The sequence below is a fragment of the Chiloscyllium plagiosum genome, unplaced genomic scaffold (assembly GCF_037043375.1).
Source record: "Chiloscyllium plagiosum isolate Xiang-an unplaced genomic scaffold, Cpla_swu_hap1 HiC_scaffold_43, whole genome shotgun sequence".
NCBI classification, from domain to species: Eukaryota; Metazoa; Chordata; class Chondrichthyes; order Orectolobiformes; family Hemiscylliidae; genus Chiloscyllium; species Chiloscyllium plagiosum.
The window spans coordinates 31406746-31515448 of NW_028270181.1; the positions used below are offsets into that span (position 1 = coordinate 31406746).

Consider the following 108703-nt stretch of genomic DNA (forward strand, 5'->3'; position numbering starts at 1 on the left):
AATCTGAAGCCTACCTATCCAACACTGTTCCATTATCATCCATATGTCTATCCAATGACCATTTAAATACCCCCAAAGTTGCCGAGTCTACTACTGTTTCAGGCGGCGCATTCCATGCCCCTACTACTCTCTAAGTAAAGAACCCATCTCTGACATCTGTCCTATATCTGGCACTCCTCAATTTAAGGCTGTGTCCCCTCATGCTATGTATCACCATCGGAGGAAAAAGGCTCTCACTGTCCACCCTAGTATGAATTCTCATATTACTGAGGACCTGTTCAGGTTCTAATATTCCCCTCACACAGTCAGTGCAATCATGACCAATGGATCCAGCAACAGCAGAGGTCATTGTCACTGTGGCCATGCTGCTCAGAAGGAGGAATTGAGGAGGAACAAATGCACCACAAGCTTAGGACCGTCAGCCTTTCAGTGACTGCCAAACAGCTTTACCTGATGAAGGGCAATGATCCGAAAGCCTGTGATTTTATACAAACCTGTTAGACTATGACCTGGTGCCACCTGACCTATGACCTTGTCCGCACCAGTTCAACATCGGCACCTCCTCATCATTCCTAAGGTGAGTAAGATGCAGCATCACCACATACTGAGGATGACCTGGGACACTGTCACTGAACTATTCCAACTGCTGGTGAAGGGCCTGAGACCCCAAGGAATGGGTGGCCATCCCATCCTGGTGGGTTGTCAAGGTGACAACTGAGTTGAACCTTCATTTAATTGGTTCTTTCCAAGGACCCACTGGGGTCCTGTGTACGATCTCTCAATCATTCAAACACCAATGTTTCGATGCTGTTACCAATGCAATTTGTGTCACATCAGAGCACTTCATCTTGTTTCCCCATGACGAATTCACTGCAGCCTTGGTAATAGGCTTTGCCTCAACATTGCTGGGATCCCCTGGGGGTAGGGTATGACAGATAGAATGCACATCACTTTCAGAGTGCCATATCCTAAAGTGTTTGACTTAATAAACAGAAAGCATTCCATTTCATCAATGTACAAGTGATCTTTAATCACTAGTATCACATCATAGAGTCTGCACCAGGAACCCTGGAAGCTGCCATGAGCTTCCAACCTGAAACATTGACTTCCCAAAGCCACTGATGCTGCTAGACCGGCTGTGCTTTATCCAGCTCCACACTTCACCAACTCTGACTTTCCAGCATCTGTAGTTCCATGGTTGGTCTCTTCCTGTACTGCAGACCATGTTCTAATACGTTCTAGTATCAACCTGTTACACTCCCTCCAAGTCCTCAGAACAGTACCATGGTTCTTTTTATATTCACCCAGGCTTTGATTTAATATTTTGTTTGACAGGAAGCAATACTTTGACAGTATAGTCAAACATCAGGTTGGGGTTTGAACTGAAGTCTGTGGAGGGGGATTTTAAACCACAGCGTCTGGTTCAAAGGTCTAGCACACTATTTAGTGAGACACATCTAACACTTGGCAGTGCTGCTCAATCCAGTCAGCCACACCCCAGTAACTGCTTCCCCATTACCTGCCTTTAGCAGTGAAGTTCAGTCTCACAGTCTCTCACAGAAGAACTGCTTGATCCTTAGGATAAATGATGATTTAGAGAGCTGACCATATTTTTGTTTTCTGGTTAGTTATTCATTCAGGTCAAGGACTGCTGTTTGCTCTTTATAGGACCTTGCAGTGTGCATGGTGATTGTCGTGTTTACCCACATCGTTGAAGTTTCAAAGTAAATGCTGACTTTGGGGTGTCCGGAGGAACTGGGACAGGTCTGGCCCTACACAGACTGTATATGTCCACTCTTGCTTGTTGGGAATGGGAGACAGGTAGCAGAGACTTTACACTGAAGTCAAACAACAACCTCAATCCATCATACCGATTATAGCCATTCCCTCTTGTCATGGAGAGCTGGGCTTTGCTGCATATTGTCAATGTTTCTGCTATCAGTGGGGGATCTGGCAAAGTCTGGGTTAATGAAATCAGTTAATCTCAACTTTTCATTTCTTGCTGGTGAATAGCTTTGGGCAGGGATTGATGGATTCAAGTCTCGACAGCTCCACCTCTTAACAAAGCCCTCTCATACCTTTCATACAACAGATATTGTTTCATTGAAAGGAACAAGCCAGAACTGGTGTAACTATCTTTTCTGATTTAGTCATCACATTTGCACATTGTAAGTGCCCACAGGCACAAGGGAGCCATGGATAAATCGAGTCAGATGTGACAATTTGCATACAGAGATCAGATGTGCCAGAAGATTCACATCATCTCATAGCTCCCTGCAGAACAAAAACAGCAGCAACTGAGGTGAGTGCTCTCTGTTTTAGAATTAGTTCTCGCTCAGATGTTCGCTCCTCAAGAGTTGTCCATCTTTAGAAAAAGATCATGTTTCATTGGGATCAATCCAGCCTGTAAGAGTCATTTGCCAGTCATACCAGGCAGACAAAGCAAAGCTCTCATTGTTCGTAAGATTGCAGTTGGTTTTCTGAAATACTAGCCGACTGGTCTTGTGGAAAGTGTTGAGTATGAAGTTCTCAAAAGGTAACAAGAGAAGTATTCAATCGGTACCTCTCTTTCCAGAGTATAGCCAGTAACTCCAGACGGTGGAGCAATGTGATTAGCTGCGGCTGTACATCTTAAACAGAACAGCCAAGGTTGATAATGAACATGCCACATTTCTGCAACCTGAGCAATTGTCCCTGCAGAATTCCTTTATCACTAACTCACACAGTTGTAGTACATTGCAGAAGGAGGTCACTCAGTCCATTCTGCCCCAGCTCTGGAGTGAGCACTATGATTAAGATTAGATTATATTAGATTACTTACAGTGTGGAAACAGGCCCTTCGGCCCAACAAGTCCACACCGCCCCACCGAAGCGCAACCCACCCATACCCCTACATTTACCCCTTACCTAACACTACGGGCAATTTAGCATGGCCAATTCACCTGACCTGCACATCTTTGGACTTTGGGAGGAAACCGGAGCACCCGGAGGAAACCCACGCAGACACGGGGAGAATGTGCAAACTCCACACAGTCAGTCGCCTGAGGCGGGAATTGAACCCGGGTCTCTGGCGCTGTGAGGCAGCAGTGCTAACCACTGTGCCACCGTGCCATCCTCCTGTCTTTTCCCTGTTCCTTTGTTCCTATTCAATAATTATTCAATGCTTTCTTCACTGCTTCAAATGACTTGGCTTTTACCATGGAAGTGCATTCCAGAACCAAACAATTCATGCGAGAAGGGATTTTCTCACATTACCGTTGCCACATTTTTCCAAATTCAGTGGTGACCTACTCCGAGGCTCCTCTTTTTTGGTTTATGCCTTTGGTGCCAATATTCCCCTTACCACTGAGATGGTATGGCTGACCTAATTCCCTCACAACTTGGCGTGGGACAGCTCAGGGGCTGAGCACAATGAGGATTCAAACCAAGGAAATCAGAGCTCTGGCACACAAGCGCACACACACACACACATAGACACATACACACAGATACGCATATACACACACAGACACATACACACACACAGACACGCACACACACATAGACGTACACACGTGCACACACAGACACGTGCACACACACAATGTAGCCACGATTGTGTAATAAGTTGTAAATTTATTAGATATTGCTTCACAGGCAATGCTTTGCTAATATTGGTCCAAGCTACCCAGATGCATTTTAAAAAGACTTCAATCTTTCACCAAGTCCTGGGGCATTTTGATTGTACGAAGTACCATGCTCTGATCACGAATAGTATTTACCAGAAAAAGACACTCTGTTCTATTGAGCAGAGAGAATCCAGTCAATTGGCTCAAATCCTCACTTGGCAACATTAATATAGTTCAGTCAGGCGTTTCCGCTTAGTCATTGCGATTTACAGATGCAGTAGAAAGCCCTGCCCTGACCGACAGTTGATGTGAATTAGATGAATGAATGAATTAATTAATTAATTAAACTCAAGTATTATATTTTGTCATTCTGAATTGAATATAATTTCCTGTGTCACAATGAGGTCAAAACAGAAAGCACACCCAATATTAAAAGCAGTGAAGTCTACACTTGGCTAGTTAATGCACTGTTTTAAATGAATTGCTGAATAAGCCTTGAGATCAGAATTAGTTTTGCTAGGATATTTTAATTTCAGAGAGGGGATAGATAGAAAATAAAATTTAACATTCTGGAAGAAAACAATCCTTGAGGTATGGAATAGCTTCTAAATTACACACTAAATCAGAAGCTGGACAAGTATACTTCAGTAAACAATTGAGAGTACAGTAGATGATGTTACTGCTTGCCAAGAGAGGACTGGGCCAGTTTTCTTTTTGCGATAGATATGTCACAGCCAGGAATTTTCACTCCAGAGTAGGAAAGTATGTTTGAACCTCAATCTCATTCAAAAGGTGAAAGAGGTTTAACTGCAAAAGGTCAAGGATCAGCTGGTAGAAGATTTTACAGGATTCCATAAATCCGAGGCAAGAACTTAAACTTCCTGAATTGGAACAAGAAATTTATTTCATGCTATCAGTGAGGTGGAAAGCTGCCACTAGCTATACTAGAGGAAATGTTTACCACTGTTACCTATATTGAAGAGAGTTCAGATTGCAAATGACAACAACTTTGAGGCAAAATGCGAGTCAAGAGGAAGCAAGAGAACAGTTTATCCCACTTGAAACAACTGAAGTATCTGCAACTTAATTAGTTCAAATTGTAACAAAGCAAAGTGAGCAAAGAGTCATGACAAATTAAATCACACATTGGATACGAGGTGACTCCAAAGAGATGAGATCAAGCGGTTCTGATCCCGGGCCAGATAGGCAGCTTGTTATAAATCTGGCGAGGGGCCAGTAACATTTCCTTCCAGCAGAGAAAGTGTGAAATCCAGTGAACTTGCTAAGAGAATAAAGGTCCCATGGTTTTGAACAAAGCTTTACTATATAACATTACAACAATAATACAATCTATAGACCACATACAACACCCAGATTTAGCATGTGGTAATGTTGGTAATAGAGAAACTTGCAGCAATTATTGAAACTGTGTCCTCTTAATTTATCATGACTCTTTGTTCACTGTGTGTGTTGTAGTTTGAACCAATTCAGTTGTAGATGCTTCCATTGTTTTGAGTGGGATAAACTGTTCAGGCACTTCACTTGATGAAAGAGCAGTACTTTGAAAGCTTATGACTTCAAATAAACCTGTTGGACTATAACCTGGTGGTGGGTGACTCCTGAATTTAATTTGATTAGATGCACTACAGCAACTCACTCAGATACCTTCAACAGCACCATGACCACTACCACCTAAAAGGACAACAATAGCAGATACTTGGGAAGACTAGCACCATTCAAGCCACTCACCATCTTCACTTGGAAATATATCACAATTTCTTCACTGTTGCTGGGTCAAAATCTTGGAACAACTTCCTTAATGGAATTGTAAGTGCACTGCAATTGTTCAAGAAGGCAGCTCCCCACCACCTTCTCAAGGGTAACTAACCATGGACCACAAATTCTGACCCACCTCCAACAAGCAAATAGAAAACCCAAGTTTGAGCTTTGATTTTCACATCCCTCAAAGGCCACCAGGATTCCTTAGTAAGAGCATCATCGAATCTTTACAGTGTGGAAGCAGGCCATTTGGCCCATCAAGTCGACACTGACCCTCTGAAGAGCATCCCTCCCACATTCACCCTGTACCTTATCCCTGTAATCCTGCATTGACCATGACTAACACACCTAGTCTGCACATCCCAGGACACTTGGGCAAATTACCGTGGCCAATCCATCTTAACCTGTACATCTTTGGATTGTGGGAGGAAACTGGAGCACCTGGAGGAAACCCATACAGATATGGGGTGAATGCACAAACTCTACTTCCGAGGGTGGAATCAAACCCAGGCAGTGCTAAGCAGTGCTAAGCATTATGCTGCCCCTAGAATATTTTCAACCTATGATATCATTTTAGAAATGTTCAAATATAAAACATGTTTAAAGCTCACTTGTAACTTTAAGGTTTTATTGATTGAGACAGCTTGAAGAGTAACTTGGTGATATTTTTCAATGAGTTGCTGTAGTGCATCTAATCAAATTAAATTCAGGAGTCACCCACCACCAGGTTATAGTCCAACAGGTTTAGTTGAAGTCATAAGCTTTCAAAGAACTGCTCTTTCGTCAAGTGAAGTGCCTGAACAGTTTATCCCACTGAACTAACTGAACATTGTAAGACCAAAGTCTTGTCCTTAAGTACATCAGTAGAATCAGTGATTTAAATGATATAAAATCCATCATTATCGTCAATGAGAATAAATGAAACCGCATTGTGACATCCAGTGGACATTACAATTAGCTGAGAATTAAAATCCAATTAAAACTCCAAGGAGTGAGTCAACGATATCAAAGGAAGCCATTTTGTGTCAGGCTATAAACTGGATCCGATATCTTAAATTTCACAATGTGCCTGACTGAACCTGCCTGGGAAGAGATTCCCTAATGCTGTGTCTTTTTCCAACCAGGGATGGAGGCTTAAGTATGAAGAGACATTGAAAAGGTTAAAATGGTTCTCCTTGGAACAGTGAGAAGCTTGAAGGGTGGGGTAGTAGAGGGTTCAAAATAATGAGAGTTTCTGATCAGTTAGTGATAGAAATCTCTTCCCTCAGTTGAATGGATCAATAGCCAGCAGATTTAAAACTATTGAGTTCCAGAGGAGAGATGAGGTGAATTGTTTTTTCGATCTGTGACTTGTTAGAACCTCAAAATGTGATGGAAACTGATTCCACAAATGATTTTGAAAGGGAATTGCATACAAACTTGATAATAAGGAACTTACTAAATAGAGCCATAGAGATGTACAGCAGGGAAACAGACCCTTCGGTCCAACTCGTCCATGCCAACCAGATATCCCAACCCAATCTAGTCAAACCTGCCAGCACCCGGCCCATATCCCTCTAAACCCTTACTATTCTTTTTAAATGTTGCAATTGTACCAGCCTCTACCACTTCCTCCGGCAGCTCATTCCATACACATACCACCCTCTGCATGAAAATGTTGCCCCTTAGGTCCATTTTATGTCTTTCCCCTCTCACCCTAAACCTATGTCCTCTAGTTCTGGATTCCCTCACCTCAGGAAAAAGACTTTGTCTATTTATCCTATCCATGCCCCTCATTATTTTGTAAACTTCTATAAGGTCACCCCTCAGCCTCCAATGCTCCAGGGAAAACAGCCCCAGCCTGTTCAGCCTCTCCCTATAGCTCAAATCCTCCAACCCTGGCAACATTCTTGTAAATCTTTTCTGAACCCTTTCAAGTTTCACAACATCTTTCCGATAGGAAGGAGACCAGAATTGCATGCAATATTCCTACAGTGGCCTAATCAATATCCTGTACAGCCACAACATGACCTCCCAACTCCTGTACTCAATACTCTGATCAATAAAAGAAAGCATACCAATCATCTTCTTCACTATCCTATCCACCTGCAACTCCACTTTCAAGGAGCTATGAACCTGCACTCTAATGTGTCTTTGTTCAGCAACACTCTCTAGGACTTTACCATTAAGTGTATAAGTCCTGCTAAGATTTGCTTTCCCAAAATGCAGCACCTCACATTTACCAAATGATGAACAAGAGGCAGTGATCAGGGATGAAGTGCAATTGCTCTTTCAAAGAAACAGTAGAGGCAAGACTGACTGAATGGCCATCTTCAGTGCTGTAAAATTTTGAAACTCTATCTCTACCTGAACTTCATCAGAAACACATCTCATCTGTAACTTCTTTCACCAGGTCACTAGTAGGAAGCAACACAAACGATTTAGCAATGGCTTTCGATGGAGTTTGGCAAGTGTCTGAAAATCATAACTTTGAAGCATTCCTCATTGCCTTGGGTAAGTCAGCCATTGTTGAGCTTAAAAATGTGTTCAACTGAATGCTAATGAGTTCATGTTAACCCAAGGTTAATTTGTGGGGAGTTACGGAACTTTCCCACCTTGATTCGGAGCTGCACAACATCTCACACACTGCAGTCTTACTGGCTGCCTGTTCGATAATGTACTCAATCATTCTCCCTCTTCCCCACTCCATCCACTCTCCCTAATCAAATGGTGCCTCCAATGAGTTTCACATATCAGAACCAGAAGCGTCTCTCTGTCTTCTCTGGATTAAGAAGGGCTCATTACCCAGCGATCAATGAATCAAAACCATGCATGTTCTCATGGTGGAATATCAATGATGCCGCAGTGATGTCACTGGATGAGTAGTGCAAAGGTCTAGCCTAATGATTTAGGAACATGGGTTCAACTCCCACCATGACAGCTGGGGGAGTTTCAGAAGATGTGTGAGGAATAGGCTAAATAATTATAGGCTAGTCAGTCTGACCTAAGTGCTCGGCAAATTCCTGGAACTGATATTGAGAGAGAAGATTAACTGTTACTTGGAGATGCACAATTTAATCAGGGATAGTCAGCATGGTTTTGTTCTGGGAAGATCATGTCTGGCTAACTCAGTTGAATTTTCTGAGGAAGTAGCGAGCAGGATTGATGAGGGTGCTGCAGTGGACGCTGCCTCCATGGATTTTAGTAAGACATTTGTCAAGGTCCAACATAGCAGACTGGTCAAAAAAGTCAAAGCCTGTGGGTTTCAAAGGGAATATGGTGAGTTGGCTCAGTGACAGGAAACAAAGGGCGATGATTGACAAATATTCTTCGAAATAGGCAGCAGTTTTCAATAGGACCCATTAGGGCTTGATGTTGGATCGCTTGATGTTTGGGGTATGTATTAATGAGTTAGATTTTATTGTGGACAGCATGACTAGGAAATTGCAGAGATTACAAACTTAGCTGTGTAGTTGATGGCGAAGAGCATGGCTGTAGACAATAGGATGACGTAAATGGTTTGGTTGAGTGGGTGGAGGAGTGGCAAATGTAATTCAATCCCAAGAAGTGTGAGGTATTCCCTTGGGCAGGGCAATCAAAGCAAGGGAATATAAAATAAATTAGATGGGAGGTTATTAAAAGGTATAGACGATATGAGAAGCTTTGAAGTGAATGTCCACGGATTTGTGATGGTGACACACCAAGTAGAGAAGGTGTTAATTATGATATACGGGATGTCTTTCTTCATCAAATGAGGTATTGAAGACAAAAACAGGAATGTAATGCTAGAAGTGTGCAGACACTGATCAGGCCAAGGGAGGCATGGTGACTCATTGCCTAGCAGTGCTGCTTCACAGTATCAGGAACCTGGATTTGACTCCAACCTGGGGCAACTGTCTATGTGAAGTTGCACATTCTCCCCATGTCTGCATTCCCCATAGTGTCAAGATGGATTAGCACATGCGGAAAAATGCGAGGTTACAGGATAGGGTAGGGGGTTGGGCCTGAGTGGGATGCTCTTTTGAGGGACTTGATGGGCCAAATGGCCTGCTTCCACACTTGAAGGGCTTCTATGATCCTATGACCAGCTGCAGTCTGTGTACAGTTCTGGTGACCACATTAAGGTAACGGTGTAATTGTTCTGGAGGGAGCACAAAGAAAATTTACAACAGTGTTGTCAAGGCTTGGAAATTGCAGGTTTTTGGAAGTTGGACTGGCTAGGGATTTTTTTCTTTCAACAGAAGAGGCTGAGGGGTCTCTTCATTGAGATGTAGAAATGAGGGACACAAAATGATGAGGGGTTAAGATAGAGCAAACAGGGAAGATTTCTTTTTCCTCATAGAGAGGTCAGTCACTGTGGGTAGAGATTCAAGATGATTAGAAGAATGATGAGAGGGCACATGTGGAAAAAGGCTTCACTCAGAGGGTGGTGGGTGGCTGGAATTCATTGGCCTGTTTAGTACTCGCAGCATACATGGTGGAAGATATCCCCACTTGTAATGGTGCCATCCGTGTTGAAACTCTGACTCATCTTGCAGCGGCTGCTGTGGCAGGGTTGTATGGTAGTGTTGTCCTGAAGGCTGGGCCATTTGCTATGAATCATGATCTGTTTAAGGTTTGGTAGTTGATTCAAGGCGAAAAGTGGGAGCAAAGGGAACGTCCTAGTGAGGTGCTCATCCTCATCAATAATGTACTGCAGGCAGCAAAGAACATGGCGTAATCATTCTGCTCCCAGGAAGTACTGGACAACAAAGGGTACCCTGTCTGTAGCAGCCTGCGTGTCTCCTGAGGAGGTTATTACGGTTTCTCATTGTGGCACTTCGCAGCCTGCAACACCTTATCGATGAGGATGAGCACCTTGCCAAGACCTTCCACCTCTCACCGGCACACGCATCCTCCCACACATACCCCATCATACTCGCGCTTACGTATATACACACACACACTCAATCTGTCACTCCTACATGCGCACACATGTAATTTATCGGGTGAATTTGTTTTTGCAGATTTACATTTTATTTTGCTCAAAAACTGCATGAATCCATGTCAAACACTGTAAAGCTATACAGAGGATTTGTCAGTCTGACGTAGCATTGGGACACAGGCAGACTTCACACCTAATGTTTAAAAAGCTGAGCAATTCCGAGAGTGTAACTTAAAAGAATTTCTGGGGTTTATATATCAAAGAACAGAAGCCAGTATAGCCCATTATAAAAGATGAAAGTTTGAAATCTAAGATTGTTACTGTATCACATCTCCATGACACTGGACTCCTTTGGGTATAAATTCTGTGAGCATGATCTTAACCTCCACAACCACCGCTCCGAAAGCTCGTGCTTCCAAATAAACCTGTTGGACTATAATCTGGTGTGTGTTTTTTTTAATTTTCTTTTTAATTGCTCCACCGTTGGCGGCCAATCCTTCAGTTGCCCAGGCTCCGCATTCTGAAACTCCAGAAATGCTCCTCCGACTAGCTCTTTGACCAAGCATTTGATCATCTGTTTTGGAATTATCTGATGATGACTGCTGTAATTTTAATGTTGCATTAAAAAGAGGCTAGCATGCTTTAAAATGTCAATGCTGCTGTATAGCGGCCTGAAAGGGTTAATATTTGCCTGTGATAAGCATGACCCACTGTGATAATGTCATGGGGACTTGGTCAGAATAAAGAAAGAGCTGGCAGGGGACGTACTGTGGTTAGTGTGTTCCTCACAGTCTGTAATATTGCAGGTCATAATCATGAACCATGCTGCAGTACTGCAATTAACCCCACATTGTTCATTTAACAAGTTAGACCAGCGAGGTGCTACCCACCCGCATATTGAACCACTTTGGGCTTGAAGGAAACCACACACAACAAAAGGTGCTACACAATGCAAGTTGTTCTTGTATTCTTATTTCTTGGTTTTCTAACTGATGAGAACAGACACTGTGTGTGTGGATCTAACATCCACAATCACATTGCAGAGGTTAGGTTTGTATCATTGCAGACTAAACATCATGGGGCCATCAGGTTGTGGGTTAGGCTGCCTCTTGTGAATAACAATCTTCCTCCTGGTCTTGTGTTAACAGGTATACCTGCAAATCAGAGAAAGTTTGCAATGGATGATAACCTGGAAATGGAAATAAAGCAGCAAGGAAACAAATTCACAGTAGTGGAGAAAAGTTGCTTTGGCACCAAGTCTTCAGAATGGTCTTTGGATGAAGAATTTGAAAATACTCTTGCTAATGGGAGTCAGGTGAAGGTATTACAAGAATAATGCATTTCTCACTTCTCTGACTTAGAACCATAGAAATGTCACAGCACAGGAGGCCATTCAGCTCATCAAGCCTGAACCAGCTGAATAAACTGTAATCCAACTTTCTAGAACCTGGTCTGTAGCCTTGCAGGTTCCAGCAGTTCAGTGCCAGATCAAGGTTCCTTTGAAATGAGTTGAAGATTTCCATCTCGAGCAACAAACTTGAGGGTGGCACGGTTGGACAAAGGTTAGCACTGCTGCCTCACAGCGCCAGAGACCTGGGTTCAATTCCCGCCTCAGGCGACTGACTGTGTGGAGTCTACACATTCTCCGCGTGGGTGTGCTCTGGTTTCCTTCCACAGTCCAAAGATGTGCAGGTCAAGTGACTTGGCCATGCTAAATTACCCGTAGTGTTAAATGTATAGGTGGGTGGCGGGTCGGTGTGGACATGTGTGGGCCGAAGGGCCTGTTTCCACACTGTAAGTAATCTGAATCTAAAAATCAAACCAGATGCCCATAGACAGCCACTTACTCTCTCCCCGCCTCAAAAGGTTAAAATAATTTTCTTCCACCAATCAGTGTAAAACTGTGTTCCCTGGACATTGACCTGTCCACTAGAGAAACTGCTCTTCCCTACCCACTCTATCCAAGCTCCTGATTATTTTGTGCAGCTCAACTAAATAGCCCCTCAGCCTCCTCTGTTCTCAGGAAAATGATCCAACTTGCCCAATCTTCCTCATTAACTACAGTTTTCAATCTTGACAGCCTTCTTGCAAATACCCTACGTACACTGTCTCGAGCAATTATTTATTTCCTTTGTTGTTGTGACCAGAACTGTGCAGCAAACTCCAGCAGTGACCTAACCAGTATCTGCGAGAGTTCCAGCATTGCATCCCTGCAATACCTTGGCCAATAAAAAACAGCATTACATACGCCTTCTTTACCAATTTGTCTATCTGTCCAGCTACCTTTAGGGACCAGTGGACTGACACTCCAATGTCTCTAATTTCCCCTAACCCTCTTAATATCCTTCCCATTTACTGTATTCTGAGGAAGCATTACTGGGCCCGAAATGTTAACTCTGATTTCTCATCACAGATGCTGCCACATCTGCTAAGCTTTTCCAGTAACTTCTGTTTTTTTGTTTCTGTATACTCCCTTGCTTTATTTGCCCTTCCAAAATAAATTTACACCACACTTCTCCAGTTTGAATATAATTTATTGCGTTTCCACCCACTCAACCAAGCGACTGATATCATTCCGTGTTTGACAGCCATTCTCTTCACTATCAACTATTCAGCTACATTTCTCAAATTGTATCTCCTACATTCAGTCTGAATCATTAATAAATATCACAAACAGCAAGGAACCCAATACTGACCTGTGGAGCACAATTTTTCCATTCACAAAAACATCCATTGACTAATTCCTTTTATTTGCTGTCACTAAGCCAATTTTGGATCCAACTCACTAATGTTCTCCTGTATCCCACTGGCCTTTCATTTTCCTAACCAGTCTGCCATATGGAACCTTATGAAATACTGAAATCCGTGCAGTCAACATCCACTGCACTACCCTCATCGAACCTCCTTGTTATTGCCTCATAGCAGCATGACGGCTCGGGGTGGTTAGCGTCAGGGACTTGGGTTTGCTTCTAGCCTCGGGTGACTGTCTGTTTGGAGTTTGCACATACTCCCCGTGTCTGCCATGGGTTTCCTTCCACAGTCCAAAAGTGGGCACATGAGGTGGATTGACCATGCTAAATTGTCCATAGTGTCCAGGGATGTGTGAATTCGGTGGATTAGCTGTGGGAAATGCAGGATTGCAGGGATAGAACAGGGAGATGAGTCTGGGTGAGATGCTGTTTGGAGAGTTGAGGTTGACTTGTTGGGCCAAATGGCCTGTTTCCACACTGTAGGGACGCTATAGAAGAGCTAAATTAGATTGGTAAGACACGGCTTTCCCTTAACAAAACCTCACTATCACCAATTAATCTGTGCATCTCCAAGTAATAGTTATCCTATCTTATAGCATCGAATGCAGTAATGTATCCAACAATGAGATCAGATGGATTGCTCTATAGTTATTTGGCCTCTCTCTTTATGAATAATGGCACAACATTTGCATACCTCCAATCCCCTGGTACCTGGAGCTAGTGAGGATTGGAAAACTATCCTCTGGGCATCCTGTATGCCCTCCTTGGCCTCTTTCAACAGCCAAAGATACAATTCAACTGTCCCTGTTGATTTATCCATTTTAAGGTGGTCAGTCCCTTCAGTACTTTCCTACTCATTACGTTTATTTTATCTAATATTTCACATTCTTCCTCTTTAATTTGAATGTCTGCTTTATCCCTGTCCTTTGTGAGAACAAAAAGGAAATATTCATTTGGAATCCTCACTCCACCTTCTCCATCCATGTCCCTTAAGACCACCCCTTTCTTCAGTCATCAAACCTTTTTGGATTTTCCAACATTTTCTCATATCCTGTCTTTGCTTTCTCACTCCTCTACCCTCTATTTTTGATACTCCTCATAGCTTCCTAAAACATTCCTTTATTTGAGATTGTCATGAACTTGATCTTTCTGCTTTTTCTTATCCTGTCTGCTTCTGGATAATCAGCTAAACTTGGCAGTAGCACCCACTTCCATTTTGGGGACATGTCTGCATTGTGCCGGCAGAATCTTATTTATTCAATATCTCTCACTGATTTCATGGAATCCCTACACTGTGGAAGCAGCCCATTCAGCCCTCTGAAAATCATCCCACCCGCACCCACCTCATCCCCATAACCCTGCATTTCCTTTGGCTAACCCACCTAGCCTGCACACATTGCACGGGTGGCACAGTGGCTCAGTGGCACTACTGCCTCACAGCACCAGGGTCCCAGGTTCGATTCCAGCCGTGGGCGACTGTCTGTATGGAGTTTGCACATTCTTCCCGTGTCTGCGTGGATTTCGTCCGGGTGCTCTGGTTTCCTCCCACATTCCAACGATGTGCAGGTCAGGTGAACTGGCCATGCTAAATTGCCCATTGTGTTAGGTGTATTAATCAAAGGGTGGGTTACTCTTCGGAGGGTCGGTGTGGACTTGTTGGGCTGAAGGGCCTGTTTCCACACTGTAGGGAATCTAATCTAATCCCCTGGACACTATGAGACAACTTAGCACAGCCAACTGAACTAACCAGCACATTTTTAAACTGTTGAGAGGAAACCCATGCAGACATGGGGCGTACATGCAAACTCCACACACACAGTTGCCCAAGGGTGGAATCGAACCCAGGTCCCTGGTGCTGGGAGGCAGGTGTGCTAACTACTGAGCCACCATGCCACTTGGACTTGCCAGTGGTTTTCCTTCAAGTAGGTGTAATCATTTGCCAAATCATCCCCCAGCTTTGTAAACTTTTTCTTTTCTCAGTTTAGAACTTTTACTCCAATTCTATTTGTGTCCCTTTCCATAGTGATGCTAAATCTAACTGCATTATGATCACTATCTCCAAAATGGTCACCTGCCCAGTTTCATCTCCTAAAACTAAATATAGAATTGCAGCTCCCTGCTCCCCTGTGCTCTCCCCAACCCCTGCTTCCCAATCCACCCACTAGACTTTTTATGTGCTGGTGATAAAAGTTCACTTGAATGCAATTCAATAGTTCTGTGCCCTCTATGCCTTCCATACTGATTGTAAATGGTTGATGTTTGGATTTGAAGTCCCCAACTGTTAATACCCTTTTGACTTGCACAGAGAAATGTGCCGATACTTTTGCTCCTCTAACACTTTCCCAGTATTTGGGGCCTGTAAGGAACTAGATAATGAAGTGAACATAACTAAGGGGAAAGTAGGCAGGAAGTGGAGGATGAACGCAGAGGGACTGGTGGTCTGAGGTGCATTTGTTTTAATGCAACAAGTATAGTTGGTAAGGTAGATGAACTTAGGGCTTGGATTAATACTGGGAGTATGATGTTATTGCTATTACTGAGACTTGGTTGAGGGATGGGCACGAAATATCCCAGGATGCTTCAGGTGGGATAGAAAGGGAGGTAAAAGGGGTGGAGGAACTGCATTACTGGTCAGAGGATATCCCAGCTGTGCTGAAGGAGGGCACTATGGAGGACTTGAACAGTGAGTCAATATGGGCAGAGCTCAGAAATAGGAAGGGTGTGGTAACAATGTTGGGGCTGTACTAAAGGCCTCCCATCAGCGAATGTAAAATAGAGGTACAAATATGTAGAGAAATCATAGTAAGATATAAGAACAACAGGATAGTGGCGATGGGAGATTTTCATTTTCCTAACATTGACTGGGATTCACTTAGTGCTAGAGGTCTGGATGGGGCAGAATTTGTAAGGAGCATCCAGGAGGGTGTTCAAGAACAGTATGTAAATAGTCCAACTCGGGAAGGGGCCATACTGGACCTGGTATTAGGAAATAAGCCCAGCCAAGTGGTTGAAGTTTCAGTCGGGGATTACTTTGGGAAGAGTGATCACAATTCCATAAGTTTTATAATTCTCATGGACAAAAATGAGAGTGATCCTAAAGGAAGAGTGCTAAATTGGGGGAAGGCCAACTATAGCAAAATTTGGCAGGAGTTGGGGAGTGTGGATTAGAAGGAGCAGTTTGAAGGGAAATCCACACTCGATATGTGGGAAGCTTTTAAAGAGAGGTTGCTTAGAGTTCAGGAGAGATATGTTCCTGTGAAAATGAGGGATCGAAATGGCAAGATTGGGGAACCATAGATGACAGGTGAAATTGTGAGACTAGCTAAGAGGAAAACAGATGCGTTCATAAAATCTAGGCGACTGAAGACAGACGAAGCTTTGGAAGAATATTGGGAATGTAGGACCAATCTGAAATGAGGTATTAAGAGGGCTAAAAGGGATCATGAGATATCCTTAGCAAGCAGGGCTAAGGAAAACCCTAAAGCCTTTTATTCATACATAAGGAGCAAGAGGATAACAAGGGAAAGGGTTGGCCCACTCAAGGACAAAGGAGGAAAGATATGCGTGGAGTCAGAGAAAATGAGTGAGATTCTTAATGAGTACTTTGCATCAGTATTCACTGAGGAGAGGGACATGATGGATGTTGAGGTTAAGGATAGATCTTTGATTATTCTAGGTCAAGTCAGCATAAGGCAGGAGGAAATGTTGTGTATTCTAAAAGGCATTATGGTGGACAAGTCCCCAGGTCCAGATGGGATCTGTCCCAGGTTACTGAGGGAAGCGAGCGAGAAAATAGCTGAGGCCTTAAACAGATACCTTTGCGGCATCCTTGAAAACAGGGGATGTCCCAGAGGACTGAGAATTACTAATGTTGTCCCCTTGTTTAAGAAGGGTAGTAGAGATAATCCAGGTAAATACAGACCTGTGAGCCTGATGTCAGTGGTAGGGAAGCTACTGGAGAAGATACTAAGGGATAGGATATATATCCGTTTGGAAGAAAATGGGCTTACCAGTGATAGGCAGCATGGTTTTGTGCAGGGTGGGTCATGTCTGACAAACCTACATCGAAATCTTTGAAGAGATAACAATGTTGATTGATGAGGGAAGGGATGGAGATGTAACATACATGGACTTCATTAAGGCTTTTGATAAGGTTCCCCATGAGAGGCTGATGGAAAAGGTAAAGTCACATGAGGTCCATGTTGTTCTAGTTAAATGGATAGCAAACGTGTTGGGCAACAGGAGACAGAGTAGTAGTGGAAGGGAGACCTATGACCAGTGGTGTCCCACAGGGGTCCGTGCTGGGACCACTGTTGTTTGTGATATACATGAATGATTTGGAGTTGGGTGTAGGTTGCCTTGTTAGCAAGTTTGCAGATCACACTAAGATTGGTGGAGTAGCAGACAGTGAAGGGAACTGTCAGAGAATACAGCAGAATATAGATAGATTGGAGAGATGGACAGAGAAATGGCAGATGGAGTTCAATCTGGACAAATGTGAGGTGATGCATTTTGGAAGATGCAATTCAAGAGTGAACTATACAGTAAATGGAAATATCCTGCGGAGAATTGACGTACAGAGAGATCTGGGGGTTCAGGTCCATTGTTCCCTGAAGATGGCTGTCTTATTGAATTCTTTGAGGAGGTGACCAAGCATGTGGATGAGGGTAGAGCAGTGGATGTAGTGTACATGGATTTTAGTAAGGCATTTGATAAGGTTCCCCATGGTAGGCTTATGCGGAAAGTCAGGAGGCATGGGATAGAGGGAAATTTGGCCAATTGGATAGAAAACTGGCTAACCGGTCGAAGGCAGAGAGTGGTGGTAGATGGTAAATATTCAGCCTGGAGCCCAGTTACAAGTGGAGTTCCGCAGGGATCAGTTCTGGGTCCTCTGCTGTTTGTAATTTTTATTAATGACTTAGATGAGGGAGTCGAAGGGTGGGTCAGTAAATTTGCAGGTGATACGAAGATAAGTGGAGTTGTGGACAGTGAGGAGGGCTGTTGTCGGCTGCAGAGGGACTTAGATATGATGCAGAGCTGGGCTGAGGAGTGGCAGATGGAGTTCAACCCTGCCAAGTGTGAGGTTGTCCATTTTGGAAGAACAAATAAGAATGCGGAATACAGGGTTAATGGTAAGGTTCTTAGTCAGGTGGAGGAACAGAGGGATCTTGGGGTCTATGTACATAGATCTTTGAAGGTTGCCACTCAGGTGGATAGAGTTTGTAAGAAGGCCTATGGAGTATTATCGTTCATTAGCAGAGGGATTGAATTCAAGAGTCGTGAAGTGATGTTGCAGCTGTACAGGACTTTGGTTAGGCCACAGTTGGAGTACTGTGTGCAGTTCTGGTCGCCTCACTTTAGGAAAGATGTGGAAGCTTTGGAGAGGGTGCAGAGAAGATTTACCAGGATGTTGCCTGGAATGGAGAGGAAGTCGTACGAGGATAGGTTGAGAGTTCTCGGCCTTTTCTCGTTGGAACGGCGAAGGATGACGGGTGACTTGATAGAGGTTTATAAGATGATCAGAGGAATAGATAGAGTAGACAGTCAGAAACTTTTTCCCCGGGTACAACAGAGTATTACAAGGGGACATAAATTTAAGGTGAAGGGTGGAAGGTATAGGGGAGATGTCAGGGGTGGGTTCTTTACCCAGAGAGTGGTGGGGGCATGGAATGCGCTGCCCGTGGGAGTGGTAGAGTCGGAATCATTGGCGACCTTTTGGATAGGTACATGGATGGGTACTTAATCTAGGTTAGAAGTTCGGCACAACATCGTGGGCCGAAGGGCCTGTTCTGTGCTGTATTGTTCTATGTTCTATGTTCTATGTTCTATGGCAATGCAGGTCAGTAGAGTCGTCAAGAAAGCATACGGCATGCTTTCCTTCATCAGACGGGGTATTGAGTACAAGAGTCGGCAGGTCATGGTATATTTGTATACGACCTTCGTTCATCCACATTTGGAATACTATGTACAGTTCTGGTCACCACATTACCAAAAGGATGTGGATGCTTTGGAGAGGCTGCAGATGATGTTCACCAGGATGTTGCTGGTATTCAGGGTGCTGAGCTATGAAGAGAGGTTGTGTAGATTAGGATTATTTTCATTAGAAAGACAGAATTTGAGGGGGGAACCTGATTGAGGCCTACAAAATTGTGAGAGGTGTAGACAAGGTGGATAGCAAGAAACTTTTTCTGACAGTGGGGGACTCAATTACTAGGGGTCACAAGTTCAAAGTGAAAGGCAAACGTTTTGGGGAGATATACGTGGAAAGTTGTTCACGCAAAGAGTGTTGATCTCCCATTTTTGCCCCTCTTTAAGCCAAGTTGATGTTATCACAATGCCATTTGTTTAACTGTGCCCTGGGCTCATTGGCTTTATTCACTATGTACCTTGTGTTTTCATATGTATCTTCACATACAGCCACATTTCTGCATTGTACGTTTTTAAATTTCTGCTTCCCCTGCCTTTCAGAGTCACTCGTTATGTTTCTGTCTCCCATTCCCTGCTCTGAATTTGTCCACAGGTTCCCATTTCTCAGATGTTCTTCAACATTACTAGCCAATCTGCTTGTGAGGACATTTGTCCAAATCCTATTCAGATGTAGACCATTGACTTGTGCAGGTTCCACCTTCCCTAGAATTGGTCCAAAACCCTCAGATATCCGAAGCCTGCCCTCATGTGACAACTTTCCAACTGTATATTCAATCACTCATTTCTCCTATTTCTGTGCTCACCAGTACGTAGAACTGGGAGTAATCCCAAGACTACTGCTTTTGAGGCCTTGCCTTGAAATCTCCTACCTAACTCCCTGAATTCTGCTTTCAGTATTTCATCCTCATTTCTACCTGAGTCGCAGGTACCAGCATGGATCAGAACCTTTGGCTGAACAGTCTCCCCCAGAAGAATATCTTACAGTTGCTCCATAACAACCTTTACCCTAGTACCAAGGAAGCAACATATTATCCTGGAGTCACACTGGTGGCGATAGAAACGACTATGCAATCCTCTATCACTATCGCTCTTCTATTCTTTTTCCTCCGTCCCTTGTACAGCTGAGCTGTCCAAGGGACCACAGACTTGGCTCTGGCTGAACTTGCTTGAGGAATTTTGGGCAGCACGGTGATTCAGTGGTTATCACTGCAACCTCACAGCACCAGCGACCCAGGTTCGATTCCAGCCTCTGGGCGACTGTCTGTGTGGGGTTTGCACATTCTGCCTGTGTCTGCGTGGGTTTCCTCCGGGTGCTCTGGTTTCCTCCCATAGTCCAAAGATGTGCAGGTTTGGTGAATTGGCCTAGCTAAAATTGCCCGTAATGTTAGGTGTGTTAGTCAGAGGGACTGTTCGGAGGGTTGGTGTGGACTTGTTGAGCCAAAGGGCCTGTTTCCACACTGTGGGGAATCTATCTAATCGTCAACCTATCTTCCCTTTACTCCCTTTATGGTCATCCATCATTCTGAGTCCATAGGTGGGGATCCACAGATTCTCCTTCAGTTTCTTACCTGTTCATTCTGCATGATTAAGAAATTAACAGTCTTCAACAGGGCCTGGCTTCGCCAGTGGAAGTATGGGGAATATATCGTGGATGAAATTCGTGGATCCATTTTAGTAAGTATGGTGAGGAGAGGCAGTACAAGCTGACTAGGACAATGTTAAAGCACAAAAATGTGATGCTGAAGACTGATTACAAAACATGTGAGATTTTTTAAAGAGAGGTACGGAATGCAAAGGTTAGGAAGCTAGGCTACACAGCTTTCAAGCCTTCGCTCAGCTCCAGATGTCGTGTTCTGAAAAGCACATTTCAAAAAGGATTTGGAGAGGATTTCTATTTACCAGATTTTCCAGAATGGTTCCAAGGAATTTACAGTTAGGCAGACAGCTGGTGAATCAAGGATGATCCACTTCAGAGCAGAGGAGAGAGGTAGATTTGACAGAGGTGTTCAAAACTGTGAAGGGTTAAAACAAAGAAAATGAAACCGTTTCTAGTGGGTTTAAGAGTTAGTGTTCAGTTGATTTGAGGTGATTAGTAAAAGGACCAGAGACGGCATGAGGAAAATCTCTTATTATCTAATGAATGGTTAGGATTTGGAAAGCACTGTCTGATACAGATTCAATCACAGCCTTCAACAAGGAACTGGATACATACAGTATATGAAGGCGAAAACAAAGATGGAGGGAAATGGGAAAAGAATGGAAGTGCAATTAAACTGAGTCAATCTTTAGAACAGCTGATGCAAACCCAATGGGCTGAATGGACTCGATGTTTGCTGGTTTGTCATATTATCTTTGGATCCTATCAGTCTAAGCTATGGGCATTGGCAGGTTTGTAGCTGGGGTAGGGGTTGTGGCTGCGGGATCAGCGGCATTCTATTGCCTCATTGAAATGTTTCAACAGGAATTCCCAGCTGATTCCTCCCCTCTCTGAACCTATTTGTTTATTGAACTGTAGATGCCATTCTAACCCCCAAGCTGGTGTCCAGCTAAGATTATGTACTTCAGACCAGACCCCGTGGTCAATTTTTTACTCTTTGAAAACTGGGATGGTTCGACAAGAAACATTTACCTGACAATTTATGGGGAGGCAATGACATAATGACATTGGTGCAGTGACCCAGATAATGTCCAGGGCACCTGGGTTTGAATCCCACTGTGGCAAATGGTGCAGTTTGAATTTTGAAAAATCTAAAACTAAAAATCTAATGATGATCATTAAATCCTTGTCAATTATTGTAAAAGCCCATCTGATTCACTAATGGCCTTTATGAAGGATATCTGCCATCCTTACCTGGTCTGACTTACAGGACCACACATAAACATAATAGCTACAAGAGCAAGTGAGAGGTTAGAATACTGCAGCAAGTAACACACCTCCTGACTCCCCTAAGCCTGTCCACCATCTACAAAGTACAAATCAGGAATGCCTTGGAATACTCCCCACTTGCCTCAATAACTGCAGTTCCAACAAGCTTGAAACTCAAGAAGCTTGAAACCATCCAAGCCAAAGCAGCCGCTTGATTGGCTCATCTACAACCATCTATTATCTCAGTAACCCTCAGTAGCAGCAGGGTATACCATCTACAAGATGTACTGAGGTATTGACCAAAGGTCCTGGGACAACACCTTCCAAACCCACGGCTTCTTCCATCTAGAAGGACAAGGGCAGCAGATACATGGGAATACCACCACCTCCAATTTTCCCTCCAAGTTACTCATTATCCTGACTTGGAAATATATTGCCCATTCCTTTAGTGCCAGTGGGTCAAAATCCTGGAATGCCCGCCTGAACAACAGTGCAAATCTAATTGCACCAAGTAAATTACAATGGTTTAGGAATCATAACCTTCTCAAGAGGTAATAGGGATGGACAACAAATATTGGACACCCTCAGCTGTGAATGAATAAATAAACCAGTTTAAATTCTTCAAATGCACAAATGTACATGGCAGAATCCTGAAAAACTTGATCTATCTCACTAATTTTGGGAGAACTTTATGGGATGTCAATCAAAGCCTTTCTTATTGTTAGGACCAAATAGTCATATTGTCTAACTAAGTCCCACGAGAGATTCTCACGAGTGAGCGGTGAGAGGATTACTAACAAGGATTACCAGTCTTTATCAGGTTATTAATATTAACCACACCTCATTAAAGTGCACTTTCCTACACTCCCTTCTGCCGGATAGAAGCCGGATGCCAGGGATTGCTGATGGGAGTGTCAGAGTGATTTCCTGTTGAATCCAATCCATCACTTGCTCCACTGGACCTTTATCTTGGAGACCCAGGACCAACATTTCAGGCCACACTCCACGGGCAGTGGCTGCACACACCTCACATCCACAGATGTTGGCATTTGACGTGCGCTAGGCTCTCTGCATCATCCTGGCACAACTCTGATCTAGCTGCAACATGCTACTGCACTTTAATCTTGTACCCTAGAGAGCACCATCGCCTCTCATTGCAATGCTACATTTTGCGCATACAGTCAAATACCCAGCTCTCCGATTGGATCAGACTGCATCCCAGGGCTGATCACGTGCTCTCTTAGAACTCACGCATTCATCTTCCCGGATGCTCACAGAACCTCTCTCTTGCCTTGACTTGTACACCGACCTCCCCCCCCACCCGCCCAACCCCACCCACCGTCCCCCAGGCACAGCTTCAGTGTTTACAGTACTTCTATTCTGCCTTTCTGTTCAGCACCGACAGAACACCTGCCAGCAGTCACCACTCAAGATGGTAAATGTGTGCTGTGTGGTTCCATGATAGGTTAATCTCACACCTGCAGCATGTGCCTGCAGCCCGTACAGCAAACCTGCTACATGTGCTACATGCAAATAGCTATATCTCAAAGTATAAGGAGAGTAGTCCTCAGTCAGGTCAAGGGAGACACTATTCAGTAACAGGCTGCTGGTACAGTTAGTCAAGGGCAGCCTCCAATGTCAGTTCAGGGGTTTGGCACTGTCAATCAGACACACCGTATTCAGGGTGAGATTCCCCTCCATGTGTGGTAAGATTCTGAATCTTGGGTAGCCCACTCCCCAAGTTGGCTCTTTCCCGCCATGTTGCAAGCTGCTTTCACCTAGAAACTTCCATTCATATTTGTAGCTGGGATGCAGGCATCACTACCTGGCCCAGCTTCGATTGCTCTGCTCCTCCAATTAAGAGTTAGCGCATTCATTTGGGTTTAGAGTAACATGTAGGTCAGGCCAGGTAAGGATGGCAGATTCCCTTTCCTGAATGGTGAAACAGATGGGTTTTTACAACAATTGACTATGACTGCAACAGAGGAGCATTGGATTTCGTGGATGCAAGCAAGAACCACAGGGAGAATGAGCAAACTGACCAAGGCATTACCGCGTAGGAGCCCTTCAGGTGAAGGGTTGAAAGGAATATCATCGTACTGAGAGATAGTATCAGTAGGGGAACAGGTTTTTTTGGGTCTACTAAAACCCAGAAGGCTGTGTTGACTGGCCAGTGTAAGGTGTAAGGAGACGTCCTGTGGGATTCCTGAAGAAGGGCTAATGCCCGAAACGTCGATTCTCCTGCTCCTTTGATGCTGCCTGACCGGCTGCGCTTTTCCAGCAACACATTTTTAAGTCCTGTGGGCTGGACAGACACTGAGAATGGGAGGAGACATATTCAGTTATCAATGTGCTTGAAGCTACCAATGACATAGGTAGGCCAGGAAAGGCCTTTCAAGGGAATGTGGACACCTTGGGAGCTATATGGAAAAGCAAAAGCTCAAAGTTAATGATCTCTGGGTTTCTATCTTGGCCCACGAGTTAAATTGGCAGAGGTCAATAAGATCAGAGAGTGGTTTGCACAGTTCAAACACTGGTATGTGAGAAATGGGCTTTAACTCATGGAAGACTTTAAGTCATGTTGACCATTGGGCATGTATAGGGTAAATAGGCAAAGTCTTTTCCCTGGGGTGGGGGAGTCCAAAATGAGAGGGTGTAAGTTTAGGCTGAGAGGGGAAAGAATTAAAAAGGGACCTAAAGGGCAGCTTTTTCATGCAGAGGGTAGTATGTGTATAGTGTATGTGTACGTAGTATGAGGGTAGTAGGTGCCAAAGGAAGGAGTGGAGTCTGGTACAATTGCAGCATTTAAAAGGCATCTGGACAGGTATATGAATAGGAAGGGCTTAGAGGGATATGGGCCAAGTGCTGGCAAATGGGACTAGGTTAGGTTAGGATATCTGGTTGGGATAGTCAAATTGGACTGAAGGGTCTATTTCCATGCTGTACATCTCTATGACTCTAAGTAAGAATGCACCACTAAGTATGATTGTTGTAGAAAAATAACATTAAGGAAAGATGGAGAAAGAGGGTTTGTGTGGAAATTTGTGTGAAGATTTAAAACTTCAAAGCTTCTATGATAAAATTTGAGGCGATAGGAAAGTATTCAGCCCTGTTGACAGTACAGAGTTCTGCTAACATCTGGGGGACAGTGTCAAATTGGAAGTGCTGTCTCACAGACTCATCAAGTAACAGCCTGACATTGTCATACTCACAGAATCCTGCCTCACAGATAGGCTCAGTGGGATACAATCTTGTGGGAGCTACCCTAGGGACCCTCAACATTGAATCCATACCCCATGAGGGCTCACGATGTCAGTTCAAACATGGGCATGGACACTTACTGATTACCACAAACTGTAACAATACCCCCTCCTTCAGCTGACGTATCAGTACACCTCCATGTTGAACATCACATGAGGAAGGACTGAGGGTGCCAGGGTGCAGAATGTCCATCACCAGGAGTGGCTTGACAGCACCACTACGTTGGTCAAGTTGTAAAGGATGCAGCTACTAGACTGGGTTTGTGGCAGGTAGTAAAGAAACCAAGAAGAAAGAAATACATATTAGACTCTCACCATCACCAATCTGCCTTTAACATATGCTTCTGTCCATGATAGTAAAGGTAGAAGTGAGCACTGCATAGCCCTTGTGAAGACAAGGTCTGATCTTCACATACTTTCTATCGTTTTGTGTAGCCCCATCTAAATGGAATAGATTAGATTACATTACAGTGTGGAAACAGGCCCTTCGGCCCAACAAGTCCACACCGACCCGCCGAAGCGAAATCCACCCATACCCCTAAATTTACCCCTTACCTAACACTACTGGCAATTTAGCATGGCCAATTCACCTGACCCTGCACATCTTTTGGACTGTGGGAGGAAACCGGAGCACCCGGAGGAAACCCACGCAGACACGGGGAGAACGTGCAAACTCCACACAGTCAGTCGCCTGAGGCGGGAATTGAACCCGGGTCTCAGGCGCTGTGAGGCAGCAGTGCTAACCACTGTGCCACCGTGCCACCCACGTCAATAGACTTCCAATGGACTTAGCAACTCAAAATGTTCAACGAAAACAGATTTCAGTTAACACACTTAGAAAGCAAGATTGGAACAAGTCAACAATGCTTTACAAAAGGAACATCCTGTTTGACAAATTATTAGAATTTTTTGACAATGTCACTCGGACAGTAGATAAATGAGAACTAGAAGATGCAATATGCTTATATTTCAATAAGGTGCCACACAAACATTTAAGGGCTAATGACGTTGAGGGTGGTATATGAGCATGGATAGAGGATTGATTATCAGGAAGCAGAGGGTGACATAAATGGGCCATTCTTAAGGTGAGGGAGAAAGTGAGGACTGCAGATGCTGGAGATCAGAGCTGAAAATGTGTTGCTGGAAAAGCGCAGTAGGTCAGGCAGCATCCAAGGAGCAGGAGAATCGACGTTTCGGGCATGTAACCTTCTTCAGGAATGAGGAAAGTGTGTCCAGCAGGCTAAGATAAAAGGTAGGGAGGAGGGACTTGGGGGAGGGGCGTTGGAAATGCGATAGGTGGAAGGAGGTCAAGGTGAGGGTGATAGGCCGGAGTGGGGGTGGGGGCGGAGAGGTCAGGAAGAAGATTGCAGGTTAGGAAGGCGGTGCTGAGTTCGAGGGTTGGGACTGAGACAAGTTGGGGGGAGGGGAAATGAGGAAACTGGAGAAATCTAGTTCATCCCTTGTGGTTGTAGGGTTCCTAGGTGGAAGATGAGGCGCTCTTCCTCCAGCCATCGTGTTGCTATGGTCTGGAGATGGAGGAGTCCAAGGACCTGCATGTCCTTGGTGGAGTGGGAGGGGGAGTTGAAGTGTTGAGCCACGGGGTAGTTGGCTTGGTTGGTCCGAGTGTCCCAGAGGTGTTCTCTGAAACATTCCGCAAGTAGGCGGCCTGTCTCCCCAATATAGAGGAGGCCACATCGGGTGCAGCGAATGCAGTAAATGATGTGTGTGGAGGTGCAGGTGAAGTTGTGGCGGATATGGAAGGATCCCTTGGGGCCTTGGAGGGAAGTATGGGGGAAGGTGTGGGCGCAAGTTTTGCATTTCTTGCAGTTGCAGGGGAAGGTGACGGGAGTGAAGGTTGGTGAGGGGTGTGGACCTGACGAGGGAGTCACGGAGGGAGTGGTCTTTTCGGAACGCTGATAGGGGAGGGGAGGGAAATATATCCCTGGTGGTGGAGTCCGTTTGGAGGTGGCGGAAATGACGACGGATGATACGCTGTATATGGAGGTTGGTTGGGTGGTAGGTGACGACCAGTGGGGTTCTGTCCTGGTGGCGACTGGAGGGGCGGGGCTCAAGGGCGGAGGAGCGGGAAGTGGAGGAGATGCGGTGGAGGGCATCGTCGATCACGTCTGGGGGGAAGTTGCGGTCTTTGAAGAAGGAGGCCATCTGGGTTGTACGGTATTGGAACTGGTCCTCCTGGGAGCAGATGCGGTGAAGATGAAGGAATTGGGAATATGGGATGGCATTTTTACAGGGGGCAGGGTGGGAGGAGGTGTAGTCTAGGTAGCTCTGGGAGTCGATCGGTTTATAGTAAATGTCCGTGTTGATTCGGTCGCCCGAGATAGAAATGGAAAGGTGTAGGAAGGGGAGGGAGGAGTCTGAGACGGTCCAGGTAAATTTGAGGTCGTGGTGGAAGGTGTTGGTAAAGTGGATGAACTGTTCAACCTCCTCCTTCTTAAGTTGGCCATTGTAACAAATGGAATGAAACAAGGATTATTGCTGACAAAATCACCATATGAATGACGTAGAGGCGAGGCAGAAAGTCAGCCAGCTTACTGTGCAGACAGTATAAGGCAAAGTGGCGATGTAAACTACAAGGAGACAGTACATAAAGACATATAGACAGGTTAAGAGAATGACCACAAGATGGCAGAAGTGTAGGCGTTTGAGGTTATTCAGTTCGGTTGTAAGAATGAAAAAGCAGATTTTTTTAAAATGGTCTGAAACTTAGAGATGTCACTGATGAGACATTCTTGGTTTTGCTCATAAGAGGAATACAGAAAGTTATATTTAAGTACAGAAAGCAGTGAGGAAAGCAAATAGTATTTATTGCATATATTGGATTGGAGTAGAGAAATAAATAAGTACTGCAACAATTGTACAGGTTTTTTTCATTTTTACATAAATAAATTGAATGTGAGCATAAGAAGTATAGTTAGTAAGTTTGCAGATAACACCAAAATTAGAGGTGGAGTGGACAAAGAAGGTTACCTCAGAGGACAATGGGATCTTGATCAGATGGGCCAATGGGCTGAGGAGTGACAGATGGAGTTTAATTTAGTTAAATGTGAAATGGTGCATTTTTGGGAAAGCAAATCTTAGCAGGACTTATACACTTAATGGTAAGGTCCTAGGGAGTGTTGCTGAACAAAGAGGCCTAGGAGTGCAGGTTCATGACTCCTCGAAAGTGGAGTCGCAGGTAGATAGGATAGTGAAGAAGGCGTTTGGTATGCTTTCCTTTATTGGTCAGAGTATTGAGTACAGGAGTTGGGAGGTCATGTTGCAGCTGTACAGGACATTGGTTAGGCCACTGTTGGAATATTGCATGCAGTTCGGGTCTCCTTCCTATCGGAAAGATGTTGTGAAACTTGAAAGGGTTCAGAAAAGATTTACAAGGATGTTGCCAGGATTGGAGGATTTGAGCTATAGGGAGAGGATGAATAGACTGGGGCAGTTTTCCCTGGAGTTTCGGAGGCTGAGGGGTGACCTTATAGAGGTTTATAAAATCATGAGGGGCATGGATAGAATAAATAGACAAAGTCTTTTCCCTGGGGTCAGGGAGTCCAGAACTAGAGGGCATAGGTTTAGGGTGAGAGGGAAAAGATATAAAAGAGACCTAAGGGGCAACCTTTTCATGCAGAGGGTGGTATGTGTATGGAATGTGCTGCCAGAGGATGTGGTGGAGGCTGGTACAATTGCAACATTTAAAAGGCATCTGGATGGGTATATGAATAGGAAGCATTTGTAGGGAAATGGGCCGGGTGCTGGCAGATTAGGTAAGGATATCTGGTTGGTGTGTATGAGTTGGATTGAAAGGTCTGTTTCCATGCTGTACATCTCTATGACTCAATGTAGTTTAATCTACAGGCAACAGGTGGCTATTTGTATCTGCAATGGCTGTCTGAACATTTTAACTTAGTGCCGATCTGATGTGTTTTTCCCACAATCATCAGTTACATAAAGCCTTCTTGAATGCTAAAATTGAACCATCACACTTACAGGCTGTGCATTCTCAACCCTAATTACTGACTGTGTGTGAAACCTATTTTCTCATTTGCTTCTTTTGCAAAACATTTTAAAACTGTGCCCTCTCTATCCACTCTGTCCAGACTCCTCATGAATTTTAAAATTTCTGTCCAATTTCCTCTTAGCCTTCTCTCCTAGGAAAACAGCCTCAATGTTCTGTCTAAATGAAGCGTTTAATCGATGGAACTATCCTTGTAAACCTCAACAGCTCTCTTTCTGACCATTCACACCTTGCCTGTGGTACCCAGAAGTGGACACAATACTCCAGCTGAAGTGTCTTATATAAATTCAACGTCACCTCCTTGTTCTATACTTCTCATCATGAAGCTTAGAATACTCTACGCTCTATTAACTGCTCTCTATCTGTTCTACCAACTTTAATCACTAATGTGATATTGAGCCAGGTCTCTCTGCTTCTGCACACCCTTAATAATAACACACTTTATTTTATACTATCTCTCCATGTTCTATATACCAATATGCATCGCCTCACAGTTCTCCACGTTGAACCTTATCTGCCACCTAGCCACCCATTTCACCAACAAGTCAATGTCCTTTTCAAGTTCTACACTGACCTCGTCACAGCTTACAATTCTCCCCAAGTTCATTGAATCATACAGTACAGAGCCTTTGAGACTGTACTGCTAAAGCTGTGCAAGTCTAAGTTATCAGGGCAGGACCCACAGACTTGAATGTTCTGACATTTCCAGTGCTCACCCAAGTACTTTTAAAGGTTGTGAGAGCATCCTCCTTAACTACCCACCCAGGCAGTGCATTCCACACCCTCACAATCCTCTGGGTGAAAATGGTTTTCCTCAAATCTCCTCTAAACTTGCTGCCTTTCTTCTTAAGTTATGATTCCTTGTATTGACCTTTCCACTAAGAGGGACAGCTGCTTTCTAGTCATCCTGTCCAAACCCTTTATAAATCAATCAGTTTCCCTCTCAACTTTGTATGTTCTGAAGAAAACAATCTGAGCTTATTCAGCCTCTCTTCATAGTTAACATGCTTCATCCCAGGTCACACTCTGTGAATCTCCTCTGCATCCCCTTCAGTGGAATCACATTCCAGAGACCAGAACTGCACACAGTTGTAGCCTTACCAAAGTTCTGTACACCTGCAAATTTACCCTTGGTCTTATAATCTCTACCTCAACTGATAAAGCCATGTGTCCCATGTGCCTCCTCAACTACCCTATTAACTTGGTCTGGTGCCCTCAGGGATCTGTGGACAAGCACCCCAAGAGCCCACTGTTTCTCTGAGCTTTCTAGTTTCCTGCCATTCACTGAGCACTCTTCTTTCTAATAGAATCCCTACAGTGTGGGAACAGGCCATTCAGCCCAACAGGTCCACACCAACCCTCTGAAGAGTAACCCACCCAGTCCCATTTCCCTACCCTGTTACTCTACATTGCCCCTGACTAATGCACCTAAGCTCCACATTCCTGAACACTACTAGCAATTTTACATGGCCAATCCACCTGACCTGCACATCTTTGGATTGTAGGAGGAAACCAGAGCACCCGGAGGAAACTCACACAGACACAGGGAGAATGTACAAACTCCACACAGACAGTCGCCCAGGCTGGAATTGAACCCAGGTCCCTGGCACTGTGAGGCAGCAGTGCTAATCATTGAGCCACCGTGCCACCCTTAGATTTTTTTCCTTATTTGGTAGATTTGTTTTGTTCCTTCTTTCAAAGTACATCACCTCACATTAATCAGGGTTAAATTCCATCTGGCCACTGATCTGCCCACGTGACTAATCCATTCACGTCATCTTGTAACCTTCTTGAACACCATCAACCACCTGGCCAACCTTCATGTCATCCATAAATTTACTTACATCCCTCTCCCATCTATATTTGCAAATTTTGAGATTGTCCATGTACACCAAGTTCTGCATCATTTATATACATCAGCAAAGGGCTCAATACTGACCCCTGGGGAACTGCACTACAAGCCTCCCCCCAGCCTGAAGAATGCCCATTGACCATTATTCTCTGTTCTTGATGCTCAGCCAGTTTTGTATTGATGTTGCTAAGATCCTTTTAATGAGTCGTGAAATGGGGAATTTCACGACCCATAAATCTCATCATAAATCTGATGTGAGGCACTGTTTTGAATGTCTTTAGAAAGTCCATATACGCCACATTAACACCTTTGCCCTCATCACTCCCCTGTGGTTACTTCTGTTAGCCCTTCAAAACACTGCAGCAAGTGCATTATACACCTTTCCTTAACAAATCCACACTGAATCTTCCGAATCAATCCACATTTTTCCATATCAGTGTTAACTGTATCCAGAATAATTGTTTCCAGACATTTCCCCACCACCAAAGTTAAAATTACTGGTCTGTAATTGACTGGCAGTAATCCGAGACCCCAGGTCACTCTGAAAAAAATCCTTCTTTTACCTTTACAGGGAACGTTTAGTCTCATCAAGTCAAACCGTCTAGAGGGACATTTTCAAATACTTCCTGATGGAAAGGACTTCATCATAATCAGAGAAGCTGAGGGAGATAAATTGGAGCAGGTGGGTAAGGGAGAATGAAAGTATCACAGAGTGAACCTGTTTGGGACATAACAGGATAGATTCAAGGTGGGTATTGGGTGTAAAAAGGGGTAGATGGTGGAGGTGATGGCTCGTGGTAATTTCACTGGAACAATAATCCAGACACCTCGGTAATTAAGTGGGACCCCATGTTCATATTCCACTATAGCGGATGGCAAGATTTGAGCTTTTCTTAAAAATCTAGAATTAAACATGTTTGATGATGACCATGCAATCCCTGCTGATTGTCATAAAAACTCATCTGGTTTCCTGAAGCTGTTTAGGGAAGAAAATCTGCCTCCTTACCTGATTTGGCATGTATGTGACTCCAGCCTTTCAACTGCCCTCTGAAATGGCCCAGCAGATATATCAATTGCCGGAAAATCTCAAAGAATGAAACCAGATGAACCACCTAATGAGTTTAATGAGTTTAATGGGGTTACAGATTGTGAGTGATATTGGGGAGTTTAATGGAGTACACTGTGTGAGAAGGTAGGGAGTTGAATGGGAAGAGTGTGTGTGAAAACAATGGCGAAAACAGCCCCTGTCAACTGTGCAAAGTCTCTCTTATTAACATCTGGAAGCTTGTGCCAAAATTGAGTGAGCTGCCTCACAGAGCTGTCAGCAACATAGTCATAGGCATAGAATTATACCTGACAAAACCCACACACCGCCATGACCAACTCTGGGTATGATTTGTCCCAAAGCAAGATAGACCCAGCATTGGTGTTAGTACAGTGGTATACTGTACATTCACTGTACCCGATCCAGCTCCCCACTCTCTCACCTACTATACCCATCCAACTCCCAATTCTCTCACATACTGTACCCATCCAACACCCCACTCTCTCATACACTACAACCATCCAACACCTCACACTCTCACACTATACCCATCCAACACCCTACACTCACACACTACACCCATCCAACTCCCCACTCTCACACTATACTCATCCAACACCCCACTCTCTCTCATACACTACACCCATCCAACTCCCCACTCTCTCACACTACACCCATCCAACTCCCCACTCTCACACTATACCCATCCAACTCCCCACTCTCACACACTACACCCATCTAACTCCCCACTCTCACACTATACTCATCCAACACCCCACTCTCTCATACACTACACCCATCCAACTCCCCACTCTCTCACACTACACCCATCCAACTCCCCACTCTCTCACACTACACCCATCCAACTCCCCACTCTCACACTACACCCATCTAACTCCCCACTCTCACACTATACTCATCCAACACCCAACTCTCTCATACACTACACCCATCCAACTCCCCACTCTCACACTACACCCATCCAACTCCCCACTCTCTCACACTACACCCATCCAACTCCCCACTCTCACACTATACTCATCCAACACCCCACTCTCTCATACACTACACCCATCCAACTCCCCACTCTCTCACACTACACCCATCCAACTCCCCACTCTCTCACACTACACCCATCCAACTCCCCACTCTCACACTACACCCATCCAACACCCCACTCTCTCATACACTACACCCATCCAACTCCCCACTCTCTCACACTACACCCATCCAACTCCCCACTCTCACACTACACCCATCCAACTCCCCACTCTCTCATACACTACACCCATCCAACTCCCCACTCTCACACTATACTCATCCAACACCCCACTCTCTCATACACTACACCCATCCAACTCCCCACTCTCACACTACACCCATCCAACTCCCCACTCTCACACTACACCCATCCAACACCCCACTCTCTCATACACTACACCCATCCAACTCCCCACTCTCTCACACTACACCCATCCAACTCCCCACTCTCTCACACTACACCCATCCAACTCCCCACTCTCACACTACACCCATCTAATTCCCCACTCTCACACTATACTCATCCAACACCCAACTCTCTCATACACTACACCCATCCAACTCCCCACTCTCTCACACTACACCCATCCAACTCCCCACTCTCACACTACACCCATCCAACTCCCCACTCTCTCATACACTACACCCATCCAACTCCCCACTCTCACACTATACTCATCCAACACCCCACTCTCTCATACACTACACCCATCCAACTCCCCACTCTCTCACACTACACCCATCCAACTCCCCACTCTCTCACACTACACCCATCCAACTCCCCACTCTCTCACACACTGTACACATCTAACACCCCACTCTCTCACACACTATACCCATCCAACTCCCCACTCTCTCACATACTGTACCCATCCAACTCCCCACTCTCTCACACTTCACCCATCCAACTCCCCACTCTCACACTATACTCATTCAACACCCCACTCTCTCACACACTGTACACATCGAACACCCCACTCTCTCACACTGTACCCATCCAACACCCCACTCTCTCACATACTGTACACATCCAACACCCCACTCTCTCACATACTGTACACATCCAACTCCCCACTCTCTCACACACTATACCCATCCAACACCCCACTCTCTCACCCTACTATACCCAACCAACTCCCTACTCTCACACACATGATACCCATCCCACTCCTCACTTTCTCATCCAAACTATACCCATCTAACACCCCACACACACACTATACCCATCCAGCTCCTCGCCTTCTCCCACACTGTACCCCATTAAACCCCCACTCTCCCACACACTACACCCATCCAACTCCACACTCCCTCACACACTAGACCCATCCAACTCCCCACTCTCTCAAATACTATACCCATCCAACTCCCCCCTCTCACACACTACCCCCATCAAGCTCCTCACTCTCACACAAACTATACCCATCCAACTCCCTACTCCTACATACATGATACCCATCTCACTCCTCACTTTCTTACACACTATACCCATCCAATTCCCCATCCCTTACCAACTATACCCATCCAACTCCCCACTCTCTCACACACTATACCCATCTAACTCCCCACTCTCTCACACACTATACCCATCCAGCTCCCCACTCTCTCACACGCTATACCCATCCAACTTCCCACCCTCTCACACACTATACCCGTCCAACTCCAACCCTCTTGCACAATCTGTATCCAACTCTGCACCCTCTTACAAACTGTACCCTATTAACCTCCCCACCTTGTCTCATACACTGTAACCATCGAAACCCCACCCTCTCTCTCACACGCTGTACCCCTTTAAGTTCCCCACCCTCTCTCACACACAATATTCATAACTCCCCACACTCACACACTCTATCCATCCAACCCCCCATCCTCTCTCACACACTGTACCCCTTTAAATTCCCCATCCTCTCTCACACACAATGTTCATAACTCCCCACACTCTCACACACACTCTAACCATTCAACTCCACACCCTCTCACAAACTGTACCCCATTAAACTTCCCACCCTCTCTCATACACTGTAACCATCCAACTCCCCACCCTCTCACACACACTGTCCCACATTAAACCCCACCCTCTCACACACAGTCCCCCATTCAACTCCCCACACTCTCATACACACTGTCCCCCATTAAACTCCCTACTCTCTCACACACACTGTCCCCCATTCAAGTCCCCACTCTCTCACACACACTGTCCCTCATTAAACTCCCTACCCTCTCACACACACTGTCCCCCATTCAACTCCCCACCCTCTCACACATACTGTCCACCATTAAACTCCCCACCCTCTCACACACACTGTCCCCCATTCAACTCCCCACTCTCTCACACACATTGTCCCCCATTCAACTCCCCACTCTCTCACACACACTATCCCCCATTAAACTCCCCACCCTCTCACACACACTGTCCCCCGTTCAACCCCCACCCTCTCACACACACTGTCCCCCATTAAACTCCCCACCCTCTCACACACACTGTCCCCCATTCAACTCCCCACACTCTCACACGCACTCTCCCCCATTAAACTCCCCACCCTCTCTCACACACAATATTCATAACTCCCCACACTCTAACCATTCACACACTGTACTCCATTAAACTCCCCACCCTCTCTCACACGTAATATTCGTAACTCCCCACACTCTCACACACACTCTAACCATTCAACTCCCACACTCTCACACACATTCTAACCATTCAGCTCCCCATCTTCTCCCACATTGTACCCCATTAAACTCTCCACCCTTTCTCACACACTCTGCTCATATAACTCCTTGCCCTCCTTCAGGATCTGTAGCCCATTAAACTTCCTACCCTTTTTAACACACTATACCCATCCAACTCCCCACGGTCTCTCACAATCTGTACCCCATTCAACTCCCCACCCTCTCACACTATAGCCATCCAACTCCCCACCCTCTCTCACAATTTGTTCCCCATTAAGCCTGTACCCTCTCTCCTCACGCATGCTATACCCCATCCAGTTCTCTAGCCTGGTAAACATAAAATATCTTTCTCCAAAACCCTGAGTTTATGCTGGTACTCTTCACCTTTCTTCCAGTTTTGGCCCTTTGTTCCTGTTCAATGACCTGTTGTTATCCATCATGGAAATGCCGACCAGTCCTCGTTTCCCAGATACTGACAGAATTCCACCTTGAACATTTTCCTCTGGGATCAGTCTGTTGATTGTTCAACAATGGAGTCTATGTCTCTGGGGGCATTCGCACCAGCAGAGTGTGTCTGTCTCTGAGCCCATTCCCACCCAGAGTGAGTGCCTGTGAGCTCATTCTCACCATCAGGGGGTATGCTGATACTTTTTTGGATTTTTAAGAACCGACTTTTAATTCCCTGCTGTTTTAAAATTCTTTCCCCTAAAATGTAGATCATTAAGATTGCTGGACAGGAATCCAAAAGAGTCTTCAAGAAACAGTTTACATCCCCTAAGAGCTGAGAGGATTCTGTTTTGTGCAATTGATCCATTCAATCTACAATACACACAGCGTCGCATTTCACATTGGAGCTGATTGTGAACACTCTGCATTAGTACAGACTTTATCAGCTCACTTGAATGATGGAAATTTTAAGTATGTTAATCCTTTTCATACTCATATAACCAAGTTTAACCAATAAAGTAGAAAGAAAATGTCACTCAACCTTCTTTTAAAAGAGTCAGCTTTGTGGTAGTGGCCTCTGGATTTACTGTGTCCTTCAAAGACTTGCACTTTAATTCTTGTTCTGAGATTGGGGCCCCTGACTTACCATGGGCACATCCAACCACACCCCCACATCGCATCTGCACCCAGTGTGCAACAAAATTTATGGCGAGGTGGCCAATTCATGTTCAGAGCGCCAGCCTGCCCTCCGGTTAAAGACAGTGGGTGCGCTCCCAATGCCAACAGGTGGGAGCTTTAGTAAAGCGGGCTGCCAGTGCGAGAGTTGTAACAGAGAGGATGTCTCAAGAATATTTAATGGTGCACATTTAGTGTCCAGCTGCCCACTTGAGTCACACCAAGCCAGGATCTGCGCCTCATACTATTGTTCTCAAACCGCTACATTCAGGACATGACCCAGAGGAAAGGGCAGCTTATCCCTACATCAGAGACCCTAGGCATCTGGAGGTGTTGGTGGACATGGTCATAGAATCCCAACAGTGGAGAATCAGGCCATTTGGCCCAACAGGTCCACAAAGGGTAACTGACCCACACCCATTCCCCTACATTTAACCCCTGATTAATGCACTTACCTCATACATCCCTGAACACTATGGGCAACTTAGCATGGCCAATTCACTTAATCTGCACATTCTTGGTTTGTGGAAGGAAACTGGAGCACCCGGAGGAAACCCACACAGACACGGTCAGAATGTGCAAACTCCATACAGTCACCCATGGAATCAAACCCGGGTCCCTGGCATTGTGAGGCAGCAGTGCTAACCACTGAGCCACCGTGCCACCCTGTGTTGATAGAGAGATAGACTGTACCTTTGCAACTTAACACCACAGAAGCCACAAAAGCCAGACTCAGCCAGCCTGGACCTGACTTGCATTCCAGGTCAGTGCTGTGTCCAGGTGCAGCAGTGCAGGAAGAAGGCCAATGATCTTCTGCATTCCACACAATTATGTGCCACCATCTGAGAGCTCACACTCAGTTGGCTACCACTCACTCTAACTCTGGCACTGTGCACACCTCGCCCCAGCAATCACGGACTAGAACACTCATTGTATCATGTATCATGTTGACTCTAAAGAGATGGTGTGGGGGGAGATGGAGTTCAGATTTTGGGGACATTGGGGCCAGATGTGAGACCAGTACAAACTAGACAGACATCATGAATGTATTCGCCGAGCCGGTGTGTTTTTTTTCTGCAAACCTTTTGTCGGCTCGCTAGGTGACATCATCAGTGCATCTTTGATAAGGTGTTGGTGGTCTGTCCCACCTGGTATTTATATGTCTCTGTTTGTTGATACTTCTAGTTCTGTATCTGTGTGGTTTGTAGACAGGGTCCAGTTCAATGTGTCTATTGATTGAGTTTCGGTTGGAGTGCTGGGTTCACAGAACTCTCTGGTGTGTCTCTGTGTTGCCTGTGCTAGGATGGTTACATCATTCCAGTTGAATTTGTGACCTTTGTTGCCTGTGTGGTTGGAAATGAGAACGTGCTGGTCATGTCTGGCAGTGACGAGCTGATGTACGTGCTCTTGAATGGTCAGTTTTCTTCCGGTTTGCCCTATACAGTGTTTTTCACAGTCCTTGCAGAGTATCTTGTCGAGAGCGTTTGTCCTGTTGGATGTGGGTTTAGATTACTTACAGTGTGGAAACAGGCCCTTTCGGCCCAACCAGTCCACACCGTCCCGCCGAAGCGCAACCCACCCATACCCCTACATTTACCTCTTCAGCTAACACTGTGGGCAATTTTAGCATGGCCAATTCACCTGACCTGCACATCTTTGTGACTGTGGGAGGAAACCGGAGCACCCGGAGGAAACCCACGCAGACACGGGGAGAACGTGGAAACTCCACACAGTCAGTCGCCTGAGGTGGGAATTGAACCCGGGTCTCTGGTGCTGTGAGGCAGCAGTGTTAACCACTGTGCCACCGTGCCGCCCACGGGTGTTGGGTCTTTAACATTTGTGAGGAGCTGGTGTAAGGTGTTGCCGATCTGTGGGCCACGAAGATTCCCAGGGGTCTGAGCAGTTGGATGGTTATCTCTGGTATGTCTTTGATGTGTGGTATGGTTACTATTGTGTCTGGTCATGTAGGGTTTGCTTCTTTGGGCTTGTCCTGTAATTACTGTAGGATAATGCTCATGGGGTACCCATTTCACTTAAATCCCTTGAATAGGTGTTCCTGTTTTGCCTCCTGGAGTTCTGGGTTGTTGCAGTGTGTCCTTGCCCATTTGAATAGTATTCTTTTGTAGTTCCGTTTGTGTTTTCTGTTATAGTTCAGTATCTGGTCAGTATGGGCGTTCTTCCTGTACACACTGGTCTGGAGTTCCCCGGTAGGTGTGTGTTCCACTAATATGTCCAGCAAGGGGAGTCATAGAACATAGAACATAGAACATAGAAGAATACAGCGCAGTACAGGCCCTTTGGACCCTCGATGTTGCGCCGATCCAAGCCCACCTAACCTATACTAACCCACTATCCTCCATATACCTATCCAATGCCCGCTTAAATGCCCATAAAGAGGGAGGGTCCACCACTGCTACTGGCAGGGCATTCCATGAACTTACGACTCGCTGAGTGAAGAACCTACCCCTACCTTCAGTCCTATATCTACCCCCCCTTAATTTAAAGCTATGCCCCCTTGTAATACCCGACTCCATACGCGGGAAAAGGTTCACACTGTCAACCCTATCTAACCCCCTAATCATCTTGTACACCTCAATCAAGTCACCCCTAAACCTTCTTTTCTCTAATGAAAACAGCCCCAAGTGTCTCAGTCTTTCCTCATACGATCTTCCTTCCATACCAGGCAACATCCTGGTAAACCTCCTCTGCACCCGTTCCAGTGTCTCCACATCCTTCCTATAGTATGGCGACCAAAACTGCACACAATATTCCAGATGCGGCCGCACCAGAGTCTTATACAACTGCATCATGACCTCAGGACTCCGGAACTCAATTCCTCTACCAATAAAAGCCAGTACGCCATATGCCTTTCTCACCGCACTATTTACCTGGGTGGCAACTTTCAGAGATCTGTGTACATGGACACCAAGATCCCTCTGCTCATCCACACTACCAAGTATCCGACCATTAGCCCAGTACCCCATCTTTTTGTTATTCTTCCCAAAGTGAATCACCTCACACTTAGCTACATTGAATTCCATTTGCCACCTTTCTGCCCAGCTCTGCAGCTTCTCTATATCCTGCTGTAACCTGCCACATCCTTCCTCACTGTCAACAACTCCTCCGACTTTCGTATCATCCGCAAACTTGCTCACCCAACCTTCTAACCCCTCTTCCAGGTCATTTATAAAAATGACAAACAGCAATGGTCCCAACACAGATCCTTGCGGAACACCGCTAGTGACGGCACTCCATGAAGAAACTTTGCCATCAACTACTACCCTCTGTCTTCTTCCATCCAGCCAATTCCTAATCCAAACCTCCAACTCACCCTCAATGCCATATCTCCGTATTTTCTGCAGTAGCCTACCATGGGGAACCTTATCAAACGCCTTACTAAAATCCATATATACCACATCTACCGCTTTCCCCTCATCAACCTCCTTCGTCACCTTTTCAAAGAATTCAATAAGGTTTGTGAGGCACGACCTGCCCTTCACAAAACCATGCTGACTATCCTTGATCACATTATTCCTATCCAGATGTGCATAAATCCTATCCCTTACAATTCTCTCTAAGACTTTGCCCACAACAGAAGTGAGACTCACCGGCCTATAGTTACTAGGGTTATCCCTACTCCCCTTTTTGAACAAGGGAACCACATTTGCTATCCTCCAGTCTTCTGGGACTATTCCTGTAGACAACGAGGACATAAAAATCAAGGCCAATGGCTCTGCAATCTCCTCCCTTGCTTCCCAGAGAATCCTAGGATAAATGCCATCAGGCCCAGGGGACTTATCTATTTTCACCTTTTCCAGGATTTCCAACACCTCTTCTCTACATACCTCAAAGCCATCCATTCTACTTATTTGTGACTCAGTATTCACATCGACGACAATGCCCTGTTCCTGAGTAAATACTGAAGAAAAGTATTCATTCAGTATCTCCCCAATCTCTTCCGCCTCCACACGCAACTTCCCACTACTATCCTTGACTGGACCTATTCCTACCCTAGTCATTCTTTTATTCCTAACATACCTATAGAAAGCCTTAGGGTTTTCCCTAATCCTACCGACTAAGGACCTTTCATGTCCCCTCCTTGCTGCTCTTAGCTCTCTCTTCAGGTCCTTCCTGGCTACCCTATAACTCTCAATCGCCCCAATTGAACCTTCACGTCTCATCTTGAGATAGGCCGCCCTCTTCCATTTAACAAGGGATTCCAATTCCTTATTAAACCACGGCTCCCTCGCACGACCCTTTCCTCCCTGCCTGACAGGTACATAATTATCAAGGACACTCAATAGTTGCTCCTTGAACAAGCTCCACATATCATTTACACTCTTGCCTTGGAGTCTACTTTTCCAAGCCACACATCCTAAGTCATGCCTCACCGCATCATAATTTCCCTGACCCCAGCTATAACTCTTGCCCTGTAGTACACACTTATCCCTCTCCATCACGAGTGTAAAAATCACCGAATTATGGTCACTATCCCCAAAGTGCTCACCTACCTCTAATTCTAACACCTGGCCTGGTTCGTTACCCAGAACCAAATCCAGTATGGCCTCACCTCTTGTTGGCCTGTCTACATATTGTGTCAGGAAACTCTCCTGCACACATTGAACAAACACTGACCCATCTAACGAACTTGAGCTATAGCTTTCCCAATCAATATCAGGAAAGTTAAAGTCTGCTGTTGTTTTCCTCTCCTTTAGTGAACTTTATTCCGGTGAGGATGATATTGATATGATGGTGGGTTTCTTCCAGTCATAGAGTCATAGTCATGGAAACAGACCCTTCGGTCCAACCCGTCCATGCCGACCAGCTATCCCCACCCAATCTAGTCCCACCTGCCAGCACCCGGCCCATATCCCACCAAACTCTTCCTATTCATAAACCCATCCAAATGCCCCTTAAATGTTCCAATTGTACCAGCCTCCAACACATCCTCTGGCAGCTCATTCCATACACGTACCACCCTCTGTGTGAAAACGTTGCCCCTTAGGTCTCTTTTATATCTTTCCCTTCTCACCCTAAACCTATGCCCTCTACTTCTGGACTCCCCGACCCCAGGGAAAAGACTTTGTCTATTTATCCTATCCATGCCCCTGATAATTTTGTAAACCTCTATAAAGTCACCCCTCAGCCTCCGACGCTCCAGGGAAAACAGCCCCAGCCTGTTCAGCCTCTCCCTGTAGCTCAGATCCTCCAACCCTGGCAACATCCAATCTGAACCCTTTCAAGTTTCACAACATCTTTCCGATAGGAAGGAGACCAGAATTGCACGCAATATTCCAACAGTGGCCTAACCAATGTCCTGTACAGCCGCAACATGATCTCCCAACTCCTGTACTCAATACTCTGACCAATAAAGGAAAGCATACCAAACGCCTTCTTCACTATCCTATCTACCTGCGACTCCACTTTCACGGAGCTATGAACCTGCACTCTAAGGTGTCTTTGTTCAGGAACACTCCCTACGACCTTACTATTAAGTGTATAAGTCCTGCTAAGATTTGCTTTCCCAAACTGCAGCACCTCGCATTTATCGGAATTAAACTCCATCTGTCACTCCTCAGCCCATTGGCCCATCTGGTCAAGATCCTGTTGTAATCTGGGGTAACCCTCTTCGCTATCCACTACACCTCCAATTTTGGTGTCATCTGCAAACTTACTAACTGTACCTCTTATGCTCGCATCCAAATCATTTATGTAAATGACAAAAAGTAGAGGACCCAACACCGATCCTTGTGGCACTCCATTGGTCACAGGCCTCCAGTCAGAAAAACAACCCTCCACCACCACCCTCTGTCTTCTACCTTTGAGCCAGTTCTGTATCCAAATGGCTAGTTCTCCCTGTATTCCATGAGATCTAACCTTGCTAATCAGTCTCCCATGGGGAACCTTGTTGAACGCCTTACTGAAGTCCATATAGATCACATCTACTGCTCTGCCCTCATCAATCCTCTTTGCTACTTCTTCAAAAAACTCAATCAAGTTTGTGAGACATGATTTCCCACGCACAAAGACATGTTGACTATCCCTAATCAGTCCTTGCCTTTCCAAATACATGTACATCCTGTCCCTCAGGATTCCCTCCAACAACTTGCCCACCACTGAGGCCAGGCTCATCGGTCTATAGTTCCCTGGCTTGTCTTTACCGCCCTTCTTAAACAGTGACACCACATTTGCCAACCTCCAGTCTTCCGGCACCTCACCTGTGACTATCGATGATACAAATATCTCAGCAAGAGGCCCAGCAATCACTTCTCTAGCTTCCCACAGAGTTCTCGGGTACACCTGATCAGGTCCTGGGGATTTATCCACCTTTAGCCGTTTCAAGACATCCAGCACTTTCTCCTCTGTAATCTGGACATTTCTTTTAATGATGACAAAGGTGTCATCTACATACTGGATCCAGAGTTTGGGTTGGATGGTGGGGAGGGCGGTCCGTTCTCAGCATCACATTATTGCTTCTGCTATCAGCCCTGATATTGGGGAGCCCGTTGGTGTGCCATTAATTTGTCTGTATACTTGTCCAGTAAATTTAAAGTGGGTTGTGAGGCATAGGTCTAGTAGTTTTAATATGCTGTTCTTGTTGATGCTGCTGGTGTCACACTATCCTAGAAACCACTTTGCCCAATAACGTGGCAATGGTATCCTTGGCTAGGTCAATGTCTATAGATGTGAAGAGTGTGTCACATCAACTGAAATAATTCTGACATCCTCTTTCATTGTGGTATTTCTGATGATGTTGGGAAACTCTTGGGAGGAGAGAATGGAGTGGTTGGAGTATTCTATTAGGTGTTTTGATCTTGTTTGCAGCTCCTTAGCTAGCCTGTAGATAGGTGTCCCTGGGAGTAATAACACAAGACTGAGGGGTGCTCCTGCTTTGTGGTGAACCTTGGGTAATCCACAGAATCTGGATGTGTTGGATCCATTGGATTTCATCTTTTGTAGGTCAGTTTTGCTGGTATTTCCTACACTGTGTAGTTGCTCTCATGTCATAGGAATCCTATTCTCTTGACAGAACGTGGGCAGTACCAAATCAAATGCTGGGGGTGGGGGTAGGGGAAGATAGGATTGGCATTTGCTGGAGTGGTTGGAGATGGTTTAAACTGAATTGGCAGAGGGATCCGAACTTATGCAAGGAATAAGAGGAAGGGGAATCAAGGACAAGAACAAAAGACACAAAGGGGAGAAGAGAAGTGATAGGCAGAGGAATCAAGGGCCACAGTAAAACAAAATGGGGTAATGGAATGTTAGGGCATTTGAAATAAAGTGGATGAATTAGTCATGCAAATAGATGTAATCAGGTATGATATAGTTGGGATTACGGACACATGGCTGAAGGGTGACCAGGGATGGGAACTTAAGATGCAGGGATTCAGTATTTAGGAAGGACAGACTAAAAGGAAAAGGTGGTGAAGTAGTATTACTTGCTAAAAAAAATACATTATTGAGGAAAGGTATTAGCGCAGGCAAAGCAGAATCTGTGTGTGTAGCATTGACAAATACCAAGGGGCAAAAACCATGAGTGGAGGAGCGATGTGTTGACCACTAACCTGTCGTGGTGATATTAGGAATGGCGTTAAACAGGCAATCAGAGCTGGATGCAGTAAAGGAACATCTGTAAATATGGGTGACTTTAATCTGAATATGAATTGGGTAAATCATATTAGTCACAAAACTGTTGAGGAGGAATTCCTCAAGTGTATACAAGATTGTTTTCTGGACCAGTACAATAAGGAAACAACTAGGGAACAGGCCATTCTATACTGGGAATTAAGAATGATGGAAACTAATGTAGGTCCCTTACAGAAACAGGGGAGTTTATAATGTGGAAAAAGGAAATAGCTGACAAACTAAATTGATGTTTTGCTTCTGACATCACAAAGCACACAAGCAACATACAGGTCGTTCTCCTGTAACGCTATAGTTACGTTCCCATTGGCAGCCGTGCAAATGGGAACGCATTTGCATTTTTATAACAAAACTCGTGCAATAGAAATAATGGGGCCTACGGGAGAAACAGTGTTAGGGATGAACCACAGGAATACCAGTAAAAAAATCAAAACAAAAATAGTAGTTAGGAGAAAGTGAGGACTGCAGATGCTGGAGATCAGAGTGGAAAGGTGGTGCTGGAAAAGCACAGTCGGTCAGGCAGCATCCGAGGAACAGGAGAGTCGATGTTTCGAGCATGAGCTCTGATTCCTGATGAAGAGTATATGCTCGAAATGTTGACTCTCCTGCCCTTTAGATGCTGCCTGACCAGCTGTGCTTTTCCAACACCACACTCTTCAACTCTGCTCTCCAGCATCTGCAGTCTTCACTTTCTCCGAGCGTAATTTAAACTGGTTGATTAAATTCAAATTGCAGTCAGAACAATTGAAGTATCTAGTTTACAGCCAAATGTTACATATTTTCAATTTTCCAATGTATGCCTTCAACTTCATAACACCTCTCACCTTAAGAAAAAAATAAATCATCATAATGAAAAGAAGACTTCTTTTTTCTATTTATTCACCCCATTATAATGAAAAACAGGACATTAATCTAAGTTCATACTAATTTCTGCACACATATAAAACATTGGTATGTTCAATCTATCTATACTTAATCCACTAAATCCACGATAACGCATCTGCTATCACATTCTTTCGAGCCGCAACATGTACAATTTGTAAATTAAAAGTCTGTAACATAAGACTCCAACGAAATAGTCTCATATTCATCATTCCAAGAATGTAAGAGGATTGTGATCCGTATACACAACTGTCTCCGAGACATTGTCATCACATAAACATTAAAATGTTGTAGGGGCCAGTACCAAACTCAATTCCTTTTCGATGGTAGGGTATTTTCTCTGGTGGGTGTTGAGTTTCTTTGAGAAGTAACCAACTGGCTGTTCAGTTCCATTATCATCTTCCTGTAGCAGTACAGCTCCAACTCCTGTATCACTAGCATCGTTTGCAACTTTGAAGGGTTTCAAAAATTTTGGTGTAGCTAAAACTGGTGCGGTAGTTAATACTGCTTTTACATTGTCGAATGCCTCCTGGCATTGTTCAGTCCACAGAAATTTTGTGTTCTTCTTCAATAAATATGTTAGCAGTGCCACTATGCTGGCTTTCATTAACAGGGGGATCAAGTTTAAGAGCCGCGAAGTTTTGCTGCAGCTCTACAAGTCCCTGGTGAGACCACGCTTGGAATATTATGTCCAGTTCTGGTTTCCCTACTATAGGAAAGATACAGAGGCTTTGGAGAGGGTGCAAAGAAGATTTACCAGGATGCTACCTGGACTGGAGGGCTTGACTTATGAAGAGACGTTGACTAAGCTCGGACTTTTCTCTCTGGAGAGAAGGAGGAAGAGAGGTAACCTGGTCGAGGTATACAAGATAATGAGATGAATGGATAGAGTCAATAGCCAGAGACTTTTCCCCAGAGCAGGATTGACTGGTACTAGGGTTCATAGTTTTAAGATTTTGGGAGGAAGGTATAGGGGAGACATCAGAGGTAGGTTCTTTACACAGAGAGTTGTGAATGCATGGAGTGTGTTGCCAGCTGTGGTGGTGGAAGCAGAGTCGTTAGGGACATTTAAGCGACTGCTGGACATGTAGTTGGGCAGCAGTGAATTGAGGGGTGAGTAGGTTAAGTTATAGAACATAGAACATAGAACATAGAACAATACAGCACAGAACAGGCCCTTCGGCCCACGATGTTGTGCCAAACTTCTAACCTAGATTAAGTACCCATCCATGTACCTATCCAAATGCCGCTTAAAGGTCGCCAATGATTCCGACTCTACCACTCCCACGGGCAGCGCATTCCATGCCCCCACCACTCTCTGGGTAAAGAACCCACCCCTGACATCTCCCCTATACCTTCCACCCTTCACCTTAAATTTATGTCCCCTTGTAACACTCTGTTGTACCCGGGGAAAAAGTTTCTGACTGTCTACTCTATCTATTCCTCTGATCATCTTATAAACCTCTATCAAGTCACCCCTCATCCTTCGCCGTTCCAACGAGAAAAGACCGAGAACTCTCAACCTATCCTCGTACGACTTCCTCTCCATTCCAGGCAACATCCTGGTAAATCTTCTCTGCACCCTCTCCAAAGCTTCCACATCTTTCCTAAAGTGAGGCGACCAGAACTGCACACAGTACTCCAACTGTGGCCTAACCAAAGTCCTGTACAGCTGCAACATCACTTCACGACTCTTGAATTCAATCCCTCTGCTAATGAACGATAATACTCCATAGGCCTTCTTACAAACTCTATCCACCTGAGTGGCAACCTTCAAAGATCTATGTACATAGACCCCAAGATCCCTCTGTTCCTCCACCTGACTAAGAACCCTACCATTAACCCTGTATTCCGCATTCTTATTTGTTCTTCCAAAATGGACAACCTCACACTTGGCAGGGTTGAACTCCATCTGCCACTCCTCAGCCCAGCTCTGCATCATATCTAAGTCCCTCTGCAGCCGACAACAGCCCTCCTCACTGTCCACAACTCCACCTATCTTCGTATCATCTGCAAATTTACTGACCCACCCTTCGACTCCCTCATCTAAGTCATTAATAAAAATTACAAACAGCAGAGGACCCAGAACTGATCCCTGCGGAACTCCACTTGTAACTGGGCTCCAGGCTGAATATTTACCATCTACCACCACTCTCTGCCTTCGACCGGTTAGCCAGTTTTCTATACAATTGGCCACATTTCCCTCTATCCCATGCCTCCTGACTTTCCGCATAAGCCTACCATGGGGAACCTTATCAAATGCCTTACTAAAATCCATGTACACTACATCCACTGCTCTACCCTCATCCACATGCTTGGTCACCTCCTCGAAGAATTCAATAAGACTTGTAAGGCAAGACCTACCCTTCACAAATCCGTGCTGGCTGTCCCTAATCAAGCAGTGTCTTTCCAGATACTCATAAATCCTATCCCTCAGTACCCTTTCCATTACTTTGCCTACCACAGAAGTAAGACTAACAGGCCTGTAATTCCCGGGGTTATCCCTATTCCCTTTTTTGAACAGGGGCACAACATTCGCTACTCTCCAGTCCCCTGGTACCACCCCCGTTGCCAGTGAAGATGAGAAGATCATTGCCAACGGTACTGCAATTTCCTCTCTTGCTTCCCACATAATGCTAGGATATATCCCGTCAGGCCCGGGGTACTTGTCTATCCTCAAGTTGTTCAAAATGTCCAACACATCTTCCTTCCTAACAGGTATCTCTTCTAGCTTACCAGTCCATTTCACACTCTCCTCTTCTACAATACGGTCCCTCTCGTTCGTAAATACTGAAGAGAAGTACTTGTTCAAGACCTCTCCTATCTCTTCCGACTCAATACACAGTCTCCCACTACTGTCCTTGATCGGACCTACCCTCGTTCTCGTCATTCTCAGGTTTCTCACATACGCATAAAATGCCTTGGGGTTATCCTTGATCCTATCCGCCAACGATTTTTCATGCCCTCTCTTAGCTCTCCTAATCCCTTTCTTCAGGTCCCTTCTGGCTATCCTGTATCCCTCCACTGCTCTGTCTGAATCCTGTTTCCTCAACCTTATGTAAGCCTCCTTCTTCCTCTTTACCAGACATTCAACCTCTCTCGTCAACCAAGGCTCCCTCACACGACCATTTCTTTCCTGCCTGATAGGTACATACATATCATGGACACGTCGTATCTGCTCTTTGAAAAAGTTCCACATTTCCACCACATCCTTCCCTGACAGCCTATGCTCCCAACGTATGCTCCTCAAATCCTGCCTTACAGCATCGTAATTTGCCTTCCCCCAATTATAAAATCTACCTTGTTGTGCGCACCTATCTCTCTCCATAACCAAGGTGAAAGTCACAGAATTGTGGTCACCATCACCAAAATGTTCACCCACTAACAAGCCCACCACTTGTCCCGGTTCATTACCGAGTACCAAATCCAATATGGCCTCCCCTCTGGTTGGACAATCTATATACTGCGTTAGAAAAGCTTCCTGGACACACTGCACAAACGCCGCCCCATCCAATCTACTTGATCTAAAGAGCTTCCAATCAATATTTGGGAAGTTGAAGTCGCCCATGACTACGACCCTGTGGCTTCTGCACCTTTCCAAAATCTGTTTCCCAATCTGTTTCTCCACATCTCTGCTGCTTTTGGGGGGCCTATAGTAAACACCCAACAAGGTGACTGCACCTTTCCTATTTCTGACTTCAGCCCATACTACCTCCAGAGGCAGATCCCCCTCAAACTTCCTTTCTGCAGCCGTTATACCATTTCTAATTAGCAATGCCACCCCCCCTCCTTTTTTCCCACGCTCCCTAATCTTACTGAAACACCTGTAACCAGGAACCTCCAACAGCCATTCCTGTCCCTCATCTATCCACGTTTCCGTGATGGCCACAACATCGTAGTCCCAGGTACCGATCCACGCCTTAAGTTCACCCACCTTATTTCTGATACTCCTTGCGTTGAAGTATACGCACTTGAGCCCATCCCTGTGTCCGCAAGTAGTCCCTGTCAGTGCTACCTTCTCCACAGCCTCCCTACAGTCTTGGGCATCCTGACACACAGCTAGCTTACTTGCTGGACTACAAGTCCGGATCCCATCCCCCTGCCAAATTAGTTTAAACCCCCCCGAAGAGTGCTAGCAAACCTACCCCCCAGGATATTGGTGCCCTTCTGGTTCAGGTGCAACCCGTCCTGTTTGTACAGGTCCCACCTTCCCCAGAATGCAGTCCAATTGTCCAAATATCTGAAGCCCTCCCTCCTACACCAGCCTTGCAGTCACGTGTTTATATTTTACATTAAGATTAACCCTTGGCACAACATCATGGGTGTTGTGCTGTACTGTTCTGTGCTGTACTTTTCTGTGTTCTATGTTCTATGTACGCTGCTAAAGTTTGCAACAAACGTCCGGTAGAAACCACTTAGTCCCAAAGATCAAAGTACCTCTTTCTTTGAGGTTGGTCATGGAAATTCCTCGACAGCCTTCATCATTGCGTTCCTTGGGATCAACCTTCCATAACCAATGTTATGTCCCGAGGATGTTACCTCTGCCTTCGTGAATTCTGTTTTCTTACCAGTTTTCCTTCTCTTAAATTGTTCTAATAGCTCTGCCAACTGTACCATGACTCACTAAAGATCACTAGATCATTCAGATAGACTGAACAGTTTGTTAACTCAGCCACAACTCTGTTCATGAATCTTTGGAATGTGGCTGGTGCGTTCTTCATTCCAAAGGGACTTGGTATTGATAAGCCCAATTGAGATTACAAACACAGAAACGTCTTTTGTTTTCTGTGATAAATGTACAGGTACACAATCCTTTATCCAAAATCTTGGGGCCAGTTGTTTTTTGGAAATCAGAATTTTTGGGATTTTGGAATAAATGACATTTTCACAGTGAAATGTAAAAAGAAAACCTAACAGCAGCCGCACATGTGAATAGTACGAGTGCTGAGATACAATTGACACCTGTCAATGCTGGGCCATGCCGCCACTGCACACCTGACTGATGTGGTTCGAGTGGGTGTGGAGTTGGGTCACCTGTTCACACGCCAAAATGACACTCCACACTCCATGCAAAAATTTCGGATTTCGGAATTTCGGATATAGGATTGTGTACCTGTACCTGCCAATAACCACGCAATAAGTCCAACTTTTTGGTATAATGGCATGTTGAACTTTCTCTATACAGTCCTCCAATCATGGTATTGGGTATGAGTCCAATTTTGTTAAGGCGTTAACCTTCCAATAGTCCACACAAAATTGTTGAGTCCCGTTGGGTTTGGGAACTAACATGATCAGCGAACTCCAATTGGTTCAATGATATTTTCATTGCCCATCGCCTCCACTTTCTGGCCCTGTGTGGCTTTGAAAGGATTAAGCCTGTAGAGGTGCTGCTTTATCAGAACAGCATTCTCTACTTTTACCTCATCCACAGTAGCATTAGTCCTCCCCATTTTATTCCTGCATATGTCCTCATATTGCTGCAACAAACCTTGCAACTGCATTCTCTGCTCCTGAGACAGATAGTTCACTAGCCTATCCCACTCCTCAAGGACTTCCTCATTATTTAACATACTTTGAGGCACATCAAACTCCATGACGGCTGGATTTGATTCCTCATTCTGCGGGGCAGTAACTAACACTTGTTTCTCCAGCTCCTTCTCTCTATTATAATAAGGTTTCAAAATATTAACATGACATACCCGATTCAATTTTTTTCCTATCCGGCATCTTTACCAGAGAGTTTACCTGACTCAACTTTTTCTCAATTTGATAGGGACCACTAAACCTGGCTTTGAAGGGATCTCCTATCACTGGTAACAAAACTAATACATCATCCCCATGGGAAAATGTCCAAATTTTAGAGTTTTCATCTGCCACCTGCTTCATTCTGTGCTGTGCCTTCTTCATAATCTCTTGACCCCTCATCTGACAGTGCTGCAAATATCTCACTAGCTCTACCTACCAGTTTAGTCTACAATAGAACTACCCACAAGTTCCCTGACCACTCCATCTGCCAAGCCAATTTTCCAAATGAAATAAAGAAGATTTTGACATGCTTCTCATCAAAATGTGGCAGTTTTAACATATTTGTATATATCACTACCTTCTCTCTTCATCTCCATCCTGTTAACTTGGCTTTCCTGACTAAATCACAACTTCTGAAGTTCAAATTCTCTCTCCCTTTCTCTTTCTCTTTCTCTGTCCCTTTCTTCTCTCTCTCTTTGCTCAGCTTCTCTCTTTTCTGTTTCCTCTCACTCTCTTTCTCTCTCTCTTTCTTTATCTTCTAACTTCATTTTCCTCAATTACAATCTAAGTTTTTCTAACTCTACTGCACTTCTCTGTTTCTCTGACACACCTAAGTGTTTTAACTGACTCCCTTGCAATTTCAGCTTTGCTTTTGTCCTTGGTTAAACCCAATTCTAACCTCTTTGCTAATTCCAAAAGTATGGGCTTTTCCTGCCTTTCTAAACTTTCTTGGCAAATTTGGGAATCATCTTCAAACTCCAGAACCCCTATAGCAAACCTAAGAGCCATTTCTCTCACTTTTAATTTAACCAATCACAAGTAACTGAAATTAAACAAATTGCCTCGCTGACGTGTTATTTAAAGATCTAGGACAAGTGTTTAAATCTGCTGGGATCTTTCGTATCCAAAATCTGTCCAAATCTCAGACTCGATCTGTCTAAACCTGTCCAAATTACGGACCCGAGCCCCCAAGAATTTGGGAGTTCTTTGTTGTCATACTTTAACTGTTACGACTTGGCAGTGAACCCTTCTGCTAATTAAACCAAACACCCAGAAAAGCTCACCTCGCCTCATAATCAATTAAAGTATTCGTGACAGAGAACTCCGAAATTCTACTGTTGAAAGAAAATAATCTCTATTCATTCATTAACTCTAAAAGTGAACATTAAACAATGACTATTTACAATGCTAAACCTCCTTTCCCTTAAATGCTGGTTATCTACCTCCCACTCTATGACAATATACTGTTCCCATAAAAACCCGTATTAAAATTGCATCAACTTAATTTCAAACCAACATAGCACAGCCGGTGTCTGTCTCTGGCTGAAGATCTCTTTGGGACATCTTTGGTCTTTAGCTGCAACGATATTTCATGTGCCAAAGGTACCTTTGATGGAGAGTGTTTTGCTGACAGTTACTCTGGCAATGGCAGTTGGTCTCTCTCTGTCTAACTGTCAAAATGTCTGCTTTTTTTTAAACTCCAAACATCGGATCATCTCATTGGTTTGAGATTGGCAAAAACAATAAATTCAAACTTGATTGGGTTTTAGTATCCTGGGGCATAATTTAAACTGATTGGTTAAATTCAAATTGTGGTCAAAACAACTCAGGTGTCTAGTTTACAGCCAAATGTTACATATTTTCAATTTTCCAATACACACCTTCAACTTCATAATACTGTAGAGTGCAATTCATCAGAACCTTCAACGGATTACTCTTGATTGGCAGCTGTACCTGCTGCCTGCATTACATTCCAGCCAGGTTTCTGATCCCATCCAATGGTAACACTGGACAAGTCAGATCCCCGAATGAAGCCCTGCCTTGATAGATCAAGGACTGACTTAATTTCTTTTGAGAGTCTGGTGCTGGAAAAGCACAGCAGGTCAGGCAGCATCTGAGGAGCAGGAGAATCAATGTTTCGGGCAAAAGCCCTTCATCAGGAATGAAGCTGTTGGCCGGTGTGGGGTGGGGGTGGGGGGTGGATGTGGTGTGGAGAGATAAATGGGAGGGGGTTGGGGTTGGGGGTAAGGTAGCAATGCGTAGATGGAGGTGAGGGTAAAGGTGATAGGTCGGAGAGGAGGATGGTGTGGGTAGGTGGGAAGGAAGATGGTACAGGTCATGAGGGTGGAGCTGAGTTGGAAGGTTGGAACTGGGATAAGATGGGGGGAGAGAAATGAGGAAACTGGTGAAATCGACATTGATGCTCTGGGGTTGAAGGGTTCCAAGGCGGGAGATGAGGCGTTCTTCCTCCAGGCATCGGGAGGTTAGGGAATGGTGATAGAGGAGGCCTAGGGACTGCATGTTCTTGGCAAAGTGGGAGGGGGAGTTGAAGTGTTCAGCCAGAAGGCAGTGGGGTTGGTTGGTGCGGGTGACCTGGAGATATTCTCTCAAGTGCTCTGCGAGCAGGCGTCCTGTCTCCTCAATGTAGAGGAGACCGCATCGGGAGCAACGGATACAATAAATGAGATATGTGGAAGTGCAGGTGAAACTTTGATGGATGTGGAAGGCTCCTTTGGGGCCTTGGATGGAGATGAGCTAAGAGGTGTGGGCGCAGGTTTTGCAATTCCTGCGGTAAAAGGGGAAGGCGCCGGGATGGGAAGGTAGATTGTTGGAGGGTGTTGACCTGACAAGGGAGTTACAGCGGGAATGCTATTTACAGAAAATAGATAGGGGTAGGGTCCGTAGGGTCCGTGGTAGGGTCCGTTTGGGGGAAATGATGGCGGATGATGCGATATATATGGAGGTTGATGGGATGGAAGGTGAGGACCGGGGGGGAGGTTCTGTCCTTGTTGTGGTTGGAGGGGTGGGGTTTGAGGGTGGAGGTGTGGGAAGTAGATGAGATGCGCTGGAGGGCATCATCGACCATGTGGGAGAAAACTGCGGTCTTTAAAGAAGGAGGCCATTTGGTGTGTTCTGTGGTGGAACTGCTCCTCCTGGAAGTAGATGCGGAGGAGGTGGAGGAATTGGGAATAAGTGATAGCATTTTTACAGGAGGTGGGGTGGGAGGAGGTGTAGGAGATAGTGAGGTCTGCAGATGCTGGGGATCAGAGTTGAGAGTGTGTTGCTGGAAAAGCACAGGCAGGTCAGACAGCATCCGAGGAGAAGGAAAATCGATGTTTCGGGCTGAAGTCCTTCATCAGGAATGAGGCAGGGAAGCTCGGGAGTGGAGGAGGTGTAGTCAGGCAGCTGTGGGAGTCGTGGGTTTGTTGAAGATGTCAGTGTTGAGTTGGTCACCATTGATGGAGATGGAGAGGCCCAGGAAGGGGAGGGAGATGTCTGAGATGGTCCAGGTGAACTTAAGGTCGGGGTGGAATGTTTTGGTGAAGTTGATGAACTGTTCAACCTCCTCGTGGGAGCATGAGGTGGCATCGATACAGTCATCAATGTAGCAGAGGAGAAGGTGGGGAGTGGTGCCAGTGTAACTGTGGAAGGAGGACTTCCTCATAACCAACAAAGAGACAGGCTTAGCTGGGGCCCATGCGGGTGGAGGGAATGGGAGGATTCGAAGGAGAAATTGAGGGTGAGGGTGGGTGTCAGTTCAGAGGGATTCACACCGTGGTGGTTGGGGATATCTATCACCTTATTTTACAAAACCTAATTCATTTATTACCTACCTCATCCTTTGGTGCCTCTCTCACACATTCTACCACCATCATACCATGTGCCATTTCCAAAACAACTCACCTCTTCCTGGCTATCCCAAAATTGACCAACATCCATGCTGTAGCATCATCTTTAAAAAGATATTGTGCACCCAGACTCCCAGATATTGAGCACTCCCTTCTGCTAATTAAACCAAACAGCCAGTAAAGCTCACCTCACCTCGTAATCTGTTAAAGTATGAGTGACAGAGAACTCCCAAATTCAACTGTTTAGAGAAAATAATATCAATTTATCCCTTAACTTTAAAAGTGAAGATTAAATAACAGCAATTCACAACTCCAAGCCTTGTTTTGTCTTAACAGCTTATTATCTGCCTCTAACACTATAAAAATATACTGTTCCAATAAAAAACCACTTATTAAAATTACATCAACTTAATTTCAAAACCATACAGCGGCTGTCATCTTCAGCGTCTGTCTTTGCTTGGCCGAAGATCTCCCTGAGTCATCTTCTTTCATTTACTGTGAAGATGTTTCATATGAAAAGGTACCTTTGACAGAGAGTATTTTTGAATGACAGTCCTTCTAGATGGCAGTTACTCACTCAATGGCAGTTACTCTGTCTGACTTTCAAAATGCCTCAATTCGGTTTCAGTATTCTGGGGCATAATTTAAACTGATTGATTAAATGTAAATTGTTGTCAAAACAGCAACCAACTCAGGTATCTATTTCACAGCCAAATGTTACATATTTTCAATTTTCTAGTACACTCGAAAGCTGCTAGCTCGTCAGCTCTCAGCTCAGAACAGCATACAGTCTCCCTTAAAGGTACAGTACACACCTTCAACTTCATGACAAACTAAATTTAACATCACAAATTTTGCATATGACGCAAAGCTGTGTGGAAAGGCGAGTGTGAGGGGGATACAGAGATGTTGTGGTGTGATTAGGCAAATTCATGACAGATATAGCATAATGTGGATAAATGTGAAGTTATCTGCTTTGGTAGCAAAAATAGGAGTGTAGATTATTATCTGAATAGATGTAAGTTAAGAGAGGGGCACGTTCAATGAGACATGGGTGTCCTTGTGCACCAGTCACTGGAAGTAAGTGTGCAGGTGCAGCAGGCAGTCAAAGAAACAAACTGTATGTTGGCCTTCATAGCGAGAGGATTCCAGTGCAGGAACAAGGATGTCTAGCTGCAACTACATAGAGCATTGGTCAGGTTCTACCTAGCATATTGTATGCAGTTTGATCTCCTTGTCTGAGGAAGGATCCTCTTGCTAGAGAGCGAGTGCAACAAAGGGTTTCCAAATTTATTGCTGGGATGAGGATTTATGAGTCGCTTCTGGTTGCATTTACTGGAGTTTCGAAGAATGAGAAATGATCTCATAGAAACCCATAAAATTCTAACAGGATTAGACATTTAAACGCAGCGACGATGTTCCCGATGGTGGGAGAGTCCAGAAACAGGAGTCGTAGATTAAGAATGAAGGGTAAACCTTTCAGGAATGAGATGAAGACAAATTTCTTCACACAGGGAGTGGGGAACCTGTGGAATTTACCATCACAGAAAGTGGCTGAGGCCAAAACATTGGAGAAGGAGGTAAATATAACTCACGAGTAAAGGGATCAAGGAATATGGGGAGGACAGGATTAGGGTATTACAAAGACAAAGAACAAAGAAAATTACAGCACAGGAACAGGCCCTTCTGCCCTCCAAGCCTGTGCCGATCCAGATCCTCTATCTAAACTTGCTGCCTATTTTCTAAGGGTTTGCATCCCTCTGCTCCCTGCCCATTCTTCTATCTGTCTAGATTCATCTTAAATGGTGCTATTGTGCCCACTTCTATCATCTCTGCTGCCAATGTGTTCCAGGTACCTACTGCCTTCTGCTTAAAGAACTTTCCACGCATATCTCCCCTAAATGATTCCCCTCTCACTTTGAGCTCAAGGATCAGCCATGATCATATAGAATGCTGGAGCAAGATCAAGGTACAAATGGTTAACTCCTGCTCCTATCTTGTTTCTATATTTCATTCCATAGCTCTCATCCAACTCATCTCCCAAACTGCTGACCATCCCTACCCTCTACAGTGCCTACTCACTGAATGGGAATGACTCACCACCTCTCCTGCTCATGCATCACCGACAACTGATTTTCTATGCACTTCCATCAAACTCAATCCCTCCCTTTGTCTCATTGTCGGAAAATACAGCCCATCCCCAAGAGGATTTCTCCGTAGCACTTTGACTGACATACCTGCAAGCCTGTGTACATACTGGATGCACTTGACCTGCAGGACTGACTGTGTCCCAAGCCCTGGAGAACAGGGACAGAGATTCCAGACTCAGGGAATCAGATGAGCCCTTTGACTGACCCAGTGATGTCAACCCCACTCCCCCCTCAGCTGATTGTAGTTCCTCTTCACCCCACTAAGGCCTTGGCTTTCTCAAGTGGCCATTTAAAGCTCATGCAGCTGTTACAAAGTCGAAAGAGTGTATGTTCTCTTTAAGATAGCAAGTAATTTCTGAATTTCAAAATAAGTTTAAAGTACAATCTCAGCTGCTAGAACAGATCAGCTAAGAGATGGGCTGTTCCAAAATAGATACATGTAACAATTGGCTGTTAACTTTTTTTCCCAAAGGTGCTGGAGTGCCAGTTGGGCTCTATTTTTTTCAGATTTTAAAATTTTTTTCTTTTTTTTCTCTTAATGAACAAAGCAGGTTTTTAATTGGTAAGGGAATTGAGGGCTATGGGGGAAAAGCGGGAAAAGGGAGTTGAGGATTATTAGATCAACCATAATGATTGAAATAACTACAACTGGCTGTTAAATGGATGTTTTGGTTGCTGTTTTGACAACAATTCAAACTTAACCAACTAATTTCAATTATGCCTAGGATACGAAAACCCAATTGAGTTTGAGTTTATTGTATTGACAACATCAGTCAATGAGAGGGAGCAATGTTTTGTGGTGGGGGAGGGGGGATATTAAACCAGGGGCATTTTGAAAATTCTTCAGAGCAACTCCCAGAACGCTAACTGCTCATCTAATATCTTGCTCTCAAAGAAATGAGAAGCTTGTCTCTATCAAAAGGTATCTTTTACTGCAAAAAATACTTGCTGTAAAAAGGAAAAAGACAGCAGAACCAGAAGACCAGGCAGAAGGTAACATTTGAGACTGTGTGGACTGGTGATTACGTTAATGTAATATTTAATAATTGTTATTGGAGCAGCATTTTTTAGAGTTGGGGGTCAGATAGTAATTAGTTAAGAAAAAGTGTTCAGTTTGTTACTAGTTTTGTTTATGTTCACTATTAGAGTTAGGAAAATAAATTGCTATTTTTCTTTAATTAGTGGAAATTAGGATTTATCTTTCACTCATACGTTTAACAAATGGTGAGGTGACCTTTTCTGGGTGTTTGGTTTAATGAACAGTGATTCAACCTCCATGTTGTAACACAGTGTTATTATTGTAAACACTGCTGGTGCATGCTGTGGGTGTAACAGACAGTGCTTTGTCTGTTAATATCCCCTCTTCCAGGGACATAGTCTCAGTGTAAGGTCCTGCCATTCCTGCTTCATACATTGACATCCATATATAGACTTAGGCAGCAACAGCTCTGAGATAATTGGTGTTCATTGTGGGGTAGGTGGGACCTGTACAAACAGGATGGTCTACACCTGAATCAGAGGGGTACCAATATCCTAGTGGGGGAGGTGGAAGTTTGCTAATGCTCTTTGGGAGGGTTTAACTAATTCACCAGAGGGTTGGGAACCTAAACTGTAGTTCCAATGTCCAGGAGGTTGAGAGTGGTGAGGTCAGAAATAAGGTTGCAAGACTGCACTAGCAAGCAGGAAGGTAGTTTGAAGTGTGTCTACTTCAATGTCAGGAGCATCTGGAATAAGGTGGGTGAACCTGCAGCATCTGGGATCTGGGACTTTGATGTTGTGGCCTTTTTTGGAGACATTGATAGAGCAGGGAAAGGAATGGTTGCTGCAGGTTCTGGGATTTAGATGTTTCAGTAAGAACAGAAAAAAAATGGTAAAAGAGAGACGTGTGGCATTGTTAGTCAAGTATTATGGGGGCAGCAAGGACTTTTTGAGAACTTGTCTACTGAGGTAGTCTGGGCTGAGGCTAGAAACAGGAAAGAAGAGGTCACCCTGTTGGGAGTTTTCCATAGGCCTCCGAATAATTCCAGAGGTGTAGAGGAAAGGATAGCAAAGATGATTCTTGATAGGAGCTAGAATAACAGCTTAGCTGTTATGGGGGCATTTAACTTTCCAAATATTGACTGGAAATATTATAGTTAGAGCATCTATTTTGTCCACTGTGTGCAGGATGGTTTCCTGCTACAGTATGTAGACAGGCCAACAAGGGGTGAGGCTACATTGGATTTGTGTTTGGTAATGAACCCGGCCAGGTATTAGGTTTGGAGATAGGTGAGCATTTTGGTGATAGTGACCACAATTTGGTTATGTTTATTTTAGTGATGGAAATGGAGAAGTATATACCACAGGGCAAGAGTTATAAGTACGGGAAAGTCAATTGTGATGCGATTAGGCAAGATTTAGGATGCATAGGATGGGGAAGGAAACTGCAAGGAATGGGCACAATTGAAATGTGGAACTTATTCAAGGAACAGTTACTGTGTGTCCTTGCACTATGTACCTGTCAGGCAGGGATGAAGTGGTCAAGCAAGGGAACTGTGGTTTACTAGAGAAGTTGAATCTCTCTTCAAGAAGAAGAAGAAGGCTTATATTGGGATGAGACGTGAAGGCTAAGTTAGAGCGCTTGAGAGTCACAAGTTAGCCAGGAAAGACCTAAAGAGAACTAAGAAGGGCCAGGAGGGGAACATGAGAAGTCACTGGCAGATAGGAGCAAGGAAAACCCTAAAGCTTTCTATAGGTATATCAGGAATAAAAGAATGACTAGAGAAAGATTAGAGCAAATTAGGGTCAGTATTAGAAAGTTGTGTGTGGAGTCCAAGGAGATAGGAAAAGCGCTAAATGAATATTTTTTGGTGGTATTCAACTGGAAAAAGACAATGTTGTCGAGGAGAATACTGAGATACAGGTTACTAGACTAGATGGGATTGAGGTTCACAAGGAGGATGTGTTAGCAATTCTGGAAAGTGTTAAGTCCCCTGGGCCAGATGGGATTTATCCTAGGATTCTCTGGGAAGCCAGGGAGGAGATTGCCAAGCCTTTGGTTTTGATCTTTATTGACGTCATTGCTACAGGAATAGTGCCAGAAGACTGGAGGATAGCAAATGCTGTCCCCTTGTTCAAGAAGGGGAGTAGAGACAACCCTGGTAAGTATAGACCAGTGAGCCCTACTTTGGTTGCGGGTAAAGTGTTGGAAAAGTTATAAGCAATAGGATTTATAATCATCTGAAGGAATAAGTTGATTAGGGATAGTCAACATGGTTTTGTGAAGGGTAGGTCATGCCTCTCAAACCTGATTACATTCTTTGAGAAGGTGACCAATCAGGTGGATGAGGGTAAAGCCATTGATGTGGGGTATTTGGATTTCAGTAAGGCCTTTGAAAAGGTTCCCCACAGTAGGCTATTGCAGAAAATATGGAGGCGTGGAATTATGGGTGATTTAATGGTTTGGATTAGAAATTGGCTAATTGAAAGAATACAGGGTAGTGGTTGATGGGAAATATTCATCCTGGAGTTCAGTTAGTAACGCTGTACTGCAAGGATCTGTTTTGGGTCCACTCTTCTAAGTATTCACTCGATCTCTGTTGTCTATACCTGACATATACTTCCTCCTTTTTCTTAACCAAAACCTCAATTTCTCTAGTCACCCAGCATTCCCCACACCTACCAGCCTTGCCTTTCATCCTGAGAGGACCAGACATTCTCTGGACTCTCATTATCTCATTTCTGAAGGCTTCCCATTTTCCAGCCACCCCTTTACTTGCGAACATCTGCCCCCAATCAGCTTTTGAAAGTTCTTGCCTAATACCATCAAAATTGGCCATCTTCCAATATAGAACTTTAACTTTTAGATCTGATATATCCTTTTCCATCACTATTTTAAAACTAATAGAATTATGGTCACTGGCCCCAAAGTGGTTCCCCCACTGACACCTCAGTCACCTGCCCTGCCTTATTTCCCAAGAGTCGGTTAAGTTTTGCACCTTCTCTAGTAGGTACATCCACATACTGAATCAGAAAATTGTCTTGTTTGCACTTAACAAATTCCTCTCCATCTAAATCCTTAACACTATGGCAGTCCCAGTCTATGTTTGTAAAGTTAAAATAGCCTACCATAAACACCCTATTATTCTTACAGATAACTGAGATCGCCTGACAAATTTGTTTCTCAATTTCCTGCTGACTATTAGGGGGACTATAATACAATCCCAATAAGTTGATCATTCTTTTCTTATTTCTCAGTTCCACCTAAACAACTTCCCTGGATTTATTCCAAGGAATATCCTCCCTAAGTACAGCAGTAATGCTATCCTTTATCAAAAGCATTACTCCCCTTCCTCTCTTGCCCGCCTTTTCCATCCTTCCTATAGCATTTGTATCCGGGAACATTAAGCTGCCTGTCCCGTCCATCCCCGAGCTATGTCTCAGTAGGCCAGAAGAGGCCTCATCAACCTCCTCACAACCTCAACATGACATCCCAACTCCTCTACTCTAAGGTGTGAGCAACGAAGGCTGTGCCACAAATTTCAAAGTATTATGTACTTGAACTGCTAGGTCTTTCCTTTCTACAACACTAACCAGGGCCCTACTTCTAATTGTATAAATCCTTCCTTGTTTGTTTTATCAATATACAATACCTTGCATTTATCCAAATTAAACTCCATCTGCCACTCCTCAGCAGTTGATCAAGATCTCTCTATAACTTCTTCACTGTCTACTAAGTCACCAATTTTGGTAACGTCCACAAACCATGCCTCCAAAATTCTCATCCAAATCACTTATATAAATGACAAACATTTTTAAAGCTTTTTAAAAAAAATTCTAGAATTTTATTGAATTCAGATTTCATTATCTGCTGCAGTGCAAATTGAAACAATATCCACAAGACATTAACCCTAGACCCTGCATTACTAATCTAGTAACTTTATCACTCTACCACCACTTCCAACTCGACTTTTTGTTATGAAAAACTACTGACTTGTCCAATCATCCAATTAATCAAATAATAAGTGCTGCCCACCAGAGGCAGTGTGGAAAAAAATCTGAAGGGGGTGAGAACAAGAGAAGGGACTCCTGTTGGTAGCAACTGTTGGAATGAGTTAAATATAGTACTGAGTATACCTGGGTCTTCATGCTCATAAAGTCCTAACAGAGCAATATATAATATCACAGAACGATATGGCTAAGGATATAATATGCACGATCATGGTTTATCTTGGGCTTCAACTCTACTTTGCCATCTTCTCTCCCTATCCCTTATTGCCTTTCTATCACTGTCATTAATATATTCAATGAAAGGGCATTCACAACCCTCAGGGACACAATTCCAAAGATTCACAATCTTCTGAGGGAAGCAATTTTTCCTCATCTCACTTTTAAAGGATCATTCCCTTAGTCTGAGACTGTGCCTTAGAATCCTCTGAACAATAGATACAATCTCTCACTCCCTATCCTACCAACCCCCTCCAGAATCCTGTATGCCCCAATGATTAGATTACTTACAGTGTGGAAACAGGCCCTTCGGCCCAACAAGTCCACACCGACCCGCAACCCACCCATACGGTGCAATTTAGCATGGCCAATTCACCTGACCTGTACATCCTTGGACTGTGGGAGGAAATCGGAGCACCCAGAGGAAACCCACACAGAATGGGGAGAATGTGCAAACTCCACACAGTCAGTCGCCTGAGGTGGGATTTGAACCCGGGTCTCTGGCGCTGTGAGGCAGCAGTGCTAACTGCTGTACCATCATGCCGCCCACAATGAGATCATCTCTGATTCTTCTAAATGCCAGAGAAACCCAATTTACTCAGCCTCTCACCATAGGATAACCCATTTCTGATGAAAGGCTTATGCCCAAACTGTCGATTCTCCTGCTCCTCAGATGCTGCCTGACCGGCTGTGCTTTTCCAGCACCACACTCTCTACTCTGATCTCCAGCATCTGCAGTCCTCACTTTCTCTGAGTTGATGATAAATCTTTCAACCCAAGGACCAATTATTATGCCATTTGCAATGAGAGTAGATCCTTTCCTTAAGTATGGAGATCTTAACTCTTAGGTTAGATCAACTGAAAATCTTAAAATTGTCTTACAGATTTTGTTTGATTGTTAGTATTAACAGAACTAAATTGGGTTGTTGGAGTTTCAATACAGATTAGTCATTGTCTAACTGAGCAGGTTCAACGGGCTGAACAAACTCTTACTATTCGCATGTTCCCAGAATTTCCCAACAGCTAGTTTTGTGTAGATATTTTTAATCAAACTGTTCAGGTGGGACTTGAACCTGGGGCTCCTGACACAAATGGAGGGGCACTACCACTGCACCTCAGGAGCCTAAAATACCAACTGAAAGCCAACAATTGTTTGAGAATGATTACTGATCTGGAGAGAACACTGAAAGCTCTGGATATTCTCAGACACCAACCTTCCTGGTATCAGCTGACCCATAGTGCCACAGACACTGATTCCAGTCTTCTATATGATTTCCACGATTGGGCCCCTAAATGTTACATAAATGTTTCAAGCACCAATTGGAAAGTTTGAATTGTAAGAGTCCATCAGACCCTCTATTCCTTTGTACATTTGAACAGATTGTGGCTGGTTGACACCTTTAGTCGCCACAGATCTGTAATCTTAGCTTTGAAAGCTTTTGCATATCCAAGGGAGAGATTTCCAGGTTTTCACCATCTTTGTGCGGAAAGGTACTTGGTGATTGCCATCCTGAACGGCCAAGCTCCAGCTTTAATATCATTCCCTCTTGTGCTGGGCCCTTACCTGAGAGGAAGTGGTCTGTTTATCTTTTAGCCTAATCAGCTCTCTTCGTCACTTTAAACACCATGATTAGATCAAATGAAATATTGTGAGTTTTTTTTTGCTGGGATTAAAACATTTTAAGGAGGAGAAAGTGAGGACGGCAGAAGCTGGAGATCAGAGTCGAAGAGTGTGGCACTGGAAAAGCAGAGCTGGTCAGGCAGCAACCGAGGAGCAGGGGAATCAATGTTTCAGGCATAATGTGACCCTTTCCTGATGAAGGGCTTATGCGATGAAGGGCTTATGCCCGAAGCATCGACTCTCCTGCTCCTCGGATGCTGCCTAACTGGCTGTGCTTTTCCAGCAACATACTCTTTGATTTAAAACATTTTAATACAATGTTCCTTTGAACAATGTGAACCCAATGGGCTGCTGAACCTTTTAAAGAGTGTGAGAATTGTTTCTCTTCCTATAACTCACTTCAGGATTGGACTGGACTCTCTAAGACTTGAAGATTAATATCCTGAACACTCCTGTGCGCAGCCCCAGAAAAAAAGTCACAGGAACTTGGGCTAAAAAATGGCAAGTATCATTTGCCAGGAAATTACCAGCTACAACAACAGTCTAACCTGGGCCCTTTGACATTCAATGACATTGCCACTGCTGAATCTACTACTATTAACATCATGGGTGCTACTGTCGACCAAAGGCTAGACTAGCCATGTACAGTACAGCAAACTTCATTTTAAACACCTTATGAACTGGCACTCTTGATAAATTGGCAAACATTATGTATCTCAAATACCATGAAGTTCATTGTACTTATTCTGTCCGATTGTGTAAATATACATATTGTTCGATCAAATGGCCACATGAAATATCAGCAGTTGATTCAACATTAAGTCAATTTCTCCTTCAATACCATGATCTACTTTGTCCAAGTCGTCAGTTGAGGGAGTGAAAGAGAAGGCTCATTGCTATTAAGTTTTATTTAATGAAAAGTTGCATTGTTATTTAAGTGATTTATTTGGTAAATAAAGAATGTGATCATGTGATGTATATACCTTCTGCATTATGTTTCTATGACTTAGTGCGTGTTTTTATATTGATTGATTATTTAGATCTCTTGATTATCTGGAATAATTGATCAACTGACACACTCCTAGTCCCGTAGATGCCAGATAATAAAATATTTACTATAAATATTGTGGCTACAAGAGCAGATTAGAGGCTGGGAATACTGCAGTGAGTAACTCACCCGCTGATTCCCCAAAGCCAGTCAACCATCTCCAGGCCCAAGTCAGGAGTGTGATGGAAAACTCCTACTTTCCTGGATGAAGGCCGCTCCAACAGTACAGAAGGATTGTGACACTATCCAGGACAAAGCAGCCCACTTGATTGGCACCACATCTGCAAACGTCTACTCTTTTCACAAACACTGTCATCGAAAATGACATGAAAAGCATTTATTTGGAATATAAATAACCTGTAAGTTGCCTTCCAAATGGCAACCATTGAGACTTGGAAATATAGCACCATTTCTTCAGTATTACTGGGACAAAACCCTGGGAGTCAATTCCTACAGCTGTTCGAAAAGGTAGTTCATCACCACCTTCTTGAGGGCAATGAAGGATGGGAAATATCTGGAGATCCTGCCGGGGAACTCACATCCCCTGAGTGAATATGAAGCAGCTTCACAGAGGCCGGTATCCCATCAGCAAGTCACCCTTTATTTACACACGAATAGTGCTTGCCTATGGTAATATCTCATACAGAGCCAGGCGCCAGTGTCTCCACGACTCACTCATTTTAATCTGTCAGACAGATGATTGGACCAGATTAACAGCCAAATCTGGGAACTCATTGTAATTGCTACAGAATGCATTCTGAAAAAAAAAGTTTGTCATTTTACTTTCTCTTCAATTTTAAAATATGAAATAAGGGAAAAAGTGTTCAAAGTTTGGGAGAAGATTTGTAGCTCGGGTGCTCGTTGCTGTGGTTCTGTTCGCCGAGCTGGGAATTTTTGTTGCAAATTTTCGTCCCCTGTCTAGGTGACATCCTCAGTGCTTGGGAGCCTCCTGTGAAGTGCTTCTGTGGTGTTTCCTCCGGCATTTATAGTGATCTGTCCCTGCCGCTTCCGGTTGTCAGTTTCAGCTGTCCGCTGTAGTGGCCGGTATATTGGGTCCAGGTCGATGTGTTTGTTGATGGAGTTTGTGGATGAGTGCCATGCTTCTAGGAATTCCCTGGCTGTTCTTTGTTTGGCTTGCCCTATAATGGTAGTGTTGTCCCAGTCAAATTCATGTTGCTTGTCATCTGCGTGTGTGGCTACTAAGGATAGCTTGTCGTGGCGTTTCGTGGCTAGTTGATGTTCGTGGATGCGGATCGTTAGCTGTCTTCCTGTTTATCCTATATAGTGTTTTGTGCAGTCCTTGCATGGGATTTTGTACACTACATTGGTTTTGCTCATGCTGGGTATCGGGTCCTTCATCCTGGTGAGTTGTTGTCTGAGGGTGGCTGTTGTTTTGTGTGCTGTTATAAGTCCAAGTGGTCGCAGTAGTCTGGCTGTCAGTTCTGAAATGCTCCTGATGTATGGTAGTGTGGCTAGTCCTTTGGGTTGTGGCATATCTTCGTTCCGTTGTCTTTCTCTTAGGCATCTGTTGATGAAATTGCGCGGGTATCCGTTTTTGGCGAATACCTTGTACAGGTGTTCCTCTTCCTCTTTTTGCAGTTCTGGTGTGCTGCAGTGTGTTGTGGCCCTTTTGAATAGTGTCTTGATGCAACTTCGTTGTGTGTATTGGGGTGGTTGCTTTCATAGTTCAGGACTTGGTCTGTGTGTGTGGCTTTCCTGTATACCTTTGTGGTGAATTCTCCGTTCGGTGTTCTCTGTACCATCACGTCTAGGAATGGGAGTTGGTTGTCCTTTTCTTCCTCTCTCGTGAATCGGATTCCTGTGAGTGTGGAGTTGATGATCCGGTGTGTGTTCTCTATTTCTGTGTTTTTAATGATTACAAAGGTGTCATCAACATATCTGACCCAGAGTTTGGGTTGAATTTGTGGTAAGACTGTTTGTTCTAACCTTTGCATTACTGCTTCTGCTATGAGTCCCGAGATCGGTGAGCCCATGGGTGTTCCGTTGATTTGTTCGTATATCTGGTTGTTGAATGTGAAGTGTGTTGTGAGGCACAAGTCCAGTAGTTTGAGTATGCCGTCTTTGTTGATGGGTTCAACATCCAGTTGTCTGTTCTGTATGTCCAGCAGGTTGGCTATTGTTTCTCTGGCTAGGGTTTTGTCAATAGAGGTGAACAGTGCCGTTACGTTGAATGAGACCACAGTTTCTTCCTTGTCTATGTGTATATTTCTGATGATATCCAAGAATTCCTGTGTTGATTGTATAGATTGTCTGGATCCGCTGATGAGGTGTTTCAGTTTCTGCTGTAGTTCTTTAGCCAGTTTGTGTGATGGTGTCCTTGGTAGTGATACTCTGGGTCTGAGTGGGATGTCTGGTTTGTGCACTTTAGGTAGTCCATAGAATCTGGGGGTGTTGTTGCTTTCAGGTTTCAGGACTGCACAAAAAAATACATAGGACAAACTGGAAGACAGCTAACGATCCGCATCCATGAACATCAACTAGCCACGAAACGCCACGACACGCCACGACAAGCTATCCTTAGTAGCCACACACGCAGATGACAAGCAACATGAATTTGACTGGGACAACACTACCATTATAGGGCAAGCCAAACAAAGAACAGCCAGGGAATTCCTAGAAGCATGGCACTCATCCACAAACTCCATCAACAAACACATCGACCTGGATCCAATATACCGGCCACTACAGCGGACAGCTGAAACTGACAACCGGAAGCGGCAGGGACAGGCCACTATAAATGCCGGAGGAAACACCACAGAAGCGCTTCACAGGAGGCTCCCAAGCACTGAGGATGTCACCTAGACAGGGGACGAAATGTTTGCAACAAAAATTTCCAGCTCGGCGAACAGAACCACAACAACGATAAAGTGTTGTTTGGCTGCATCATTCAATCTGGTAATAAATGTTTTTGCTTTCCAGTTGAATCAAGATGGTGGAGTGTCGGCATAATAATGGCTAAAATGCAGAAATAGGTCATGTGATACAACCTCAGGAACATCTTTAATCACTTTTGGCAATCTTACTGGAGGCAGTTCCAAGAGAGAATAGCTTTTTAAAGCTTATTAAAATGGAATCAAAGGAATTTTTTGAAGACCGCCTTCACTGTGTTAAGTTTGTTTGATGTGTCACAGAATCAGACTTCAAATGAAGCAGGAAAAGTGACTAATACATCCCATTCAGATTGACTGTAAATTCCTGTCAGCTTCCAAAACTTCCATTGGGAACCTATATGTATAATGAGAAGGGACACCAGAGATGTTGGCTGGCTGTCCGTCGTGCCTAGTCAGCTGAAATTAGGGCTAGTGAGCTCCACGGCAGGTTAGTCACCCAGCCAATTACAACAGCCTTTACTACTGGATGGTTCTGGTTCAAATCATCCCCATAGTTTCTGTCACAGCCACCAACTCCTGTACAGAATTCCATGGTGTCGTAATGTTCTGTGGAGAGTTCCTTTTGCCCTAGGACTTATGATCTTAATTATCTCAATTATCTCAAAGAGCTTAGATAGAACGACCAATTATCTATTTTTCCTTTCTCATGGTTTTAAATGTTTCTGTTGTCTCAACTTCCTCATTCTCATTGTTCCAACAAAAAATATATAAATTTCATTCATTTTTTTTTGGTTTCTCTGGCTGCCAGGCAGCTTCCTACTGGTTCTAGAACATAAAATATAGAACATTACAGGGCAGTACAGGGTCCTCGATGTTGAGCCGATCTGTGGAACCAAACTGAAGTCCATCCAACCTACACTATGCCACTTTCATCCAGATGTTTATCCAATGACCATTTAAATGCCCTTAAAGTTGGCAAGCCTACTACTGTTGCATGCCCCTACTACTCTCTGAGTAAAGAAACTACCTCTGACATCTGTCCTATATCTATCACCTAGGGGCACTTTTTATTCTACATGCTATTCTCTCTCTAAAGCATTAATTCACTTTATTATAGCGTGATGTCCAATACTGTCATCAGCACACTAACTGAGGCTCTTTTTCAGATTGTCATAACCCCTTGAATCTTTGCTTCGACACATTTTGGGATGAAAACAAGAAGTACATTTGATGCTAGCAGCATTATCACTCTGAAAGTGTCCTGCAATCTTCCATCAAGTCCTGTTCTTCCTTGCCCTCCCAAACAACTCTGCATGATTGTACTCCTATTCAGTCAGAATAATTTCAGCATTGCTATTCACTCACCAAAGGAGACTGGGATTACCTTTCACCTGGGGGTGGGACACCATCCACCTGGGGGCGGGGATACCTTTCACCTGGGGACAGGGACACCTTTCACCTGGGGAAGGGACATCTTTCACCTGGGGACGGGGACACCTTCCACCTGGGGCTGGGACACCTTCCACCTGGGGATGGGGCCACCTTTCACCGGGGGACGGGGACACATTTCACCTGGGGATGGAGGCACCTTTTACCTGGGGACGGGGACACCTTTCACCTGGGGATGGGGGCACCTTTCACCTGGGGATGGTGACGCCTTTCACCGGGGCAGGGGACACATTTCATCTGGGGACAGGGGCACCTTTCACCTGGGGCAGGGACACCTTTCACCTGGGGATTGAGACAACTTTCAGCTGGGGATGGGGGCACCTTTCCCTGGGTCTGGGAAACCTATCACCTGGGGATAGGGGCACAAATCACCTGGGGACGAGGACACCTCTCACCTGGGGATGGGGGCATCTTTCACCTGGGGGGCGGGTGCACCTATCACCTGGGGGCGGGGACACCTTTCACGTGGCAACGGGGACACCTTTCACCAGGGGATGGCGGCACTTTTCACCTCGGGATGGGGGCACCTTTCACCTGGGGCTGGGACACCTTTCACCTGGGAATGGGGACACATTTCACCTGGGGATGGGGGCACATTTCATCTGGGGATGGGGACACCTTTCACCTGGGGATGGGGGAACCTTTCACCTGGAGCTGGGACACATATCACCTGGGGATGGGGGCACAATTTACCTGAGGATGGGGGCACAATTTACCTGAGGATGGGGGCACCTTTCATCTGGGGACAGGGACACCTATCACCTGGGGATGGGGACACAATTCACCTGGGGGTCAGGGACACCTTTCACCTGAGGCTGGGACACCTTTCACCTGGTGATGGCGGCACCTTTCACCTGGGGACGGGAACACCTTTCACCTGGGAATGGGGACAACTTTCAGCTGGGGCGGGGACACCTTCCACCTGGGTATGGGGGCTCCTTTCACCTGGAGACAGGACACCTTTTACCTGGGGATGGGGACACCTTTTACCTGGGGATGGGGACACCTTTCACCTGGGGATGGGGGCACCTTTCACCTGGGGATGGGGACACCTATCACCTGGGGATGGGGACAACTTTCACCTGGGGATGGGGACACCTTTCACCTGGGGATGGGGACACCTTTTACCTGGGGACGGGGGCACCTTTCACCTCGGGATGGGGGCACCTTTCACCTGGGGATGGGGGCACCTTTCACCTGGGGATGGGGACACCTTTCACCTGGGAATGAGGACACCTTTCAGCTGGGGATGGGGACAACTTTCACCTGGGGATGGGGACAACTTTCACCTGGGAATGAGGACACCTTTCAGCTGGGGATGGGGACAACTTTCACCTGGGGATGGGGGCACCATTCACCTGGGGACGGGGACACCTTTCACCTGGGGATGGGGGCACCATTCACCTGGGTGCGGATACACCTTTCATCTGGGAGTGGTGACGCGTTTCACCTGGGAATGCGGACACATTTCACTTGGGGATGAGGGCACCTTTCACCTGGGGACGGGGACACCTTTCACCTGGGGATGGGGACACCTTTCACCTGGGAGTGTCGACACCTTTCACCGGGGATGGAGGCACCTTTCACCTGGGGACGGGGACACCTTTCACCTGGGGATGGAGGCACCTTGCACCTGGGAATGGGGGCACCTTTCACCTGGGGGTGGGGACACCTTTCACCTGGGGATGGAGGCACCTTTCACCTGGGGACGGGGACAACTTTCACCTGGGGACGGGCACACCTTTCACCTGGGGATGGGGACAACTTTCAGCTGGGGATGGGGGCACGCTTCACCTGGGGACGGGAACACCTTTCCTCTGGGAGTGTCGACACCTTTCACCGGGGATGGAGGCACCTTTCACCTGGGGGTGGGGACACCTATCACCTGGGGGTGGGGACACCTTTCACCTGGGGACATGGACATCTTTCACCTGGGGATGGGGGCACCTTTCACCTGGGGATGGGGACACCTTTAACCGGGGACGGGCACACCTTTCACCTGGAGATGGGGGCACCTTTCACCTGGGGATAGGGACACCTTTAACCGGGGACGGGCACACCTTTCACCTGGGGATGGGGGCACCTTTCACCGAGGGATTGGGACATCTATCACCTGGGGGTGGGGACACCTTTCACCTGGGGACAGGGACACCTTTCACCTGGGGATGGGGGCACCTTTCACCTGGGGATGGGGACACCTTTAACCGGGGACGGGCACACCTTTCACCTGGGGATGGGGGCACCTTTCACCGAGGGATTGGGACATCTATCACCTGGGGGTGGGGACACCTTTCACCTGGGGACGGGGGCACCTTTCACCTGGGGGTGGGGACACCTTTCACCTGGAGATGGGGGCACCATTCTCCTGGGGATGGGGACACCTATCACCTGGGGATGGGGACAACTTTCAGCTGGGGATAGGGGCACCTTTCACCTGGGGATGGGACACCTTTCACCTGGGGATGGGACACCTTTCACCTGGGGGCGGGGACACCTTTCATCTGGGAGTGGCGACACGTGTCACCTGGGAATTGGGACACCGTTCACTTGGGGATGGGGCCACCTGTCACCTGGGGATGTGGGCACCATTCACCTGGGGACGGGGACACCTATCACCTGGGGATGGGGGCACCTTTCACCTGGGGACGGGGACAACTTTCAGCTGGAGATGGGGACACCTATCACCTGGGTGTGGGGACACCTTTCATCTGGGAGTGTCGACGCGTTTCACCTGGGAATGCGGACACATTTCACTTGGAGATGGGAGCACCTTTCACCTGGGGACGGGGACACCTTTCACCTGGGGATGGGGACAACTTTCACCTGGGGATGGGGGCACCTTTCTCCTGGGGATGGGGACACCTTTCACCTGGGGATGGGGGCACCTTTCTCCTGGGGGTGGGGATACCTTTCACCTGGGGATGGGGACAACTTTCACCTGGGGATGGGGGCACCTTTCTCCTGGGGATGGGGACACCTTTCTCCTGGGGATGGGGACACCTATCACCTGGGGATGGGGACACCTATCACCTGGGGATGGGGGCACCTTTCTCCTGGGGATGGGGACACCTTTCTCCTGGGGATGGGGGCACCTTTCACCTGGGGACGGGAACACCTTTCCTCTGGGAGTGTCGACACCTTTCACCGGGGATGGAGGCACCTTTCTCCTGGGGGTGGGGACACCTTTCACCTGGGGACGTGGATATCTTTCACCTGAGGATGAGAGCACTTCCACCGAGGGATTGGGAAACCCATCACCTGGGGGTAGGGACACCTATCACCTGGGGACAGGGACACCTTTCACCTGGGGATGGGGACAACTTTCTCCTGGGGACAGGGACACCTTTCACCTGGGAATGGGGACACCTATCACCTGGGGATGGGGACAACTTTCTCCTGGGGACGGGGACACCTTTCACCTGGGGATGGGGACACCTTTAACCGGGGACGGGCACACCTTTCACCTGGGGATGGGGGCACCTTTCACCGAGGGATTGGGACATCTATCACCTGGGGGTGGGGACACCTTTCACCTGGGGACGGGGGCACCTTTCACCTGGGGGTGGGGACACCTTTCACCTGGAGATGGGGGCACCATTCTCCTGGGGATGGGGACACCTATCACCTGGGGATGGGGACAACTTTCAGCTGGGGATAGGGGCACCTTTCACCTGGGGATGGGACACCTTTCACCTGGGGATGGGACACCTTTCACCTGGGGGCGGGGACACCTTTCATCTGGGAGTGGCGACACGTGTCACCTGGGAATTGGGACACCGTTCACTTGGGGATGGGGCCACCTGTCACCTGGGGATGGGGACACCTTTCACTTGGGGATGGGGCCACCTGTCACCTGGGGATGTGGGCACCATTCACCTGGGGACGGGGACACCTATCACCTGGGGATGGGGGCACCTTTCACCTGGGGACGGGGACAACTTTCACCTGGAGATGGGGACACCTATCACCTGGGTGTGGGGACACCTTTCATCTGGGAGTGTCGACGCGTTTCACCTGGGAATGCGGACACATTTCACTTGGAGATGGGAGCACCTTTCACCTGGGGACGGGGACACCTTTCACCTGGGGATGGGGACAACTTTCACCTGGGGATGGGGGCACCTTTCTCCTGGGGATGGGGACACCTTTCACCTGGGGATGGGGGCACCTTTCTCCTGGGGGTGGGGATACCTTTCACCTGGGGATGGGGACAACTTTCACCTGGGGATGGGGGCACCTTTCTCCTGGGGATGGGGACACCTTTCTCCTGGGGATGGGGACACCTATCACCTGGGGATGGGGACACCTATCACCTGGGGATGGGGGCACCTTTCTCCTGGGGATGGGGACACCTTTCTCCTGGGGATGGGGGCACCTTTCACCTGGGGACGGGAACACCTTTCCTCTGGGAGTGTCGACACCTTTCACCGGGGATGGAGGCACCTTTCTCCTGGGGGTGGGGACACCTTTCACCTGGGGACGTGGATATCTTTCACCTGAGGATGAGAGCACTTCCACCGAGGGATTGGGAAACCCATCACCTGGGGGTAGGGACACCTATCACCTGGGGACAGGGACACCTTTCACCTGGGGATGGGGACAACTTTCTCCTGGGGACAGGGACACCTTTCACCTGGGAATGGGGACACCTATCACCTGGGGATGGGGACAACTTTCTCCTGGGGACGGGGACACCTTTCACCTGGGGATGGGGACACCTTTAACCGGGGACGGGCACACCTTTCACCTGGGGATGGGGGCACCTTTCACCGAGGGATTGGGACATCTATCACCTGGGGGTGGGGACACCTTTCACCTGGGGACGGGGGCACCTTTCACCTGGGGGTGGGGACACCTTTCACCTGGAGATGGGGGCACCATTCTCCTGGGGATGGGGACACCTATCACCTGGGGATGGGGACAACTTTCAGCTGGGGATAGGGGCACCTTTCACCTGGGGATGGGACACCTTTCACCTGGGGATGGGACACCTTTCACCTGGGGGCGGGGACACCTTTCATCTGGGAGTGGCGACACGTGTCACCTGGGGATTGGGACACCGTTCACTTGGGGATGGGGCCACCTGTCACCTGGGGATGGGGACACCTTTCACTTGGGGATGGGGCCACCTGTCACCTGGGGATGTGGGCACCATTCACCTGGGGACGGGGACACCTATCACCTGGGGATGGGGGCACCTTTCACCTGGGGACGGGGACAACTTTCACCTGGAGATGGGGACACCTATCACCTGGGTGTGGGGACACCTTTCATCTGGGGATGTGGGCACCATTCACCTGGGGACGGGGACACCTATCACCTGGGGATGGGGGCACCTTTCACCTGGGGACGGGAACACCTTTCCTCTGGGAGTGTCGACACCTTTCACCGGGGATGGAGGCACCTTTCTCCTGGGGGTGGGGACACCTTTCACCTGGGGACGTGGATATCTTTCACCTGAGGATGAGAGCACTTCCACCGAGGGATTGGGAAACCCATCACCTGGGGGTAGGGACACCTATCACCTGGGGACAGGGACACCTTTCACCTGGGGATGGGGACAACTTTCTCCTGGGGACAGGGACACCTTTCACCTGGGAATGGGGACACCTATCACCTGGGGATGGGGACAACTTTCTCCTGGGGACGGGGACACCTTTCACCTGGGGCTGGGAAACCCATCACCTGGGGGTGGGGACACCTTTCACCTGGGGACGGGGGCACCTTTCATCTGGGAGTGGCGACGCGTGTCACCTGGGAATTGGGACACCGTTCACTTGGGGATGGGGCCACCTGTCATCTGGGGATGTGGGCACCTTTCACCTGGGGACGGGGATACCTTTCACTTGGGTGTGGCGACACCTTTCATCTGGGAGTGGCGATGCGTTTCACCTGGGAATGCGGACACCTTTCACCTGGGGGTGGGGACACCTTTCACCTGGGGACGGGGATACCTTTCACTTGGGGATGGGGACACCTTTCACCTGGGGACGGGAATACCTTTCCTCTGGGGATGTGGGCACCTTTCACCTGGGGACGGGGACACCTTTCACCTGGGGATGGGGGCACCTTTTACCTGGGGACAGGGGCACCTTTCACCTGGGGACGGGGACAACTTTCACCTGGGGATGGGGGCACCTTTCTCCTGGGGATGGGGACTCCTTTCTCCTGGGGACGGGAAAACCTTTCCTCTGGGAGTGTCGACACCTTTCACCGGGGATGGAGGCACCTTTCACCTGGGGGTGGGTACACCTTTCACCTGGGGATGGGGGCACCTTTTACCTGGGGATGGGGACACCTTTCACCTGGGGACGGGGACACCTTTCACCTGGGGATGGGGCACCTTTCACCTGGGGGTGGGGACACCTTTCACCTGGAGATGGGGGCACCATTCTCCTGGGGATGGGGACACCTATCACCTGGGGATGGGGACACCTATCACCTGGGAGTGGCGACACCTTTCACCTGGGGATGGGGGCACCTTTCACCTGGGGACGGGGACACCTTTCACCTGGGGATGGGAGCACCTTTCACCTGGGGATGGGGACACCTTTCACCTGGGGGTGGGGACACCTATCACCTGGGGGTGGGGACACCTTTCTCCTGGGACGGAGACATCTTTCACCTGAGGATGAGAGCACTTTCACCGAGGGATTGGGACACCTATCACCTGGGGGTGGGGACACCTTTTACCTGGGGACGGGGATGGGGACACCTTTCACCTGGGAATTGGGACACCTTTCACCTAGGAGCGGGAACACCTTTCATCTGGGAGTGGCGACACCTTTCACCTGGGGATGTGGGAAACTTTCACCTGGGGACGGACACACCTTTCACCTGGGGACGGGCACACCTAGCACATGGGGATGGGGGCACCTTTCACCTGGGAGTGGCGACACCTTTCACCTGGGGATGGGGACACCTATCACCTGGGGATGGGGACAAATTTCATCTGGGAGTGGCGACGCGTTTCACCTGGGAATTGGGACAGCTTTCACCTGAGGATGAGAGCACTTTCGCCGAGGGATTCGGACACCTTTCACCTGGGAATGGGGGCACCTTTCACCGGGGGATGGGGACACCTTTCACCTGGGGATGGGGGCACCTTTCACCTGGGGATGGGGGCACCTTTCACCTGGGGACGGGGACACCTTTCACCTGGGGATGGGGGCACCATTCACCTGGGGACGGGGACACCTTTCACCTGGGGCTTGGAAACCCATCACCTGGGGGTGGGGACACCTTTCACCTGGGGATGGGGGCACCTTTCACCTGGGGATGGGGACACTTTTCACCTGGGGATGGGGACACCTTTCACCTGGGGATGGGGACACTTTTTACCTGGGGATGGGGACACTTTTCACCTGGGGATGTGGGAACCTTTCACCTGGGGATGGGGCACCTGTCACCTGGGGGTGGGGACACCTTTCACCTGGAGATGGGGGCACCATTCTCCTGTGGATGGGGACACCTATCACCTGGGAATGGGGACAACTTTCAGCTGGGGATGGGGGCACCTATCACCTGGGGATGGGACACCTTTCAGATGGGGACAGGGACACCTTTCAGGTGGGGATGGGGGCACCTTTCACCTGGGGGAGGGGACACCTTTCATCTGGGAGTGGGGACACCTTTCACCTGGGAATGGGGGCACTTTTCACCTGGGGATGGGGGCACCTTTCACCGGGGGGAGGGGACACCTTTCATCTGGGAGTGGGGACACCTTTCACCGGGGGATGGGGACACCTTTCACCTGGGGATGGGGGCACCTTTCACCTGGGGATGGGGACACCTTTCACCTGGGGATGGGGACACCTTTCACCTGGGGCGGGGACACCTTTCATCTGGGAGTGGGGACACCTTTCACCGGGGGATGGGGACACCTTTCACCTGGGGATGGGGACACCTTTCACCTGGGGCGGGGACAACTTTCATCTGGGAGTGGCGACACCTTTCAACTGGGGACAGGGACACTTTTCACCTGGGGATGGGGGCACCTTTCACCTGGGGATGGGGACACCTTTCACCTGGGAATTGGGGCACCTTTCACCTGGGGACGGGAACACCTTTCCTCTGGGAGTGTAGACACCTTTCACCTGGGAATTGGGGCACCTTTCACCTGGGGATGGGGCCACCTTTCACCTGGGGACGGGCACACCTTTCACCTGGGATGGGTGCAACTGTCACCTGGGAGTGGCGACACCTTTCACCTGGGGATGTGGGAAACTTTCACCTGGGGACGGAGACCCCTTTCACCTGGGGACGGGGACACCTTTCACCTGGGGATGGGGGCAACTTTCACCTGGGAGTGGCGACACCTTTCACCTGGAGTTGGGGACGCCATTCTCCTGGGGATGGGGACACCTATCACCTGGGGATAGGGACAACTTTCAGCTGGGGATGGGGGCACCTTTCACCTGGGGATGGGGACACCTTTTACCTGGGAATGGGGACACCTTTCACCTGGGAACGGGGACACCTTTCACCTGGGGATGGGGGCACCTTTCACCTGGGGATGGGGACACCTTTCACCTGGGGATGGGACACCTTTCACCTGGGGACGGGGACACCTTTCACCTGGGGATGGGGGCACCTTTCAGCTGGGGATGAGAGCACTTTCACCGAGGGATTGGGAAAACTGCCACCTTGGAAGCGGGACACCTTTCACTTGGGAATGGAGGCACATTTCACCTGGGGCTGGGACGCCCTATCACCTGGGGACAGGGGCACCTTCCTACTGGAGACGGGGACACCTTACTCTTGGGGACGGGGACACATTTCACCTGGAGATGGGGGAAACTTTCAGATGGGGATGGGGGCACTTTCACCTGGGGGCGGGGACACCTTTCATCTGGGAGTGGCAACACCTTTCACCTGGGGATGGGGACACCTTTCACCTGGGGATGGGGACACCTTTTACCTGGGAACGGGGACACCTTTCACCTGGGGATGGGACATCTTTTACCTGGGAACGGGGACACCTTTCACCTGGGGATGGGGGAACCTTTCACCTGGGGATGGGACACCTTTCACCTGGGGACGGGGACAACTTTCACCTGGGGTGGGGGCACCTTTCACCTGGGGATGGGGACACCTTTTACCTGGGAACGGGGACACCTTTCACCTGGGGATGGGGGCACCTTTCACCTGGGGATGGGGACACCTTTCACCTGGGGATGGGACACCTTTTACCTGGGAACGGGGACACCTTTCACCTGGGGATGGGGGCACCTTACACCTGGGGATGGGGACACCTTTCACCTGGGGATGGGACACCTTTTACCTGGGAAAGGGGACACCTTTCACCTGGGGATGGGACACCTTTTACCTGGGAACGGGGACACCTTTCGCCTGGGGATGGGACACCTTTCACCTGGGTGCGGGGACATCTTTCATCTGAGGGTGGCGACGCGTTTCACCTGGGGATGGGGACACTTTTCACCTGGGAATGGGGGCACCTTTCACCTGGGTACGGGGACACCTTTCACCTGGGGATGGGGGCACCTTTCACCTGGGGACGGGAACACTTTTCCTCTGGGAGTGTAGACACCTTTCACCTGGGGACGGGGACATCTTTCACCTGGGGACGGGGACACCTATCACCTGGGGATGGAGGCACCTTTCACCTGGGGATGGGGACACCTTTCACCTGGGTGCGGGGACACCTTTCATCTGGGAATGCGGACACATTTCACTTGGGGATGGAGGCACCTTTCACCTGGGGACGGGGACACTTTTCACCTGGGGATGGGGGCACCTTTCACCTGGGAATGGGGACACCTTTCACCTGGGGACGGGAACACCTTTCCTCTGGGAGTGTCGACACCTTTCACCGGGGATGGAGGCACCTTTCACCTGGGGACGGGGACACCTTTCACCTGGGGACGGGGACACCTTTCACCTGGGGACGGGGACACCTTTCACCTGGGGATGGGGGCACCTTTCACCTGGGAGTGGCGACACCTTTCACCTGGGGACGTGGACACCTTTCACCTGGGGACGGGGACACCTTTCACCTGGGGATGGGGACACCTATCTCCTGGGGATGGGGGCACCTTTCACCTGGGGATGGAGGCACCTTTCACCTGGGGACGGGGACACCTTTCACCTGGGGATGGGGGCACCTTTCCCCTGGGAGTGGCAACACCTTTCACCTGGGGATGGGGGCACCTTTCACCTGGGGATGGGGACACCTTTCATCTGGGGATGGGGCACCTTTCACCTGGAGACGGGGACACCTATCACCTGAGGGTGAGAGCACTTTCACTGAGGGATTGGGACACCTATCACCTGGGGGTGGGGACACCTTTCACCTGGGGATGGGGGCACCTTTCACCTGGGGGTGGGGACACCTTTCACCTGGGGATGGGGGCACCTTTCACCTGGGGATGGGGGCACCTTTCACCTGGGGATGGGGACATCTTTCACCTGGGGACGGGGACACCTTTCACCTAGGAGCGGGAACACCTTTCATCTGGGGATGGGGACACCTTTTACCTGGGGATGGGGGCACCTGTCACCTGGGGATGGGACACCTTTCACCTGGGGATGGGACACCTTTCACCTGGGGATGGGACATCTTTCACCTGGGTGCGGGGACACCTTTCATCTGGGGGTGGCGACGCGTTTCACCTGGGAATGCGGACACATTTCACTTGGGGATGGGGGCACCTTTCACCTGGGGACGGGGACACTTTTCACCTGGGGATGGGGGCACCTTTCACCTGGGTACGGGGACACCTCTCTCCTGGGGACGGGGACACCTTTCACCTAGGAGCGGGAACACCTTTCACTTGGGGATGGGGACACCTTTCACCTGGGGACGGGGAGACCTTTCACCTGGGGATGGGGAGACCTTTTACCTGTGGAGGGGACACCTTTCACCTGGGGATGGGGGCAACTTTCAATGGGGGATCGGGACACCTTTCACCTGGGGATGGCGACACCTTTCACCTGGGGACAGGGACACTTTTCACCTGGGGATGGGGGCACCTTTCACCTGGGGATGGGGACACCTTTCACCTGGGGACGGGGACATCTTTCACCTGGGGATGGGGGCACCTTTCAACTGGGGACAGGAACACCTTTCCTCTGGGAGTGGCGACACCTTTCACCGGGGATGGAGGCACCTTTCACCTGGGGACGGGGACACCTTTCACCTGGGGGTGGCGACACCTTTCACCTGGGGGTGGGGACACCTTTCACCTGGGGACGGGGACACCTTTCACCTGGGGATGGGGGCACCTTTCAACTGGGGACAGGAACACCTTTCCTCTGGGAGTGGCGACACCTTTCACCGGGGATGGAGGCACCTTTCACCTGGGGACGGGGACACCTTTCACCTGGGGGTGGCGACACCTTTCACCTGGGGGTGGGGACACCTTTCACCTGGGGACGGGGACACCTATCACCTGGGGGTGGGACACCTTTCACCTGGGGATGTGGACACCTTTCATCTGGGAGTGGCGACAGCTTTCACCTGGGGATGGGGGCACCTTTCACCTGGGGATGGGGACACCTTTCACCTGGGGACGGGCACACCTTTCACCTGGGGATGGGGGCACCTTTCATCTGGGGGTGGGGACACCTTTCACCTGGAGATGGGGGCACCATTCTCCTGGGGATGGGGACACCTATCACCTGGGGATGGGGACACCTATCACCTGGGAGTGGCGACACCTTTCACCTGGGGATGGGGGCACCTTTCACCTGGGGACGGGGACACCTTTCACCTGGGGATGGGAGCACCTTTCACCTGGGGATGGGGACACCTTTCACCTGGGGGTGGGGACACCTATCACCTGGGGGTGGGGACACCTTTCTCCTGGGACGGAGACATCTTTCACCTGAGGATGAGAGCACTTTCACCGAGGGATTGGGACACCTATCACCTGGGGGTGGGGACACCTTTTACCTGGGGACGGGGATGGGGACACCTTTCACCTGGGAATTGGGACACCTTTCACCTAGGAGCGGGAACACCTTTCATCTGGGAGTGGCGACACCTTTCACCTGGGGATGTGGGAAACTTTCACCTGGGGACGGACACACCTTTCACCTGGGGACGGGCACACCTAGCACATGGGGATGGGGGCACCTTTCACCTGGGAGTGGCGACACCTTTCACCTGGGGATGGGGACACCTATCACCTGGGGATGGGGACAAATTTCATCTGGGAGTGGCGACGCGTTTCACCTGGGAATTGGGACAGCTTTCACCTGAGGATGAGAGCACTTTCGCCGAGGGATTCGGACACCTTTCACCTGGGAATGGGGGCACCTTTCACCGGGGGATGGGGACACCTTTCACCTGGGGATGGGGGCACCTTTCACCTGGGGATGGGGGCACCTTTCACCTGGGGACGGGGACACCTTTCACCTGGGGATGGGGGCACCATTCACCTGGGGACGGGGACACCTTTCACCTGGGGCTTGGAAACCCATCACCTGGGGGTGGGGACACCTTTCACCTGGGGATGGGGACACTTTTCACCTGGGGATGGGGACACCTTTCACCTGGGGATGGGGACACTTTTTACCTGGGGATGGGGACACTTTTCACCTGGGGATGTGGGAACCTTTCACCTGGGGATGGGGCACCTGTCACCTGGGGGTGGGGACACCTTTCACCTGGAGATGGGGGCACCATTCTCCTGTGGATGGGGACACCTATCACCTGGGAATGGGGACAACTTTCAGCTGGGGATGGGGGCACCTATCACCTGGGGATGGGACACCTTTCAGATGGGGACAGGGACACCTTTCAGGTGGGGATGGGGGCACCTTTCACCTGGGGGAGGGGACACCTTTCATCTGGGAGTGGGGACACCTTTCACCTGGGAATGGGGGCACTTTTCACCTGGGGATGGGGGCACCTTTCACCGGGGGGAGGGGACACCTTTCATCTGGGAGTGGGGACACCTTTCACCGGGGGATGGGGACACCTTTCACCTGGGGATGGGGGCACCTTTCACCTGGGGATGGGGACACCTTTCACCTGGGGATGGGGACACCTTTCACCTGGGGCGGGGACACCTTTCACCTGGGGATGGGACACCTTTTACCTGGGAACGGGGACACCTTTCACCTGGGGATGGGGGCACCTTACACCTGGGGATGGGGACACCTTTCACCTGGGGATGGGACACCTTTTACCTGGGAAAGGGGACACCTTTCACCTGGGGATGGGACACCTTTTACCTGGGAACGGGGACACCTTTCGCCTGGGGATGGGACACCTTTCACCTGGGTGCGGGGACATCTTTCATCTGAGGGTGGCGACGCGTTTCACCTGGGGATGGGGACACTTTTCACCTGGGAATGGGGGCACCTTTCACCTGGGTACGGGGACACCTTTCACCTGGGGATGGGGGCACCTTTCACCTGGGGACGGGAACACTTTTCCTCTGGGAGTGTAGACACCTTTCACCTGGGGACGGGGACATCTTTCACCTGGGGACGGGGACACCTATCACCTGGGGATGGAGGCACCTTTCACCTGGGGATGGGGACACCTTTCACCTGGGTGCGGGGACACCTTTCATCTGGGAATGCGGACACATTTCACTTGGGGATGGAGGCACCTTTCACCTGGGGACGGGGACACTTTTCACCTGGGGATGGGGGCACCTTTCACCTGGGAATGGGGACACCTTTCACCTGGGGACGGGAACACCTTTCCTCTGGGAGTGTCGACACCTTTCACCGGGGATGGAGGCACCTTTCACCTGGGGACGGGGACACCTTTCACCTGGGGACGGGGACACCTTTCACCTGGGGACGGGGGCACCTTTCACCTGGGAGTGGCGACACCTTTCACCTGGGGACGTGGACACCTTTCACCTGGGGACGGGGACACCTTTCACCTGGGGATGGGGACACCTATCTCCTGGGGATGGGGGCACCTTTCACCTGGGGATGGAGGCACCTTTCACCTGGGGACGGGGACACCTTTCACCTGGGGATGGGGGCACCTTTCCCCTGGGAGTGGCAACACCTTTCACCTGGGGATGGGGGCACCTTTCACCTGGGGATGGGGACACCTTTCATCTGGGGATGGGGCACCTTTCACCTGGAGACGGGGACACCTATCACCTGAGGGTGAGAGCACTTTCACTGAGGGATTGGGACACCTATCACCTGGGGGTGGGGACACCTTTCACCTGGGGATGGGGGCACCTTTCACCTGGGGGTGGGGACACCTTTCACCTGGGGATGGGGGCACCTTTCACCTGGGGATGGGGGCACCTTTCACCTGGGGATGGGGACATCTTTCACCTGGGGACGGGGACACCTTTCACCTAGGAGCGGGAACACCTTTCATCTGGGGATGGGGACACCTTTTACCTGGGGATGGGGGCACCTGTCACCTGGGGATGGGACACCTTTCACCTGGGGATGGGACACCTTTCACCTGGGGATGGGACATCTTTCACCTGGGTGCGGGGACACCTTTCATCTGGGGGTGGCGACGCGTTTCACCTGGGAATGCGGACACATTTCACTTGGGGATGGGGGCACCTTTCACCTGGGGACGGGGACACTTTTCACCTGGGGATGGGGGCACCTTTCACCTGGGTACGGGGACACCTCTCTCCTGGGGACGGGGACACCTTTCACCTAGGAGCGGGAACACCTTTCACTTGGGGATGGGGACACCTTTCACCTGGGGACGGGGAGACCTTTCACCTGGGGATGGGGAGACCTTTTACCTGTGGAGGGGACACCTTTCACCTGGGGATGGGGGCAACTTTCAATGGGGGATCGGGACACCTTTCACCTGGGGATGGCGACACCTTTCACCTGGGGACAGGGACACTTTTCACCTGGGGATGGGGGCACCTTTCACCTGGGGATGGGGACACCTTTCACCTGGGGACGGGGACATCTTTCACCTGGGGATGGGGGCACCTTTCAACTGGGGACAGGAACACCTTTCCTCTGGGAGTGGCGACACCTTTCACCGGGGATGGAGGCACCTTTCACCTGGGGACGGGGACACCTTTCACCTGGGGGTGGCGACACCTTTCACCTGGGGGTGGGGACACCTTTCACCTGGGGACGGGGACACCTTTCACCTGGGGGTGGGGACACCTTTCACCTGGGGGTGGCGACACCTTTCACCTGGGGGTGGGGACACCTTTCACCTGGGGATGGGGACACCTTTCACCTGGGGACGGGGACATCTTTCACCTGGGGATGGGGGCACCTTTCAACTGGGGACGGGGACACCTTTCACCTGGGGATGGGGACACCTTTCACCTGGGGACGGGGACATCTTTCACCTGGGGATGGGGGCACCTTTCAACTGGGGACAGGAACACCTTTCCTCTGGGAGTGGCGACACCTTTCACCGGGGATGGAGGCACCTTTCACCTGGGGACGGGGACACCTTTCACCTGGGGGTGGCGACACCTTTCACCTGGGGGTGGGGACACCTTTCACCTGGGGACGGGGACACCTATCACCTGGGGTGGGACACCTTTCACCTGGGGATGTGGACACCTTTCATCTGGGAGTGGCGACAGCTTTCACCTGGGGATGGGGGCACCTTTCACCTGGGGATGGGGACACCTTTCACCTGGGGACGGGCACACCTTTCACCTGGGGATGGGGGCACCTTTCATCTGAGAGTGGCGACAGCTTTCACCTGGGGATGGGGGCACCTTTCACCTGGGGATGGGGACACCTTTCATCTGGGGACGGGGACACCTTTCACCTGGGAATGGGGCACCTTTCACCTGGGGATGGGGCACCTTTGACCTGGGGATGGGGCACCTTTCACCTGGGAATGGGGGCACCTTTCACCTGGGGATGGGACACCTTTCACCTGGGGACGGGGACATCTTTCACCTAGGGATGGGGCACCTTTCACCTGGGGTTGGTGACATCTTACATCTGGGGACAGGAACACCTTTCCTCTGAGAGTGTCGACCCCTTTCACCGGGGATGGAGGCACCTTTCACCAGGGGACGGGGACACCTTTCACCTGGGGAACGGGGACACCTTTCACCTGGGACTGGGACACATTTCACCTGGGGATGGGGGCAACCTTCAGCTGGGGATGGGGGCACTTTCTCCTGGGGGCGGGGACACCTTTCATCTGGGGACGGGGACACCTTTCACCTGGGGATGGGGACACCTTTTACCTGGGGACGGGGACACCTTTCACCTGGGTATGGGGGCACCTTTCACCTGGGGACCGGGACACCTTTCACCTGGGGACGGGGACACCTTTCACCTGGGGATGTGGGCAACTTTCACCTGGGAATGGGGACAATTTTCACCTGGGAGTGGGGACAACTTTCACCTGGGATGTGGGCAACTTTCACCTGGGAATGGGGACAACTTTCACCTGGGGATGTGGGCAACTTTCACCTGGGAATGGGGACAACTTTCACCTGGGGATGTGGGCAACTTTCACCTGGGAATGGGGACAACGTTCACCTGGGGATGTGGGCAACTTTCACCTGGGGACGGGGACACCTTTCACCTGGGGACGGGGACACCTTTCACCTGGGGACGGGGACATCTTTCACCTAGGGATGGGGCACCTTTCACCTGGGGTGGGGACTCCTTTCACCTGGGGATGGGACTCCTTTCACATTGGGGGCGTGGGGCACCTTTCACCTAGGAGCGTGGACACTTGGGTCCGGGACACATTTCACCTGGGGTAGGGGACACCTTTCACCTGGGGTTGGTGACATCTTACATCTGGGGACAGGAACACCTTTCCTCTGAGAGTGTCGACCCCTTTCACCGGGGATGGAGGCACCTTTCACCAGGGGACGGGGACACCTTTCACCTGGGGAACGGGGACACCTTTCACCTGGGACTGGGACACATTTCACCTGGGGATGGGGGCAACCTTCAGCTGGGGATGGGGGCACTTTCTCCTGGGGGCGGGGACACCTTTCATCTGGGGACGGGGACACCTTTCACCTGGGGATGGGGACACCTTTTACCTGGGGACGGGGACACCTTTCACCTGGGTATGGGGGCACCTTTCACCTGGGGACCGGGACACCTTTCACCTGGGGACGGGGACACCTTTCACCTGGGGATGTGGGCAACTTTCACCTGGGAATGGGGACAACTTTCGCCTGGGAGTGGGGACAACTTTCACCTGGGATGTGGGCAACTTTCACCTGGGAATGGGGACAACTTTCACCTGGGGATGTGGGCAACTTTCACCTGGGAATGGGGACAACTTTCACCTGGGGATGTGGGCAACTTTCACCTGGGAATGGGGACAACGTTCACCTGGGGATGTGGGCAACTTTCACCTGGGGACGGGGACACCTTTCACCTGGGGACGGGGACACCTTTCACCTGGGGATGGGGGCACCTTTCACCTGGGGATGGGGGCATCTTTCACCTGGGAGTGGCGACACCTTTCACCTGGGAATGGGGGCACCTTTCACCTGAGGATGGGGAAACCTTTCACCTGGGGACGGGGACACCTTTCACCTGGGGATAGGGCACCTTTCACCTGGGGGTGGGAACACCTTTCACCTGGAGATGGGGGCACCATTCCAGTGGGGATGGGGACACCTATCACCTGGGGATGGGGACAACTTTCAGCTGGGGATGGGGGCACCTTGCACCTGGGGTTGGGACACCTTTCACCTGGGGATGGGGACACCTTTCACCTGGAGAAGGGGGCACCATTCTAGTGGGGATGGGGACACCTATTACCTGGGGATGGGGACAACGTTCAGCTGGGGATGGGGGCACCTTGCACCTGGGGATGGGACACCTTTAACCTAGGGGCGGGGACACCTTTCATCTGGGAGTGGCGACGCGTTTCACCTGGGAATTGGGACACCTTTCACTTGGGGATGGCGACACCTTTCACCTGGGACGGGGACACCTTTCACCTGGGGGCGGGAACACCTTTCATCTGGGAGTGGCGACGCGTTTCACCTGGGAATTGGGACACCTTTCACTTGGGGATGGCGACACCTTTCACCTGGGACGGGGACACCTTTCATCTGGGAGTGGTAACCCCTTTCACCTGGGGATGGGGGCACCTTTCATCTGGGGACGGGGACACCTTTCACCTGGGACGGGGACACCTTTCACCTGGGAGTGGGGGCACCTTTCACCTGGGGACTGGGACATCTTTCACCTGGGGCTGGGAAACCCATCACCTGGGGGTGGAGACACCTTTCACCTGGGGATGTGGGCAACTTTCACCTGGGAGTGGCGACAACTTTCACCTGGGGATGGGGGCACCTTTCACCTGGGGATGGGGGCACCATTCTCCTGGGGATGGGGGCACCATTCTCCTGGGGATGGGGACACCTATCACCTGGGGAGGGGGATCGCTTTCAGCTGGGGATGGGGGCACCTTTCACCTGGGGATGGGACACCTTTAACCTGGGGACGGGGACACCTTTCACCTGGGAGTGGAGACGCGTTTCACCTGGGAATTGGGACACCTTTCACTTGGGGATGGGAGCACCTTTCACCTGGGGATGGCGACACCTTCCACCTGAGGATTGGGGCACCTGTCACCTGGGGCGGGGACACCTTTCACCTGGGGATGGGGACAACTTTCACCTGGGTCTGGGACACCTTTCACCTGGGGATGGGACTCCTTTCACATTGGGGACGGGGGCACCTTTCACCTAGGAGCGTGGACACTTTTCACCTGGGTCCGGGACACATTTCACCTGGGGTAGGGGACAACTTACACTAGGGTCTGGGACACAATTCACCTGGGGGCAGGGACACCTTTCACCTGGGGTTGGTGACACCTTACATCTGGGGACAGGGACACCTCTCACCTGGGGCTGGGACACCTATCACCTGGGAATGGGGACACGGTACACCTGGGGATGGCGACACATTTCACCTGGGGATGGCGACACATTTCACCTGGGGATGGCGACACATTTCACCTGGGGATGGCGACACATTTCACTTGGGGACGGGGACACCTTTCACCTGGGGACAGGAACACCTTTCACCTGCGGCTGGGAAACCCATCACCTGGGGGTGGGGACACTTATCACCTGGGGATGGGGGCATCTTTCACCTGGGAATGGGCACAACTTTCACCTGGGGATGGGGGCATCTTTCACCTGGGGATGGGGACACCTTTCACCTGGGGATGGGAACACCTTTCACCTGGGGATGGGGACACCTTTCACCTGGGAGTGGCGACACCTTTCACCTGGGAGTGGCGACACCTTTCACCTCGGGATGTGGGCAACTTTCACCTGGGAATGGGCACAACTTTCACCTGGGGATGGGGGCATCTTTCACCTGGGAGTGACGACACCTTTCACCTGAGGATGGGGAAACCTTTCACCTGGGGACGGGGACACCTTTCACCTGGGGATGGGGCACCTTTCACCTGAGGATTGGGGCACCTGTCACCTGGGGCGGGGACACCTTTCACCTGGGGATGGGGACAACTTTCACCTGGGTCTGGGACACCTTTCACCTGGGGATGGGACTCCTTTCACATTGGGGACGGGGGCACTTTTCACCTAGGAGCGTGGACACTTTTCACCTGGGTCCGGGACACATTTCACCTGGGGTAGGGGACACCTTACACTAGGGTCTGGGACACAATTCTCCTGGGGCCAGGGACACCTTTCACCTGGGGTTGGTGACACCTTACATCTGGGGACAGGGACACCTCTCACCTGGGGCTGGGACACCTATCACCTGGGAATGGGGACACGGTACACCTGGGGATGGCGACACCTTTCACCTGGGGACGGGGACACCTTTCACCTGGGGACGGGGACACCTCTTACCTGGGGATGGGGGCACCTTTCACCTGGGAGTGGCGACACCTTTCACCTGGAGATGTGGGCACCTTTCACCTGGGGCTGGGACACCTATCACCTGGGGATGGGGACATCTTTCACCTGGGTCTGGGACACCTTTCACCTGGGGATGGGACACCTTTCACCTGGGGACGGGGACAACTTTCACCTGGAGATGTGGGCACCTTTCACCTGGGGCTGGGACACCTATCACCTGGGGATGGGGACATCTTTCACCTGGGTCCGGGACACATTTCACCTGGGGGCAGGGACACCTTTCACCTGGGGTTGGTGACACCTTACATCTGGGGATGTGGGCAACTTTCACCTGGGAATGGGGACAACTTTCACCTGGGGATGTGGGCAACTTTCACCTGGGGACGGGGACACCTTTCACCTGGGGACGGGCACACCTTTCACCTGGGGATGGGGGCATCTTTCACATGGGAGTAGCGACACCTTTCACCTGAGGATGGGGAAACCTTTCACCTGGGGACGGGGACACCTTTCACCTGGGGATGGGGCACCTTTCACCTGGGGGGTGGGGACACCTTTCACCTGGAGATGGGGGCACCATTCCAGTGGGGATGGGGACACCTATCACCTGGGGATGGGGACAACTTTCAGCTGGGGATGGGGGCACCTTGCACCTGGGGATGGGACACCTTTCACCTGGAGAAGGGGGCACCATTTTAGTGGGGATGAGGACACCTATCACCTGGGGATGGGGACAACTTTCAGCTGGGGATGGGGGCACCTTCCACCTGGGGGTGGGGACACCTTTCACCTGGAGAAGGGGGCACCATTTTAGTGGGGATGAGGACACCTATCACCTGGGGATGGGGACAACGTTCAGCTGGGGATGGGACACCTTTAACCTGGGGATGGGACACCTTTAACCTAGGGGCGGGGACACCTTTCATCTGGGAGTGGCGACGCGTTTCACCTGGGAATTGGGACACCTTTCACTTGGGGATGGGGGCACCTGTCACCTGGGGATGGGGGCACCATTCTCATGGGGATGGGGACACCTATCACCTGGGGATGGGGACCGCTTTCAGCTGGGGATGGGACACCTTTAACCGAGGGGCGGGGACACCTTTCATCTGGGAGTGGCGACGCGTTTCACCTGGGAATTGGGACACCTTTCACTTGGGGATGGGGGCACCTGTCACCTGGGGATGGGGGCACCATTCTCATGGGGATGGGGACACCTATCACCTGGGGATGGGGACCGCTTTCAGCTGGGGATGGGACACCTTTAACCGAGGGGCGGGGACACCTTTCATCTGGGAGTGGCGACGCGTTTCACCTGGGAATTGGGACACCTTTCACTTGGGGATGGGAGCACCTTTCACCTGGGGATGGCGACACCTTCCACCTGAGGATTGGGGCACCTGTCACCTGGGGCGAGGACACCTTACACCTGGGGATGGGGACAACTTTCACCTGGGTCTGGGACACCTATCACCTGGGGATGGGGACACGGTACACCTGGGGATGGTGACACATTTCACCTGGGGACGGGGACACCTTTCACCTGGGGACAGGAACACCTTTCCTCTGAGAGTGTCGACACCTTTCACCGGGGATGGAGGCACCTTTCACCTGGGGGTGGGGACAACTTTCTCCTGGGGACGGGGACACCTTTCACCTGGGGACGGGGACACCTTTCACGTGGGGATGGGACACCTTTCACCTGAGGATGGGGAAACCTTTCACCTGGGGACGGGGACACCTTTCACCTGGGGACGGGGACACCTTTCACCTGGGGCTGGGACACCTTTCACCTGGGGATGGGGGCATCTTTCACCTGGGGATGGGAGCACCTTTCACTTGGGGATGGGGGCACCTGTCACCTGGGGATGGGACACATTTCACCTGGGGCTGGGACACCTTTCACCTGGGGATGGGAGCATCTTTCACCTGGGGATGGGAGCACCTTTCACTTGGGGATGGGGGCACCTGTCACCTGGGGATGGGACACATTTCACCTGGGGATGGGACACCTTTCACCTGGGGGCGGGAACACCTTTCATCTGGGAGTGGCGACACCTTTCACCTGGGGATGGGGGCACCTTTCACCTGGGGACGGGGACACCTTTCACCTGGGGACGGGGACACCTTTCACCTGGGAAGGGGGACACCTTTCACTTGGGAATGGGGGCACTTTTCACCTGGGGTTGGGACGCCTATCACCTGGGGACAGGGGCACCTTCCTACTGGAGACGGGGACACCTAACACTTGGGGATGGGGGCAACTTTCACCTGGGGCTGGGACGCCTATCACCTGGGAATGGGGGCACTTTTCACCTGGGGGCTGGGACACCTTTCATCTGGGAGTGGGGACACCTTTCACCTGGGGATGGGGACAACTTTCACCTGGGGACGGGGACAACATTCATCTGGGAGTGGCGACGCCTTTCACCTGGGGACAGGGACACTTTTCACCTGGGGATGGGGGCACCTTTCACCTGGGGTCGGGGACACCTTTCACCTGGGGACGGGGACAACATTCATCTGGGAGTGGCGACGCCTTTCACCTGTGGACGGTGACATTTTTCACCTGGGAGTGGCGACACCTTTCACCTGGGGATGGGGACACCTTTCACCTGGGGGCGGGGACAACATTCATCTGGGAGTGGCGATGCCTTTCACCTGGGGACAGGGACACTTTTCACCTGGGGATGGGGGCACCTTTCACCTAAAGGCTGGGACACCTTTCACCTGGGGACAGGAACACCTTTCACCTGGGGACGGGAACACCTTTCACCTGGGGACGGGGACACCTTTCACCTGGGGACGGGGGACACCTTTCACCTGGGGAAGGGGACACCTTTCACCTGGGGACAGGAACACCTTTCCTCTGGGAGTGTCGACACCTTTCACCGGGGATGGAGGCACCTTTCACCTGGGGGTGGGGACACCTTTCACCTGGGGACGGGGACACCTTTCACCTGGGGACGGGGACACCTTTCACCTGCGTACGGGGGCACCTTTCACCTGGGGACAGGGACACCTTACACCTAGGAGCGGGAACACCTTTCATCTGGGAGTGGCGACACCTTTCACCTCGGGATGTGGGCAACTTTCACCTGGGGATGGGGGCACCTTTCACCTGGAGATGGGGGCACCATTCTCCTGGGGATGGGGACACCTATCACCTGGGGATGGGGACCGCTTTCAGCTGGGGATGGGGGCACCTTTCACCTTGGGATGGGATACCCTTAACCTGGGGACGGGGACACCTTTCACCTGGGGGCGGGGACACCTTTCACCTGGGGATGGGGACAACTTTCACCTGGGTCTGGGACACCTTTCACCTGGGGATGGGACTCCTTTCACATTGGGGACGGGGGCACCTTTCACCTAGGAGCGTGGACACTTTTCACCTGGGTCCGGGACACATTTCACCTGGGGTAGGGGACACCTTACACTAGGGTCTGGGACACAGTTCACCTGGGGCCAGGGACACCTTTCACCTGGGGTTGGTGACACCTTACATCTGGGGACAGGGACACCTCTCACCTGGGGCTGGGACACCTCTCACCTGGGGGTGGGGACATCTTTCACCTGGGAACGGGGCACCTTTCACCTGGGGACGGGCACACCTTTCACCTGGGGATGGGGCACCTTTCACCTGGGGGTGGGGACACCGTTCACCTGGAGATGGGGGCACCATTCCAGTGGGGATGGGGACACCTATTACCTGGGGATGGGGACAACGTTCAGCTGGGGATAGGGGCACCTTGCACCTGGGGGTGGGGACACCTTTCACCTGGAAAAGGGGGCACCATTTTAGTGGGGATGGGGACACCTATCACCTGGGGATGGGGACAACGTTCAGCTGGGGATGGGACACCTTTAACCTGGGGATAGGACACCTTTAACCTGGGGGCGGGGACACCTTTCATCTGGGAGTGGCGACGCGTTTCACCTGGGAATTGGGACACCTTTCACTTGGGGATGGGGGCACCTGTCACCTGGGGATGGGGACACCTTTCACCTGGGGATGGGACACCTTTCACCTGGGGATGGGACACCTTTCACCTGGGGGCGGGAACACATTTTATCTGGGAGTGGCAACACCTTTCACCTGGGGATGGGGGCACCTTTCACCTGGGGACGTGGACACCTTTCACCTGGGAGTGGGGACACCTTTCACCTGGGGACTGGGACATCTTTCACCTGGGGACGGGGAAATCTTTCACCTGGGGATGAGAGCACTTTCACAGAGGGATTGAGAAAACTGCCACCTGGGAAGGGAGACACCTTTCACCTGGGGCTGGGACGCCTATCACCTGGGGACAGGGGCACCTTCTTACTGGAGACGGGGACACCTTACACTTGGGGATGGGGACACCTTTCACCTGGGGATGGGGACACCTTTTTCCTGGGGATGGGGCACCTTTCACCTGGGGATGGGGACACCTATCACCTGGGGATGGGGACACCTATCACCTGGGGATGGGGACAACTTTCACCTGGGGACGGGGACACCTTTCACCTGGGGATGGGACACCTTTCACCTGGGTGCGGGGACACCTTTCATCTGGGGGTGGCGACGTGTTTCACCTGGGAATGCGGAACATTTCACTTGGGGATGAGGGCACCTTTCACCTGGGGACGGGGACACCTTTCACCTGGGGATGTGGGCAACTTTCACCTGGGGTCGGTGACACCTTTCATCTGGGGACGGGCACACCTTTCACCTGGGGATGGGGATCCTTTCACCTGGGAGTGGCGACAACTTTCACCTGGGGATGGGGGCACCTTTCACCTGGAGATGGGGGCACCATACTCCTGGGGATGGGGACACCTATCACCTGGGGATGGGGACAACTTTCAGCTGGGGATGGGGACACCTTTCACCTGGGGATGGGACACCTTTCACCTGGGGGCGGGAACACCTTTCATCTGGGAGTGGCAACACCTTTCACCTGGGGATGGGGGCACCTTTCACCTGGGGACGGGGACACCTTTCACCTGGGGACTGGGACATCTTTCACCTGGGGACGGGGAAATCTTTCACCTGGGGACGGGGAAATCTTTCACCTGGGGATGAGAGCACTTTCACCGAGGGATTGAGAAAACTGCCACCTGGGAAGGGAGACACCTTTCACCTGGGAATGGGGGCACCTTTCACCTGGGGCTGGGACGCCTATCACCTGGGGACAGGGGCACCTTCTTACTGGAGACGGGGACACCTTACACTTGGGGATGGGGACACCTTTCACCTGGGGATGGGGACACCTTTTACCTGGGGACGGGGCACCTATCACCTGGGGACGGGGACAACTTTCACCTGGGGACGGGGACACCTTTCATCTGGGGACGGGCACACCTTTCACCTGGGGATGGGGAACCTTTCACCTGGGAGTGGCGACAACTTTCACCTGGGGATGGGGGCACCTTTCACCTGGAGATGGGGGCACCATACTCCTGGGGATGGGGACACCTATCACCTGGGGATGGGGACAACTTTCAGCTGGGGATGGGGACACCTTTCACCTGGGGATGGGACACCTTTCACCTGGGGACGGTGACACCTTTCACCTGGGAATGGCGCACCTTTCACCTGGGGGTGGGGACACCTTTCACCTGGAGATGGGGGCACCATTCTCCTGTGGATGGGGACACCTATCACCTGGGGATGGGGACAACTTTCAGCTGGGGATGGGGACACCTTTAACCGAGGGGCGGGGACACCTTTCATCTGGGAGTGGCGACGCGTTTCACCTGGGAATTGGGACACCTTTCACTTGGGGATGGGAGCACCTTTCACCTGGGGATGGCGACACCTTCCACCTGAGGATTGGGGCACCTGTCACCTGGGGCGAGGACACCTTACACCTGGGGATGGGGACAACTTTCACCTGGGTCTGGGACACCTTTCACCTGGGGATGGGACTCCTTTCACATTGGGGACGGGGACACCTTTCACCTAGGAGCGTGGACACTTTTCACCTGGGTCCGGGACACATTTCACCTGGGGTAGGGGACACCTTACACTAGGGTCTGGGACACAATTCTCCTGGGGCCAGGGACACCTTTCACCTGGGGTTGGTGACACCTTACATCTGGGGACAGGGACACCTCTCACCTGGGGCTGGGACACCTCTCACCTGGGGATGGGGACACGGTACACCTGGGGATGGTGACACATTTCACCTGGGGACGGGGACACCTTTCACCTGGGGACAGGAACACCTTTCCTCTGAGAGTGTCGACACCTTTCACCGGGGATGGAGGCACCTTTCACCTGGGGGTGGGGACAACTTTCTCCTGGGGACGGGGACACCTTTCACCTGGGGACGGGGACACCTTTCACCTGGGGATGGGACACCTTTCACCTGAGGATGGGGAAACCTTTCACCTGGGGACGGGGACACCTTTCACCTGGGAATGGGGACAACTTTCACCTGGGGCTGGGACACCTTTCACCTGGGGAAGGGGGCATCTTTCACCTGGGGATGGGAGCACCTTTCACTTGGGGATGGGGGCACCTGTCACCTGGGGATGGGACACATTTCACCTGGGGCTGGGACACCTTTCACCTGGGGATGGGGGCATCTTTCACCTGGGGATGGGAGCACCTTTCACTTGGGGATGGGGGCACCTGTCACCTGGGGATGGGACACATTTCACCTGGGGATGGGACACCTTTCACCTGGGGGCGGGAACACCTTTCATCTGGGAGTGGCGACACCTTTCACCTGGGAATGGGGGCACCTTTCACCTGGGGACGGGGACACCTTTCACCTGGGGACGGGGACACCTTTCACCTGGGAAGGGGGACACCTTTCACTTGGGAATGGGGGCACCTTTCACCTGGGGTTGGGACGCCTATCACCTGGGGACAGGGGCACCTTCCTACTGGAGACGGGGACACCTAACACTTGGGGATGGGGGCAACTTTCACCTGGGGCTGGGACGCCTATCACCTGGGGATGGGAGCACCTTTCACCTGGGGGCTGGGACACCTTTCATCTGGGAGTGGGGACACCTTTCACCTGGGGATGGGGACAACTTTCACCTGGGGACGGGGACAACATTCATCTGGGAGTGGCGACGCCTTTCACCTGGGGACAGGGACACTTTTCACCTGGGGATGGGGGCACCTTTCACCTGGGGTCGGGGACACCTTTCACCTGGGGACGGGGACAACATTCATCTGGGAGTGGCGACACCTTTCACCTGGGGACGGTGACATTTTTCACCTGGGAGTGGCGACACCTTTCACCTGGGGATGGGGACACCTTTCACCTGGGGGCGGGGACAACATTCATCTGGGAGTGGCGATGCCTTTCACCTGGGGACAGGGACACTTTTCACCTGGGGATGGGGGCACCTTTCACCTAAAGGCTGGGACACCTTTCACCTGGGGACAGGAACACCTTTCACCTGGGGACGGGGACACCTTTCACCTGGGGACGGGGGACACCTTTCACCTGGGGAAGGGGACACCTTTCACCTGGGGACAGGAACACCTTTCCTCTGGGAGTGTCGACACCTTTCACCGGGGATGGAGGCACCTTTCACCTGGGGGTGGGGACACCTTTCACCTGGGGACGGGGACACCTTTCACCTGCGTACGGGGGCACCTTTCACCTGGGGACAGGGACACCTTACACCTAGGAGCGGGAACACCTTTCATCTGGGAGTGGCGACAACTTTCACCTCGGGATGTGGGCAACTTTCACCTGGGGATGGGGGCACCTTTCACCTGGAGATGGGGGCACCATTCTCCTGGGGATGGGGACACCTATCACCTGGGAATGGGGACCGCTTTCAGCTGGGGATGGGGGCACCTTTCACCTGGGGATGGGACACCCTTAACCTGGGGACGGGGACACCTTTCACCTGGGGGCGGGGACACCTTTCACCTGGGGATGGGGACAACTTTCACCTGGGTCTGGGACACCTTTCACCTGGGGATGGGACTCCTTTCACATTGGGGACGGGGGCACCTTTCACCTAGGAGCGTGGACACTTTTCACCTGGGTCCGGGACACATTTCACCTGGGGTAGGGGACACCTTACACTAGGGTCTGGGACACAGTTCACCTGGGGCCAGGGACACCTTTCACCTGGGGTTGGTGACACCTTACATCTGGGGACAGGGACACCTCTCACCTGGGGCTGGGACACCTCTCACCTGGGGGTGGGGACATCTTTCACCTGGGAACGGGGCACCTTTCACCTGGGGGTGGGGACACCTTTCACCTGGAGATGGGGGCACCATTCCAGTGGGGATGGGGACACCTATTACCTGGGGATGGGGACAACGTTCAGCTGGGGATAGGGGCACCTTGCACCTGGGGGTGGGGACACCTTTCACCTGGAAAAGGGGGCACCATTTTAGTGGGGATGGGGACACCTATCACCTGGGGATGGGGACAACGTTCAGCTGGGGATGGGACACCTTTAACCTGGGGATGGGACACCTTTAACCTGGGGGCGGGGACACCTTTCATCTGGGAGTGGCGACGCGTTTCACCTGGGAATTGGGACACCTTTCACTTGGGGATGGGGGCACCTGTCACCTGGGGATGGGGACACCTTTCACCTGGGGATGGGACACCTTTCACCTGGGGATGGGACACCTTTCACCTGGGGGCGGGAACACATTTTATCTGGGAGTGGCAACACCTTTCACCTGGGGATGGGGGCACCTTTCACCTGGGGACGTGGACACCTTTCACCTGGGAGTGGGGACACCTTTCACCTGGGGACTGGGACATCTTTCACCTGGGGACGGGGAAATCTTTCACCTGGGGATGAGAGCACTTTCACAGAGGGATTGAGAAAACTGCCACCTGGGAAGGGAGACACCTTTCACCTGGGGCTGGGACGCCTATCACCTGGGGACAGGGGCACCTTCTTACTGGAGACGGGGACACCTTACACTTGGGGATGGGGACACCTTTCACCTGGGGATGGGGACACCTTTTTCCTGGGGATGGGGCACCTTTCACCTGGGGATGGGGACACCTATCACCTGGGGATGGGGACACCTATCACCTGGGGATGGGGACAACTTTCACCTGGGGACGGGGACACCTTTCACCTGGGGATGGGACACCTTTCACCTGGGTGCGGGGACACCTTTCATCTGGGGGTGGCGACGTGTTTCACCTGGGAATGCGGAACATTTCACTTGGGGATGAGGGCACCTTTCACCTGGGGACGGGGACACCTTTCACCTGGGGATGTGTGCAACTTTCACCTGGGGTCGGTGACACCTTTCATCTGGGGACGGGCACACCTTTCACCTGGGGATGGGGATCCTTTCACCTGGGAGTGGCGACAACTTTCACCTGGGGATGGGGGCACCTTTCACCTGGAGATGGGGGCACCATACTCCTGGGGATGGGGACACCTATCACCTGGGGATGGGGACAACTTTCAGCTGGGGATGGGGACACCTTTCACCTGGGGATGGGACACCTTTCACCTGGGGGCGGGAACACCTTTCATCTGGGAGTGGCAACACCTTTCACCTGGGGATGGGGGCACCTTTCACCTGGGGACGGGGACACCTTTCACCTGGGGACTGGGACATCTTTCACCTGGGGACGGGGAAATCTTTCACCTGGGGACGGGGAAATCTTTCACCTGGGGATGAGAGCACTTTCACCGAGGGATTGAGAAAACTGCCACCTGGGAAGGGAGACACCTTTCACCTGGGAATGGGGGCACCTTTCACCTGGGGCTGGGACGCCTATCACCTGGGGACAGGGGCACCTTCTTACTGGAGACGGGGACACCTTACACTTGGGGATGGGGACACCTTTCACCTGGGGATGGGGACACCTTTTACCTGGGGACGGGGCACCTATCACCTGGGGACGGGGACAACTTTCACCTGGGGACGGGGACACCTTTCACCTGGGGATGGGACACCTTTCACCTGGGGGTGGCGACGCGTTTCACCTGGGAATGCGGACACATTTCACTTGGGGATGAGGGCACCTTTCACCTGGGGACGGGGACACCTTTCACCTGGGGATGTGGGCAACTTTCACCTGGGGTCGGTGACACCTTTCATCTGGGGACGGGCACACCTTTCACCTGGGGATGGGGAACCTTTCACCTGGGAGTGGCGACAACTTTCACCTGGGGATGGGGGCACCTTTCACCTGGAGATGGGGGCACCATACTCCTGGGGATGGGGACACCTATCACCTGGGGATGGGGACAACTTTCAGCTGGGGATGGGGACACCTTTCACCTGGGGATGGGACACCTTTCACCTGGGGACGGTGACACCTTTCACCTGGGAATGGCGCACCTTTCACCTGGGGGTGGGGACACCTTTCACCTGGAGATGGGGGCACCATTCTCCTGTGGATGGGGACACCTATCACCTGGGGATGGGGACAACTTTCAGCTGGGGATGGGGACACCTTTCACCTGGGGATGGGACACCTTTCACCTGGGTGCGGGGACACCTTTCATCTGGGAGTGGCGACGTGTTTCACCTGGGAATGCGGACACATTTCACTTGGGGATGGGAGCACCTTTCACCTGGGGACGGGGACACCTTTCACCTGGGGATGGGGGCACCTTTCACCTGGGGATTGGGGCATCTTTCACCTGGGGATGGGATTACCTTTCACCTGGGGATGGGGACACCTATCACCTGGGGATGAGGACACCTTTCACCTGGGGATGGCGACACCTTTCACCTGGGAGTGGGGACACCTTTCAACTGGAGATGGGGGCACGATTCTCCTGGGGATGGGTCACCTTTCACCTGGGTGCGGGGACACCTTTCATCTGGGAGTGGCGACGCGTTTCACCTGGGAATTGGGACACCTTTCACTTGGGGATGGGGGCACCTGTCACCTGGGGATGGGACACCTTTCACCTGGGGATGGGACACCTTTCACCTGGGGGCGGGGACACCTTTCATCTGGGAGTGGCGACACCTTTCACCTGGGGATGGGGGCACCTTTCACCTGGGGACGGGGGCACCTTTCACCTGGGGACGTGGACACCTGTCACCTGGGAGTGGAGACACCTTTCACCTGGGGACGGGGACATCTTTCACCTGGGGATGAGAGCACTTTCACCGAGGGATTGGGAAAACTGCCACCTGGGAAGCGGGACACCTTTCATCTGGGAGTGGCGACACCTTTCACCTGGGGATGGGGGCACCTTTCACCTGGGGACAGGGGCACCTTCCTAATGGAGGCGGGGACACCTTACTCTTGGGGACAGGGACACATGTCACCTGGGGATGGGGGCAACTTTCACCTGGGGACAGGAACACCTTTCACCTGGGGATGGGGACACCTTTCACCTGGGGACGGGAATACCTTTCACCTGGGGACAGGGACACTTTTTACCTGGGGATGGGGGCACCTTTCACCTGGGGGCGGGGACACCTTTCATCTGGGAGTGGCAACACCTTTCACCTGGGGATGGGGGCACCTTTCACCTGGGGACGGGGACACCTTTCACCTGGGGACTGGGACATCTTTCACCTGGGGACGGGGAAATCTTTCACCTGGGGACGGGGAAATCTTTCACCTGGGGATGAGAGCACTTTCACCGAGGGATTGAGAAAACTGCCATCTGGGAAGGGAGACACCTTTCACCTGGGAATGGGGGCACCTTTCACCTGGGGCTGGGACGCCTATCACCTGGGGACAGGGGCACCTTCTTACTGGAGACGGGGACACCTTACACTTGGGGATGGGGACACCTTTCACCTGGGGATGGGGACACCTTTTACCTGGGGACGGGGCACCTATCACCTGGGGACGGGGACAACTTTCACCTGGGGACGGGGACACCTTTCACCTGGGGATGGGACACCTTTCACCTGGGGGTGGCGACGCGTTTCACCTGGGAATGCGGACACATTTCACTTGGGGATGAGGGCACCTTTCACCTGGGGACGGGGACACCTTTCACCTGGGGATGTGGGCAACTTTCACCTGGGGTCGGTGACACCTTTCATCTGGGGACGGGCACACCTTTCACCTGGGGATGGGGAACCTTTCACCTGGGAGTGGCGACAACTTTCACCTGGGGATGGGGGCACCTTTCACCTGGAGATGGGGGCACCATACTCCTGGGGATGGGGACACCTATCACCTGGGGATGGGGACAACTTTCAGCTGGGGATGGGGACACCTTTCACCTGGGGATGGGACACCTTTCACCTGGGGACGGTGACACCTTTCACCTGGGAATGGCGCACCTTTCACCTGGGGGTGGGGACACCTTTCACCTGGAGATGGGGGCACCATTCTCCTGTGGATGGGGACACCTATCACCTGGGGATGGGGACAACTTTCAGCTGGGGATGGGGACACCTTTCACCTGGGGATGGGACACCTTTCACCTGGGTGCGGGGACACCTTTCATCTGGGAGTGGCGACGTGTTTCACCTGGGAATGCGGACACATTTCACTTGGGGATGGGAGCACCTTTCACCTGGGGACGGGGACACCTTTCACCTGGGGATGGGGGCACCTTTCACCTGGGGATTGGGGCATCTTTCACCTGGGGATGGGATTACCTTTCACCTGGGGATGGGGACACCTATCACCTGGGGATGAGGACACCTTTCACCTGGGGATGGCGACACCTTTCACCTGGGAGTGGGGACACCTTTCAACTGGAGATGGGGGCACGATTCTCCTGGGGATGGGTCACCTTTCACCTGGGTGCGGGGACACCTTTCATCTGGGAGTGGCGACGCGTTTCACCTGGGAATTGGGACACCTTTCACTTGGGGATGGGGGCACCTGTCACCTGGGGATGGGACACCTTTCACCTGGGGATGGGACACCTTTCACCTGGGGGCGGGGACACCTTTCATCTGGGAGTGGCGACACCTTTCACCTGGGGATGGGGGCACCTTTCACCTGGGGACGGGGGCACCTTTCACCTGGGGACGTGGACACCTGTCACCTGGGAGTGGAGACACCTTTCACCTGGGGACGGGGACATCTTTCACCTGGGGATGAGAGCACTTTCACCGAGGGATTGGGAAAACTGCCACCTGGGAAGCGGGACACCTTTCATCTGGGAGTGGCGACACCTTTCACCTGGGGATGGGGGCACCTTTCACCTGGGGACAGGGGCACCTTCCTAATGGAGGCGGGGACACCTTACTCTTGGGGACAGGGACACATGTCACCTGGGGATGGGGGCAACTTTCACCTGGGGACAGGAACACCTTTCACCTGGGGATGGGGACACCTTTCACCTGGGGACGGGAATACCTTTCACCTGGGGACAGGGACACTTTTTACCTGGGGATGGGGGCACCTTTCACCTGGGGGCGGGGACACCTTTCATCTGGGAGTGGCAACACCTTTCACCTGGGGATGGGGACACCTTTCATCTGGGAGTGGCAACACCTTTCACCTGGGGATTGGACACTTTTCACCTGGATGCGGGGACACCTTTCATCTGGGAGTGGCGACGCGTTTCACTTGGGAATGCGGACACATTTCACTTGGGGATGGGGGCACCTTTCACCTGGGGATGGGGACACCTTTCACCTGGAGATGGGGGACACCTTTCACCTGGGGATGGGGACACTTTTACCTGGGGACGGGGACACCTTTCACCTAGGAGCGGGAACACCTTTCATCTGGGGACGGGGACACATTTCACCTGGGAATTGGGACACCTTTCACTTGGGGATGGGGGCACCTGTCACCTGGGGATGGGACACCTTTCACCTGGGGATGGGACACCTTTCACCTGTGGGTGGGAGCACCTTACATCTGGGAGTGGCGACACCTTTCACCTGCGGATTGGGGCACCTTTCACCTGGGGGTGGGGACACCTTTCACCTGGGAATGGGGACACCTTTCACCTGGGGATGGGGGCGCCTTTCACCTGGGGATAGGGCACCTTTCACCTGGGGATGCGGACACCTTCCACCTGGGTCTGGGACACCTTTCACCTGGGGATGGGGGCTCCTTTCACCTGGGGATGGGGCACCTTTCACCTGGGGATGGCGACACCTTTCATCTGGGAGTGGCGACACCTTTCACCTGGGTACGGGGACACCTTTCACCTAGGGACGGGGACACCTTTCACCTGGGGATGGGGCACCTTTCACCTGGGGGTGGGGACACCTTTCACCTGGGGATGGGGCACCTTTCACCTGGGGGTGGGGACACCTTACACCTGGAGAAGGGGCCACCATTCTCCTGGGGATGGGGACACCTATCACCTGGGGATGGGGACATCTTTCAGCTGGGGATGGGGACAACTTTCACCTGGGGATGGGTCACCTTTCACCTGGGTGCGGGGACACCTTTCACCTGGGGCTGGGACGCCTATCACCTGGGGACAGGGGCACCTTCCTACTGGAGACGGGGACACCTTACACTTGGGGACGGGGACACATTTCACCTGGGGATGGGGCAACTTTCAGCTGGGGATGGGGGCACCTTTCACCTGGGGACGGGTGCACCTTTCACCTGGGGATGGGGGCACCTGTCACCTGGGGATGGGGACACCTTTCACCTGGGGATGGGGACACCTTTCACCTGGGGATGGTGACACCTTTCACCTGGGTGCGGCGACACCTTTCATCTGGGGGTGGCGACGCGTTTCACCTGGGAATGCGGACACATTTCACTTGGGGATGAGGGCACCTTTCACCTGGGGACGGGGACACCTTTCACCTGGGGATGGGGGCACCTTTCACCTGGGGACGGGGACACCTTTCACCTGGGGATGGGGACACCTTTCACCTGGGGACGGGAACACCTTTCCTCTGGGAGTGTCGACACCTTTCACCGGGGATGGAGGCACCTTTCACCTGGGGACGGGGACACCTTTCACCTGGGGGTGGGAACACCTTTCATCTGGGGATGGGGAACCTTTCACCTGGGAGTGGTGACAACTTTCACCTGGGGATGGGGGCACCATTCTCCTGGGGATGGGGACACCTATCACCTGGGGATGGGGACAACTTTCAGCTGGGGATGGGGACACCTTTCACCTGGGGATGGGACACCTTTCACCTGGGGACGGTGACACCTTTCACCTGGGGATGGGGCACCTTTCACCTGGGGATGTGGGCAACTTTTACCTGGGGACGGGGAACCTTTCACCTGGGAGTGGCGACAACTTTCAGCTGGGGATGGGGGCACCATTCTCCTGGGGATGGGACACCTTTCACCTGGGAGTGGCGACGTGTTTCACCTGGGAATGCGGACACATTTCACTTGGGGATGGGAGCACCTTTCACCTGGGGACGGGGACACCTTTCACCTGGGGACGGGGACACTTTTCACCTGGGGATGGGTCACCTTTCACCTGGGCACGGGGACAATTTTCATCTGGGAGTGACGACACCTTTCACCTGGGGACAGGGACACTTTTCACCTGGGGATGGGGGCACCTTTCACCTGGGGACGGGCACACCTAGCACATGGGGATGGGGGCACCTTTCACCTGGGGTTGGGGATACCTTTCACCTGGAGATGGGACACCTTTCACCTGGGAGTGGCGACACCTTTCACCTGGGGATGGGGGCACCTTTCACCTGGGGACGGGGACACCTTTCACCTGGGAACGGGGACACCTTTCACCTGGGAGTGGAGACACCTTTCACCTGGGGACGGGGACATCTTTCGCCTGGGGACGGGGACATCTTTCACCTGAGGATGAGAGCACTTTTACCGAGGGATTGGGAAAACTACCACCTGGGAAGGGGGACACCTTTCACCTGGGAATGGGGGCACCTTTCACCTGGGGCTGGGACGCCTATCACCTGGGGACAGGGGCACCTTCCTACTGGAGACGGGGACACCTTACACTTGGTGACAGGGACACATTTCACCTGGGGATGGGGGCAACTTTCAGCTGGGGATGGGGGCACCTTTCACCTCGGGGCTGGGACACATTTCATCTGGGGATGGGGACAACTTTCAGCTGGGGATGGCTTCACCTTTCCCCTGGGTCTGGGATACCTTCCAACTGGGGATGGGAGCATCTTTCATCTGGGGATGGAGGCACCTTTCACCTGGGGGGCGGGGACACCTTTTACCTGCGGACGGGGACACCTTTCACCTGGGGATGGGGACACCTTTCACCTGAGGGGCGGGGACACCTTTTACCTGCGGACGGGGACACCTTTCACCTGGGGATAGGGACACATTCCACCTGGGGATGGGGGCACCTTTCACCTGGGGGCTGGGACACCTTTCACCTGGAGCTGGGACTATCACCTGGGGATGGGGACACCTTCCACCTGGGGATGGCCATGCCTTTCACCAGGGGACGGGGACACATTTCATCTGAGGACGGGGGCACCTTTCACCTGGGGGGCGGGGACACCTTTTACCTGCGGACGGGGACACCTTTCACCTGGGGATAGGGACACATTCCACCTGGGGATGGGGGCACCTTTCACCTGGGGGCTGGGACACCTTTCACCTGGAGCTGGGACTATCACCTGGGGATGGGGACACCTTCCACCTGGGGATGGCCATGCCTTTCACCAGGGGACGGGGACACATTTCATCTGAGGACGGGGCACCTTTCACCTGGGGACGGGGACACATTTCACTTAGAGATGGGGGCACCTTTCACCTGGGGCTGGGACACCTTTCACCTGGGGATGCGACACCTTTCACCTGGGGCTGCGGGCACCTTGCACCTGGTGCTGGGACACCTTTCACCTGGGGATGGAGCCACCTTTCACCTGGGGCTGGGACACCTTTCACCTGGGGATGGGGACACATTTCACCTGGGGATAGGACACAATTCACCTTGGGATGGGCGACACCTTTCAGCTGGGGACGGGGGCACCTTTCACCTGGGGGTGGGTCACCTTTCACCTGGGGACAGGAACACCTTTCACCTGGGGATGGGGACACCTTTCACCTGGGGACGGGAATACCTTTCACCTGGGGACAGGGACACTTTTTACCTGGGGATGGGGGCACCTTTCACCTGGGGGCGGGGACACCTTTCATCTGGGAGTGGCAACACCTTTCACCTGGGGATGGGGACACCTTTCATCTGGGAGTGGCAACACCTTTCACCTGGGGATTGGACACTTTTCACCTGGATGCGGGGACACCTTTCATCTGGGAGTGGCGACGCGTTTCACTTGGGAATGCGGACACATTTCACTTGGGGATGGGGGCACCTTTCACCTGGGGATGGGGACACCTTTCACCTGGAGATGGGGGACACCTTTCACCTGGGGATGGGGACACTTTTACCTGGGGACGGGGACACCTTTCACCTAGGAGCGGGAACACCTTTCATCTGGGGACGGGGACACATTTCACCTGGGAATTGGGACACCTTTCACTTGGGGATGGGGGCACCTGTCACCTGGGGATGGGACACCTTTCACCTGGGGATGGGACACCTTTCACCTGTGGGTGGGAGCACCTTACATCTGGGAGTGGCTACACCTTTCACCTGCGGATTGGGGCACCTTTCACCTGGGGGTGGGGACACCTTTCACCTGGGAATGGGGACACCTTTCACCTGGGGATGGGGGCGCCTTTCACCTGGGGATAGGGCACCTTTCACCTGGGGATGCGGACACCTTCCACCTGGGTCTGGGACACCTTTCACCTGGGGATGGGGGCTCCTTTCACCTGGGGATGGGGCACCTTTCACCTGGGGATGTGGGCAACTTTTACCTGGGGACGGGGAACCTTTCACCTGGGAGTGGCGACAACTTTCAGCTGGGGATGGGGGCACCATTCTCCTGGGGATGGGACACCTTTCACCTGGGAGTGGCGACACCTTTCACCTGGGTACGGGGACACCTTTCACCTAGGGATGGGGACACCTTTCACCTGGGGATGGGGCACCTTTCACCTGGGGGTGGGGACACCTTACACCTGGAGAAGGGGCCACCATTCTCCTGGGGATGGGGACACCTATCACCTGGGGATGGGGACATCTTTCAGCTGGGGATGGGGACAACTTTCACCTGGGGATGGGTCACCTTTCACCTGGGTCGGGGACACCTTTCACCTGGGGCTGGGACGCCTATCACCTGGGGACAGGGGCACCTTCCTACTGGAGACGGGGACACCTTACACTTGGGGACGGGGACACATTTCACCTGGGGATGGGGCAACTTTCAGCTGGGGATGGGGGCACCTTTCACCTGGGGACGGGTGCACCTTTCACCTGGGGATGGGGGCACCTTTCACCTGGGGATGGGGACACCTTTCATCTGGGGGTGGCGACGCGTTTCACCTGGGAATGCGGACACATTTCACTTGGGGATGAGGGCACCTTTCACCTGGGGACGGGGACACCTTTCACCTGGGGATGGGGGCACCTTTCACCTGGGGACGGGGACACCTTTCACCTGGGGATGGGGACACCTTTCACCTGGGGACGGGAACACCTTTCCTCTGGGAGTGTCGACACCTTTCACCGGGGATGGAGGCACCTTTCACCTGGGGACGGGGACACCTTTCACCTGGGGGTGGGAACACCTTTCATCTGGGGATGGGGAACCTTTCACCTGGGAGTGGTGACAACTTTCACCTGGGGATGGGGGCACCATTCTCCTGGGGATGGGGACACCTATCACCTGGGGATGGGGACAACTTTCAGCTGGGGATGGGGACACCTTTCACCTGGGGATGGGACACCTTTCACCTGGGGACGGTGACACCTTTCACCTGGGGATGGGGCACCTTTCACCTGGGGATGTGGGCAACTTTTACCTGGGGACGGGGAACCTTTCACCTGGGAGTGGCGACAACTTTCAGCTGGGGATGGGGGCACCATTCTCCTGGGGATGGGACACCTTTCACCTGGGAGTGGCGACGTGTTTCACCTGGGAATGCGGACACATTTCACTTGGGGATGGGAGCACCTTTCACCTGGGGACGGGGACACCTTTCACCTGGGGACGGGGACACTTTTCACCTGGGGATGGGTCACCTTTCACCTGGGGACGGGGACAACTTTCATCTGGGAGTGACGACACCTTTCACCTGGGGACAGGGACACTTTTCACCTGGGGATGGGGGCACCTTTCACCTGGGGACGGGCACACCTAGCACATGGGGATGGGGGCACCTTTCACCTGGGGTTGGGGATACCTTTCACCTGGAGATGGGACACCTTTCACCTGGGAGTGGCGACACCTTTCACCTGGGGATGGGGGCACCTTTCACCTGGGGACGGGGACACCTTTCACCTGGGAACGGGGACACCTTTCACCTGGGAGTGGAGACACCTTTCACCTGGGGACGGGGACATCTTTCGCCTGGGGACGGGGACATCTTTCACCTGAGGATGAGAGCACTTTTACCGAGGGATTGGGAAAACTACCACCTGGGAAGGGGGACACCTTTCACCTGGGAATGGGGGCACCTTTCACCTGGGGCTGGGACGCCTATCACCTGGGGACAGGGGCACCTTCCTACTGGAGACGGGGACACCTTACACTTGGTGACAGGGACACATTTCACCTGGGGATGGGGGCAACTTTCAGCTGGGGATGGGGGCACCTTTCACCTCGGGGCTGGGACACATTTCATCTGGGGATGGGGACAACTTTCAGCTGGGGATGGCTTCACCTTTCCCCTGGGTCTGGGATACCTTCCAACTGGGGATGGGAGCATCTTTCATCTGGGGATGGAGGCACCTTTCACCTGGGGGGCGGGGACACCTTTTACCTGCGGACGGGGACACCTTTCACCTGGGGATGGGGACACCTTTCACCTGAGGGGCGGGGACACCTTTTACCTGCGGACGGGGACACCTTTCACCTGGGGATAGGGACACATTCCACCTGGGGATGGGGGCACCTTTCACCTGGGGGCTGGGACACCTTTCACCTGGAGCTGGGACTATCACCTGGGGA

General features: G+C 50.3%; 1 protein-coding gene across 2 annotated transcripts; it reads left to right on the forward strand.

The window, feature by feature from the left end:
* The first annotated feature begins 2149 nt into the window (after positions 1 to 2149).
* On the forward strand, positions 2150 to 67882 carry LOC122541694 (fatty acid-binding protein, intestinal-like). 2 transcript variants are annotated; one of them, XM_087982302.1, is made up of 5 exons: positions 2150 to 2302; positions 7780 to 7880; positions 11439 to 11611; positions 31542 to 31652; positions 67713 to 67882. In XM_087982302.1, exons 2-5 carry the CDS (start codon positions 7814 to 7816, stop codon positions 67740 to 67742), a joined length of 381 nt encoding a protein of 126 aa, XP_087838428.1. In that variant the 5' UTR covers positions 2150 to 2302; positions 7780 to 7813; the 3' UTR covers positions 67743 to 67882. The 2 variants fall into 2 exon arrangements, with proteins under 2 accessions (XP_087838428.1, XP_043534520.2); XM_043678585.2 differs by lacking the exon at positions 67713 to 67882 and adding an exon at positions 36443 to 36713 and having other exon boundaries at positions 2151 to 2302.
* The last annotated feature ends 40821 nt before the right edge of the window (positions 67883 to 108703 follow it).

What these genes read in the sequence shown, in the direction of transcription:
- LOC122541694 (XM_043678585.2), top strand. Translation starts at nt 7,814, where the DNA reads ATGGCTTTCGATGGAGTTTGGCAAGTGTCTGAAAATCATAACTTTGAA. An exon ending in AGCATTCCTCATTGCCTTGG is followed by an intron (nt 7,881 to 11,438) that starts GTAAGTCAGCCA and finishes TTGTGTTAACAG; the next exon opens with GTATACCTGCAAATCAGAGA. An exon ending in AGGGAGATAAATTGGAGCAG is followed by an intron (nt 31,653 to 36,442) that starts GTGGGTAAGGGA and finishes CCTAAAATGTAG; the next exon opens with ATCATTAAGATTGCTGGACA.